Here is a 144,179-nt window from a genome sequence, read left to right as displayed (position 1 = left end):
CTCCTTGGTAAAGCGTAAGCGCGGAGATACCCTTTCGGGGGTTGACTTCCAGCGCTATACAAGAATACAAATAAATAAATAAATAAATATTTAAAAATGGAACATGTTGAAAAGTAATGTCACCATGTTCCTACAGTGACAAGGCTCCATACACCTTAAATATTTATTCTATATATCGGTTTTGAGACCAGCTAGAAAAAGAATTCAACCAATCTTTAAAAATTATTAAAAGCCCAATTCCACAGTGAAGTTGGATTTTGAATAAATATTTAGCAAAAGTAACATTTACAAAGCTACCGTTTCCTTGCCTGAATCTTCATGAAGCCGAGTTACATTAGTTCTCCAGCAGCTGTAAATCAAGTGCTTGACCTTAAAGCGGTGTGACACTCCTTCCAGGAGCTACAGAGCTAAATGGGCAAGGATGACTCCTAGGAGCTCAACTGTACATCCAGAGAGAGGGCTGCTGCCTCTCCTGTTGATATCACTGTGTAAATTCCTGCCTGAAATACCTGTCTGAGACGCATGTAAAATGTTTGCACCCTTGAAAGGGATCAAACCTAGCCGGAACACAATTCTGGTTTCTCACCTGTCTGGTTGCTGAAGGACCCTGCATTCAGTTCCCAGACTGTAAGCTCATTTTTTGTTGTGGGTCTAGGGCCTGCTTGAAACTTGATTTTAGTGTTCTATGCGGGAGGACACTTGTAATTTCCATAGTACACTCCGCCACAGACACTGAGCTCTCAGAGCGGAACATAGTGTGTATGAAGACTTTGGCATCTAGGAATTGCTCAGACATATTGCATTTTGGGCATGTTTGCAGTAAGGCACCACACAGAGCACCAAATATGCACGTTTGAGATAAAACTCAAGCCTTATCTACAATAGGTTCTTCCAATGTGTTTAAGTCTTTTGATTTAAGAGTAATTGTGCGGCTGCAGTATTCCCAACATCAGCAATTGGCTCTGGCAGGTTTTCATACACTTTTCTATCATGTATGCCCATGGTTGTGTAACTCTAGAGACAACGGCCCTTAAAAAACATGAAATACAGTTGTTCTGGATACAAAAATCAGTTCCATAAACAGATTAAATGGTCAGAGTTTTCAATGACATACACTCTGACTCATTACACTATGCTTTTTTACACTACGCTTTTTTAGTATTTTTGTTTTGGGTGCAGTACTGTTTTGCTATTATTAAGAAGTCACCTAAAGGTGTTATATTAATGTTGGTTACTGTTTTCTTGCCTGTATACGTTTATATGTTTGTGTTGTCAGTTTTTAACACCTAGTTTGCTGTGCATAATTTTTTGGGGTTGTTTGTTTGTTTTAGTTTATTGTTCTTTTGCTCTCTTGATCTTTGGTTTTTAAAAATTATTCCGGCTGGGGTAATTTAAATTTTTCTTCGAATTGTAGTAATACAGTTGAAAACTTGGATTATCGAAACGGTTTAATAACTGTATTTCATTTTTTTGTTAAGGGGCCGTTGTCTCTAGAAATACTCACAAACCTTTGGTCCCTTACGATCTTTGGATTTCCCTTGTGTACAAATACAAGGTTGTGTAACAGCACATATTGTTTACTCAGCAGAGAAAACTTTTTTCCCCCAATTGCAGCCGACTAGGGTTCAACATTTCTTTACCCTCTACATCCATGGCAAAGTGATTTCTCATATTTCATTATAAAAAGGTAGAGGTTGAACCATACTGACAGCTGCCATCATTCACAACTACATAAACATGGAGGATGATTATATTCAAACAAATGGTGGAAGAAGCTGGACGAGAAAAGTCATTAGGTCCTCTTTTTGTGATGATAAAGGAGGAGACACGGAAAGGGAGGAAGCAGGTGTAAGGACCTTATTTTAACTAGCTGGTGTGGTGCAGGCGAAGTGATGAGCTGAATATCTAAATGGGGAAAACATTTACAGGTTGCAGTGAGACGTTTCTCCAGGCTGAGTAAGGAAAGCTGGAAATGCCAAGCAACCTTCACAAAGCCCACAGCTCAGCACACTCGGAGTAGATCGACTAGGGCGCTGCAAGCATTGCTGTTAAAGAGCTCCCCCTTTGACATGCAGAGAGTTCTGACCAAACACACTGTGTCAAATGAGAACAACAGTGTGCAGCTCAGCTTGGAGGCGATTGAGGTGTTGTTAGATGCGCGGTAAATCACTCTCAGGCAGGCGTCTCTTGAGGTGCACAAATAAAGTGTTAGCAGCAGTGGTCAGTTAACTGCTGAGATATATAAACTCAAGACCCACCCACTGAGCTAATAGCTTAAAGGGACACTGTCAGGAGATGCTTAAGTCCATTGAGCTGCTGAAAGAACACAAAGGCAGCACCAGGGGAGCAGCTTACAGGCAAGATGGCACAGCTAGCCAACCAGTGGCAAGGCTCATACAGTCTGAAGAGTTGTATTAAACCAATCAGAGCAGTTCAGAGCTGTGAATGGCAGCACCAGAGCAACAGGGGGCATGGAAAGGGACAAAGACCCAGAATCATGAAAGCAGAACAGACGTGGACTGGGTGCAGGACAAGGTACTACTGCTAAAGAAAGAAAAGTAGAACACAGCAATAACAGAGCTCATTCGTTCCTAGATTCAGAACATCTGATGGCTAAAAGGGCATGGGTAGAGATGAATCTGAATGCGCTTAACAGCCTGGTCGTCACCAGTGTATATTCAGCAACAAAAAAGGGTGAGGGAACTCCTAGAATAGCTAAAACCCAATATTAGACGGGGAAACACTCCCGTTTTATTTACCAGACTCTCACCCACATATTTCTACGTGGCATTCTCCATCATGGAGTGCTATTGGCTCCAGCGCACGGATCAGTATGTGGCTCTACCGTACACTGGCCAACATGTTCCCACCAGAAAGACGTAGAATCTCCTCCAAGGGTGCTTTCAAATTGGAAGTAAAAAGATTCCTTATGAACAAGTTCTTACCTTAAAAGGGTTTTCGATCGTCTGCTCTAATGCATTAGACTTACACCTTTAAGCCCTGTGCTGGGTGCTATTCTTCTTTTGCTAATCATTTGCTCCTCTCCTAGGTCACTATGTACCAGTTAGTGTCTTATTTTTTGTTTACCCATTTTGTTTTTAACTGTTTTGTTTGGTATTCATATTTGATATATGCTTTGTTTGATATTCCTACTCGATGCCTGTACTGCAATGATTACCTTCCTTTCCCTGGATTTGTGAAGCGCTCTGATATCCTTCGGGATCATGTTCGAGCTATATAAAACTTTAAAATAAATAAAGGTTTCAGCTGGTTCCGTGTGCCACTGAGGTCATCTAGCTTTCGTCAGGACCATCCAGATCCCTACCAATGTCAATTTATTAAATGTTAAGTATCCTTCCTTAGCGTGCATCTTAGCCATGATATAGATGCATTCCTCAGTTTCAGGTACAAATATTGAGGGTGCCCAGGTTTGGGTGCAGGACCTCACAGTTTTGCTCTGAGCAAACACCCATTTTCAGAGGGGGCAGAAGGTGGTCTATTTCGGCATACTCAACTTGTTGTTTACTGCACTCCGCTTACTGAGCAGGTCCACCGTCTTGTTTAGGGACCTATTTGGTTATGCATATAGCCCATTTCTTTCTTGCAAAGGACACTGGTCCCCACTTCTCCTTTCTTGATGATTTCAAATATTGCTGGTATATTAGGATTGTCCATTGACACTTACATTTTCTCCACAGCTCTGTGAGAAACCACACAGCTCTCTGCTTCATACATCAATCTGGTTTCAGAGTTCCTAAAGTACTGATGCAATGGTGCTCTACTTGCGCTCCAAAACCCAAGAATATATCAGCAAATTTACCTGGGGCTGTAGAAGCCCAAATAGTTTACACATCTGCATGTTCAATAGGAAGTTGCAACACTGACTTGATTGCCAAGGTTTTGGGAATCCAAACCATGTCCTTCAAGTTGCCTTAAAATTGCTTTCTCAGCAGACAAAGACTGCACTGTATTGGTCTCGCCCTCAGTAGAGATTATGAAAGAAGAGAATAGTTATCAGGCCTAAGATGTGGAGAATTGACTATGCATCTTGCTGCAATGTTTTCAAGGAGAGGGAGTTTATATACCGTGTTCTATGGGCATGGAAAGGCCCATTTTTTCATTGTGTCTAGATTAGAATTGTCCCTATGAACTACAGCTTCTGGATTGCTGTCAAAGTGTATTTACTCCTGCTGTTTGTTGTGGAATTTGTATATTGTGAACAAAACCAAAAAAAGGAGGCAGTGAGAGACAGCCAATGACCAAGATCCAGTCAATTAATGCCAAAAGTGATCGGTGGATTCTGAGAAAAAATAGTGAACTTTTATTGTGTTATGATAAAGATCTTTCAAGAGTGGAGTCTTTAGCTCTCTACTAAATGGCAGGGTTGAGCAGTCCAGAATTATATAGGGATGTGTTTCTAGTGCCTAGATGGAGAAGTTCAATTGCTTTGCACTCTTTGCATTTTTGTCTTCTGTCTTATGGTGTCCTTGCTGCGGATGTGCCAATAGCCTCCAGAGTTGGAAGGCTTGTCAGCCAGATAGGAGTGGCTGCCAGTTGATAGAGTTTTGTAGATCATATAGATGGTGTTGAAGTTTGATAAGGGAATGGAGCCAAAGGAGACCATCAGAGGTGGGGCACTGTGGTAATTTGTCTACAGGTCTTTGAGGTGTGCTGCGGTGTGCAGAATGCACTTAACGGGAGCCAGTGACTAGTGAAGAAGGCTATGAAGCATGACACTACCACCATCCAGATGCTACAGTATGACAGATTGAATGGTGTTCCATAATTGCTTTCTGTGAGGAACATTTTCACTTTCTTTAGTAGAGACTGGAGTTCCTGGTTCTCTTGGTTTTCTTTGCCATGTGTTCCTAGAGGGAGAAGTCCTTGTCCTGGGTGAATCAGTGATGCAGCATTGGGCGAAAGTTGGCATTCAATTCATCGAAGTTTAAAGTCCTTGAGCCAAGTTTGGACTAGTTGCTGCTTGCTGTTGTTGGCAATAGCAGGAATTCTGTTTTGATATAGTAATTAAATTTAGGCATATGTGATCAGTTCTCTGCTTGTAGAGCGCAGAGACTTCAGTAGCGTTGGTAGTTTTGTTTTCTTTCCATTTTCTTTCTTGCCTAAGGATGGAGAGTTAGGTGTCCGGAAGGTCTTTATCAAGCGATGAAGGGCTCAGATTGCAATTACACGTTTTAGTTGGCATGTAAGTGATCATGTGGCGGTCCACAAATTCGGGGAAAGTTGTTCAAATAAAAAATTATAGCAAGAGAGAGAGGCAAAGATAGAGACAGAGAGAGAAAGAAAGAGTACGCACGAGAGAGAGAGAATACGCTTTAGTTTGTTGATGTAGAAAACTATGAAAGCTCTGAAGGTTTGCTGTACTCTATTCGGTTGACTTTGATATGTTGAGCACCAATAAGGGTGATGGGGCTGGCCAGCTAGTTGGTCTAATTTATGGTTATGGGTTGGTGATGTCGAGAAGACAAGGTTAAGGAATTGGTCTTTGGAGTGTGTTGGCTGGGTGGGCATGCTATACCACCTGGAAAGGCTATCCCTTTTTAGGTCTAAACCTATAATAATAAAAAAAAAAACAAAGGTAAACATCATTGAAAACATAAAAACGCCGATAAACACATGCACAACCACAAACTAAAATGTTATTTAAAAAATGTAAAATGAGTCATTTGTATTCTGAAGGGCCAATACAATGTCACTTTGTTATACAAGGTAGTTTCAAGAAAAACTGGCCTAAGATTATTCTGCTTTAGTTCTGGTGATTATGGTTGTCACTAAATTACTGTTTCTTCTTCCTTTAGTTTTCTCAATTTTTGTGTACTTGGATTAAAGAGGTATGGTTGAGAAGCATGTTTTACATATGGTCAAATTATTTTATACACTAAAGAGAATCTGGGAATATTTGGACTTCTGGAAGGGTTGAATTCTTTTACTGATTGGTGAAATAGCGGACTCATAAGAATGTTGGCTATATGTACGATCACATTTATTCACAGACACAGGAAGGTTAAAACCATTTGATACATTAGCTCCTTTTCTCTCTCAAAAGTCACCACTGATAGCAGGTCACCTGCCAAACTCTAGGCTTTAAATATTCCATGAAAGGTGTAGTGACAGGTACCTATGAAAAGAGTGCCGTCACCATGCACATGGGACAGTGGTGAAAAAATGACACGACTTTCCACATACCAACAAAATTAATTTCATTGCTGCAAGGCGTCTCATTGTTATTCTTGACACCTTCAGCTACATCTGGCTTTTTACCCACCTGAACTTTAAAACTGGGGATTTTGAGCCCGTAGTTACAATGTCAACATCAAAATTTCAAGTCCAAGAATACAATGTTATGTCTGCTAAAAGATGAACACTAACTGAAAGCGAGACATTGGCTGTGGGTGATGGGCAGCTATGTATATCCACACAACAGCAGCACCGTCAAACTGTAGTCAGGCAAAGAATGGAGAAAAGCAATGCTGAGCATGTTTAAAGCATTAAGAATACAAGGATATACATTAATTGGCTATCATTAAAAGAAAATCTAAGGTTTACAAGGTAATATGCTGTTGCCAGAGTTGACCGCTCTTACAATGTCATAATATTCAGTAAGGAGTCAGAGAATAACCCCAATCCGTGCCCAGGAATTTGTTTAATAAAACATCTGAATGTAACACTCTTACTTTTTAAATCTATAAGTAGTCCTGTAAACTAGACAGAATCCCAAGTGAGTGTGAGATATAATGAGAGCGAGAGATAACTAGGTTAGAGCACAATACACAGCCTTTCAATGCTTTAAAGTACAACATGAGCCCTTTGGACATACTGCAAATGGGAAGAACCTACATACCCTTCATTACTTCTCCGTTAAAATAAACTTGTTTCATAACAATCACTGCAACAACAACAAAAAAACAGGTTTTGTAAACACTGGAAAAACAAAAGGTTTGTCTATTTTGGGAGATCGGCAGCTGAATAATACGGATTTAAAAAGATTTGGAAAACACTGAGAAAACACCACTAGAATCGACAAAAAAATAAACATAAAAAAGGTAGCCATCTACGTATGGTTAAACATGAATACCCTTGTTATGCAGAGGGCCAGGTGGGTTGCCGATATTACTTTAGTGAAGACACTCTGGAGCCAAAGAGGCCAAATTGTAGAACAACAAACCTGAAAATTTCTTGTGGCAACGTCCAATGGGCATTTGAAAAAAATAAGTGCTGTTGCTCTGAAGGGACTTGCCTGTATTTCTCCTGTAAACTTGCAGAATATGGTGGAGCACCACCATCTTCAATATTTTGTTAAAAGAATCAAAGGTCTGTGATCAAACGTACCCCTTTTGCCTTTCTGGGATTAATAAAAAAAATAATGGGATAACCAACTTTTCCACTTTCAGAAAGAGACCCTCTTTCAAAGGCCATTTTCTGAATACGGAACATAATCTCTTTTATAATTTTCATGTTGAGATGGAATGGGGACACCAGTGTCAGGTTCTGGAAAATAACAAGAAAACAGCCTGATATCACAATATACAGGACTAAACGGTCCACAGAGAATATCTCACAATTTTCGGAAAAAGGTGGTCACCTGAAAACGGAGAGTCATGACAAATATGAGTTGGGGTCTTTAAGACGTTTTTAGGTGACAAACACAGAGAAGGAAGACTGTAGTGGAGGTGGAAGATGAGATTGCTGTGTGGTCCTCTGAACCAATGGCAGTATCTTCCCAACTTCCTGCACTTTTGATGAAAAGTTTTTTTGACAGGAAGGATAAAATCAGTGCATGTGTGCTACTTTCTTTGAATCAGTCCAAAGAATGAGCTGCCTTCTCTTCCCAACAATCATTGGCTATCATATGGCATAGCTTTAACATTGGTGTTACTGCAACTTCAAACTCTCTTACAGCCGGAAAGAGGTAGAGAGTTAACTTTATTTTGCAACGGGTACCACAGGGAATTCAGATATTTCTATATCTAACCTTATAAAAGCAAGAGTCCCTTCAAACAACAGGAGCAGATGGAGAACGAGCCAGAAAAACAAGGACAGGAACACCTTCATACAAGCCCAGCAGACGGTACCATCAGCTGATCCAAGCCACCAAACACTCCATGCTTGCGGATATCAATGATACCAACAGCAGTAAAGAGATCTTTGCCATCAAGAAAGATTTAACCTCCTTATCAGTCACCACCACAGGTATCACTCCCGGACCTCTGCACCAAGCTTTCCCAGTTCATCTGCAGCAAGATAACCAGTAAATATAGAACTGCTCCTTCATTACAGAACCCAGGCCAACTGACTGGCACCATACTACCCAGATGCCCGCAACTTAATAGTTGGAGTACCACAATGATCGTCCGTTAGTCTGACACTCTTCAACATATACATGACCCCGCACGCCAGCATCATCCACGCCCAGGAAATCAAAGTACTGTCCTACGCTGATGACATTCAGCTGATACTCTCAGTCTTGGACAAAACACCAAGCACCCGGACCAAGTCTGACATCTGCATTACCTAAGTCATCGACCGGATTGAGACAAACGGTCTCAAATTGAGCACAGACAGGACAGAAGGCGACATTTTAAGAAATAACTCCTCACCGTGAGAACACAATTAGTGGTCAACTGAACTCTGACCTACACCCACACCAACAACCTCAGGATTGTCATCAACAGCCAAATCAACATGACCACCTAAGCCAACACTGTCACAGCCTCTTGCTATCCTGATCTTCAAATTTCTCCCTGCTAGCAGCTGCAAAACAGTCACACACCCTCATCGCAAGCAAAGTGGACTACTGTAACACCCGCTACGGTAGAATCAGCAATCAACTCACCAGACAACTCATAACCACACAGAGCTCAGCATCGATAATCACACTAAAGAAAACCAGTTACTTACCTATAACTTCAGTTATCCAATATTGGTATATTTCATAGATTCACATGCTTGAATCAGAAAAGCTAGCAGTAAAGCCCTTAGTTCCTTAGCGTATGGGGGGTATCATACAGACCACATTAGATACCTCGTAAAACATATTTGTAAATATACTTATAACATATGCCATACCACATGAGAGGGACATTAGGCATAATGAAAGAAAAACAATAACATTAACAAGTAAAAGAAATCGCATTCAAAAGCATGAAATAACAGTCACCTGTCAACGGAGGCTTACTGTAAAGATCTTCCAACTCAGGGATTGTAGAAATTGATCTTTATTTGAAGTACACAGGATAAACACCTCCAGCTTGCTCTTCCAGCCTTGCAATGCCAACTTCCCCTTCAAACATCAACATTCCAACCTAGCAACAAGCATTACATTCTATTCATGCATGAGCTCTACACATCTTCCCCCTTATATTTATTACAAAATAAAAGAGCAATAAACGAATGTACAGTCTATACATCAAGAATTGAAAATTAACTATTCACATTCTAAACAAGAGTACAATATTCAGAAACATTTCCTGTCTACAAGCACATAGACAGAGTGTACATTCTAATCAGGAGTACAACATTTGGAAACATTTCCTGTACTCCAAGCTGAACCATCCATCAAAATCAGGATGCTCTTCTTCACTGCCTTAACTTTCACAGGCTGTGAAAATTTGCTCTCCCCTTTGGTAACATTCACCCCACGTTTCACAACCACCCAATCTCCAACTTTTATGCCATGATCTTTAACACCTTTCCGGCTATTATAATATTGTTCTGTAATTCTCTGTTGTTTCGTGACATCCTCCTTGATTGCACTACGATCAACCCATACACACTCCTTATTTTTGAGCCACCCCGGAACCTCCTTCACACCCGGTTCTCTTCCTTTAAGGGAAATAAAGGGAGAGACACCCGTCACCGAATGTGGTGTAACTCTATATGACCACACTAATTTCTTCAGTTCTTCCGACCATGACAAACCATTAGAAATAGAGAGTTGAATATTCTCCATTATTAACCTATTGATCCTTTCCACAAGTCCATTGGCTTGGGGTCTGAATAATGCGACCCTCTCATGACTGATCCCCATTTTAGAAAGGAATTCCTTCATCTTGTTGGAGACTAGTTGAACCCCATTGTCGGACACAAGTGTTTTTGGTACTCCTTCATTTATAAAAACTCTTTCCATGAAACCAATCACTTTTTCAGTTTCAATGCTGTCTGTACTCTCAACAACAAACCACTTAGAGTGATAATCCACTAAAACCATCAAGAATTTACTCCTAGAACCAAGTTTCAAAATAGGACCCAGAAAATCTATTGCAACCCTTTCCCATGGACGACTAGGAAATTCTGGACACATAAGTGGTGGTTGCCTCACAATCTTCGTTTTGTCACTTCTAGCACACGCATGACAATCTTTGACAAGTTCCTCAACCTCCTTATCCATACTCGGCCACCAGAAAGACTGTCTGACACGTCTTTTGGTCATATTCCTACCTAAGTGACCTTCATGAGCTATATTGACAATCTTACGTCTAAGACTAACTGGTGGTACTAATTTGTTTCTCCTCCACAACTTCCCATCGCTCACACTCAGTTCTGCTTCCACATTCCAATAACTTTTGAAACAACTGTCTTGACTGTAACACTCCTTCCATCCTGCCGACACGCATACTATTACTTCTTGTAACACCTTATCATCCAACATCGCACCTTCCCATTGTGCCTTATCAAATGCCTGCTCATCATTACACTTAATCACATTTACATCATCCTCTACATCTTCATCAATGACATCCACCGGCATCCTGGATAAGTAATCAGCCACAACATTCTTTACACCCTTCATGTATTCCATTTCAAAATTATACTCAATCACAGATAGAATCCATCTAGAAATCCTCGGAGTGACATTTCCTTCCAATCCCCTGCCACCTTTAAATAAATGCACTAGAGGCTTGTGATCTGTACGAACCTTAAAAGGTAATCCCCAGACAAAATAACGAAAATGCTTTATGCCCCAGCAACATGCTAAAGCCTCCTTTTCAATAACTGAGTAAGATAACTCGGCCCCTTGAAGTCTCCTTGATGCAAACCCAATAATCCTATCTTCACCATTATACACTTGGGTTAAAACTGCCCCAATGCCAATCGCACTAGCATCCGTGGTGACAAAGGTCTTAGCATTCACGTTGAAGTGTCCCAATGTGGGGGCATGAAGTATGTAGTATTTTATACGTTTAAAACTTCTGTCACACGCTTCATTCCATTCAAATACCACACCATTCTTCATCAATCCCCTTAAAGGTTCTACTATTTCTGTGAACCCATTCACAAACTTGGAGCAATATTCTGCTAGTCCTAGAAAGGATTTCAATTGTTCTTTGTTGATTGGGGTGGGGGCATCATTAATGGCGGACACAATACTTTTCTTAGGTTTGATTCCCGCCTCAGATATGTCATGACCCAAATATGTTACGCTACTTTTCCGTAACTGACATTTTTCCTTCTTTATAGTCAACCCATGCTTCTCCATACGCCTTAAAACCTCTTCCATCACTTCATCATGATGTTCCCCACTTTTTCCTACAACCAACACATCATCTTGAAAGAACAAAACATTCTCAACCCCTGTAAATACTTGCTTCATAACTCATTGGAACACTGCCGAGGCAGACGCTAGGCCGAATGGCATCCTGCAATATCGGAACGCACCTAGTGGGGTCACAAATGAGGTGAGGTGTCTAGATTCTTCGCAAAGGTCAATTTGGTGGTATGCCGATGACATATCAATAACACTGAAAAGTACCCCACCACCCATGGCAGTCAACATCTCAGAAATGTTAGGTAGTGGTTGCCTATCTACCCATATGTTTTTATTCAAGTCGCGTAAGTCCACACATAAACAAATTTTGTTTCCTTCCTTAGGTGCGACTACGATGGGTGCCAACCATTCCGAGGCCTCAATGGGTTCAATAATTCTCTGGCTTAATAATTTGTTCAATTCGTCTTGAAGAGGACCTCTCATTAGATGGGGAACGTTCCTCACTTTGTGGACAACTGGTACTGCATTATGTTTTAGAATAATTTTGTGAGAAAAGTTTACCAGTTTCCCTAATTTATCTGAAAAAACATTGGGGAATCTTCCCATCACACTTGTTTCATAATCTCCAATTTCATGAATAACAGTAGATTTGACTGGTTGAACAGCATTCGGATTAAGTCTTATTCTAAGATCCTTTTGGTGACGCCACCCCAATAAATCTGATCCTTGTTTCGTCAAGTATACTCGGCCACAAACTTGTTTGCTTGCAAAGCCTATCACCATCCACTTGAGACCCAGTATATCTATAGTCTTCCCACCGTAGCCTACTGCTTTTATATCAGGAATATCCCAATCATCCATTTCACTTGCTCTTGTCCATACCTTGAAATACGTATCTTTGGACAACAATGTGTACAAACTCCCAGAATCAATTAACATTTTCACGCTATTCCCATCTAAAGTGATTGCTGAATGGGGTTTTTCTAACTTATCAGTGCTCTCCATGGCAACTTCGTTACTATTGATTACATTACAACTCACATCACTGAGAATAGGTAAACCATCCACACAAAGCATTAATTCATGAATACTCTCACATGTGTCATCTATTTCATGTACATATTGAGTTTTGGAGTTGCACACTTTAGCAAGATGTCCCCGTCTACCGCATGCCCTGCAGATAGTGTTTCTAGCCATGCACCTAAGACTTGAGGCAACGTGGCCAGGAGAACCACACCTATAGCATTTAAAATTGCGCATGGTTGTTGTGTGTGTTAAGTTCCCAGACTGTGTTACGTTCGTCGGTGTACTACTTCCGGCAGGAGGCCTTCCTGCTGGCTTAATAAGCGATTTGGATTGAGTTTTTCCTAAATATTTCACTGTTTTAGTTTCATCAACATAGGCTTGGATTTCTGATCCTTTAGAATTTAAATCTTTTGAATCACTTGACGGTACTTGTTTTGGCATTATTGAACTACTACATTTGTCCATCTCTTTTATCCATAAATCAGAATGTTCAAGACCCTTAGCTATTTGTATCGCCTCTTCTAACTTGCAATCTTTAATAAGTAACTTTTCACGTACCCTTTTATTATTTGTGCATCTGACAATTTGGTCACGTATAAGTGAGTCACCTAACCCCTCAAAACAACATGTTAGAGAAAGCCCCCTTAACGCAGCTACATAACTTGCGATATCTTCATCTGGCCTTTGTACACGACAAAAAAACTTATGCCTCTCTAACACAACGTTGATTTTTGTAATGAACCTCACTTCTAACATTTGCATACTCATTTCATAAACGTTGTTAGGTTGTCCATCACCCATCCCTAGGGAGATCTCGGGAAGATCTTCGTATAAACGCCGTCCTTCAACACCTAAATGATGCAGTAAAATGGCTTGTCTGCGTATGGGTCCGAACTTATCAGCCTCAGTTGCCAATATGTATGTTAAAAATAACTTCTTCCATTCCTTCCAAGGAATGGGAGGATCACCCGGCGTAGGAAGAAATGAAGGAGGCGCAGCTAACCCCTGGTCTGACATGGGAAAACTAGAAGATCACAATATTAATTATAAAGAGTGATGACAAGCTGATCTGAAAAAAAAAATGGTTAATACAGGTATGTTTATATTGATTCCTTATTACAGCTAGTGAATGATGCCAAGATGATCTAAAAGGAAAACGGTTAGCACAAGTATATATATATATTTTCTTTGTTAAAATCTTTGTTGTTTGAATGTGAACATTTCTTTCTCCGAAGTTGTATCCCAAATCAAAATGGCGATCGCGTGTGCAATCCGTCGTCTTTTCACAGTAGATTGGGCATGAACATTCCCTGCATGCCGTGTGTTTTTGTCGTAATATGCGCGCATGCACTATGACTATTGTTCCGAAGAAGTTCCGAAGGAGTTGATGGTCGCGTGTTACTGCTCGAGAAGACGAGCTCGTGATGAAGTAAGTTAAAAGATGCTTGCAGTAACGAGTAACGATCGATCCTTATAACGGCGTGTAGAAATGGGAGAGAAAGATTCTCGATGACACAAACACGAACACGATTACAAATGCGGCCGACTTTAAATGCACCAGTTCATTCAGAGTTGTTGCGCGCACGCTGTAAACGCACCAGAACATTCAAAGTTGTTGCGTGCACTTCATTTCTCAGGTAGATTCACAAAAGTTGAATCAGTACATGTAGGTTGGCCACATTTAGTTAAAGAAGGCTCGTAGTATAATGAAGTAGACCTTTAGTAAGTATTTCCTTAATGAAAGGATGCTGGAAGAGCAGAAAGAAGGCTTGGGAAGAATTTGAAGAAGGCTTGGGAAGCTAGTAAGATATACAGTACATACCAGAAGTGAATATCTTAATTATTTATCCCAGGAAATGCCATTCTTCTTCCAAGAGTAGTGGGTTCTTCTTTTCTTCTTTTCTTTTCTAACCTTTCCGGTTATCCAGGGGTGGAGGTATCCGCAGTCTGCCCCCCGCGCAGCTCTAGTCCCTCGTCGCCAATGTAAAGATCTTCCAACTCAGGGATTGTAGAAATTGATCTTTATTTGAAGTACACAGGATAAACACCTCCAGCTTGCTCTTCCAGCCTTGCAATGCCAACTTCCCCTTCAAACATCAACATTCCAACCTAGCAACAAGCATTACATTCTATTCATGCATGAGCTCTACACTTACTTTATTTGATAAGGTTGCGTAACATTGCTTGACCAACTGCTGATTCTGCTTCTGTAGCCAGATCCAGACAGTAATGCCGTGTAAATGTGTACACATTTTTCCAAGTTTCAGCAAGGCAAATCTTTTACAACGGCACTCCGGCAAAAAGCGCTGCCGATGAGGACACTGCCCTTGTGGAATGAGCTTTAGGCTGCACGGATAGAGGATTTCCAGCTTTAGAATGGCAAAATTGAATCGCTGACGCAATCTATCTTGCAATTGTTGATTTTGTTACTGCTGTACCTGGTTTCTGACCACCATAAGATACAAACAATTGATCCGATTTTCGGATGGGTACAGTTCGTGATAAATAGAATTTTAGGCACCTTTTAATATCCAAAGTGTGTAGAGCCTTCTCAGCCAGGGTGGAAGGACTGGGAAAGAAAGTATGTAGAATAATGGGCTCATTAAGATGGAAAAACGATGGAACCTTTGGAATGAAGGTAGGATTCGTTCTTAGGAGAACATAGTCATTGGAAAATCTTAGGTATGGCTGTTTGATAGTAAATGCCTGAATTTCGCTGACTCTCCTAGCTGAGGTAAGCGCCAACAAAACAGCAGTCTTCCAGGAGAGATATTTAAGCTCAGCTTTGTGCACAGGTTCGAATGGGTGCTTCATGAGCTGTGCTAGAACCAGATTAAGCCTCCATTCAGGGGGAGGAGCTCTGATGGGTGGAAAAGCTCTGAAGAGACCTTTCAAAAATTGCTTGACCGAACGGTTAGAGCAGAGAGATGAGCCGCCAGTAGAGCACCTGTAAGTTGAAATTGCAGCCAGATGCAGCTTAACCGATGAGAACATGAGTCCAGACTTGGCCAGCGAAAGGAGATAAGGGAGAACCTTCTCCGGAGAACAGTCCAGGGGATGTGTATTATTATCACGGCACCATGAACAGAAACGTTTCCATTTCGGAGAATAGGTTTTTAGAGTAGAAGGAGCTCTTGCTTTTGCAAGTATGTCCCTACAGTCCTGCGGTAAATCTAGCTCTTTGAATTCAGTGAGCTCAGAAGCCAGGCATGAAGCTGCAGAGGGGCTGAATGTGGGTAGAGAATCTGGCCCTTGCTCATGGTCAATAGAGTTGGAGACACTGGGAGGCGAAATGGGTTGCATACTGAGTGTAGGAGAAGCTCTGTGAACCAGGTGCTGACGTGGCCAACGTGGGGCAATGAGAATCATTTGGCACGGTTCCATTTTTAGTTTTCTTAGAAGCCTCGGGAGTAACGGAAAGGGTGGAAAAGCATAAGCGAAAATCCCCTTCCATCTCATCATGAAGGCGTTTCCCCAAGAGCCCTTCTCTGGTTCCCAGTTTGCATAGAATGGGCCTTACATCTGGAAAATGTGTTCCACGACTAACTGGTCCGGCTCCCATTCGTGGCAAGAATTTGATGCTCTGCTCAAAGTGTCTGCCAGAGTGTCGTTTACTCCTGGCAGGTGCTCCACCTTTATAGTAATGTGGTGAGAAAGGAGCCACTTCCACATGTCTTGCACTCCCTGAAATAGGGCGTGAGAGCGAGTCCCCCTCCTTGCTTGTTTAGGTAATGCATGCAAGTGGTGTTGTCGGTTCTGGTTGAAGTCTTGGGAGAAAAGACTGCAAAGCCAGAAATATAGCTCGAAGCTCCAGGACGTTGATGTGCATTTTTGACAATGCTTTGGACCATTTCTCCCTTATGGAGAGATCTTGGAGGTGTGCACCCAATCCTTCGAGAGAAGTAGTCAGGATGAATTCCGGTGTGGAAGAAAGAAAGGTAAACCCGGTCGAGACATTGCTGGAGCGCTGCCATCAAAGCAGAGCTACCCGCATAGCCAGGGTTATCATCACCAGGTTGTCGAACAACCCTGTTATTTGAAGCCATTGACTGTCCAGTTCTTCTCATTCGGAGACGGAGTGAGGAGCCAAAAGGCTTGCATAGGACAACCTCCTGAGAAGGGATTTTATCTTACTCACAGAAGCGAACCTTCTTTTTCGTAGGTCTGTGCCAGAGAAATCAGATGTGATTGTCTTTCTGTGGACAAGAATGCTTTGTCCTGGATAGTGTCCAAAACTGCTCCCGGAAACGGAGTCCTTTGATACGGATGAAGAACTGACTTTTGGGAGTTGAGAGACAGCCCCCGGGATTGAAACATGCGAAGGCAGGTGAACGTTACTTCTGAGGCCTGCCGGAAAGAAGGAGCTTTTATTAGCCAATCGTCCAGATATGGGAAAGAATGCAGGACCTGCAGCCTGAGATGAGCTGGAGCAAGGCATTTGGTAAAAATTCTTGGAGCTGAAATCATGCCAAAAGGGAGAACCCTGAATTGAAAATGCGCACCGGCTACAGTAAAATGGAGGAACTTTCGATGTTTGGGGTGGATCGGGATGTGGAAGTACACATCCTGCAGATCTAGTGTTGTCATGAAGTCTGCATGGTCTAGGAGCTGCAGGATCTCTTGAAGAGTAACCATACGAAAGGATTTCTTTTGCAGGCATTTGTTCAGCTTCCTTAGATCCAGGATTGGTCTTCATTCTCCCGACTTTTTCTTGCCTAAAAAGAAATGGGATTAAAAACCTCTTCCCACCTGAGCGAGGCACTCTCTCTTTAGCTTCTTTCTGGAGCATACTCCTTGCCTCTTCCTTGAGAAGAGCTAGATGTGGTGGATGCTTCTTTAAAGGTGGATGGGAAGGAGGGAGGTTTACAAATTCTAGGGTATGTCCAAATTTGATTATGTCCAAAACCCACTTGTCCGAGGTCAGTTTTTCCCATTGGCTGAAATGACGAGAAATGTTCGGCGTCTTGGGGTTGAAGCGTGGCCGAAATGTTGCAGGTGCTGGGGAGACGTCACTGCTTCCTACCATTATCTCTGCCCTGTTGGGGCTGTTGCCTCCTGTTCTGTTGTCTGTAAGCGGCAGCAGGGGGGGCTCTGTAAGATTGTTGTTGCTGCTGAAAACCATATCTGCCCTGGTAATTTTGTGATTGGTACTTTTGGTAACCTCCACGAAAGGAATAAGACCCTCTGCCACGGGTGCCTCGAAAAGGAATCCTCCTGTACTGAAGCGTACCCAGGGCTTTGGCCGTGTCGGTGTCCTTTTTAATCTCTTGCAGGGCATCATCTATGTGCTTGCCAAAGAGCGCATCCCCATCAAATGGCATATTGAGGATTTTACTCTGTATCTCCGGGCGGAAAGTGGTAGAGTTAGCCAACCCTGGCGATGGAGGACCGCTGCTCCAGCCAGTTGTTGGAAACCTAGGGAGGCTAAATCCATGGAAATGTCGATAGTCTCCAATGCTGCTCTTTCCCCTTCCAGGAGAATTTCTCTCACCCCCTGCTTCTTATCATCTGGCAAAAACTGGAGGTATGGAGCAATATTTGACCACATTTGGCGGTCATATCTCCCTAGGATTGCCAAGGAGTTAGCGGCATGAACCTGCCATGGTGGTGAATCTCTTTCCTATATTATGCAGCCTCCTACCATCCTTGTCAGGAGGTGCTGTAATCGGTATCAATGGATTTCTCGATCAGCGCTGAGCAGCCTGAGAGATGACAGAGTATGGCCTAGGGTGACAAAGAGCATGCATGGGCATCATCTGGGGCCTTATACTTTATCAATCCTGGGAAGAATTGCAAGCAGGGAGAAAGGGTTCCTCATAATCTTGACGCCCTCTTCCCAAATATGGTCTATTATGGGAATGGTGCGGACCGATTTTCTGCTCTGATCTTTAAAATCATAGAGAAAACAGTCAGGCTGCTTATCAGGCATAGGGAGGTGAAAACGTGTCGCTGCCCTCTCCATGATAGCATGAAAACCGCCAATGTTCTCCGGAGGGCAATCAATTGCCTGAGGAACTGGTGATGACGGTGTAGGAATTAAATAATCCTCCCATTCATCAATGGTCGTTGGTGATTTAGGGAGCTCGCCCTCTTCGGCGACTGCATCCTCGTCATCATCTTGCACTCCTTGGTCTTGTGGTGCAGGTAAAATATCCTGAGACCCTGCAGCTGGAACAGATGAACTTGAAGAATGCAAGACAGATGGAGGAGAAGGCTGTCTATGAACAGGATCCACTGCAGTTGGGAAACAAGAATGGTAGTCCTGCAGCATAGCTGCCAAGTCCTGTACCAAAGTCACTGGCATCTGAACCACAGGTTCCTGACGAGGCAATAAAACTTGAGGCCTTTGCACGGTTTGATAAGGCTAATAATATTCCTTTTCATCCTCATCCTCTTTGTATTCCACATGAAGCTGAGAGGGGCTGCGTGCAGGACTGAACAGCCCATCATCCTCCGACTCCTCCAAAAAATGGCTAGGAGGCAAGGGAGAAATGTATGAAGGGTCGTGGTAGTAGCCCCTTGTCGACAGGAGCGTAGACGATAATTTAGATGATAAAATAGGAGTTACTTGTAATGAAGTGGGCTTTTTCCGTATGATAGTCGACGAGATGACCAGGACGGAGACAGAGATAGCTGAAGCTGCCATCACTGTAGTCAGCGTCGATATTGTCGTCGTCGTCAACGGAAGACTGTTGTCGACTATGATGTCGTCGTTGAAGTAGTGGTCGTCGTCGACTAAGGAAGCGTCGACGAGAGTGGGACCGTCGTCGACGGTGGGAGAATCGACACGAGAGAGGCCGTCGCCGATGGTGCCGTCGACGAGAAGGACATAGACGGAGGAGAAACTGTAACCAATGGTGGCATCGTCGATGGTGTCGTTGTCAGAGGCGAGTTGATCTTCTTTGACGAAGGTACAGTTCTTACCAGTTGTTCCGTCGACGGAGATAGTGTAGTCGAATTCTTAGGTGGCTTCGTCGTCGACGGAGTCTTTTTCGATGACGAGGAAGATCTGACAGAGTCCTGGGCTGTTTCAATGCTGTTTTAGGTGGCATTTTTGATTTTTCCACAGATTTTCCTTCAGAAGAGAAAGAAAGCTCTTTTTTAGAGGCAGCGTGGCTAGCCTCATGGTGAGACTTTTTTGATGTCTTGCCAGCTCTTTTAGGTGGATCTATCCCTCTTCTTAGACGCTGGGAGGCTATCACTATCATCATCTTCAGATACCACCTCAGATGTCACTTTCAATTTCTCCAGCCAGATCAGTAACCTGCCTTCTCTGTCCTTTAAGGTCTTTGAAGAAAAGGTTCTACAAATTCTACAGTCCTTCACCTTATGAGCAGGATACAGACAATAAATACACTCTTTGTGGGGATCTTCAAAATGTAACTGCTTTTCCCCACAGGAACCACAAGGCAAGAACAATCCTTTCTTTGAAGAATCAGACATTCTGTACTCACAATATTCAGCAAAATTTTGAGAAAACTGAGCAGAGCTCAGGGAGACTCCCTGTCACACGACGTGCGGTAGAAAATATGAGGGACTTGCCTCTCTCTGGAATGTTCTAGAGGGTGCTGGAGTCTGATAGGCTGTGTTCCAGATTTGGTTCTTTTTACAAAAAGACAAGGATAGGCTAGTGTAGTGACTTTACTGTCCATTATAGCCTATTGTATGATATTTTATTACTGGTATATATATATTTTATTTGTACCGCGAGACTCTCACCTCGACGGCGGGGGTGATTCAAGCATGTGAATCTATGAAAGATACCCCAATGCTGGATAACTTACCATGCTGCATGCACATCACACCACATATGAACAATAGTTACTTACCTGTAATCTGTGGTTCTCCAGTATTGGTGTTTTTCATAGATTCACATGCCTGAATCATTCCCCGTCGTCAGAGTGGGAGTCCCACGGTACATAAAAAAGCAATAATCATGCATATAATAACCAAAAAACCTTGGTAACCTGAAACCAGGAAGTAAAGTAGCCTAAGCCACAAGGAAAAAACTTCCACACCTATGACTATCACAGTCATTATGTCCAGTCCAAACTGCAGCCAATCAGGCGACAGCACCCACCAGAATGTTCTCCTCAGAGGCTCAGGCTCTCAGATTTTCTCGCACAGGAGTGAACCAATACATAATAGCCTAAAAGCCTCTGAGGGGAGGTGGGCGGGTTGCATGGGAATCTATGAAAGACACCAATGCTGGAGAACCACAGATTACAGGTAAATAACTATTGTTCTTCTCCAGTATTTGGGGTGTCTTTCATAGATTCACATGCCTGAATCAGAGTAGATAGCAGTACGTAACATCATGCTCATAAGACGCTGTTTTTGTATTATAGACAATATACATTATCAAACGGTATAACTATAGAGAAAGACTTGTGTTTCAACATATGCAGAACAATTTCAAGATATAGAAACAGTGTGGAAAAAGCGTCTTACAGAAAAGCATAGTGGAGGAGGGAGAACAGAGGCTCACCTTATCTGAAAAGATTGCGCAGAACAGCTTGTCCCACTGATGCATCTGCATCGCTTGCAGCTTCCAAACAGTAGTGTCTGGTAAAAGTGTGTCTGTTAGACCATGTTGCCACTTTACAGATCTGATGAAGAGGCACACCGGCAAAAAGAGCTGTGGATGAAGAAATTGCTCTTGTAGAGTGCGCTCTTGGGGTAGCTTGCAATGGTCTTCCCGTTTGATCAAGGCATAAGCAAATTGCAGCAGAGATCCGACGAGCAATGGTTGGTTTTGAGACCGAATGTCCTTGGCGTGGTTTGCCATATGCCACAAAGATTTGGTCTGATTTGCGTATGCTGCTGTCCGTTGTAAGTAGAACTTGAGACATCTTTTGATGTCAAGGGAATGCAAAGCCCTTTCTGCAGCTGTGAGCAGATTTGGGAAAAAAAGTCTTTAAAATGATAGGTACATTAAGGTGGAAATCCGCCGGGACTTTTGGCATGAATTTTGGGTTAGTGCACAGCACTACAGATGTCGATGTAAATTGTAGAAAAGGTGGATGAATAGTGAACGCTGGGAGGTCACTAACTCTTCTGGTTGATGCTAAAGCTAGTAACAAGGAAACCTTCCAAGAAAGGAACTTTAAATCCACATTGTGAATAGGTTCGAAAGGGTGCCGCATTAGTTGTGTAAGCACTATATTAGGGTGCTAAGAAGGAGGTGGACGTCGAATAGGGGGGGGGACATCCGGAACAACCCTTTGAAGAATTGTTGAATGACTATTTGAATAAAGAGAGTTAACACTATCCTGCCGAAACTTTGAAATTGCCGCCAAGAACACCTTTAGAGTAGAATGGGAGAGGCCGGACTTTGCCAATTGAAGAAAGAATGGTAGAATTTGTTCTGGTCTTGCCTGAATAGGGTGGATATTGGCAGATTGACACCACATGCAAAACCTCTTCCATTTTAGTTTGTAAGTTTTAATCGTAGCAGGTGCTCGAGCATTAGCTAAAACCTCCTGACAGTCCGGAGGAATATCTAGGTGTGCAAATTCAAGGTGTTGAGGCCATGCCGCTAATCTCAGCGATGCTGGGTCCGGATGACAAATTTGTCCATTCTGGAGAGTCAGAAGGTTCGGTATTGGCCGGAACTGGATGGGCTCGCACTCCGAGAGAAGGAGAAGTTCCGTAAACCAATACTGGCGAGGCCACCTGGGAGCAATGAGTATCATGCGGCAAGGTTGTTTCTTGATCTTGCGCAGAACTCGTGGAACCAACGGAATCGGTGGAAAAGTGTAGGCATATATTTGCGACCAATTAATCAAAAACGCATTTTCGAGTGAGTCTTTGTGGGGAACCCAACTTGCAAAGGATGGGCATTTGTGGTTCTGGCTGGTTGCAAAGAGGTCTAGATCGGGATGCCCCCATTCTCGAAACACCCTGTTTAGGGATGGTTGGTGCAGTTCCCACTCGTGGTTTGATGTTGTGGATCTGCTAAGGGAATCCACAGAACATTGGCGACTCCTGGGACATGAATGGCTTTGAGGCTGATTTTGTGACTAATCGCCCAATCTCAAATCTCTTGTGCTTGCTGAGATAACAGGGCTGACTTTGTTCCGCCTTGTTTGTTCAAGTAATGCATAATTGCCGTATTGTCCGTTCGTATTAGTATGGATGTTCCTTTGATGATGGTTCAAAAGGATTTTAGAGACAAGAATATGGCTCGTAACTCTAAAAGGTTGATATGCCACCTCTTTTGTTCTAAAGTCTATCTGCCGTTGACTGTCATCCCCTGAAGGTGCGCCCCCCCATCCCTCCAGGGAAGCATCTGTGGTTATGGTGAAATCCGGCATTTCGACTAGAAATGCACATCCTTCACTCAAGTTCTTCATCTTGCTCCACCAATGAAAGGCTTCCTGCATCCGAAGAGTGATGCGAACTATGTCCTCGAACGAACCCGAAATCTGGAGCCATTGAAGGTTTAGCACCTCCTGCAGTGGCCTCATTCTGTAAAGATAGTTGGGAATCAGAGGAATGCAGGAAGAAATCATTCCTAGGACTGAAACGCACTCTTTTGACAGCAATGAGCGCGCGAGGTTGCAGATCTTGACTTGTCTTTCTTTTGAGACAAAGGCGTGGGTCAGTTTTGTGTCTAGTGTTGCTCCTAAAAAAGTCCTTCTCTGCGATGGAGCCAGATGAGACTTTTCGAAATTTATGGAAAGACCCAGAGAATGGAAAAGAAGCAGACACTTCTGAACATGTTCGGATGTTGCTTTGAAAGAATTCGCCTTGATAAGGCAGTCGTCTAAGTACGGGAAAATTTGAACGCCCTGCAGGTGAAGGTGTGCAGTCACAGGCGCTATGACCTTTGTAAATACCCAGGGTGCTGAACGGAGTCCAAATGGAAGGACTCTGAATTGAAAGTCTCTGCCAGCCACTCTGAACCGTAGAAATTTTCTGTGTCTGGGAAGGATCGGCACATGAAAATAAGCGTCCTGGAGGTCGAGGGTGGCCATGTGATCCCCCGCCGAAAGTAACTGTAGAATTTCTTGAAGTGTTAACATTCGGAAGGACAGCTTTTTAAAGAATTTGTTTGGGGCGCGAAGGTCGAGAATAGAGCGCCATTCTCCCGACTTTTTTCGGATGAGGAAAAATCTAGAATAAAATCCTGTTCCTCTTTGTAACAGAGGGACTTTTTCGATTGCCCCCTTCCGGATCATCAGATTTATTTGGGAAATAAGCTCCTTGAGATGAGCAGGGGGTGGGCCCTTGGGAGGAGAATTTGGGGGAATCTTTGGGAATTCCAGAGCATGGCCTCTGGCTACTATATCCAAAACCCACTTGTCTGTAGTAATTTTGGATCAGTTCGAATAGAAGTGGGATATTCTTCCTCCAATTCTTGTATGGGGCAACGGCAGAAATCGTGGCAGTTGGCTGACTTCATTGATTTTTATTGGACTCCCGTCCACGAAAGGATTGCTTCTTTCTTGGCTGCGAATAAGAATTACTTCGCTGTCCATAAGATTGCTGCTTGTAGTTTTGGAATCTTTGAGTAGATTGGGAGGATTGATAAGAATGTTGTTGATTATATCCTCCCCTGTTGGTGAAGTATCCACGTCCTTTGGCACCCCGGAAGGAGTACTTTCGAAACTGCAGGCTACCAAGAGACCTTGCCGTTTCCGTATCTTTTTTAATAGCCTGAAGGGCCTCATCAACATGTTGTTCGAACAGAGACTCTCCATCGAACGGCAGATCTATGATCTTTGTTTGGACCTCTTGACGGAAAGATGTTGACTTCAGCCAACCTTGTCTCCTCAATACTGCTGCACCCTCCAATTGTCTAAAACCATTGGATGCCACATCCACGGCTGCGTCGATGATTTCAGCCGAGGTATATTCCCCCTCCTGTAAGATCTTCAAAGCCTCGGACTTTGAAGGCTCCGGCAGCATATTAATGTAGGGGGGAGATGTCGGACCACATTTGACAATCGTACCTCCCCAATATGGCTAGGGAGTTTGCAGCCCGAACCGTCGTCGCAGCCATCGAGAAAACCTTTTTCCAAATTGCATCCAATCGTCTGCCATCCCAGTCAGGTGGAGCTGATATAGGAGACGTGGGGTTCCTGGCCCGTCTCTGCGCCGCTTGGGCAATGACAGAGTCAGCTTTATATTTTTTGTCCAACCGAGGCAAGACTGCTGGGAGAGAATTTGGTGTCGCCATGATTTTTAAGCCTTCTTTCCAGATAAAATCTATTATTGGAATTGTCCTGATCTGTTTTCTCGGTTGGTCCTTAAAATCGTAAAGAAAGCAGTCATCTTTCTTTGCTTCCAAAGGGATAAGAAATCTCTTTGTTGCCCACTCCATAAGGAGATGAAAACTTCCGATATCCACCGGAGGAGAGTCCACGGGGGCCGGAGCAGTCGGTAACGGAGTTTGGATTTGATATTCGTCCCACTCAGACAGCACTGAATGGTCATCCACCTCTCCCTCTTCCCTGTCATCATCAGTTGTATTTGCATCATGGGAATGACGAGATGGCAGTGGAGAAGGTGGTCTGGGAGATTGGAAAGAGGGTATGGGAACCCTTGGCATAGGCGTAGATGGAAGCGACTCCGCCAATTCCGATGGAGGAAAGCGCCGATAATAGTCCTGCAACATATATTGTAAATTCAGCAGTTCTAAAGGTATTTGTGCTGAAGGAACTGAGACAGGAGGTGGAGGTTGAGGCTCAGTACCTGGATCTTCCTCCTGGTCGTCATCTTGATATTTAATAAATAGTTCCGATGAACTCCTCGCAGTGCGGAATCTGTCATCCTCTCCAGATTCGTCCTCCTCATCCTCCTCCTCAGAATCTAACAGCTGTTCCAGCAGCTTCAATGGTGATAGGGCTTCCTAAGAGGAGCCACAACGTTGAAGAAGAGAAGCCGCTGTTGAAGACTGGATGGATGAAGCAGACGCCGATGTTGCAGTCCAAACCTGCAAATCTGTGCAGGAAGATAAGAGGCGTCGACTAGTGTGCCGTCGACGGGACCGTCGACGATGGCGGTGGTGGCAATAAGATGTGGGCTGATGCAGAAGCCGTCTTCGATGACGAGGCAACTTTCGTCGACGAGATGTTAGCCGTCGACAAGGCAATCTTCGTCGACGAGGGAATTTTTGTCGTCGACGAGTCAGTCTTCGTCGATGGGGCAGCCGTCGACGGCGCGGTAGTCTTCATTGACGAGGTGGGCGTCGACGATGAAGTCGTTGACGAGATCTTCTTCCTTACCGTCGACGGAGCGGAGACGAGAGATGACACCTCCTTCGTCAACGAGTTGGGTCTGACAGCCACGGAGACCAGCGTCGATGGAGACGAAGCCGACGTCAAACATCTTCGGTCTCGGAGACGAGAATGTAACCGTTGATGTATCACCGTCGACGAAGGAGCAGTCTACGACGCCATTTTTACCAGACGTAATTCCTTGTCAGGAAATCGTTTAGGTGCCAGAGACTTTCCTGATTTCTTCGGGGCGTAGCAGGCTTGGATTTGGAAGGTGGATAAGCCTTCTTTGAAGAAGTAGAAGAAGACTGGCCAGAGCCCTTAGACGGCTGAACTTTCGTCAACACCTTCGCCCCAGGAGAAGATCATTCTTCTTCAGCCATCCTCTTTCTGGAGGATACAGAGGACCCAGAGGCTGCACTTTCTACCTCAGATGAAGGGTTATCCTTGTCCTTAATCTTCTGTAGCCACAGAAGTAGGTGCCCTTCTCTATCCCTGAGGGTTTTCTGAGGGAAGGTCCTGCAGATCTTACAATCCCTCACCTCATGTTCCGGACAGAGGCAGTAGATACACTTCTTGTGAGGATGTTCAGAGAATAGCCGGTGCTTTCCACAGGACTCACATGGCCTGAAGAGAGACCTTTTAGAAGTTGACATCATGAAGAAAGCACAAAACCAGCAAAAAACTGTGAAGTACTGAGCAGAGCTCAGGGAGACTCCCTTCACACGACGTGCGGTTGAAAATCTGAGAGCCTGAGCTTCTGAGGAGAACATTCTGGTGGGTGCTGTCGCCTGATTGGCTGCAGTTTGGACTGGACATCATGACTGTGATAGTCATAGGTGTGGAGGTTTTTTCCTTGTAGCTTAGGCTACTTTACTTCCTGGTTTCAGGTTACCAAGGTTTTTTGGTTATTATATGCAGGATTATTGCTTTTTTATGTACCGTGGGACTCCCACTCAGACGACGGGGGATGATTCAGGGATGTGAATCTATGAAAGACACCCCAAATACTGGAGAACACAGAGCTCCACTGGTTCCCAATACACGAACCAGTCCAGTTAAAACTCCTTATACACATGTTCAAGGTCTAAATAACATTGGCCCAGCCTACCTCAACAACCACATTTTTACCTATAAACTCGCCAGACAAGTCCACTCCACCACTCCTTCTCGCACATGATCCACAAATATGCTAACCAAAGCAGAGGTCAGGTCTTCTCATACATAGCTCCTAAAGCCTGGCACAACCTGCCGTTACACATCAGAGCAGTCTCAATTCCTGAATACTGCAAAACCGCTTGAAGACTTGGATTTTCAAATAGCTCCACAGAACAAAATATAAACTAAAAGATGACCATGTCATACTGCAGTATTGGAGACAGCTTTTTGCAAAGCTACCCTGAAACATTCACAAATAAAAGTTAAGAAACGGACTATATTTTTTCACAATTATTTTATTGTATTTGTTTGTATATAGTACCTGAAGTTGAGGTTGAACACTCCACTTCAGTCTCAATTTACAGTAGGCTAAACGAGGCACTGAGGGCACCTTAACTCACTCAAGTTCATAATGTTCGGTGGACACTGATTTTCACTGTGGAAGCCGTGGTGGCCCAGGGGCTGGGCTCCTTTCATACAGCACATTAATGTCAGTAAAATAAAAAAAGTCATTGCTGATCAGTAACCATGATTGACAAAAAACAGCACTATGTTATACCCCACATGTCCAACAGATAATGGTGAACAATTCACCTATTTAAACAGCATGCACTCCCATCACTTAACAGGTAGATAAGCGGTTCAACCGTTTCAAGTCACAGACCCGTGCTCATAACTACACACTGGGCATATGGTCTGCTGAAGGAGAAAAAGTTAATAAGATAAGCTTGTTTTCACAGACCACCAAGACAAGGCAATATATTAATATACAAATATTTTATGTACATGTGGACTCGGGCACACACTTAATGTCACCTGGAGCAAACCTACCTGTATATAAATATCTAGAAAATATTTGTATAGAAAAATAGCAGTCTATATTTGTCTATTGCTTTTAGTTTCCTTTTAGTATCAGTGTTCTGTGAAATCACAAAGGTTCCAAGTAGTGTTCAGCATGTCAAGAACAGTGAGAGGGAACACAGGCTGATGGGAGTACACGCATAGTCGTCTCTTGGCATGAGTGAGATCTGTACAACGCTTTCTGTTCTCCTGTTTCAAGGCATCACATTTAGCAGGGCACTAGGACAGTCCGAACTCCGAAAGATAGGTTTGGGCTTCGAGTAGCAGGCAGCGGGCATAGATGCGAAATGTGTAGAACAATGTGCAGAAGTCCTGAGTGCTGAAGATGGTGTCAGCCAGTGCAAACCCCATCGTGGAAGGTATGAACCCGCGGCCGTATTCCACCATCCATGTGCCACCGCTCCAGTGCACAGAGGTGGCTTCCCCTGCTACGTGGACAATGGTATCGCCTGCATGGACAGAAGGGCAAAAGAGAAGGGTTATTATGTGTCCTACATAAAAAGCCTAAAGGCAAAAAAATACTTAAAAGCAATGCCAATAGGTATGGCTTATGAATGAAAGTGTATTTTGTGTCACTCAAGGATGTAGACACTTAATAATTCATCACACATGCACTAACTCATCTTTACATTCATACATAATTCTTCAGTCCTATAACTCATGCTTCCATTCACCCTCTGACCATTGCATTTAAACACAAACTCAACAACATGTGCAAAATAAATTAAAAGAATTCAAGTGGAAAAAAACAACCTGCCTTCTAAATGCAGTGGGCATATGTTTGCAATAACAAAACTAAACACAGCAGCGGGTGTCTGTCGTGCAAATAGAGTAATGTTACTTTAAACTTCAAGCACGGCTGCCACTTACAGAACAAATATGTTTTCCCATTTTGGAATGGTAAAACAATGATAAACTATAGACAGAATTCCAAAAGGTTCTCCTAGTTTAGAGGAAATGCCCTGTAGAATGTGGTGCACTGCAGATGAAATGAGCTGCAATCAAACAACCCATTAGCACTCATGGAGAGCTGTAGTAGTCTCTTAAGAAACATTAAAATAAACAGACGAGAAAGAGAAAATTCAAAACTAAAGGAGTGGACTACCAGCCCCGATACTCAAACCCTTATTTTCAGGTAGATGTACACACGTGCTCAAAACGAAAGATGCCATAATTCGCAGGGCGAGAGAGGGAAGAAAGAACATCTAAGAAGTGATTCTAGCAAGAGTGATTTGAATCTTCTCTCCCTAGACCTAACCAACACCAAAATAATTCCTTAAAGAACTAATCTGACATTCTGTGTAACAAAATACCTATTTGTAGGTTTTAATACAGAGAAAAAAACAATCCACTCTTATATGCCCGATGATTTTAACATACGCCTTTCACAATGAATGTCAAGTCTAATGTGTTTTTCAAAACTTTTCATAATAACACAACAGACCTATGGCAACATAAATGTGTGTTCCTACTAGTAAACCAATCAGGCCTGTAGCAGTTATCAATGGCTTATCACCATAATCAGCGGACGCCTCCTGTACTCACCATATGCTTTCCCACAAGACAACCATCAGGCACAATCATAAAAGTACATAGTATACAAAATTAAAGTTGGCAAAACAAAATACGGTCTCTTCTATGAGCGCCTAACCATGATTCTTCCAGTTCAAACCTTCCATACCCTCGGTTTTTCAGAGATAGTAAACAGCACCAATGCTTGCCTACGATGGCAATCTGTGAGATTCAGGCAGCAAAAGACATATCGGTCGTGATTAATACAAAGTAATAGCAATCTACCCATAAAATGCCTCATGCCTTTATCATATGTTTTTCACAATCAATAGGTCAGGCCTGCTGCCTTTATCATACCTTTGCATGGTAATAATCAAGGCTATAAACTTTGCCACTAGCTTGTCACCATAAGTAACTCAGACCTACTGTGTTGGTTCTTAAGACTTCCCTCAAGACAACCATCAGGTACACCATTGTACAGTTACAAATATGTACAGATAACAGTTTTCAAAACTACTAATAGAGCCTAATAATGATTACCGTAGTGCAAAGTGTAAGGTTTGTTCAGGTAAGTCTCCAGCACTAAAACTCAGGCCTACTACAGTGATCGGAAAGATTCCATGTAGCAAAATGCCTACCTACGGGCTTTAGCACAGTGTAACAACAACCCACCCTTAAAAGCTGCATTTAACACATACTTTTAACAATAATTAAGGCCTACTTGCATTGTCAAAACCTTTCATTGTAAACAGATCACACCTAAGGAATCTGACATTACCTGCCCCAGTGAAATGATGAGGTCTCTATCCTTTACCAATGGCTTGACACTATATACAAGCCAGGCATACCGAAGTGCGCAGAGGCTGGCAACCATCAGGCAAATATTTATACAATTATGTGCAAAGTTCCAGGTGGCAAACAATTTAAAAAATCTGTCTCATTGTGGCCCAAAAAGAATTATCAGTCAAATACTACTCCCAGGATGTGTCAATGTGACCAACAGCAAAACCTTTTCTTACTATGGTCATTTGTGAGATTACATGTAACCAAGCACCTTTATACGGCCTGTAACATAATGTGACAACAATCCACAAATAGAGGCCTACTGGCTTTACCATATGTTTTTCACAAGTAAGCAAGCCCTTGTAATAGTAATTTCATAACCAACATACCAGGCATCGGGCATAACATTTCCCTGCACATTAGTCAAGCCTATAGCAATCATTGGCTTGTCACCATAATCAAACCAGGGCCACTGTACAGAGCATAAGCTTTCCCACAAGGCACCATCAGGCATACAGTCAAAATAACAAATGTATATAAAATTACAGTTGGCAAAGCAATATATCTCTCAACAGAGCTTAACAAGGGTTCTCGCAGTGCAAACTTCTATACTCAAGGTTTGCCAGAGGTGGTAACTGACACCAAAACCCATGTCTAATGAGGTAATCTGTGAGATTCCATGTAACAAAAAACCTGTAGGCTTTAATTCAAAGGGGTAGCTCTTATTCTCACTCTTCTTATTCGAGAGCATGCCCAAGGTACAAATGGATGCCTTTTAATATACATCCACTGCTCGCACTGTGATTGAGCTACTATTTCTTCTTTTTTCACATGTTTTCTAGATCGTGAACGCGATCCGAAAGTATTGGAGCACTTTACATGAGCACAAGTTGCATTACACAAAGTCACATTCATTTTTTAGCATGTGCTTTTGGGGGCAGACTTCTGGGAGCTTTGCACTTGACAACAATTGTGCAAGGATGACTGTGTGCACATTTGTGCCTCGGCCTGGCTGCTGGCTTACCTACAGACGCTCCGTGAAGTCCTCCGCAGTGTGCCCAACTTAACTCAAGGCAGCGGAAGAGGTTCATCGTCAGTCTCACCGTAGCTGGGAGCCGGTAAGAGCTCTGGTAAGTCCCAAAACTGGCTGTAAATTGCCGTGGCAGGGCGTAGGATCGAGAAGCGCATCCTAATCTACCACCATCTTGGCCACACCAGGGTCGACCTCTTTGAAATGTATCAAGCTCCTGAGCGCACCCCATTGGTCAACGGGTCAAGGCAACACCAACATTCCCCACACCCAAGGACTTTGCCCCTGATCTTTGAGCAAGACCAAGGGAGATATTCAGCTGCCAGGTGACAGTAGAATCTCATGTAAATTGGCCTCCAGTGGTTTTATTCAGGGAAAAGGGTAACTTTGTTAAAGTGCCTTCACCAGTGAATTAGGCTTGTAATAAACATATCAAAAAGTCCCAGAATTAATTGTGTAGTTGTTTCTTTGGAAAGATAACCTTCTTAAATGTTAATATCCAAAGCTTCCTATGGAACAGCCAACACTGCTACAGTGAAAATAGCTTTTGATGCCTTTTCACTGCAAGGACATGTTCAAAACTAAACTTGTACATGTCCTTCTTTTAATTACCATGAACCACGCTTTATGGGCAGCAAGGCCTACTTCGGGGTGTCGGTCTGTCAAAAGGGGATATTTTGACTCCTCCAATTTGCAGTATAAAAATGCAAAAACAGGCTACAAATGGTAGGCCTGCTGTCATGTTTCCATTGTCACTGAAGGAATGGTGCAATGGGCACTTCAGTCCACTTGCGACAATTAACGTAAAGGCCCTGGGTACACCTTGGTGCCATACCAGGGACTTATAAGCAAGTTAAATATGCTAATTAGAGGACTGCCAATGTAATCATGTTGAAAGGGGAGCACAGGTATTTTGCCACTGGCTAGCAGGGGTAAAGTGCACCATTCCACAGCCAGCAAAAGCAGTCAAGGCAAACATCTAGGAGTACACCATGCAAAAGGTGGTCTTTTCCTACAGTATTCCTTGTGGGTGAGGTTAGTGTTCAGGGTGAATCAAAGTGACTTGGAATTCAGTGAAAATTGGGGTTCTAAGTAGTCATGAGTTACGTCATTAAGACAGATTTGGACAGGGTGCTGCACCCCCAGCTCTACCTTGAATTTCTGTGGCTGCTCTGAGGGCTAGGAAAGCATCAAGAACATACAGGTCTAGGGGATGCTAATGGAGCCGTCTGCCCTGGTCAACTTCTCTCTTGCAGATCTATCAAGCTGTGGGCTGTCTGAATGAAACCTATACAAGTAGCTTCAACTGGACATTTCTAGGGACTACCAATGCACATAGAATGTTGGTGTTGCATCAGAGGAAATCACAGGAAGTAGTTTTGACTGGCCGTTTTGCTGTTCACCTGAACTGGAGCTGTGGGGAGTCTTCGCGCATCTATGGATTGATGTCAAATGAAACTTTCCTGAGAGTTTGGAAACGACATTTGAATATCAGAAACTATGTTACACTGAATTTCTATGACCAGGTGGCAAGCCTCCCTGCGAAAGACGCTACATCTGCGGTCACGTATATCTGTTTTCCCTGCATGGAACCTTCGACCACTAAAGCATGGAGTATCGAGCCTTGTGGATCCCTTCTGGGCTACAACTCTTGGCCTTTCTCCTGGTGAAGAAGTTCAATCTCTGAAACATTTTAAATTCTGACAATAAGTTTTTTTTCACACAGATAATAATCTATTACCCTGCCCCGTCTATCACAAGTCAGTCGCAGAAGATGATCGGATGGTGTAGCATTGTGTACTGCATGCATTTATCTGATGAAAGCCTTGACTTTTGAGTAAACCTACCCAGCATGAGGTAGCTATTTCTCCAAGAAAACAGTTTAATAGGCAGGTTGACTAGCTTTTGGGGGAGGTCATTCACAGCTCACATCAAGACTGTGGGACTCGCGTGCCTTTGGTTTAAAAACCCAGTTTTCTACAATTTTGTTGAGTGGTGTGGGCACTGATCTGGGTATATCCAAGCAACATCCTAACAATATCAGAAGGATTAAAAGTTCTTTACCACACCCAGGATGACAATGTTTTATTGACATTCTAATGTTTGTTAGGATGAAGGAGACTGAGCTGCCCTATTTGCCAGGCCTTTCAGCAGCAACAATGAAGCACTTTGAAAGGAGAAAGGGCTCCTGCTGGACAGGAAAACAAGGTAAACATGAGAAGGTGAAAGCACTTAGAGCTGGGAAGGAAGGAACACAGCCCAGGCCATTCCACTGGAGGAAAAAGTGCTCAAGAGCACTAAGAGGATGACACCCTGCCCTATTCCTCGACACCTTAGTCTTGCAGGCTGGGAACAGCATGTCTGCGAGTAAGCGGACAGCGCTCATGGAAGCCTCAGTCTTGCAGACTGGGAACACTCGCCCAGAGCATGTTTGCCAGGGAGTTGACAGCGCACATGGAAGCCAAGCACAGACATGGGACCGGAAGGCAGAATAGGAGCAATTTTGGGCTGGGAAGAGTAATAGGTTTCCCAGATTAGCGCACCTTCCTGCCCAAGTATGCCACATGATTGTATTCTTGGCAACAAATATCAAAGTAAGACCTACAAATGTGAACATTAGTTTGCTTCTCAGAGAGGTTTTAACTGCACTGACCCTTAGGTTAGCATTCAGGAACCCAGGAAGAGAGTGCGGGACAGAAGGCAGGCGAAACAGACCAGTGTTAACTATACTTACAGGAAAGGATCTCTGGGTTGGGATTATAGTGGCTGTTCTGACCTGGCTGTGGCGCCTGTACTGGAAATCCTGGACTGTCGGATACGTTTTCAGGCTCCGCTTACAGCCTAGTGCTGATCTCCGGGTGCGACTCCCCCTGAAATGACGGTGGTGCAAGAGACCGATGTAAATGATCCCATTCAAGCAGACCTACAGATCATAACCCCTGAATATAGATCTGGGCACTTCACCTTCCGTTCTCAGGTGGGTGTAAAGGCTTTTCTCGGATGGAGGGCGTGATACTTTTACAAGCTTGGCATCCAACTGAGCAAACTGAGGCCTCCTAACACTCTCATGCTGATCGGATTATTGATTCTATAGGTCCGCTGATTCACAGATCAAAAAATCTGGTCGTTTTCAACACCGGTTTAAGAATCCCAGAGAGTGACCTGCAGCTTGGGCCTAAGCCCCTGCAATCTATTAATATCCGTAATTGGTAGCTGGTGTATCCCAACACTCTAGCCAAGTGGGATGGAAATATGTACCAGCCCAACTCGAAAGGAGAGGGGGGGGGGGGGGGACGATAAAAATATTTCAGCCATAAGTTGTGTCTGAACTAAGGAGCAGGACTCTGGCATCAGCCCTGCAGGTGACAGGAGTAGATACGGTTTTCCAACAATCGAAGTTCATAAACACATGAAGACCTGGTAGTGACAAGACCTACTAGGTAAAGTCAGCGGAGGAGAGCCAATCGGAGTTGAATACACATGATTGATGCCCCGCTCCATCTCACACGATGGCCCGGTCATCAGAGGACAATCCTCAGAATTCTTCAGGGTAAAAGTCTGGCAGGTTACACTCTTCCAGCAACCAAAAGGAGGAGTTTTTTTTACTAACAAATATGTGTATATAATTATATATTTGTCTGGTCCAGAACTGCGTTACCTCTTTAGTGTTTTGCATTGAGTTGTGTGTTTCCTTTCATCTCTGGAAATTCTTCTGGAGTCAAACCTTTCCCTTGGTCAGGCTAATCAAATGTGTTCCTTCTTTAGAGAGTGTTTAGCTAGCTTAGTTTGGCTGTTGCAGGGGATTGGCAATAAAGCACAAAGCCTCCAGTTTCTGCTCAGTGCAAACCCGCTAATGACTCTGCCCCACCCCATCCGTTGAACTACTGTAGAATTGCAGAATTCATTGTATTGTGAGAAACAGGTTGCTGAGACTCACGGATCTACAGTTGGAGAAAACCAAAGAGCAGAGAAAACAAATACAAAAGGTACATGAGATCCATCTCCTGCTGCAATAAAGAACATCTGGAGGTGTACGTTTTTAGGCCGCAACCCAAGGCTTAGTGCTTTGAAGCACTACAATCAAACCTAGGAGCTGATGCTAGACACCATGACCTGACAAGTGCAATTTTTCTGGGACTGTGCAGTAAATCACCATTCTGCAGGGGTCCAGTCTCCACTACAAAAGGTTGTCAGTAGTCACCCGCTCTGCTTCTCTATCTGAGGTACTGCGTGCTTGCTGCACATCTGGACAGGGGTTATTGCTGCGACTCCTTCCAGTGCCCCGGCACCTCATTTCTCTTGCTGGTCACAGGTTTAGCTCCAATGGCAAGAGGTCTTTGGTAATGCAGGAGCTGTACAAAGGTTCCTACCTTGCAGAGATGGGGAAATCAGTATGGCTTGGCGCAAGACTTTCTCAAGGACTTCACCCAAAAGTTCATAATGAACTTAATTCAAAACCCAATCTTACATTTCATGGGATTAACCCTTTCTTCCCTTTTTAAGCATCCCTGGGATTTTCTTCTGGCGTCATTTTTTCAACTCAATGTTCCTACCCCACGGCTAACCAACATCCTTGTTGCATGGAACGGTTTGAATATAAACCAAACATATTTTGAGAAACCGCGTGTGCTCCTTCTGCTGCCACAAACCAAGCAGCTCTGTGACCAGGACAGCAAACCAAGACTAACATCTTAAGGCAAAGAACCTGCCTGAAGGCCCCTTTGTAGCCTTTAAATGAATGAAACCTTATCACACACAATTCAGTAAAAGAAACAGAGATCTTTAGAACCAACTGTTATTGTGGCAACATACCAGGGGAAAAAATCCAAGAAATGCCAGTTCATCCAACCTTATTTGAAATGAGACAATGTGTAAACCTGAGAGAATAATATTTTTCATTCTACCTGAGGACAGCTTTACTCGGTCTAATGAAATTCAAATTTTGCAAAAAACCCTACTTGCTCCGATGTGTAAAAAGTATAAAATAAAGTTATTATTACATATTACAAGTCAACCATGTGGCAGCATTATGAGGTTAACTAAAGAGGTCTAAAATATACTTCACCGCATTTAGTACAGTATGCACAAATTTTGTTGCTATTCCATGAGCTTTGGTGAAGTTGTTGAAAGTTTTGGCACTAATAGTTAAAAGCTTGGTCTCACACACACAAACAATCTGAGAACGTGTCCGGTGCAGGTAAATGGCACCGACAATTTCCCCAGTCAAATTTTAAGTGGCGGCGTTCTGTAAGAAGCTCACTAAAATCAAAAGGGTGAAGCTTTCATCTTGCCCCGTTTTTTGGTAGGATTCCAGAACATTGACGGTAGAACTCATCTTACTTTAAAGTCCCAGTCAATTAAATGAAATTTCAATTTTATTTTCCTGAAAAGACTAAGGATGCCTCGTTATGCTCATAAATTAATATTTGCTGTTAAATTTAACCAGTGCGGGGATGATGAACAGTCACTGGTTGGTCTAGAGTGGGTTCATTATGAAAGAACGGCAAAGACCTTGCTAAGAACAGAGCATTCTGGAACTGCACCATTTCCAAGAATACGGAGTAATATTTGGCACTATAACATTTTTGTTAGATTCGAATTACTTATGGTCACTATGAGTAGACATTTATAGGTGCCCGGCCATAAAGATAGAATAGCCTTAGTGGTATCTTCACTTGATCAACTGGAGGTTCCCCGCTCCAGTTTCAAGGCTTCATATCAAACAGGGTAAAGGGGAAACAGTACTGATTAACACCATCATCAATTTACTTCATCACAATCCTAGAGTCCCTGCCATCCGTACATCAAAAAGAAAAATTCTTTAATTCCATTGTTTAATACCTAAATGAAGAAGCTGGAACATATCTCCAGATACATTTACACGTCGTTCTGTTTTGGACATGTCAATTAAATGGAAAGTACAAAAACCATCCACATCTTTTTCGTTGGTTAATTTTCTCTCTGCAGACTAGGAAAACCTCCAGTGTTTGATATGTTACTTTGCTGTAAAAACCTGATAAGTCTGAACATATTTGTGAATAATTTTGCTTTTTATCCTTAAAAGATAATGAGCATAAACCCAAAATAATTATTTGTTGGGGGCTAACCACAGAAAATCATGAAGAAAATAGTTAGTAAAATGACCCTGAGAATTGAACCGTAAATTGAATGGGATGAACAGAGAAGGATTTTGCAAGTGAAGGGATATGAACTGGTGGACGATGCTCACCTGGGTAGAACACTTCACTCTTTGTTGTCCCTTCCTTCCACTGCCTGAAGGTCCCAGAGATGACTGTATCAGAGATGTCTGCCCAGTAGCGACCTGCAAGAAAGAGATCAGAATAATGCAAGAGGTATTTAGGGGCTACACAAAGGGAGGCATTAATTGATATCAAAGTACGTTACCGAGGTGGAAATTGCGCCTATATTGTTAATGGTGAGACACAAGTTCATTTAGACAGGCACTCTTTCGAATGTTCACAAAATTGGTCATATGAACCTTCACACCACAGCTTTACTAAAATGGCAAACCGCTAGAGTTGTTTTTAACAGAATTTGATAAGATCGGTAGTTGGGGAGAAAGGTTATTGGAGGTGGGAGGCTGCTGGATACAGATGGGCTTTCTAATCAAACACCTCTGGCATATTTCTCTCCAAATAACACAAAAATTACTGACATAATGGTCGTCAAGCACATGCTGCTAGCCTCTATTCAGGGATGTTTTGCTTTTTCTGCTAATTTTGTTCCAACTAGAACCCCCCCCTCCCACACATTTAGGTTCGATTTAACCAATATCACCCTCAGACTCACAGCCCGCACCTCAAAGCGCTCCACTGATTTCCCATCCACAAATGCTCATTCGTCAAGCTCCTCACCTACACACACAAAGCATTGCCCAACCTAGGTTCCCCTCATCTCAACTTCCACACCCCAGGTTTGGAAATAAGAACGTATAATACACTAGATGAATAACAACAGGTAATTAGCAAAGGGCTCAGAGAAAACCGGTACATGGGCATGGCACGTGTCCTGTGCCTGTCAGGCATAGGCAGTAAACAATGAAGGCAACAGAGCGGGCACACAATGTGGCTTAAAGTCTCTCAGTGCCCAATCAGCACTGTCGCAGGCAGCTGTACTGGGCAAAAAACACATGGGTGAAGGTCACACATTGCGCCTAGTGTCCACAGGGAGTGTGCTAAAGCTGCACCCAACAAATACTGCGAGTAGCGGTACGTGACAAAGTGTTGAGCTAGGGCAAAGTCAGACTGGCTATTGTGCAACTCCAGCAGTTTTACAGTGAGTTGCAGGCTAGAGGTCTGCTTTCAGAGCAGGATGGACTGACATGGACCCGCCGTACCTCCATTCTGGTCGCGGCTTCTCGCAGTGTGGTGTAGGTTGGAGCATTTTTTGGTAGCAATAAATGCTTAAGTCCCACCCCTTCCAGGCACTTCTCATGACCTCGCTCTCATCATAGATTATATCACAGCTGCCGCAATAGATGACATCACTGATGTGACATCACTTTTCAAATGTCATAAAGAGACAACAAGAGAGCACTTGATGCCTTTTCCATGTGCTGTACTGACAATCATGTAGTAAGACATTCTTAGAGCATGTGATAGGAAACCTTGATATAGGAGGACTTTTAAGAGACAAAGGGTCTCTTAGGGGAGATTTGATGACCCCTTACCAAACACTCAATGGTAAAATCCATATCTTAAGCATATGATGGAACTTATGAGTCATAGAAATAAATTCTATTTCTCTGAAGTAAACTATATTGGTAAAACATAGTGGTGGGTTTTTGTTTTGTGGACACTTCTTACATCTGGTTGGTGCCACTCCATGGATTTGGTAGCCACTCCTTCACATCTTGCACCACCCCGCCTCGCCCCTATGGCTCCACCCCACCAGAAGCCTCGGATGTCATAAAAAGGTCCTCTTCTGCGTATTGGGGTCATTCCTTTACTAGGAATTGTGATTCATCAGGTTACCCCTAACTTCTGATACATCTTACTGTACAAGATGGGCGCCCCTGAAATGCAATGGTGTCAATAACAGATAAAAACCATCTTTGGCCCGTGATTATATATGGCCATGTGAGTAAGGTTCTGTCCATATGGGTCAGTAGCTATGCAAGTAATTCATGAATTTGTCCAACAGATATTTTGAGGTGTAACTCCTCGATTTACTCAATTAAAGGCTGGCATTTGAGGTGGATTTATTTATTAATTTATTTGCTTTTTACTTTTAGAAACGACCACGTTTTGGAAAATGGGGTTATTTAGTCAATAACATTTCACTAAAAATTAAGAAAATGCTAAATATTTGATAAATTGCAATATATTTTGGGACAAAACTATTGTTCTTCCATAATAAATGTTATTGCAGATTGATTTTTGATTTAGGATGAGTTCTGAGCATTATTACTGCTGGTGCAATTTAAATTGCTTTATTTAAAAGTAGTCGGAAACATGGTGGTCTGCTGACCCCAGCAGGCAACCATGCCTGTGATTCAAGTGAATTGTAGTGCATAGCAATTTGGAATCTATCTCATGAAGGTTGATGAGGTTGGTCGGACTGCAACCCACTACGATTTGGAATTTTGTGAAGTAACCTACTGGTACCCAGGTAGGTCTGCAATTTTTTTTTCCATTCACTTAAAGTCCATGTGCAATTTACGACCACTTTGAGAATGGAAATTTCGTACGCCAGACCCCAAAAATCCTGAAACAAATCCGCAGTGCCACAGAAATGAAGGGGGAAGCTAATAGCAGGCTTTGGAGCTCAGCCAAACCAATATTGTATTCAAACAAATTTGAAAACCCACACATTCACATAATATTCACTACATCCTAATCTTGCCCAAAAGGAAGGTTCTAATGGGTAAACATGGCAATGCATTTAAAGAGTTCCACTGGAAAAATAGCTGGTAGATCTAGTATTAAGAACTATTTCTATTATGGAGTGTGGAGAGCTGGGTCTCCATGATGAACACTAAATGGGATGGTGCTCTTCTTTGGAATTTAAAATAGTTAATAATTTAAAAAAAAAAAAAAACAGAATTATAATACGATGTCATTACAATGATCCCAACTTGAATCACTCTCCTTTGAGATACAGTAAAACGGAGAGAACATGAAGTTAGTACTTCTACATCTTTCAATCACAGGAGTATTCAAGTCAAGTAAAATATAAAAGTAATTTCGACTTGCATTGCGTACGATTGAAAGATGATCTCTTTTTAGTAGTCACCTTACCAATCTATACAACCGGTCTTTACAATCGTTAGCACCCTGCGAGAGGCAGTCATCTTTTCAAGCATGTCTCACCTGTGCCAGCTCCCTGGCATAGCCTGCCCAGGTATCAACCCGGTTGTCTATGGGTCACTCGAACAGAAGATGGAACAACTTCCATGACCACATAATCATTTAAGAGTCATAATCTCTCTCTCTCTTTTTTTTTTTTAAAGTTTACTCAAGTAAAAGATACAGACTTTCCCGACAATGGGGTGTAGACATCAGGGAGGTGAACTCCCCCCTTCTGGGTTGGTGAGCTGTTGGTTCAGTAAAAGACAAAAGTGGGATTCTCAAAGATTTGACATACGGTTCTTAATTTTAAGTAAAACCTAATGGGTTGTTTAGGCATAGTATCAAGTAAACATTCTGTTAATTACGTCACCATACGCTACATACTTTTACCATTCATTCGGGAATCACTCCTATGAATGAACTGTTTCATGCTCACACACCAGTCCATGTCTTTCTTTAACGCGAGTAAAGTCAGGCAAATTTTACACCACCGTCCCTAGCTACAGGTTTCTGTAACACCATCTATCCTAGTGGGTAGGGGAAAATGTTATATTTAGATAGACCTTTTTACATACAGGCAGGTTAACTGTATCTAAACATTCAAAAGTGTAAGCAATTAACCATAAAATGCCAACCAAAAATTAAAAAAGACTGTATATTCCCATATTTCACATCTCAAGCATGTTTGGGAATCATCAATCCCGTAAAATGTAAACGTCATTTTTGATAATATTATACTCTACGCAATATTTCAGTCGTATCAGCCTGAAAGGGATTGAATGTCAACCTCATACAGGAGCACAAACAACTCGGTGGTCCATTTTTCTCCTGCCCCCTTCATTATGTTGGGTAGATCGGTAGTTATAGTTAAGCATGGCATGGAAACTGCACTCCTCCGGATTTCATCCATTGGAACCCTAGCCGCGTGTGGTGTGGCCTTGTTCCTCCACTCTGTCAATGTTAGAACTCTCCAGGGCATGTTGGATTCTTGTTAGTAGCTGTTAATCGGGTCTGTTTAGACAACAAGCTCATCTGATAGAGCGGCCTCTGTTCACATTCACTCGCATGTAGCTGATGGACTCTGCACCAATGATCAATATTGCAGCTTGGGTCAGTGGGTTTGAAGTCAGCTCTGTGCTCAGCGGATGCCCGTGGGGTGCAAAGTAACATTACAGCACTCCCAGAAACAGTAGCAGATAAAGAACTCTGGTTTTTGTTCATGGCCGGGCAGAGTTGAATACTCGAGATACAGTTCAAAGAAATCAGGAATGGTGATTGCAGAAAAGTTTAATCCATGAACCGCTTGTAACTGGTTGAGTGCAACGGTCGGTGAATAATCTGAAGAGACTGCCACTTCAGCTTCGAAGAAGATGAGACGTTAGAGCAGTGCACGTGTCCAAGTTGTTGATAGCCCGATACCAATAATACGATCTCAACTCCTTTCCTACTTCAATACAAAATGGACCCATGCACAAGTTCTGTTTGACTACATATAATTTCACATTTGTAGTCGCCTTTGTGCCCAGACACTGGATGAGCTCTCTTCGTCTCCCCGGACTCACTTCAAACAGGAGAAACTCCTGTTTGGAAATGTAGTTTAACAGGGTTTTAATTAGTATCCATCTTACAACATCGTTCCAACTGCAGCTTCCCAAGGAGAAGGTCTGGAAACAGGAGGCATTCTATTACCATCCAGTCGAATCTCGTTCCATAATGCCGCTTCTCAAACAAGGACCTCCTTTTCACTTGCGGACTCCTAGCTCTTCCACCCACACCCCGGTCACTGTGAGAAGGATTGTTCCCTCTAATCCAGAGGCGTAGTATTATTCTTAATGGTGGTATCTTGCCTGAACAGAGATCGGCCATGGAGGGTTGGTGAGACAAACATGGCTTCCTAGGAAGGCATTCATGGCAACAGATTATCCAATTACAGCCCCACCCAGAATATCTCACACTCTGAAGTTAGATCTAAACCGGATAGTTTCAACACCATTCCTAAACCTAACCTAACTTGCAGGCATTTAGAATCAATTTCAATTCCAACGTATTTTCTCTGAAGTATTTGTCCAAACAATCTCCAAGCTCTTCGTCTAGATCAAGTTTGAAAGATTAAAGGAAGGACAGACATCACTGCGGCAAAGCACTGCTACAGATTAGCTAGAGGGCATGAGGAATCACTGAGTTTCTCGCACTGCGGTAATGGACATCAGCGGTAAGTGGGCACTTGGAAAATAGGTGCCCCTCTTGCTGAATATTAAGACTTACATGTTTTCGAGATACATGTTTTTAATAGGAGTATTGTTACATTTACTTTCAAGGTCATTCTTGTCATTAAGATTTGCACGATTAGTAACTCACTGGTTTCTCGTATTAATTTGCCTAAATGTAAATAAGTTTGAGTAAAGGTTTACAGTGATTTATGTGCTTTTTTGTGTGTTTTTTTGTGTTTAGATTTCTATGAAAATGTTACCCTTATGAAAGGAACCAACTTCCTGAAAAGCACTGATAAGTTGAGTTGTTTGAAGAAGGTTTGTGTTATCAAGTGCAACAATAAATAATGATATCTATTTAAAAAAGCGACAAACCCATTCATGGACTTTTTAATTTATTAATTTTTTTACCCGAGTGCACCAGGACACAGCATAGCTACCTATGACCATTATCTGTGTAATAAACAGTACAGTGGTTACTGACAGACCTTACAGCTCAGTGAAACTGTGAAAGACTGTCCAGTGAATATGAGTGACTGGATGGTAGCTACATTGTTGAGGCATTTGTAAGCAAATCAAAAACCCACTTCTTATGAAGATGATGTCTTACCATCGTCCTTCGAAGCTCTCTGGAGATGCTCTCTTACCCCCATCTACGATTGTCAACGCCTCCTCACTCAAGGCATCTTCCTTGAAGCTCTCAAGACAGTCCAAAACCCCCCTCTCTGAAAGAAACCTACAATAGAACCTATTGACTTTGCCAACTAACAACTCATCCCTCACCAACCATTAATCAGCAGAATCAGTGAAAAAGCAATTAACTCCAAGACCACATCAAGGCTAACCAACTCCCACATGACTGCCAATCTGGCTTCAGGTCAGACTGCGGCAAACAGACCGCCACCTTACACAGCATACCCTTTTGACTACAGATGAATAGGGCCACTGCCTCCGGATACTGCTGTCTTCGACACAAGTGACAGACCATCCAACTCTCATATGCACCCTGGAGTTGCGAATGAGATTGACCAGCAATGTTCTTTACTAGTTCTCTTCACTTTTCCAACCAACACCGGTTTGAACACATGGGCACCTCTAGGTCACAAAGATCCTTATCACACGCGGAGGCCCCCAGGGCTCCACGCTGTCCCCTGTCATCTTCAACCTATACATGGAGGCGCTTGGTGCTGTACTCGTGATGCCAGTGACAAGATTCTCCAATATGCTAATCATACACAACTACGTTTGAAAGTCACCTCTGCTTCAGACATCCAATGCCTCAAACCCTGCCTGCACATCATTCAGACCTGGAAGTCCAGTGCCAACCTGAAGCTCAACCCTCCAAGGCAGAGTTCATGCTATTTGTCAGAAACAATAAACAAGGGATTGTACAAACCTAGATTAACAAAATACACCTTCACAGCTTCAAACTCAAAGCCAAGTCACATGGATTCACCCTGGACACCAACCTCACTCTCAAGGAACACATTGCCAAGACGACAAAGATGGATAAAATCGATCTCAAGGGTAGGCTCTTGAAAGCTGGCATAACCTCAGAGCTTGTCTATCAATGTTGGAATGGCAGGTTTATGTGGACAAATACTAGATCAACAGTACCAATAAAGGCTCTTTTACAGGGCATTTTGTATGACTGTAGAGCAGGCCTGGTTTAAAGGGTGGGCTAGGCCTAAGGAAACTGCTTGTGCACTCAAGGCCTTCAAAACTGGACCACCAGTGTTTTTTCCATATTGTTTGGCAGGGGTGAGTAGACCTGTGTGCTGTGCCTATTTTTTAATTTATTTTACTGTTTAACATCTTTGAAGGGTACAGGTCTGAAGTCAGAAGGGATGGAGCTGCTATCATTCACAAATGATTCACTGTCGTAAAGAAGAGCTTGCAGGATTCCCCCTTTTCGGTCGCAAAAGTAAGATTCGCCGAATCAGGCTGTTAGAGACTGTAAAAAAAGACTTTACTGTATGTACAAATCACAAATTGCGATTTTGTAACATGTTACTGAATCACAATTTGGATTTGTGACCGTAGTCCGAATCAGTATTTGGAAAGAGCATGCTAAGGGAGTCCTTTCCAAATAGTTGGTATGCATTGATGTTTTGCGATCAAATTGTGGTTGCAAAACACTAATCTTTTACCATCTCCGAAAAGGGTGTGGTAATCCATTCTCAAACGAGACAGGGTCCCAAAGGGACCCCTTTCCCTTTAGGAATGTTGATAAAATATATTTAAGAGTATGCAGTGGTCCCAGGTACCACTGCCTATTAATCAAAAATGTTACGTATTCTTTTACTATTTTTAAAAAATGCATCCCATTTACCTGTTAAGAAAACAGGTTGCTTTTAGATTCGCTTCAAAGTGTTCTGGTGACATCAAACAGCCGAGTAATTTGCAAATGTCACTAGAACATTAAGATGGCAATACAGGATCACATTATATGTGGAACTGTTATGCATTTTTTATTTTACATGCTTATTTTTATGTAATTAGCTTGTGCTCACTGCATCACCAATGCGGCAAGAACAAGGTAAGTGCTTTTCTTATTTTATTTTACCTCGTCATCATCTGTCAACCCCCACCCCTCCCCCCTTACCTGCACGGGCCGCTCCTGTGCAGTGCATCTGCAACATTAAGTTCTGACAAGCATAGCAGGGTTCCAATGTACCTTGTTGGCTGGAGGTTAGTTACGGCGTTAAAATGTCAAACGTGGTCCGATGTCCGCATCTATAATATCGCATTTCTGAAAATGTTTTTGGGCCGTTGCCCATTCATCTGCGCAGTAGTGCAGCAAAGACGCCGGGGGCCCTGGGGCAAGCAAGGACAATGCGCCCCTTAGACTGCTGTTGAGGTAATAAAATACAGCAATTATCAGGGTTCAATAGGCTCTTCTGGGCTCTAGGTCCCGGTACCACTGCACCTGCTGCACCAATGACAGCCACGCTCCTGCACCCATCCCTGTTGATGACCCTTCTGGAGCATGAGTCCTGGAGCATGGCCTACTGTAAAGTGTGGGAAAGTGCTCTCTTTCATGTTAATACACGAGCCAATCATGCATGGATGTCATTTAGGGGTCACTGCTGCGACCCCTGGCATGCCCCTTGTGGTCCGTGGCACTGCCTTTGAGACCCCTGGCGTCAGCGGGGGCAGAATCAGTGGCAGGAACAAAAGCAGCTCGTCCTGAGGGGCGTCGGTGGGGGCTTCACTCACCTTGATTTTTGTCATTGTTTTTTTATACTAATATTGAATAATATTTACTATTAGCCCAATATAAAGAATGGAGGACAAATAGCTGGAATAGGACTTACCCTGGCAGCTGAGGTTATTAAAAAAAAAAAAAAAAAAAAGGCTTTTAAATGTATGCATGTTGTGCGGGCGCTTGCAGTTTTGTGTATGTGTGTGCATGTGTAGGCAGAGTGTGTATGTGTGAGTGTGTGAATGGATGTGTATGTATAAGCATGTCTATGTGTGAGTGAAAGTGAAGGTCAAGGGGCATGTGAAGTCACTTCCGCTACCCCTGGTTTTTTGGCGAGTGTACGTCCATCCAATCAATCCTGCGGCACTATCCTGTAACAGTCCACACAGTCATTGCAGAGGAAATTGTAGATTCGCGTCCATCGAGGACTATCTTTCCAAGCCCCTGCAACAGTAACCTCCTTTCCTTCATTTTACTCTTTTTCCCACATTTTTAAGGCATCACACTTGTAGCTCGGTTGGATTCATCTGTTGCTGCTTCTCTCGAAGGACCTTTGAGCGAATTCATTTCCATGCATGAATATACACTCAACCAAGTTTGAATCTAAATATACTTTATTTAAATATTTATAAACCTCTTCTGCTTTAACCCTTTCGCTGCGGCGGGAATTCCGCCGCAGCACTGGGGGGTGCGGGGGGGGGGGGGGGCAGCGCGGTGGCGCTGTGCTCATGACGGAGCCACTCCGTCATGAGCCACGGTTGAGCTGTGCTCATGACGGAGCGGTTCCGTCATGACTCCGCCCAGTTGCGTTGTCCCCCCGCACAGGCGGGGAAACAGCGCCGCGTGGGCGGCGTGGCCGCCAACGGTCGTGGCATGACGGAACCGCTCCGTCATGAGCACACGGCAACCGTGGCTCATGACGGAGCGGTTCCGTCATGAGCGGGGAAGGGGTTAAATAATTGGCATGTGAAATCTAAATGTGCACGATTGACCTCTTCATTGTTGATCTGCAACTGAATCGCTAACATGTAAGAGAAGATATCGAACTATTGTGTTGATATCACGTGCATCACAGGAGCAAAACAGCGGTAAATCAAAAAGGAAGCTTGCAAAGACATTCTATAAAGATGAAAAGCCACAATAGAAATATGGCAGAGCACATAATGAGTAACAGCTCTAAACAAATACTAACTAATCTAGTATGGTCCCTTTAAGCTTAAACCCCAAACTGAAATGGGTTTGTATGAACACCTGTATTTTCAAAATGGCCGCTCAAAGATGCAACAAAACAGGGTAAGAGGCTATCTGCCACAGCTTACCACTGTGTGAGGGGGAAAGAGGGTCCTGCGTACAGCACCTCAGGTATTCTGCTGTAGAATCAGAACACCACCTGCATTGCACTGAAGCATGGCCTAAAAGAACAGTATTCTGTAGGCTGCTGAACGCGACAGACTTTCCGTGCTAATCTTCCGCACCCCTGTCCCCTCCCATACGCAGCGCCTCATTTTCATGCTCTGAGGGCCACAGCATGGATGGAGCCCAATGGGCCGGAGTCCAGGAGGCCATTACTGCATCTCACAGGAGCACTTTGAGATTAAACTCATCACCGCGAGGTCCTAAAAGGGCGGCTTGACTCCGGTGCCAAGATCACTGGAACAGATGAACTCAGACTAGATTTATTCAGCCGGGAGAGGACAGGAGATGCTTAAAGGACCTTAGATCAATTACTGGAGAAGGTTGAGATTGGAGTTAATAGAATGACTGCGGAAACAGGTACATTTTGTCTCAGATGCCACACTGGCATCCATCCACAAACATTCAGAAAATGGCGCTTCAGACCTTGTAACTGAGGAACCTGGTTTGAGTCCTGGCCGGAGTTCAACATCCTGGGCGCATCGCTTACTCTCCATGCCTTAGGAAATTAAAAAAAAAATAACATTGACAAAGCCGATAGGTGTTGCCTCTGAGAGACATACTGGCATTGTTCGTGTTTTTATATAGACGTTGCGCGACATCACAGCCTGCTGTGCAACAATGCACAAAGTAAAAACAAAGAGCAAAGCGCTGACCGCGTCATAGTGCTTTTTTGTTTATTTTACATGTTATACAGCAGCCAAAGTTGCTGTACAACATCTTTAAAAAACATTAACAAAACCAAACAGCTCCGTGCGAGCTATTTGGGATGTGTTAATGTGTTTTTTTAAAGATGTTGCACAGCAGCGCGGGCTACTATGAAACATGGCTTTAAGTATATAAAAACATAGCGCTATGAAACGGCCAATTGACTGCGCCATAGCTCTTTGTTTACTTTGTTGTTGCACAGCAGGCTGGGATGCTGTGCAGCATCTTAAATAAATAAAAACATTAACAACACCAATACGTCTCTCAAAGGCGAAATCTTGTCAATAGTGGTGCTGCTGTACATGCCCATGGGCTAGGGTCGCACTGTATAATACTGCAAACTAAAACAAAAAAAAGATTGTAATAGGTTCCTTAACTCCGCCTACATGACATATAGGATTTTATACTTAAATTTTTAGTTTCTCACGGTTTCCATTGGCGGGGCGGAGAGTACTACTCCTGAGTGGGAAAAGAGGCGCGTTTTTACTACCCGTTGGAACACTGCGATGGTGGGTGACAAATCCCACTGATCTGGAAGAAAGTTCCACTACACAAGGAATTGGCACATGGCTGAACAAAGCAAAACCAAAGGGAATGATGGGCGGAGTGTTGAACATTGCAAGCACTCACCCCCAGTCAACTGATCTGGGTTTAATCCATCATCATTCTTTAGCTCACTCCGCCACCCCAGTTCAGACATGGCCATATGCAAATCAGTCTGACCCTGTGCCTCATGGGAACAGTCCAGCCCGAACTGCCAAGCCATGCCTTTCCTGGACCGGAAACAAGCATCCTGGGACCAGGCATACAGACACATGGCTGCTCATAACAATGTTTTTATTTTATTTCCTTATGCATTTTCTGGCAAGTATCTGCACTCGCTTCTAGTGTTGTGGGACTGACTTGCAACCATCAATTTTTTGCAAAGGTAGGATGGGGCAAGGGACACCTAGCCTCTGAAGCGCCACACAAACCATCTTCTATCGGGTAAGACTGCATGCGGTCACCTTAATTCATCATATTCTTCTCTTGTTAAAACATTAAATTATTACCATTCAACCAGCACACAATCCGCCATTAGTATAGTCATTTACCGTCTATCGCGGCCCAATGACTTTCAACGTGGATCTACAGTTACCTTCAAAGAGAATTGAAGTGCGCTCCAGCCTGTAATATCGAGTTATGGATAATACAGCCTGGTCTTACGCCGAGTTAGGCGGCTAGGTCTTACTTAATGAGCTATGAGTACCATGAGTTTAAGAGGCAATATCAAGGGAGTTTGGAACTTGCCAGTTAATCTTCTTGGCCGGTGTTTCCCAAACTGTGGGTCGTGAGCCGATTTTTGGTGGGTTGCAAAGTCCAAGCAATAAGGATGCCTTTAAATTCAGCATTTATCTTGTCACATTTGATGTGCTTTAAAGTCAGAGGCCAAACGTCAGGCTATGTCGAGTCTGACAAATTGCTGCTTATTTTTTAATATGGGGATTGGTGTTTACAAACTCCTCTCACTTTGCAGTCAGAGAAAGAAAAGTAAGTGAACTATGTGACAATCTTGCTGGGGTACAGGGAAAGTGAAAAGAAAACCAGTAGGATGTTATTTTTTTTTAACACACAACACAATGGAAAGATCATTAAACGACCTGCACACATTCAGCAGTAACAAAAGTAAAAACAAGCATTTACAATGCAATGGTCTCGGCATTGTTAAAGTTACAGCTATTGGCATTGCTCATGACATTATTTTTGTTTATTTTTTTTTTTAAACATTTAACCCCTTCGCTGCTGCGGACATTCTGCTGCAGCGCTGGGGGGGGGCAGGGGGGCAGCGCGGTGGGCCTGTGCTCATGACGGAGCCGCTCCGTCATGTGCCACAGTTGAGCTGTGCTCATGACGGAACGGTTCCGTCATGACTCCGCCCATATGAGTTGTCCCCCCGCACAGGCGGGGTAACAGCGCAGCGCAGCCGGAGCGGCCGCCAACGGGCATGTCATGACGGAACCGTTCCGTCATGAGCACAGCTCAATCGTGGCTCATGACGGAACGGTTCCGTCATGAGCGGGGAAGGGGTTAAAGAAACGGCATTGTTATTTACAATGTCAATAGCTTAATCACTCTCAAATGCGAGACCTATTGCATTTGCACCCACACAGAGCCACACACAAAGCCACCCACACACACAGAGCCACACACAAAGCCACCCACACACACACAGCCACCCAGAGCAACCCACACACACGCAGTAGCCCATTGACCTATTTACATTATGTGGTTTTCCGCATTTCTAAAGACATACCAGCCTGCCCTTCATTCTAATTATTTCTCAACAATGGCGCACCTGGAGAAGAAAGGATGCAGCCTCTCTATGGTATTGCTTCCCAGGATTCCTCCGGGCACCTGCTGACGTGTACAGATTCAGGGCTTGTGGATTGGATAGAGGAGATTTGGTTGCTGTGGCGCGGAGAGGGTGATAACTGCTGTGTGGGCTCTTTCGCATGTGAATCCTTTTATTTGCTTCTGTCGGCACACGGATAGAGCGTGAGGGGCGCCCCCGCTCCTGTCAAACATACCTCAGAACGGCCATGTCCCCCCACCAGAGACGCGCATTATTCTAAAATAAATACAAATGAAGCCCCCGCCGCTCCACTCGCCCCTGATAAGCACCTCGAGGAGGAGAGAGGGGATGCGGCGCTGGTCCCCGGGGCTCCGGTGCTGCACAGAGTCGCACATGCATGCGTGTGTTTTCACCACCCCAGAGGCTTCAGGCTGCATGCAAACAAACACAAGAACCGCGAAGCCCGTCCAGAGGAGCGGCGGCTCTTTACTGCTGGAGGAAACGCCAGGCTGGGGCTGCCGCCGCCCGGGGGAATCCCCCATCAGCAGCCAGAGAAGTACCCAGTTTTGACGGTTCCTCGTTTCGTAATTCCGCGCCGTAACATGAAAATGATCTTGTGAAAGTTCACACGTGCAGAAGTATTAGTTACGGATTCGTTTGATTAAATGCTAGTCTCAAGTGTTCTGATCCGCAGCTGAAGGCGGCCCATTAGCATAACACTGATGTTTAATTTTCATACGCATAATTAGCCATATATTTAACGCTAATAGCAACACGCAGCCTCGCCGGCGTTAAACAGCCTGCGATGTGATGTGGCCTGGGCTGCACCCTCTCGGCTACACCTAGGGTGCCTGGGGTGGCAGCTCAGACCTGCGGCCTGGCGAGGGGATGCCGGCGCAGAGAGACGCGCAGAGGCCGCGGCAGAAAGCCCTCTCTGGGAGGCCATCGCCCCCTCCTCGTCCAGCTGAGGGGTGTCACAGGCTGCTCCACCTTTCCAGGCTATCCCCTTACAATCCGTGGAGCTGTTTCCTGATGTGGCTGACAAGGGCTGGGCACCTTAAACCGGCCGGCGGTAGGGCAACACTCACCTGTTCGCTGCACTGAGGCGTGTCGGTGATCACAGAAAGCGCCCCCCCCCCCTGTTTGTACCATCAGAGGTGCTAGTGTGCTGCAGGACAGGGTTTACCCGGCAACGTGCAAGGGTGTTAAATGTAAACTGCCAATTCAGTGACACTGGGCAGGAAGAGCGCTAGTGAGGTCTCTCCCTAAAGGTCACGCCTGTGTTTATTACGATCACACAATGGAACACAAATACGCGCGCACTTTCATATGCAGCTTAATTAAATGTGTCCCGGAACAAAGCTGATGTTTTCAGGCCACCCCAAGCCCCAAACCACGCGTACATGTATAAAGAGCGGCCGGGGAAACTCAGACCATGTCACGGCTAGAAGACTATTCACATGCAGTGTTAGGAGCCGCAATGGTATTTGGCTTCAAGACCCGCAATGGTATTTGGCTTCAAGCCTTCAGACCGCAAACGACATCAATTTCGTGCGACCAGCAACTTACTTTCAGATGGGCGACACAGTGGGGCTCAGCAGCTGAAAGCAGCGGCGTTTTCGGATTCGGGGGCGTGTTTTCTTTCTCTCCTCTTGCCATTAGCTGGAATGTTTACATTCCAGAGGAGAGAAAGAATCGAAAAAACACGCCCCCGAATCCGAAAAGGACGGGGCTTGTTTGGAGAGACAAACCTCTTCTCCAATGGCTGACCAGTATTTCAGAGGCCAGCCAATGGAGAAGAGGAGAGAAGAGAGGCGGGTTCAAGCCCCTCTTCTCCAAGTCATTAAATCTCGCGAGCGAGACTGCACAAGCGCAGCCTTTGCTAGCCGAGACCTAATAAGCATTTGTAATGCAATTGGTCTCACCTTTGGGACCTTATATGTACTTAGCTGTGCAGCACATTAGCCTGGATGCTGAACCATCTACTTTTCATTAACATGGAAGGAAGGTAAGCACCAAACTGCGTGACACGCCAGGTATGGGAACACATGGAGAGAAATATTGCCTTTCAGCGGGAAATGGTATAGTCCAAAGCTCTGTTTTTAATATACAATCAGGGCTTTTGTTGGTCATATCACTGAAAATACAAGATTTGAAAAAAATATTATTGTCTACGGGTGCTTGTGGAAGACAATTTCTTTGGTCTGATATCTAGAGAATGCTAAAGTGATTCAGGTATTTTATTGACCTCTGCTGGTCGTTTTCTATCAAGAAAGTTAAATAGAGGCAGTTGAACAGAAAAAAAAAGTCCTAGGGCTGATCTCCAGAGCCCACAAAGTACATACACATAAGTATATACTAAAGTATATATATTAAAGTATATATACTAAAGGATATACGAGAGGTCTCGAATGCTCTACCTAATGAAGCATTTATTATTTAATTTTGAAGTGTGATGGAAACAAGGATTTTAATAGGATCAAAACAAATCAAGACTCTTTACTGGATGATTCACGAATGGAAATACATGCAAAGAGTAATCTCTATATCTCTGTCTGGTTGTCTGGTATTGTCATACTTACATGTGGACCAAGCTGCCTACATATTAGGAGTTGTGATTAGGGGGTTGTGTGGCCTCTCCGAGTGCAAAATAACATAGCGGGACTGCTGTTGTGGGCACTGCGATAGTACCCATCAGTGCTATTTTGAATGTATGGGAGTGATCTGTCCAATGTGTCTCATTAGAAGGTCGTGTCCTTAATTATTAACAAACAACGCACTTATGAGCTAAAGAAATCTTGGCTATTTCATAGGGTACAACATTTTCTTTCATGACTGAAAGTTAATCCTAGCAGGAAACAGGAAATCAAGGACATTTTCTATAAATGTTCAAAAAATAATGCACTGGCAATGATTAGATGTCAATATCACTGCACTAGTATTAATCAAATGCTCAATTTAAATAGGATGGAATATTTCTTCGAAGAATCCAGGGCACTAGTACTGAAAATTTGAGGCTGAACTTTGCTGGGCCGTGTCCTTTCCAATACTCACCTTTTCAAGTTCGAACACTCTATCGGACACATGCAGTGTAAACAGTAGAGATTGTTTTCAATTTTTAATACAAAAATAGGAGTTTTGGTTTTGAATAGGTCATATTATATAAATGACGATGACCTTTAGAAAGAGAGAAATTCAACCTCAATTAAAGTCTGCTACGCAACCCAGTATATGATGGCATTACAGCTAACACAATCCAAAAATCTACAGTGCTCAAGAATAAGTTGGGGTAGGGTCTTAATTTGATAAAAGCTTGAAAAAGCTATTAAAATATATTTTGTGCACTATTTGTGCAGTATGCTACAAAATTACATGCATTGGCATATGTAACCTTTTTCCCCTTTTCCTCAATTAGGAAACCTTTTTGAAACTTGAGGGTTCTTGGTCAAAATTTCCACCCCATTTGCACACTTACACCGACGTTCGTTTGGAGCAAATCACGGAGTGGAGGTCTAGATTCATAAACATCTTCACATCCTGGCTTGGGGATTTGGGGTCTGATTTATGCACACATCATTTGAACCTAGGGTTAACTTGTGCGCAATAGTGAGCACTTTTATGGGGTACGTCTTTCTTAGGTCTATAAGAAAGTGCTCACTATTGCACACAAGGCTCTCCCACGCGGGACACCAGACACCGCGTACTCAACATACTTTCAAAGTTCACACTAGATTTTGACCTGTCAAGCAATAGTTCTTGTTAACTGCAAGGCACTCCTTATAGAAGATATTGAATGATTTAGTATTTTATCAAGTTACAAAACAAAAAGTGAAAAACCATAGTTGATGTGCTGTGGGTTAGTAAAGTCTTACGTAAACGTGAGAATCCAAATAGGATACAAGGAAGTGCATTTCCCTCAGTGTATGCAAGACAGGATTATGAAATCCATCAGAAACTATCCAAAGAAAGCATACATTTGTAGAAATGCAAGTACCCTTCCATTCCTGCAGTAGCGCGCAGTAAAACGGACCACGTAAATTCTTCTGAGCTCCACAAAACATTGCCATAAATAGCCACTGATTGCAACGTTATGTGGCTCTGCAAGTATAGACACATAAAACATGTTGTGATGTCACAGATGTGCTTGTTTCATACCATACTGCAAAACACTATATACACACATACAACCCACCCTCTAAACTTGAGAATCCCATCTTAGAAGATCTCTCAATACGAACTCCCTCATTGACTTATTGGGGGGAATTAGACTGCCAGATCACAGAGGAGGAGATTCAACATGCCATTTGAGCAATGGCCTTAGAGGAAACCCCTGGACTCAGTCTCCCAATGGAATGTTTTCAAGCGCATCTCTTCATGACTAATCCCACATTTGAAGGCGTGTTTGAGGAAGCTTGCGAGAACCTCATCCTGCCATATGACAAGCAAGGGGGCAACAATATCAGTTATAAGAAAACCTAATGAACCTCTTGATGACCGCCCATAATCGCACCCAATATCATCAATTACCAAGGAGTCAAACATTCTGGCCAAAACATTAGCAACCAGACTAGCCAAAATAGTGCACTTGTTAGTCCATGATGATCAAAAAGAATTTATGCCAAACGGGACCACACAAAACTGCTTACAGCTCCTTCATGTCATATTGTCTTGAGGTATCCGACTCTCACTGTCCCCTGCAGCTACATCCTTCCAGAAGAAAATGGGAGAGCTGCCGGAATATTGATCTTATTTACAGGCATTTTTTACGCAATCCATCAGTGAAGTCCTCTAGGCGCATGACTCAGTAAAAAGAATGAATATGTTACTTACCAGTATGCATCTGTTCTTGGCATGTAGGGCTGCTGACATTCATATCTGTGCATAGATCGCCGCCTAGTGTTGGGTCCGGATGTTTGCACGTTGTTGTCCTGGAAGAGTCTTCGAAGTATCCTGAGATAGGTGACTCCTCCCCTGGACCACAGTGCGCATGGGCATCCTCTCCATCCTCAGATTGTTTTTCGCCATTGTGGCAGTGATGGAGTAGATACAGAAAGTGATGACCATGCTATACAGTAATTCTGAGAGCTGCAGCTGCCACAGGCGCCGGGGAGGAGGGTGGGCGATATGAATGTCAGCAGCCCTACATGCCAAGAACAGATGCATACTGGTAAGTAGCATATTCAGTTCGAGGCATGTGGGCTGCTGAATTCATATCTGTGCATAGAATACATAGCAGTACCTCCTATTAGCGGCGGCCACCAGTGCCAGCTGCAGCGGTCTGAAAAAGAGTTTTGAGAACAGCCTGTCCTACAGCTGCCTGCTGTTTTGAGTGTACATCTACACAATAGTGTTTGGTAAATGTATGTATAGTGGACCATGTGGCTGCTCTACATATATCCTGTAAAGGAATGTTTCCCAGGAAAGCCATGGACGCCCCTAACTTACGTGTTGAGTGGGCTTGTGGGGGAATCGTTAATGTGCGTTTAGCCTTTTGATAGCAAATTTGAATACATTTAACGATCCATCTGGCTATACCTGCTTTGGAGATGGCGTTGCCTTTGTGTTGTGGAGAAAAGGCAACGAAAAGTTGTTTTGTGTGCCTAAAGTCTTTAGTTCTGTCTATATAGTACATGAGGGCTCTTTTGACATCTAGTGTGTGGAGCATTCTTTCAGCGACATTTTGTGGGTTCTGAAAGAAAACGGGCAGTTCAATAGTTTGATTCGTGTGGAACTGCGATATTACTTTAGGCATGAATTTGGGGTTCGTAAGTAGTACGACCCTGTTGGTATGAACTTGTATGAATGGCTCTTGAATGGTTAGTGCCTGGAGTTCACTAACTCTTCTTAACGAAGTGATTGCCACTAGGAAAGCTACTTTCCAGGTGAGGAATTGAATCTCACATGAGTGGAGAGGTTCGAAGGGTGGACCCATCAGTCGGGTGAGGACCAAGTTGAGGTTCCACACCGGTGCTGGTGGGTGTCTTGGGGGAATGGCTCGTTTAAGTCCCTCCAAGAAAGCTTTGATGGCAGGCACTCGGAATAAAGAGAGGTGCTGCCTGTTCTGGAGATAGGCTGCTATTGCAGTCAAATGGATACGTATTGAGGTGTATGCCAGATTGCATCGGTATAGGTGTAAGAGGTAACAGATTATGTTTTGAGTGGATGCGTCTAGCGGGTTAATGTCATTGTTGTTGCAATAAATGACAAACCTCTTCCATTTAGCTGCATAGCAGGCTCTGGTAGTGGGTCTCCTGGCCTCCTTAATGATCTCCATACAGTCAGGTGGCAGGTTTAGGTAGCCAAACTCTAAGACTTCAGGAGCCAGATTGCCAGGTTCAGCTGTTGCGGATCTGGGTGCTGAATTTCGCCATGGTTCTGCGTTAAGAGTGCAGGTTTGATCCGCAGCCTTTGATGCGGCACCACGGAAAGTTCTAGAAAGGTGGTGTACCATGGCTGGCGCGCCCATGTGGGAGCAACTAGGATGAGTGTCAGTGAGTGCTGTCGCAGTTTGCGTGCCACCAGCGGTATTAACGGTGCTGGGGGAAAAGCGTACGCAAATCTGCCGGACCAGTTCATCCATATCGCATTGCCCTGCGACTGTGGGAACCTGGCGGCAAAGCTTTGGCATTTTGCGTTTTCGTTTGTGGCGAATAGGTCTATCTCTGGATGACCCCACTGTTGGAAGTACGGTTGGAGTACTGACGGATGTAGCTCCCACTCGTGCATCTGGTGGCTGTGTCTGCTGAGCAGATCCGCCATCTGGTTGTCCTTGCCGGGGAGGTGTTCCGCCATGAGGAATATGTTCCTCTGAATGGCCCACTTCCACATGCTCTGAGCCAGATGAGACAACTGTGGAGAGTGTGTTTCTCCCTGCTTCTGTATGTAGTACATGGCAGTCATGTTGTCCGTCCGGATCAACACGACTTTGTTGCACAAGTGTACTTTGAATGCCTTCATTGCCAGGAAGATTGCCATCAGTTACAGAAGGTTGATGTGCATCTTCGTTGTATTGTCCATAGTCCCTGCACTGTGTAATTGAGTACATGAGCTCCCCATCCCTGGAGAGACGCGTCCGCCGTCAGTATTATTTGTGGAACAGGCTCTTGGAACGGTCGGCCCTTGCAAAGGTTTTGTGGGTTCCACCAATGCAGAGAGTTGTATGCCCGACCGCTCACCAACACTAGGTCTTTTAATTCCCCGTGAGCCTGATTCCATGGACGTGCCAAGCACTCCTGAAGCGGGCGCATATGTAGTCTCGCGTGTGGGACTATGAAAATGCAGGAGGCCATTATGCCTATCAACTGCATGAACACTCGCGCAGGAAGGGAGTGTTGAGGTTTGAACTTTGAGATCAGCATTTGCATGCTGTTGATCCTCACCAAATTTGGCTGAGCTGTGGCTGCCAGAGTGTCTATGGTCGCACCCAGGTACTGCTGTACGTGTGCGGGTTGGAGAAGTGATTTTGGGTAATTTAGTGAGAATCCCAGACTGTGAAGGAGGTGGATGGTGATTGACATGTGGCTGGCACATTGCTGGGCTGACTTTGCCTGAACAAGCCAGTCGTCCAGGTAAGGGTAGACGTGAATGTGTTGTCTCCGTAGATGTGCAGCCACTGTAGCTAGGCACTTGGTGAAAACTCTGGGTGCTGTTGTCACACCGAAGGGGAGGACTTTGAATTGGTAGTGCTGTCCCTGAATAGTGAACCTGAGGTATTTTCTGTGTGACGGGTGTATGGGTATGTGGAAGTACGCATCTTTGAGGTCTAGTGTGGCTAGGAAGTCTCCCTGGCTGAGCAGCGGGAGAACCTGTTGTAGGGTGAGCATATGGAAATGCTCTGAGAGAATGTAGTGGTTGAGGGGTCTCAGGTCTAGTATAGGTCTGAGCGACCCGTCCTTTTTTGGGATTAGGAAGTACAGAGAGTACACTCCTGTCCCCTGCTGGTTGACGGGCACGACCTCTATTGCACCTTTTTGCAGCATACTGAGCACTTCCTGCTGCAATAATGCTAAGTGCTCTGCGGACATAGGACTGTGCTTTGGCGGTATTGTGGGTGGAGTGGAGGTTAATTCGAGACAGTAACCGTGCTGGATAATATCCCTGACCCACCTGTCCGTGGTGATGGTATTCCACGTGGACAGGAACCACTGGAGTCTCCCCCCGACAGGTGTTGTGGTCGGGGGAAAGGGCGAGGGCGTCACTGTTTGTTCTTGGGTGAGAACCTGGTGTTGCCGTAACCGCGTCCTCTGCCCTTGGTGCTGGAGCCACGATATCCACCTCTGTTGTTTTTATCGTAGGTACTCTGTGTGCCCCCTTTATTGTATGTCTGCTGTGACCCCTGTCCCCTAGCTGCTCCCCTATTTCCGGGGCGACGAAAGGAGCCACTACGAAACGTCTGAGTTTGTAGAGCCCCCATTGACTTCGCAGTGCCAGTGTCCTTTTTTATCTTTTCTAAAGTGGTGTCAACTTCCGGTCCGAATAAGTAGTCGGGGTTGACAGGCTGGTTTAGGATGTTGTTTTGGATCTCAGGTTTGAATCCGGAGATTCTTAGCCAAGCGTGTCGGCGTAACATGACGCTGGTGTTTATTGCCCTCGCAGCTGTGTCGGCAGCATCTAGTGCGCACTTAATGGATGCGTTTGTAAGGAGTTGTCCCTCTCTGATGAGGAGCTCCGCTGCCTCTTTGTACTCGTCTGGCAGATGTTGGAGTAGTGACTCTAGTGTGTCGTAGTGTGAACGATCGTAGCGAGCCAGGAGGGCCTGTGTATTGGTAATGCGCCAGATGTTTGCTGCTTGAGCTGCAATCCTCTTGCCTGAGGTCTCCAGCACCTTGGATTCTTTGTCTGGGGGAGGAGCGTCACCAGTCGTTTGTGAGTGCGCTCGTTTGCGAGCGTTAGCAACCACCATGGAGTCTAGAGGTAACTGCCCTCTAATGTACATAGGGTCCCCGGGCGCAGGTTTGTATTTCTTCTCAATCCTGGGGTTCAGCACCCGTGCCCTGGTTGTTTCTTTGAAAATTTCCTTTGCTGGCTTGAGAACACCTTTCAACATGGGCAGAGTTTTGACCGTCCTCTCAGAGGAGGCGAAAGTGTCCACCAAGAAGTCTTCCTCAACTGTGTCAGAGTGGAGTTGCACACCATGATTGGCTGCAGCCCGTTCTATGAGGGCATTGAAGGCAGCAGTGTCCTCTGTGGGAGATGTTTTTGCACCGTAAAGCTGCGTGTCCTGGGTATCTGTTGTGGCACCCGGGTCTGCAGGGTCATCCAAAGCTTGATCTGGGTCCTACTGCTCCTCCGGATCTATATCCCTAGGGTAGGTGGTCTCATCACCCATGTAGTCCTCCATTGCGTCCGTGTCGGAGGGCGTTGGAGAAAAGGACTGGGGATCCAGATAGGAGGTATGCAGGCGTTCGTATAGTACCGGTTCCGATTCTGCTGGCAGTTTCTGCTTTAGAGGGATTCTGTAAGAGTCCAAGGCCTGCTCTGGTGTGACCTTCCGTTTTCGGAGCATGAGTCTGCCGGTGTCGGCGTCGATGAATTGGGACGGTGAAGGCTCAGTAGGAGAGTGTCCAGCAGATGGGGACTTTGTCTGGCGGACACGTGTTCGGATTTCGAACATCTTTGGCGCCGTGGACGGCGGTAAACCAAAAGTAATGTTGGTTGGTGCCGAAGGTGCCTTTTGAGCCTTTTTCGGTTCAGGGCCCGATGTGGACTGGAGGGCTGCCTGTTCTGATGCGTTGCAAGGACGCCGCAACTTGTCGCACCGAAAACGCCGAAGGTTCTTTGGTGCGGAGTGGTTCTGCAGAGGACTGCTTCGGAGCCACAGGGTCATCGATTCGAGGAGAGGCAGTAGCGGTCGACGGAGTCGATGACTTGACCTTAGTCGCTGCCTTCGAAGTGGACTCCGATGGAGCGGCCATTTTAACTTTTGTGGTCGGGGCCGATTGCTTCGGTGCCGGCGGCCGAGGCGCTTTTGAGGTACCGATGGCCTTCTTTTTCGGGTCGGTACCGACATCCGCAGCAGCGAGTTCGGCACCGAAATCCCTTTTTGTGCGTTCGGAGCCAATAGTTTGGGCTGGCGTCGAAGGAGTGGAGGTCGTTGAGGGCTTCGAGCCGACCACTGCCAGTTTCACTTTCGGTTTCTGTGTAACTGGTGCGACGATTGGTTTCGGTTTCGTCGAAGGGAAACCAGTCTTTTTCGGTAATAATGGCTCTTGCTGGATGTTCGAGGCCGGGCCCGAAGGCGGGGCCGAAGAACTGCGGGATTGATCTTGGGTAAGGCACGGAGGCGATCCCTCGACCGGAGCCGTAGAATGACGCACTTTGATAGCCTCCGTTTCGACGGGTAGGCCCTGCTCTTCACCAGAGCTATCTTCTTCGGCCCCAAAGGCCTCATCGTAGTCTCCTACCTCATCGTCGGCTTCTTCCCTGTGAAAAAGCGCTTCATCGGCGTCTTCCGATCGGGAATCGTGTTCGGAAGCGGGGCTGTAGTTCGTGTCTTCCACGCTTTCAACATCTTCGTCCTCGGTGCTGAAGATGTTTGCCGGGGCCGGTGCCGATTGCTGCGCTTATAATCTCGCTGCCCGTCGATTCCGGAGAGTCTTCTTGGATCGGAATCGGGCACAGGCCATACATTTCGATTTGTCGTGATCCGGCAAGAGGCATTTGTTGCACACCGGGTGGACGTCGATATGTGGATATTTGGCGTGGCAAACAGGACACCGTTTGAATGGGGTCCTCGATTCCATCGTCGATGTAAGGTCGATGATCGGATTAAACGGATCCGAAAAACTTGAAGAAGTTTGCTAAACTAAGCAAGAAAGCTGTCGATACCGAGCGGGAACAGTACCGACGAAAACTAAAGGCCTTTTGGCCTTAAACTAATTTTTCCTAACTTGAGCTAAGATAAGCACATCCGAACCCAATGGTGGAAAAAAACAATCTGAGGATGGAGAGGATGCCCATGCGCACTGTGGTCCAGGGGAGGAGTCACCTATCTCAGGATACTTCGAAGACTCTTCCAGGACAACAACGTGCAAACATCCGGACCCAACACTAGGCGGCGATCTATGCACAGATATGAATTCAGCAGCCCACATGCCTCGAACCTAAAGAACAACTATTACTCATTAATCCCATACCCTTAAACCTCACGTGCTTGGCGGAAAAGCCAGGTCTTAAGATGTTTCTGAAAATTGAGTAAGGATCGAAGCAGCCTTGAGGGTACAGTAGGATAGCTCCACGGTTTAGCTTCGGCCACTGAAAAGGACTGACCTCCCAGTCATTGACTTTTAAATCTGCGAACGATGACAGAGTTTGTCAAAGAGGGAATCAACATTCTAGAGGGGATACGTCTCATCAAATGATTACTGATGAACCCAGGAGAACTGAGCTACAAGGCCTGAAAATAACGCAGCATGTCTTAAATTGAATACGCTACAACAGTAACAGACAGATTGGGCTATCAAGTTGTGTGCATTGAACAATCTGCAGCTGCTTGTGTAGTTTGAGTTTTACCTCCACTGCGTGACATGTCCACTCCAAACACTTGGAGGTTTGTTTTGGCTGCAGACACTGGGCCCACCCAGGTCAAATAGAGTTGAGCAGTCACAGTTCTTACCAGAGTGTCCGCCTGTGTCTAATGCAGTCCCGAAGAGCAGTATGTACTCTGTAAGGGAGGCGTGGAGCAGGCACATGGATCCCATCCAGCCACCTGCATTCACAAATATCCACTGCAGGTCCTCGTCCGGCAGGATGTGGCCCGGGTGCTTTTTCCGCAGCTCCACAATGATTTTAGAAAACGCCACCTCAAAGTCCATGCCTGCACATAAGAGAAATAATTGTTAACTCAACATATTTCCTTGAGAATTGAAGTCTTTATATATTACATGTCCAATCAAAGGGGAGCGGAGCACTTTACATATAAAGGATGAGCAGAGATTACAATACTCCAGGTGGGGCTAAAGTGTACAGTTACATTACAGGGCGTTGAAGGAATGGTGGTCGAAGACATAACCCATTCCCGATGCCAACCATGAAGAATGATTGATGTACAGTAGCTCTGATAAATATGTTTCCCCAGTAAATAAAAAATAAATTGTAAACACAAGTTGGTAAAGATTGAGACGTGTCCGTTCGCAACAAGAACTTCCAGGATCCCCATAGAAAGAGATGACAGACAAAACTTTTAAGCCGACTCAGCGGTGCATGTGTAAGGTGGCTACACAATTTGTGCGCATGTGAATCTAAATCTAAAACAGTGGTAGCTGATATGCAATGCTTGCCAGGAGCGCATGCAGTGAAAGAACCGATTTGTAGAATTAAAGAATGCATACACCATGTATCTAGCTTTTATTGTATTACATTTTTTTTAAGAGAGTGGTTTCTCCTGAATATATCTCCAGTTATTCAGATGAAAACTATGCAATATAATGAATCTCTACACCATTGTGATTCAACTTGAAATATTTCTTGACATGAGCCAATGCATCGGTAAATCCCAATTACAGCCCTATGAATATCGACTCTTTCCCTCAAGACCGAATGAAGCTTGTGTGGTCAGGAGAAAGAGGGAACAACTACACACTTCTCAAGTTCTCTGTATAATGAGGTTCACATCACACCACACTTGAAGCTTTTTAAAGTCTTAAATATAGGTCTGGATGAATAGGAGTACCTTAGCACTTAATCATGCCTCTAGAGACAGGTGTCCATTTTTTTCGTAAACTGAGCTATGCCTGGCAACCATGCCTACATGCAAGATGTTTCAGCTAATTTAAGCTCCTATCACCACGTGCCATATGGACACTGTTGGATTCATTGATGTTCTACCAATTCTCCGCACCATCTGATCAAAATCTGGCAGCTCCCTTTACATTGTATAAATTCTATAAATTGTCCATCTCATCGGGACAAAGTAATGAAAATCATGGGTCACTTTTAAGCAACAGTGTGTGCGGATACATGAGCGTGAAGCTGCTAGTTTGAAAGGCTACACGAGTAACACTAATCTACAGGAAAGATCCAGAACTGGCTGGATAGCAACAGATCTACAACTGAGGTTTACTGTTCATGGTTCAAGGTCCAGCATCCACGAACCGTGGGATCTTCAGTTCTTTTCAAGCACGCCTCCGTACACGCCTCCGTACATTGCCTCTGCTTGTACGAGCCGTTTGATTTTTTACGCAAATTGAGCCAAAACGTTTAAATTAGTCTTAGGCTTGTTTCATGGAGAGAAGTTTATTTTCTGCGCTGTTTTACTTTATTTGTTTTGCTATGGATAATATTAAGGATAGTACTGCAGGTTACTTTAGGTTACATTTATGAGGACAATGTTTAACTTTATGGGATTCACAACTATAGCATAGACCATGCTAGTAGAAGATTTATCTAAAAAATCCCTAAAGTTTTTACCAAAACTGATGCGACCAGCAATTATTCCAACATTATCCTTAACAATAACATTAACCCTAATGCGAGGACTACACCTACATTGCCCCCAATCTTGTACAAAAGATTTTACATTTGTTTAAATTATTGTTGAATATAATGTGAAATCATTGTGGATTTAAAAACATATATACTATTAATCATATTCCTAACAATCTGTGTTTGAATTAACATATAAACTCTTTTGTTGTTTACTTTATGAGCTGAAGTACATTTACAATGATTGAAATAATTATGTCTAAATGATGGAACGCAAAATACTGGTTTAAATCAAAGTAACGGGGTCGAAGCCATAATAAAAAGAAAAAATTGATCTGAAATAACAGGGTGACTTGCACTAGACATATTTAAGGTGTGTCATGCATTCCCAGAATTAAATAAGAGGAATTGTGTGCATCACAACTTGGCCAACTACAAGTAAACTAATAATCAGACTTTGGTAAATTAACTGAAAAGCATAAAATCCTGTAGGTACAACAGTGCAGGTTGTGATTTTAACAGCCACATGAGAAGGCTAAAAACAAAGGCCAAGTGGTCTTTATTCGAGATTACTCCTGGAAGCATCATTTCTAGACCTAGCATTCCATAAAGCGACTATCCAAACTCCACCATCAAGAATGCATCTACGTGAACTAAACAGCACTTGGATACTCAACCAGGTTTTAACGCTAAAAGACTTCCTAGTAAAACAGTACATAGTGATGCGCTCTGCTTTTTTTAAAAAAAAAATTTAAAAACTTTATTTATGCTTTTATGGCAGTATAGAGTAATACATATTCTCAATAGGCACAGTAATACATCAATATGCTCTGCTTTTTTCTTTGCTATATCCCAAAAGACATCCCCTGGTATCGAAGACATGAGGGATATAGTGTCTTCATGTTAGTTGAAATGTCCGACGACAGCTCTCCCCTTCACTTTTGCCCAGACGACCTAATTTCCCAGGTACAAACAGGTAGATTTGTAAGATCTAAATCTTCATTGCCCCTTGCCGAAGACATCAACCGTGGCTATAATGAAACTGTGGGTCCACTGGATCCCATAGGCCGGCTGATGTTCTGAAGAGTGGTTTCCTCAGCACAAGGTACCTGCAGATGTGATTCAGACATTACATCTGAATCCACAAAAAGATGAAGTCCTTATTGCATAGGACAACCATGCACTAAACCTACATACTACACACACCGTCATGCAATAACCTTTAACAGACAATTTCCATCTTCATGAACGACCAGCAGAGGTAAGGTGCAATTTACTTGCAAAGACCCCCATGACCCTGCAGGGTCATCGCTTTTATCGATCACCTTCATGGAAAGAGTAGCAGCATCCATGGATGCGCCTCTCATTCCAGACTGTGGCTGAACTCCGCATTCTGCGTCCCCCGCAGAAACAAATGCTGGGAGGAATCTGTTTTACTCGCACAATCAACAAACTGCAGCAGTGCAACACCTTTGTTCATCAGAAGTCTAATTAAATCGACCACGGGGACACCCATTCAGCGCTGTTCAGGGCTACGTTTCTTGCCTACTCCAAACATCTGGATCAGAACGCTGCCGCAGGGTCAAGATCTGCCCCGAACAAAACACCTTCACGTGGCCATGACGCTCGCCAGGTATAGGACCAAACAGTTTTGTCATTAAATACCCTAATACAGCTCGATTCACATGAGCCATGGAAATTCTCAAAACCCTCCTTGCAGACTAGGATTACTGTGCAAAAGTTGGAAACTTCTTAATCAAATTTCTCTCCCACGCCAGGCTAGCGCTGCTGCACACAGCTTACCATGGTAAATTGTGAGAGATTCCGAGAAGTCATGGGTGGCAATGCGGTGAATTTTAAAACGATATCTTTTGACCACAATCGGCCGGCCTTTGGCCACAATCTAATTTTCCTTTAAGAGACTCACTGCTAAGGACACATCCAGGTCTTGCTACTCCTCCCGACCTCATTGTCTGATACAAACATAAGCAGACGGAGAGATGTTACAAATAGCAAATTATTAGAAAATGCCTTCTTGCTCCTCCCCTCTCTTCAGATGTTGCAGTTTATATATACTATACATTAACCTACAGTGGGTTCTAAAGCACCAGAAACAAACTCCCACCTCTGGCTCCTCAGCTTTTAATTTAGGGTCGGCTTCTTTTCAAGGAGACTGTCTTGGTACTCGGCATCTTTAGGACGATATATGAATGCATAGAACATATACCTCACACTGATAGTAATATCAGAATACTCAGTGGTTGGGCTGTTAATTGTAGTTCACACAGGCTGCATAAGAATTCCCTGTTACTGCTTGACACTTATTTTCACATAAGACAAAACGGCTAAGGGGCAAGTCCATCACCCGGCACTGTACTAGTGCACAGCAGTAAACCACTCCTCACCAACGGAGCAGGCATGGACTCACTGAAGAGGTCAAACGCATGTCGCTGGACAAGGAGGATTCCAATTTAGTTCACCATTGTGGGTCCCAACTAGCTATTTACTAGGACTGCTTCTGGACATCTCACAATGACGATCAGATATGGGATGAAATTAACAAAGTCAATACCAGAATGGACAACTCAGTGCAGTAACCAGTTAAGTGGACTGGGCTCTGCAGAGCTGCTCCAAGCTGACGGCTTACTGAAAACCATAAACTGCGAGCCTGTCTCTCACACTTTTTTTTGTCCCTCACACAGCTATGCCCTGCTTCCAACACGATAACCACACCTCAGTGGTCATCACGCACGACATGGAAACACTGTCCCCACAGGATCAAAACAAAAACATCCTTCCAAGCACACACCCTACACGGTGTAACGAGCTGCCCATGTAGGCGGGCGCTTCAGCCCCCCCACACCCCCCATAAAGATAGTGAGCACTAAATAAATATTGAGATACAATAAAAAAAAACGTAATAAAAACTTGGCATTAAGCTAATGTTTGTGAAGCGCACACAAACGATTCAAATCTAGCTTGGAGAAAATGTCATCTTGATGCGAAACACGAGTCGGCTGCTGCAGCTCACTGAAGCAGGATGCTTCTGGAATTTAGATTAAAAAGACTTTTCCTGCCCATTGAAGCATGACGCGTTTGACTGGAGAACAAATAAACGAAACGGCATTACCTATTAATGGCCAGCAGCAAGTACAAGACAGCGCGTTCACAATTATCAAAACGTACACACGTTTTTTGTTCACCACGTGTACCGTGGATGAAAGATACACAAGAAAGACGCTGCATAGTTTCCTACGCCTGACAAAATCAACAAGAACAGCAAATAATTATCACACAGCCCGTCACTCTGCCTATTCAGTGCAGCACAATGAGGTGCTGAGCTCTGTCAATATAAAACGTCTCTTGAAAATAAATCTTTCGAACTGAAGACATCCTGCGTCACAAGTACACTTGCACAACCAGGAACAGAACATGGATCTGAACAGCAAAGCAGCGCTGTACACAACGCCAGTGCAGACTTACTCTCGCAGTGATGTAATGTGTGATGCCTCACACAGGGGGTGTGCTGTCCAACTCCATCGTCTCCCTGGGATAACAGTATGCGGCACAGTTAAATGTGTGTATTATTTGCAAAGTATTTGTGTGTGAAGGATCCTGTTGGGAGGCCAGGACGCCAACTGGTCGTACATTTGTAAAGATTACTTCCAGCTGCGTTAAACCCGTATATATGCATGAGTTAGAGAAGGCTCCAAAATACAACATCGTTACCTTCTGACAAGACACCATCAATGAAGTTAGGACACCTTCTGGATTGTGTATGGCCAGGCAGTCACCAATGTCACCTGGAAACACCTCCCTAAAGACCACCCTCCACCCACAATACCCCTTACAATACTGTCAAAAACATCAGAGCAAGACAGGCTGGGTTAGGGGTCGAAAGACCCCGGGCGCATTTATTTACACATATATACAAAACAAATCTGTTATATGCACTGTAACCCACAGTTTTACGTCTTTGTTTACAGAGATCAAGTCCTAGCCTTAGCAAAGGCACTAATAATACACGGGAGTTGTCCATAGCTAAAATTGTTCCTGTGCATCCTTCAAAATCATATCTTAGTGAGTGAGATCATGACGGGTAGCAGTGTCCCCTCCTCCTAAAACACTTTTTCCAGAATAAAAGCCCTCCTTGCGCTGCTTTCCCTCTTCTCTTTCAGCCCTAGCCACTATTCACACATGTCAACATAACTCCTCTTCCATATTTTTTCTATTATGTCCAATGGCACGTGTCTGCCCAACTGGTCATGCTCAGAATGAACGTCCCCAGCCCAATGCTTAGCAATGATGCCCCGTACCTGTAGCCGCTGTCTCTTGAGCTGGGGGTGGGGGTGGAGCCATGCCACCGCTGGAACCATGGGGAGGACGCCTGTGCTGCATGACCAACGTGCAATGGCCCGCTGGCTCCTATCGATGAAGAGAAATGTCCGTCTGGGCACCCAGCCCTCTTGAACAATCAGGGTGTGCCACCAACCTCCTGGCCCTCTCAATGCCATCACCCTTGGCCACACCGACCAAAGCACCACCCACCATGGAAGAAGACAACACCCCCACTTTCGATAGCCAGGGCACTTCACTTGCTATACAAGCCACCAGATCAGGTTGACTCGGCAACTATTTCCATTCTGGACAATGCTACCACTCGCTGCTGGCACCATCACTGCCAAAGTCCCCCCATGCACAACAAAATTGTCAGTGCTGGCCACTGGCGGAGGCTGCGTGGGGCTCCCAGGGGTCCTCACCAGGTCCCTTACATCCACTTCTCCCCCAGCAGAACCCTAATTTCTACACAGTTCTTGAATAGGGTTAATGCCGGCCTGGGTGCAACCCCTGTTCGCCTAGCCCTCTCCACTGGAACCCCTGGTTCCTAGCCTGGCCCGGGTGCCTGCGGGGTCAAAAGGGCAAACATCTTGTCCATGGCAACTATCATGCGCATCAATGACCCCCCCCCCCCGCCAAATCAACCTTGCCCTTGGAATCCTTTCTTGCGCGACCCGGCATCTTGTCTGAGCCCAAACACAGACCGAACGAGAAAGCAGCCCACCAAGCCTTTGCACGGGCTGTGGTGCCAAATTACTCTATGGCACGAAAAACACCCGAGGCCAAACCAAGGCCTGTGTCGATGAATACGTCCAGCAACAACCTGGCCAAACAGAACCCCTCTGATGGTAGAGCTGCTAAGCAGAAAATTATACTAAAGCAAATCACAACCACCGTGCCCAGTCCATTAAATGTTTTTGACCATCAGCAACCAAATGGGCCCCTCAGTGGAAATAGGTAGGGATGCTGCTGTCCTGTGAACGCAACAAGGCACTGTGCCCAAATATACCTCAGCCTCTGCACTTAGCTCTAGAGGCACAACATTCGCTGCCTTAAAATGCTCTTCTTGCAAATAAAACCACATGCCCCCTACCTCTGCAGCCCCAGCGCGCCACCAGAGCCGCCACAGAGGGCAATGCACCTCGGGTCGGGCGAGATACTCAAGCCTGTGTGGCTCCCAGCGGCACCAGCTGTGGCTGCAGAGGAGCGTGTTGTGCAGGAACCTGCAACGAAACACAGAGAGACAGAGAAACTAAATCTAGGTGGGTTTGTGGGGGCAGCGCAGGGTCTCTAGAGGCAATCATCTTGTGGGACAGCGAGCAGGAAGAGAGACCCGCTCGCCGCCTCGAGCCACCTCTTATGGGCAGGTCCGCTTCATGGCCGCCACACATCAGCTTCATGGCCGCCACGTCCTCAGAAGCGCTCTAGTGCTTTCGGGGTCGTGCCTGCATGAACCAATCCCACCACGCCTTCCAAGAGTGCAACTCACGCACCCGAGTCAGGCCACGGCTAGGCGCCATAAGTTCGGCTCTTCCAAGTTGGGAGAACCTTCGCAAATCCTTTGGTTTTAGGAGGCAGCGCCTGGTAGACCTTGGCTATAGTGAGCTATATACATGCCAATTTGTTGAAAAAGCACCCTGAAAGTGTTTTAGACAGGGCCTTTGGAGTTATGCGGCAGGGGATACACAAATTATAAAGCAAAAAAAAAAAAGCTAATAATGAGGCACATTTTTTGATGCTATTACTTCAGTATTTAGTCATTTTTACACAAGGTAATACTGTCTGAGCAAAGATTTCACCTCATTAGTACCAGTTTAATAACCAAATACAGAAAAAAAGCAACCAAAATATGACAAATTAAACTTCGCAAAGGTCCTTCCACTGCCCGCGAAGCCACTTTTTTAAGTCACTTTTGATCCATTTGAGCTGGAAACATTTTTTTAAGATCTGCAGATTGTGTATTATGTAGTAAATATGACCAAATCATAATTATGATAAAAAAAACAGCTGCGGCTTTTATAGAGCTAGTATTGTGAGGGGCACCATTTTTCTTGGAAATTGCATCAGACTGCCCCTTTTAAACCAGAATCACATTTGCAAGTTTATCGATGCCAATTCAACATTGTTATTCACAAAACGTTCATCTGAACTCATAAATTGAATTACTCACGCATACATTACATCAGCTTACTATATTTTCACCCGTAAATCACCTCACAGGATTTGTGGGCGTTGTGAGGGGTGATATCTAAAAACTGTAGATCTGTGGGCATTTAAAAGCCTTTTCTGGGTTCACACCATAACTGAGCGGTCATTCACAGAGTTTCCCAAGGTAATACTATTCAACTTATTTCCGTTGGACATCTGAGTCCTGTACACATTTCACATTTCTTTATACATTCATGGCATAGCAATATACTTCGCGTTATACATAGCTAGGGTGTGGCCCAAGTACCAATTTTTACATGTTGCTACTACAGTCAGATCAATTGTCCTGCTCTCTTCCAGTTCCCGTTGGATTTAACAATTCCCTGCATAACTATCTCCAGATGACAATTTCCTCCGCTAGCTTCTCATCCTTACGGCAGGCCTTCATATGCAGTTCTTCCGCAAGGAACCACTCTCCCACATCCCTTATACAAAATCTACTTTAAAAGTGTACAGCGCTCCCTTGAGGAGGTGGCGGAGCGCGTGTTTTCATCGCCCATGGCTGAGGTCACAGGATTCACAAGGATGCCAAGCACGCAACTATCCACCTGTACACCGAAAGAACTCCACGCTCCCTCCACCACCCGCACGGGCCAGAGTAACATGTCACGGAGAGGCATCTATGGAGGACAGAGCGGACCAATGGCGAGAGCCAGTCCAAGGGACCAGCATAGAGAGGAAGGGCACACAGCGGAGACTGCAGAAGGGTCATCGCAAAGATGGCCAGAGCCCATGAGTAGAGGGCAGTCTGTATTCCCGGCAGTTCCAAATAAATGCCAGGCTGATTCCAGCACACTCACCACAGCATTCCATTCCATCACCACACACTCTACGCCACACGTACCCTCCCAAGCACAATCCCACAAGCCGGGAAAGAGAACATGCAAGCCACACATACGAGGTAAACTGGAATATGCCACTCATTGAGTCTGGGGCACTCTAGGACTAAACATAAGAATCCAGGCAAGATGGCTCAGCGAGGTAATCACTCACGGTGGAGATATACAAGTCACAGGTTTAAAACCCAGCAAGGTCGAATTGGCCTTCCAATGTTTTGAGACTGGTAAAAGGAGGTATTTTTAAAAAAAACTATGTAGTATGAGATTGTGAAATGGAAAACGCACCATAGAAAAACCCCACACCGGGAAGAGCCATTTTCTGTGGCGTTAATGTGTCACAAGTCAAACACATTATTTAAAAGAAGAACGAACGCAATATTGAAATCAGAACACAAAACACTGGGAAGACCATTACAAGACTAGGGTCCGGACTCAGTCATTTTTTTAAATAGTATAAGGGGGGCAGGGTAAGAATACCCTGAATCCCAGACAATTGTGGGGTTATGGAAGGTTTGAGTGGAGAACCAGAGGAACCCTTACAGAAGCCCCCCCCCCACCTTCAAAAGGAAGACTTTGTTCTGCCGGTACCGTAGTACTCTTGCGGGGCTCAGCGCGACCCTCCCATGATCTACTACGGTACTCTCACAGAAGTCGCCATTCAAGCGTTCATTCCATGGCACAACAGTACCGCGCAAGCTTCTCTGGTGGAAGCTTGTACCATATCATGGTGGTAAAACTAGCACACTGGTAGCAGAAGAGAAAAAAAATTAAATGCGGGTTGCGAGTCCATGAGACGTGTTGCCTACCTACAGCGGTGTTGGGTCACTCTGCGGCCAACCCACCACTGCATACGGCCTACTTTAGAAATGTTATTAAGACCTTTTTAGGAAAGGGCCACTGATTACTTGTGTTTACTGAGCACTGCAGGTTTGGTAGGTGGTCAGTGGGTGATGCTGCAGTGTCTAGGCAGGGCCTTTCCTTTTCTGCGACTGAATATTGCTACAGGAAGGCTGAATGCCAGCCAGATGCCAGATCTCAAACTTCATTGCACCAACGCTGTGGGTGCTCCACATTGTAGACGGTCTTAGTGCCACCTGCCCTGAGAAGGATTACTTTACACAAATCAGAACAAACTCTGCTGTACTTCATCCCACCAGGATCACCAGATGGAAAGGGGAAGAGCATCTACAGCTCACACATTTAAAGTGCAACATTCCTGGTTTGTATTTTCTTTTCATCTGATTTATGAGAAAATGAATTAATTTTAAAGTTACCCTCGCGTGATGGCTGTGTTTGTGCGTGCACTGTGTTCCCATGGCCTACAATGATACTGCAACACATGCAAATAATGTTTATTTGTACGGTGTTGCATGAAATCACAATAAGCTGCTAAAGTATTCCGAAACTCCCTGCATGAAAACTGACCGACTTCAGACTTCCGATGATGGACTCTCCTTTCTCTTTCAAAAGACTCGCTCCTTCCTTTCCATCCGCTGCACGCCTCCCCTCTCCGAGCACGGCCTACTCTTAAGTCACGTGCATGCTTGCCTTGACCCTTATTATTGCCTATCTACAGACTTCCAACACCTTAGTTCAAAGATCACAACCTCTCCTGTAAAAGTCATACCTCTGCAACCAAACAAGACCTAATCACCTGTAGCTCATCAATGAATACTGCCAACCCATGCATGAATTCACATCTCCCCCACTACAGACCACACTTAACTCCTATTAATTGAATCTACCTCATAATAACTGGAGTAAAAGCATGAAATATTTTCCTTAACAGCACAAGACTAAACCCAATAACCAACAATGAGCCAAAAAACAAAAACCCTACTAACTCTGGGATCCGGAGAAGTGTGCTGCCTGACATAAAGCACTACAATGCGTCTTCAGGAGTTCTAACTACTATATAAACGCAACTACAATACAATATATAACACAAATACAATATATAACGCAAATCAATAACATATCACTCAACAGTAGACAGTCAACTGACGTCTATACAGAGGCATAATGTCCTTATACTGCTGGACACTCTTACAGTCAAACAAGACAAAACTGCTAAGGGTCATGTCCATGAGCCAGTAATCTGCCAGCCCACGGCAATAAACCACCCAACACCAACTGAACAGGTATAGAATAACTTAAGAGATCTGTCACGTGCCACTGGCCAATGGAGGACTCCAATGTAGTTTTACACTGCGGGTCCCAACCAGTCACGCGCTAGAAGTGTCTTTTGACATTTCGCAATGGCAAACAGATATGGGGTGATGGTAACAAAGTCCATCTCAGCAGATCTCTGCCTTCCCCCAACCTACGCCTGCTCAGATCCATGCACTTTAAACAAAATATCTGAGCATGGGCAGCCCAGTGCAGTGCCCATGCAAGTGGACTATGAACATAAGAATTACCGTACGGGGATCTGCAGAGCTTCTCGGAGCTGCCAATTTACTGAAATCCATAAACAGCACATCTACCCCTCACGTCTTCATCCACCACACGATTCCATAACACGATGACTGCCTCGACGTTGCCATCACGCACCACATGGAAACACTGTCCACACTGGGTCAAAACAAAGACAACACACTTCCAATCACACGCTCTACACGGTCTAGAGCGCTACCCATGTACGCAAGCCATTCAGCGCCATACATAGGGATTGTAAACCTATGTAAATGTTGCAACAGAATACAATACCACGTCATCCAGAGTTATTTACAGGTTAAACGGAGGGATAAGGCACTCCATTTAAGGCAAAAGAGAGTGGGTCTGAAAACCAGTCCTGGAGTAGGGGACATACTCAGTGCAATATGAGATGTTCTGTTGTATGTTACATTTTAGTGCGCATAAAAGCAAACTTACAGAGCATGCTAGTGTGTAGAATACACATAGAAAATAACTATATACCCGTGTCTTTTCAAGAGCTCTGTTGAACGTTCTTTCATCTACATTCAACGTGTTTCTCAATTTGAAGCTTGGGTTAGTTTTTAAAACTGATCACTACATACCATAGATTTTTCTCTCTCTACATTGCATGTTACAAGGCATACAATTTTTTTTAGAACACTAAGGTGTACTCGGTGATAGGTTACATTTTAAGCATTCAATTTTCCGTCACTTCTCACCTTCTGTCAACACGCAAAAAAACTCACTCAAAAAGTGCAAAGGGGAAGGTGTTAACACGCCACAAACCTATACCAATACTCGAGGTAGTAAAAATGCTAAGCATGTGAAAGCGCCTGCTGCAAGGCTCAACGTGAAGCCCGAGCATCAGACGTTCACATCCTAGCAGGGAAAATCAGGCTTTCATCTTTAACAATTGAAGCCAATTTGCTTGGATGTGCAATAAAACATGAGATACGAAACAGTTCAGTCAGCTTCCGATTGGGCCATAAAAATAAATATAAAAGCTACATTAACTTTTCTTTTTAGGGTTATTGTTAACATAATATTGCCCCTTCACAGAGCTGTAAACGCAGAGTGTTAGTATTACTCTCATTAACAGTAAGCCTCGGAAGGATGAAAGGCTGACATGGTTATTCAAAGCTTCCAACTCACGGCTACCTCGTGAAACACGACGAAAGCGTAAAGCGCCTAACTCGCTCAACTATGAATGTGTAAGTGTAATACAGCACATACGTGTGGTGGGTGATGACATGACATGAGAGATGGGAGCGCTGTGCATCAGTAGCAGTTAGGAAGGAAATCAACATTGTAGACATGTTGTCATTTTCATCTGTTTGCGTGACACTTTCACTGCACACATACACTGCATATGTTTTAATCGTTGTAGGCAGAGAGAGCTTAAGTGGTCAGCTAAAAATAACACGAGTCCGGTCCCGAGCCGAAGCCGCCATCTGAAGTCAAGTCTTCAACTTCCACTTTATATTGAGGCGTGGGTTTCAAGACGCTTTAAGTAGTAATTTATTGTATCGCTCTCGGTAGGATACAGAGCTGTGTTGACTGCAAAAAAAAAACCGTGTGACGGCGCACGATTTTCTCCTTCTGCTCAAATAAAACGTGCCCTGCTGCTGACGCATTTACAGCTCTCTAGCCAAGGACGCACTGCCCTCTCCTCCACTCACCCTCCCCGCAGGACACTCTGCCCATCTGCAATGAGCTGCAGTAACATTACGTCACAGTTGTCCACGATCACACTTTGAGTCTGCCTCCTCGTCACTTCGACCTGAACGCGCCTACGTGCACTGACACAAAACGACCCCCAGTACACAAAAGGCGTGCCTACTGGCTTAGGCCATCAGCAGAGCAAGGTTTTTCAAAGCATGGGTCACATTACAAGCTTGTGGTTTTATTAACACACATATTCCCTTTTTACATTACAAAGTAATTGTTGCGCCACTCTCACGGCTTACGGAAGAGAGGCAGGGCCCTCGACACTGGGAAAAAAAAAGGGAAAAAGATACACACTCACACGGGGAAAAGCAGCTTTTTGTCGCCGTCCGAGCAGGAATCCAACAAGGATCTGGCCTCATGTTTCCTAAGCCTCGATTAATTCCTCGCACATAGGTGCTAGCACGAGGCGTGAACTGAAAACCATCAGCTGCGAAACATTATCATTAAACAACTCATCCGTTGACTCCAGACTTGTTGGCTATTGTCCAATTTGACTCGTCTGCATCATGAATGTAATGTTCACAGGCCCAGCACTCCGGGTCAGACGGTCACCCACGCTCCGAAAGCGCTCGGGCTCATTCGGACAGTAACCACAGCGCTACACAGTGAACACGACTACCCAAGTGACGGCGGAGTGGCCCTCTCCTCGACATGCGATGCTTCCGACAGTCTGAAGAGCAAAGCCCAGGGCTAAAGACGCCACCCGTCCAATCTCTGCAAAAACCAACTCGCATCTATCCTCAAACACCACAGCACAGGAATACACCGCACACGGGCCAGGCGGCCCCTCCCTCCTTCAAATCAACAAGCATTGGCATAGCCAATAGGTCTCGCCTTTGGGACCTTATAAGTGTTTAGCCATGCAACAGTTGCATAACTAAATACTTAAAAGGTCCCAAAAGCCAGACCTATTGGCTATGCAAAGCAGCCGCGAAAGTGATCGCGATCAAACATCAAAGCGTCCCTGCGGCCGCAAAAGTGAAAGTAATCGCGGTCAAGCGCAGCGCCCGCGCACATGCACTGTAGCTCTAGGCTGGCCTGGTAGCACTTTTTGGAGCCCTCTCAATGAGTCTCACCAGACCAGCGCATGCGCTGGGTCAGGCGAGACCTAAAAAAGGCGAATCCTCCAATTTTCCTCCAAGTGGAAAAAAATAGATATTTTTGCAAACATTTGCTTTATACAGATGAGTTTTTAGGTCTCGCCTGACCCAGCGCCTGCGCTGATCTGGCGAGACGTATTGAGAGGGCTCCAAAAAGTGCTACCAGGCCAGCCTAGAGCTACAGTGCATGTGCGCGCACGCCGTGCTTTACCGCGATTACTTTCACGGCCGCTTTGATGTTTGATCGCGATTATTTTCGCGGCCGCACGGCCGCTTGGCATAGCCAATAGGTCTCGCTTTTGGGACCTTATAAGTATTTATTTATGCAACTGTTGCATGGCTAAACACTTATAAGGTCCCAAAGGCGAGACCTATTGGCTATGCCAATGCTTGTTTTTTTTTTTTTTAAGGTCTGGACTAGCGGCGGTGTTAGCAGTCTGGCCAGCATGCATATAAAGAGTAGGTCTGGGTCACCTATTTTCATCCACTGACCTGTTCGACTGCCAGTGCATTTTGCATACACCCATACCGCATGGGGCGACAGGTCAACACATTTAACCGATAGTATCTTTCTCTAGGCGCAAAGTAAATTATATTTTCATGTGATGTGCAGTAAAACTAAAAGTGTTTCTTAGTGAACCTGCCTATTAGGAAGTTACAGGTTTCTTACTATCAACATTTTACGCTATATTATTACATTTATTTTTAAACGTAACATTGTTATTGCAAGCATATAAATGTCCCCTTTAGAACGTGGCATGTTCTTTTTATTATAGAGGTACATTATAGTAATACATTAAAAAGAAACATTGCACCATCTTGCCAAGGTCAGACATATTGGCTCTGCCAGTGCTTGTTTTTACCTATGAGGATTCCGCTGGCTTAGAATGAAAGAACTCATTCTGTGCAGCGGACCCGATTGCATGATTCAGTCAACGAGTAGTCGAGACAGCGCAAATGTCTCCTTTCCTCAAGGCCTGAGCCTGCTGCAAGGTTACCCCAATGACAGCAGGCGAGAGCCAGGTCTCCGCCTCCTCTGCTCACTGAGTAATCCTTACTGTAAGGTTACGCCAATGAGAGCAGGCGAGAGCCAGGTCTCCGCCTCCTCTGCTCACTGAGTAAGCCTTACTGTAGGATTACGGCAATGAGAGCAGGCGAGCACCCGGTCTCCCCCTCCTCTGTTCACTGAGTAAGTCTTTATTACGCCAACGAGAGCAGCCGAGAGCCAGGTCTCCGCTCCTCGGCTCAATGAGTAAACCTTACTGTAAGGTTACCCCAATGAGAGCAAGCGAGAGCCAGGACTCTGCCTCCTCTGCTCACTGAGCCTTACTGTAAGGTTAAGCCAATGAGCAAAGGCAAGAGCCAGGTCTCCGCCTCCTCTGCTTACTGAGTAAGCCTTATTGTAAGGTTACGCCAGTGAGAGCAGGCGAGAGCCAAGTCTCCGCCTCCTCTGCTCATTGAGTAAGCCTTACTGTAAGGTTACGCCAATGAGAGCAGGCAAGAGGCAGGTCTCCGCCTCCTCTGCTCACCGAGTAAGCCTAACTGTAAGGTTTCACCAAAGACGGAGCAGGCAAGAGCCAGTCTCCGCCTCCTCTACTCACTAAGTAAGCCTTACTGCAAGGTTACGCCAATAAGAGCAGGTGAGAGCCAGGTCTCCGCCTCCTCTGATCACTATGTAAGCCTTACAGTGAGGTTACCCCAATGAGAGCAAGCGAGAGCCAGGACTCTGCCTCCTCTGCTCACTGAGCCTTACTGTAAGGTTAAGCCAATGAGCAAAGGCAAGAGCCAGGTCTCCGCCTCCTCTGCTTACTGAGTAAGCCTTATTGTAAGGTTATGCCAATGAGAGCAGGTGAGAGCCAGGTCTCTCCCTCCGCTGCTCACCGAGAAAGCCTAGCTGCAAGGTTACATCAATGAGAGCAAGCGAGAGCCAGTCTCCGCCTCCTCTGCTCATTGAGTAAGCCTTACTGTAAGGTTACGGCAATGAAAGCAGGAGAGCCAGGTCTCCGCCTCCTCTGCTCACCAAGTAAGCCTTACTGTAAGGTTACGCCAGTGAGAGCAGGCAAGAGCCAGGTGTCCGCCTCCTCTGCTCATTGAGTAAGCATTACTGTAAGGTTACGCCAAAGACGACAGCAGGCACGAGCCAGGTCTAGGCCTCCTCTGCTCACTGAGTAAGCCTTACTGTAAGGTTACGCCAATTACGGTCTCCTACTGCTGCTTAGATAAGCTACACACGCAAAGCCATAAGATAGTCTTCCCTCATACCGCCGGCTTCTTTGACACTTGCTGGTACGGTTTCAATGTTTTTACTTTTGCTACGTTTTTATCCAATTTTAATTGTTGCCCGCATTTGCATATTGCCTCATTGCACACCTACCACCACCTCTTGGCTTCCCTGGTCCGCAGCGGCTTTACGCAGATTGTTGCGGAGGGAAGAACATTCTCAGCCACCATTTACAGGGCCTTACTTCCGCCCCGGTTAGCGGTCCAGCTTCCAGAGGCACCTACTTAGGTGCAGGCGGAGCAGACGCGCACAGTGGGCGCGCCTCAAGCAAGCCAGCAAGCAAGCCAGTCTGCGGGCAAGACATGTAATGTCTTCACCTGCGAAGAGCTGATCGGATTAGAACACCCACAATGCTCAGGATGTCATACAAAAATTCCTAGGACCAATCAGCTGATGAAAAAATCCTGTAGAAATTCCGATAATTCAGGCCTGTTAAATAGTGAACTTCAGTTAGTTGTGATCAATGCTCGGTCACTAATAAAACACAAATATGAAATTGCTGATTTTATCCTTGACAAAATAAGTTATATGTAGTGTTTGTGACGGAAACCTGGCGTGAAGACCTCTGATCCGGATTTCAATATCGCGGTCCCTCATTGGTATAAAGTGTTTAGAGATGATAGACAACTAAAAAGAGTTGGGGGGGCTTGCATTAATTCATAGGAGCGAACTAATTTCACATTGCTCAATAATATCCAAGTCAGACTGCAAGGCCCTCCTTTTTAAAATCACTCCTTTGGAACAAGAGACACTCAAAGGATTATTGATTTATCGTCCACCAGGCCCCAGAAATAGCTTTCTGACTAATTTCCACTCACTATTAGAAATTAGGTCTTCAATCCAAATTCTTCACTATTTTAGGTGACATGAACTTCCAACTTGAAACATCAGCAGATAGAGATACGCAGGAGCTCCTTAATATTATATCAGAATTAGGACTCCGACAGCTTGTACAAAACCCCACGCACCTAGCAGGACATACCTTAGATGGTCTTTTTACTAATAATCCTGCCATTTCCAATCCATCCATTCTTCATCTTACCTGGTCTGATCACCATGCTATTCTATTCAGATATAAACTTCCCCGATCAAATACTACTAATAATCTAGCACCAAGACTATTGGGAGACCTTGGCATAAAATTGACCTGGGTTTACTGGAAAGCCAGCTAGCGCAAAGCCAACCGGACCTTGAATTAGAAGTAGAGGCCTCAGCTAGAAAATATACTACTTGGCTGGAGTCCAACTTTGCAAAATTAGCACCTGTTACAGTGATCAACAAAAACAGAAAGACTCCATCTGCCCCTTGGTTCTCTGAAGCCCTAAGGTTAGATAAACAAGCCTGTAGGTGGCAAGAAAGAATCTGGCGCAAAAACTACGAAGCACTAGAAAAAGATCAGTATAAATCCATGCTGGCAGACTATAACAAAAAGTTAATTTGCTGAGAAGAGCCAATACCACACATCGCAAATAGAGAAGGCTGGTAACTCCAGCAAAGAACTCTTTTAAGACTATAAAGAACCCGACTACAGTTACAAAAGATGATTCCGTCAACTGTAACCAAGATTACACTTGCTCACTCATTTAAAATAAAGGTGGATCAATATGATCAGTTTGCTAACCACAAATCTAACACCAATGTTAGAGAACAGGAAGCCAGTGTCAAAGCTTCTTTTTTAAATTTTACCCCTACATCTTCAACTCAAATAGCTACGCCTCTTTCAGCGGCCAAATCAGGATCTCCAGGTGATCACTGTCCTCCTAGGATCCTACAAAACATCAGCAATCTTATTAGTCCGCAGTTATCTAGGATGTTTAATCAGATGCTTACTCAAGGACTTTTTCCTACTATGCGGAAACAGGCCTATGTAATGCCACTTCTAAAAAAAAAAAAAAAAAAAAAAAAAAAAACTTGAACAGACCCGGCCAATTACCGTCCTATCGTGAGACTCCCTCTTCCGGCGAAAATTATTGAGAAAATAATAAATGTTGAACTCTCCACTTTTACTGCAGACAATCAAATCCTCCACCAGAGTCAGTTTGGATTCAGAGCGAGTCATAGCACTGAGACAGCGCTGATAAAGACCACAGATTAAATTTGTGCGGATGGCGGAGAGTCGGCAGCTCTTATTCTGCTCGACATATCGGCGGCGTTTGATACCGTGGACCATACACTTCTGGTTCAACGACTAAAAGCCATAGATATAGGAGGGAAGGCCCTCTCCCTTTTAACGTGGTTTTTAGGTCTCAATAGGAGGGCCTTTAGCCGTCTCTCTGCTCATTTTCAAGCACACACTCGTGCTTGTGGCGGCATCCACCTTGCGGGAGCGAGCAGCGGCGTGCCACAAGCACGAGGGCAGTGCTTGAAAATGAGCAGACTGCTCTCCCAAACACGTGCGTGTACCACTCGCAGGCTCACCGCCTGCTCCCGCACAGGACTCCTGAAGATGGCCTGTCCTCAGGGTTTCTTTGGTGCGCCTTACGCTGAATCTGCATGACTCGGAGCTGTAGTTCTACCCGTTACTATCCCCGGTGGGAATTAAAAATATTATTGAGTAGACAGTACTGTGCCCTCGCTTAGCAGACTGGTTAAAAAAAAAAAAAAGGCTGCTTCTTTTTCAGCCTATAGCAGCCACTGGAGGACTCCTACCATACTCAACCCCCTAGGCAGCCCACACACCCCCTAGCCACACACTTAACCAGGCATCTCCTGCCCGTTTTCCTCCCCTCACCCGAAGGTATTCCAGGACCGACTTTCTCTCCTTTCTATCTAGTATTCCATAGCAGACTTGCCCCTCTCTACCCAAGGTAGCCCCAAGAAAAATAAACTTCATTTGCAAAGCTCTGGCGGAAACCTCCCTAAGATAGCCAGGCTGACTTTCTCCATCTCTCCTGGAAGCAGCCACCCCCTTCTCCCATAAAAAGCATCTCCTGGCAGACTTCCATCCTCGCTCCCTATTGCAGCTGATGGAGCAGGTAGAGCAACATTTTGTATACCTCCTCTATTTTGCATGTGAAAATTAACTATATAACCTACTGATTATAATTTTACTAACGGTTTGTTGTGTGAAATTAAACCAACCCTTTACATACACCAGTTACACGTGGAAAATCGCTATTTGCATGGCAAAATAACTGATAATTAAAATCTGTACGCATATTAATAATAGTACATGTGGTAAATGCAATTGCATGATACATGTTGCTTTTGTGACGTTTGCGTCATCGTGGAGGACCATAAAGGTAAATATAATTGCTTTAAATGTCGTTATATGCTAGGAGAATAGTAATATATAAAGGGATTAGTGAGGGTATAACATTAGAATCTTCATTTCCTTGTATTAATTATTCTTTTGTGTTTGTTTCGCTTAAGTTGACATTTGGGCCTACCTAGAAAATGGCACCCGACATGGAGTTCAGAAGTGGCCACCGTCTTGTGAGCGCGATCTCTACTGCGCAGAATCGTATAGCTCCGTGAATCTCCACATAACCTATTCCACACTGTCCCCGGTCAAGGATAGGATCTTGTTGGACTGCCAAAGCCCGGACTGTAAAAAACTGGTTTAAATTAACAATTGGATCATACAAGTAAAAATCAAAATTTTGTAACATAAGGACGATGTCATCTCCGGAGACAAATCAGCAAAATCCATGTGAACCGGACTGACTAAAATTGGACGTTTTCAATTAGCCAATAATAGACTTTCTCCGCCTAGAAATGTTTCATGTTATCCCGAAATTTATTATAAAAAGAGTAGTAGAATAGGAAGGGGCTAGGCATTCGGCGGTTACTATGACTGCACACCCTCTTTGACCCCACAGGCGATGACTGATGCTTGCATGACTTCTGGTCCTTTGGCGATCTTTGGGACTGTGACATGCTGAGCAAAGAACTCTTGGACCTTAAGCTTTGGCCTGCTTATTTGGACAATTTAACGGCTAATTCGGTTATGCAGAGCCAATGAATTGGAGAAACCCCAGATAGCCAGAATAGGTAAATATAATGTTCTGTGATTTAAATAAATTGATCTAGAAAATTCTAAAACTTTTGATGAAACAAACGCTAATATTATTTGCAATGAAATTCTAGATAAACCAATGTTGATTATTGAAATTATGAGTTTGTGGTTTTTCTTTAAAGAGAATAAAGGATTCTGAGTCTTAAATGTGTTTTAGCTGGTTCTAAATCACCATCAACCAATCCAACTAATTGGTCCGTCGACCAAGTGGGTGGAGTACCTTGATGTTTGGGATTAGGAATCTATAGGTGGCGAATGTCAATGTATATTCTGTAAGATAACTTTTCTTTCCCTATAGGTTATAAGGTACCCCCCCCCCCCCCCCCCCCCCCCACATGTCCGGCTCATCCCCTCCTCCTGTGTGCAGACCTGTGAGAGAAACATGCAAGTGTTGGTGTTATGGGTCCCACCAATGAATGCGTGTGTGAATGAGTTAGTGTGACAACGGGTCTGTGACGCAGGGAGGATAGTTGTAAATTTGCTCTCTTTCTTTTTCCCGGCTTTGCGTTGGATCACAGCCTCTGGCACACTTGCACCCCCTCCTCCTTTGCAAAGAAGCCACGGCAGTCTTCTGCTGCAGTTCACTGCACAAACCCCCCCCCCTCACACCCTCTTTTAGAGGCAACCAGTACCCAAAGCAAACTCTTAATATACTACACAAGTAACCCTGCCAGTCTTCTGCCATGTTCCCATGAAAACATTTGTTTAAAAAAATTGTAGATCCTACCCCTCTGCCAAACCCGCCCTGGTGCTGACAGCAGCTGTACAGAAGCCAGCACATGAGCGCACTCTGTATCCTGTGGCAGCCAGCCCTATTTTACATATTTTACCACGCTCCCCTGAGGCATCTCGGCGGGTTAATGCACCTGCTGCACAAAAGGGTATATCCTTTCCCTATCATATTTGAATCTAGGTGAGACCGAGTCAGCGTTTTATCTTAGTCGTTTGTGTTTGTTGTGGGAGGATGAATGCGTGAATGGGAATTGGGGCCTGAAGTGATTCAGAGAGTGGCGCGAGGGACACCTGGATCCAAAATCTTGTGGGAGGGAGATTTTTGTTGTCTCAGCCTCAAGGGGGCAATGATGACGCACAAAGCAGGAGTTAGGGGACAAAGCAGTGGCTATTTCAGGCGTGTTCATCACTGGTCTATCCTTTTTGCACGTAGACGCCTATCCCTGTTCAGGAGCTTCCCCAGATCCAAATGTAAAATATTCAACCTAAAGTTACTTCCAAGTCATATGTTTACCACTATATAAAACCCTAATTCCTAAAAGTTTTTTTTAATTTTTTTTTTAAAGTAAAGGTTTCTGGCTATTTTTAAGTGCTTCTTATTTTGGCAGACATGGAAACTAGTGCACGACATTGCACTGCTTTTCTGCTTGTGATTACGTGTCACTTAAAGTGTCACACAAGCTGTGCAAACGCCGCACGTGGGTACACAGCAACTATAGAAATGTCAGACACGCACAGAGACAATGTGGCAGCTGTGAAGCTCCTTCAACCCCCGCCCACCCCATCTCAACTTCTCTGCTTCCCTTTATCTGCGCTGAGCGACTTCCCCACACCCACCTTCATACTCTATCTACGTCCCTTTATATTGCACCCCAACCACCATTTCCTGCCTCCGTGGCCTCACTGCTTCCCTTTAGCTACCCTTAGAGACCCCCCCCCATTCCTCCGTGACATCACTGCTTCCCTTTAGCTTCCCCTTGAGACCAGCCTGCTCTTCCGTGACCTCAGCTGATGGCTTTCGAAAGTGATTGTCTGTGACCTCCATTAGTGGCGCTTTCAGGATTAACAAGCATTGGCATAGCCAATAGGTCTCGCCTTTGGGACCTTATAAGTGTTTAGCTGTGCAACAGTTAATGCCGTTGCTGTAAGGATATTGTGATGCATAACTAAATACTTATAAGGTCCCAAAGGCGAGACCCATTGGCTATGCCAATGCTTGTAATCAGATAGATCTCAAACAGTAGACCTAGGCGATTTTAAGTCAGCACCTTTTGTCTTGACTTGTGGGGTTCTGCAGGGCTCCTCGTTGAGCCCTACTCTTTTTAACATTTATGTTTCGGAACTTGCTCCTCTGATTAGAAGTCTTGACCTAATCCCCATTTCCTATGCAGACGACACCCAGTTGGTAATTTCTACAGCGGACAAGGAAATTAATTACTCCATCAAACTACAGGACTGTATGATCACTCTGAGCAACTGGATGAGTAGGCCCTGCTTGAAGTTGAACTCGAGCAAAACTGAGGTGGTGTTATTTGGAAACCTTTTTCCACCGTGGTGGCCAGCTTGGTGGCCAGACACCCTTGGCCCCCCTCCCACACCAGTAGCCAAAGCTAAAAATCTGGGGGTCATTATAGACGAGAAACTTAATTTTAAGTCCCAGGTCTCTAAAGTTGTGTCTTCCTCATACCTTACCATTAGAACCTTACGCATGATTCTCCAAATTATTCCCAAAAACCCCAGAAAAACGGTGATGACCTCCCTGGTTTTATCAAAATTGGATTATTGTAATGGTCTATTTACCAACCTACTCAGAAGGCTGCAGGCGGTGCAAAACCCTGCTGCTGCCAGATTAGTCCTGAATGTTCCCAAATATCAGTCCGTCAGGTATCCAGGACTTGCATTGGCTGCCAATTGGTCAGCGTGTTAAATTCATGTCTCTCTGCACTGCACATATAAGGCACTGCACAGAGAAGGCCCACAATTTCTCTGGGATATTTCCAGTTGGTATTCTGCTAATAGACCTTTTAGTTCGGCCACTGCCAACTTGATGCCCACTTCCAGATTTGAAAGGACGAACTAGGGTGGGAGGAGTTTCAGCTACAATACCATCAAGAAATGGAACTCCCTTCCACTGAACCTTAGGAGGATTCCCTCCGTTCTTGAGTTTAAGAAACTACTCAAGACATGGCTTTTTAGAAACTAACTTTTCCTGACACAGTATGCAGAACCGGAAGAGCCTAGACACCCACGGGTATTAGTGTGCTATACAAATAACATAACATAACATGAGAGCAGGCAAGAGCCAAGTCTCCGCCTCCTCTGCTCACTGAGTAAGCCTTACTGTAAGGTTACGCCAATGAGCGAAGACAAGAGCCAGGTCTCCGCCTCCTCTGCTCACTGAGTAAGCTTTAGTGCAAGGTTAGGCCAATGAGAGCAGACAAGAGCCAGGTCTCCGCCTCCTCTGCTCACTGAGTAAGCTTTAGTGCAAGGTTACGCCAATGAGAGCAGGCGAGAGCCAGGTCTCCGACTCCTCTGATCACCGAGTAAGTCTAACTGTAAGGTTAGGCCAATGAGAGCAGGCAAGAGCCAGGTCTCAGCCTCCTCTACTCACTAAGTAAGCCTTACTGTAAGGTTACACCAAAGACCAGAGCAGGTAAGAGCCTAGTTCCAGCCTCCTCGCTTCACTGAGTAAGCCTTACTGTAAAGATAACGCCAATGAGAGCAGGCGAGAGCCAGGTTTCCGCCCCCTCTGCTCACTGAGTAAGCTTAACTGTAAGGTTACCCCAATGAGAGCAGGCGAGAGGCAGGTCTCCGCCTCCTCTCGTTACTAGGTTAGCCTTATTGTAAGGTCACACCAATCAGAGCAGGCAAGAGCCAGGAATACACCTCCTCTGGTCACCATGTTAGCCTTCCCATAAGGTTACACCAATGAGGAAAGAAGGTTAGTTGCACGTCACTCCCGTCTCTGCTCACTAGATAAGCCTACCAGGAAGATTAAGCCAATGAGAACAATCCAGAACCAGAACACGGACTCCTCTGGTCACTAAGGAAGCCTTCTTGTCAGGGTGAGCATATAAAAAAAAAAAAAGAGGCTTGGACCAGGTCTGGGTCTTCTCCTCTCATTGGCTGAGCCTGCCTATTAGGTGGAAGCTTATCCAATTAGGAAGGAATGAATGGATGTAGGAGGGACCAAAAGAACCTGTCAAGTAGCACTTGTCCCTTCTGCACAGGCCATGCTTCGACATGAAGATCCTGTAGATTCTGCCACTGGGATCTGTGCCTCAAACAGGCCTGGCCTTTCATCACCGATGCCTTGTGGCTTCAGTGAGGTTGGTTCGACGGTGCCCCTACAGTCTGAACGGCGCAGTATGGAGGGAGAAAACAGAGAGATACAGCGTTTGTGCTTGGGGTCATTCTGAGTGCGACCTGAGGGGGTCAGAGAGCCAGAGGAAGGTTGGTCGTTGGCTAGTGCACGAGCTACCTGTTGTACACCTTGGGCATAGACTATCACAGGGGCCTATTGCCAGTGATACCTATGGGATTAACTGGCATACAGGAGGATGGCATGCAGTGCCCTATAAAAGAACATCTTTGCTCAAGAGGGCAGTGATGCATATGATGAGGTACTTGACTAAGCTGTGGAAGGAATAATCAAACCAGCAAGCTGGTATCCGGGGATACAGATGGGGCATCTCAGAAAATCGAATGGTACTGGCTGGGGAAAATTAGCTTATTTACCACAGATAATAATTTGTCTGCTGACAAAATTAGTGAATTCATCAAAACGGATAGCTAGTATTGCGGCACAAGTGGTGTATATTCCTTCAAACGGGAAAGTGGATATTCGGAGATCACCTGAAAGGATTGACCAAATATTTGAAGATAATATTTCGCCAGCCCTCCCCAGTCGAACCTGCACCACAATAGAATTCAGCTGCTCTGCCAAAAGCAGGCAGGTGAGATCTTCCAAGTATTCTGATACCTGGGAGAAGTAGGGAAGAGAAAGTAGTTAAACATGGTCACAACTATAACGCCACTCTGTTCATGAGGGGCAGGTTCTGGCAGGTGAAAGGGTTGTTAGGAATATGGATCATTCAGCCTGTAGTTTCTAACCAGAATGCGCTACGAAGAATAAGATTACGGTTTTACTTTTTCTAAAGCATCCTTACACCAGTAGGTACCTTTGTGCTAATTTACCAAAGGAGACAAAAGTCATAGATGACAAGGATGGAAATTCGAGAGGTTTAGGACATTAGAGGGTTGTCGGACATGACGGGGGTGTCCGTTAAGTTAATGCCTGCCCTCTCAGAATTTAACAGGAATTAGGTACAGCAGAAGTAAGCTGGGTCTAAACTAGGAAAGTTGTATTTTTTTTGTTTTTTGCAGAATCAAGGCTCTGCTAAGCTCACCGTTTTCGCCTTTGGCTAAATTTGACCAAGTTTCTCGGCTTACCGCTCACCTCTGCAAAATGTATCTCCTCATAACGAGGATAAGAGACTACGGTATGCAAAATATTTCTCCACAACTTTACGTGGAGTTTTCCTATTCCTTCACAGCTCAGAACACTTTTCTAACATGTTTGTTTTAAGCAGATTTCTACTCTTTTCTGGGAGTCTTCTAAAGCGCTTGGCTACCCAAAGGCCTCCCAGCGCTGGAGCACTCATTGCCTAAACCAGATCCCCAGCAGAACTAGATTCCGAATAGCCATGTTTTTAAATATTTACCGAATGAAAGCTCACAAGGCCACTGGCACATGTCCAGGGGTAGAGAGTTCCACAGCTTTGTGGCCCGATGGGAAAAGGAGATTCCGACACAGCGAGATCGGCTGAACTTAAAAACCCATAGTAGATGGGCAGAAGCGGATCTCAAGAACCGTCCCGGAATGTAAGGAGCGGCACGAGATCTCAGCAGAGCAGGGCCTTTCTTATGAAGAGATTATGCAAAATGCATAAGGATTTAAATTGGACCCGCTGCTCGGCTGGGAGCCAGTGGAGATCCTTCAGAGCCTTTTTTTGCAGATTGGTGGCGGGAGAGATTCCTCAAAAGCCTGGCTGCAGCATTTTGTGTGATCTGAAGTCTCTTTGTGACATACCATAGAGAGACCAGGTATTGAACACTGCCATAGTCAAGGCGAGAAAGAATGAGAGCCCAGACAATCAGTCTACTGGTTCTGAAAGGGAGAAGATTTAAAACTTTTCTTAGCAGCCTTGGAACACCAAAGCAAATGGCCGCAAGTTTTTTTGCTCTGTGCTCCATAGTGGGACTGGAATCTAACCACATTCCGAGGCTCTTTAGCACCATTTTAGGACGAGGAAGTCTATTCAGACCGTTGGGCACCGGAGAGGGGAATGTTTCGTTGAGGTGATTACCCAATATCATGAACTCCCACTCTTGTCTTCATTAAGCTTCAATTTACAGCTGGCCATCCACCTGGCCACTTCCTGAAGACAAGCTGTTAGACTGAGATGAGAGGAACTGGGATCGGGAGAAATAGAAATGACCAGCCGAGTGTCATCGGCATAAGTAACCAATAACAACCTGAAAGTGTGGACAATTTCAGCCAAAGGGTACATGTAAAGATTGAAAAGGGCGGGGCCAAGGGCGGACCCCCCAAGACACCCCACTGCATAAAGGAAGACTGTGACTACCAGGATTCATCCAGCACCTAGAATGATCTATGTCTCAAAAAAGAGGAGAGCCAGTTCAAGGCACAGACAACACCCACTTTAGATATTCTCTGAATAAGTGTTGCATGATCTACTGTGTCGAACGCCGAACTAAAGTCTAATAAAATAATGGCTGCCGAAAAACCTTTGCCCAACTGAGATCTAAACTCCTCAACCACAGCCAGCAAAGCTGTATCGGTGTGGTGCCGGGGTCTGGACCCCATTTGAATAGGGTGGGTAGGCGCAGCGATGTTTTATAACATGCTTTTCCAGGAGCTTTGATGGAGCTGGTAACAAAGAAATAAGTCTAAAGTTAATTAAGCAGAGAGGGTCGAGCCCAGATTTTTTTTTTTTTATAACGGGTCTTCGCCGCCGCATGCTTCCATTGTGGGGGAACCTGCCCTTTGGAGAGGGAAGAGTTCAACAGACCCACCAGTGTAGGGACGATACTTTCGGAATTCTTGATGCAGAATATGGAGGTGAGCGTGGTCGAGGGGGAAGCCCTATTTTACTGCCCTTAAAAGATCTGTAAGGAGGTTCACCGTAAGGCATATTAAGGATATCCATGAAACATAGGTTGCCCAATAAGTTTCCACACAAATGTGGCATACTGAAAACAGCTGTGTGGTTGCAAAGTTTTCCATAAAAAATCGTGAAATGTGTGAATATGGCCCAGCTTATGCCACAAGAATGGGTGCGTACACACAGCCAAGCCACCCATCCATCCATCCATCCAACCATCGAGGCACTGAAGCATGCGCTACTGAAATGCGTGCGCTTCACACTGGGCCTTGGCTAAAGTTAATTCTAAGGGGGGGCAACGGAATGATGTGAGTCTGCGGCTGCGCACCTGTGGATTTACCAGACTAGACACACAATCCACCACCTGGTGCATCATCTTCTGGTTTCAACAGGAAAAGGTCTTTCAGTTCTAAAGGCACAAATGTTACTAAAGAAAGCGCCACCCTAAGTGCTGCACAGAAACAGACCCCTTTAACGGGTGAACTGGTCACTTTTCAGTCGCTGATTATAGCATCTATTCAGCTGCTATATTCAGGTGTAAAACTTAAAATGAGGAGGAGAAACCTTTGCCCAGATAGTATCAATGCGTCTTAAGCTGACATAATAACGAAATACTGCCAAAGAACATGTTGCACAATTTTGTCAGCGCAGCCGCATGTCAGTCCGCCATTGATGAATCAGGTAGGTCTGTGCCCCCGATGACAGACCAAGTGTCACGTTACGTTTTTGGGGGGAGAAAGTATACCTGCTCACTTTTACTTCTTCTTTTGAAATACATATTTATGACTAATCTTCCCCCACCACCGCCCCGATCCTGCCTCTTAGAACCCAAAAATTCACCTCATCGCCAGCACTTTTAAGAGATGATGAAAAATACTGCAAGGACCCACATGAACACACTGAAATCCTTCACACGCACACACTTACAGAAATACTGCACAGGCTCACGCGCGCACACTTACAGAAATAGTGCGCAGGCTCACTTGGATAGTAACCGGGCACACGTCGGTATTTTTAGAAGGGGAACTCTTGTTCCCTTCTGCCCAGGCGGAGAGATATCTGAAGCGTCCAAGCATGGCAGCTGGCTGCATTTGCAAACTCCGTAAGCGTGTAAATTGTTCTCACTATGTATGTAAAGCTCCCTCCCACTGGTAACATGCCCTTTATAGTGTGAGAATGGACCGGGAGGGTGGTGGGGAAAGAGAAAGGGAAGTAATGTTTAAATATATTATCTGAGGAACAGAAACTGCTAATTTTATCACAGGACTGGAGGCATCGGATTATGCTTTCTCTCTACTGCAAAATCAACAGCAGCCAATAAGAACGTTTTTTACATTTTTAAAACTAACATTTCCAGAAAGCTTAGGGTAACTTCAACAACCATAGAGACTAGACCTATAAATGAGTCTTATCCCATGAGCACTTCCTCTTTCTTTGCTGCTCGCAGCAGAGTTAAGTGCCTCAATTTTTCTCGATTCATTAAATCGCTGTATTTATCGTTTATTTTTACTGTGGATACCGTATTTGTGATCGCTGTAGGAGAGTAGGATCGGCTTCACATGGTTACCCCCCCCCCCTTTTTTGCTGCTGTAACACTGTTTTTCGACTTTAGTCTGGCGGGGACCCTGCTATTCAGGGCCCCAGCCTAGCTGCTTCCTCTCTAAATTGATTCCATGTACCTTAAGTACATCACAGATTGGATTCTGAGGTGCCCTTATAAGTCCTAAGTATATGGTATACTATGTACCTAGGGCATAGGTACCCCAGAAGCCTACCAGGGGCTGAAGCATGTATTCTGACACCCCTGGTAAGCCCTCCAAAATGACACCACAGGTCTGCTACTGCAGCTCGGGTAAGGTGGTGCATGCACCCCTTACTGAGATATAAGTTCACTATACCTCACCTATCACTGCACATAGAAACCTATCAGTCACCCCTATGGCAGGCCTCATCAATCCTGATGGCAGGGTTCTTGGTTATATGTGAGAGGGTGCCCAGGCATGAGCTGAGCACCTCTGTAGCCTTCGGAATCTATCCTCCGGGGTTGTCAGTAGTGCAGCCTGACCATATACTCTAAAAAATTATAACTAAAATGGTTAATGCTAACTTTGGACTGACTGTACGGAAACATGTCGTGTTTGGTGTCAAACACCTTGGAATCATACCCCTACATCAATCTCTGATATGTGAATATGAACCCACCATTCTAGAGGGAGAGACATGACAGCACCGGTATACCCGACACCAACTTAACAGAGCCCTGGCATCACAAAGTGGATGCTGCAGCCACACACACTGGTCTGGCCTCCTGCTGCTGACCGAAACTCCGGCAGGGGAGGCCTGGACAATCGGTTTCCTGTCACTGGGAGGTGTAACCACCTCCCAGACAGGCTGATGTGTATTGGGCCTGGGTGGGAGCACTCTCAGAGTGCTTTGAAGTGCTGCACTGGAGGCACATTTGGTGTCCCTGCGCATAGTCCAGCTCAAACCGGTTCAGGGGCTTCCAGCCCCTGCTCTGGCGCGAAACTGGACAAAGGAAATGGGTGTAGCCACCCCTCTTTCCAAAACCTCCCATAGGTGGGTCCCCAGAGTTAGTCCAACCCCTTCCTTAGGTAGAAGTAAGGAACCCCTGGCAACAGGACTTTAGATATCCCTGAATGAAACTCTGCAACCAAATCTTGGAACTTCGACTCTCTACTCAAGACTAGAGGACGGAAGAAATCTCCCTAGGGGTCAAGGGTGACTCCCCTGCTTGGCAGACACCAACGAGCAATTGCCGGTCTGCATCTCCGAAGCTCCCGCCGGACGCCGAAGACTTTGCAACACAGGAAGAGGATTTCCAGATTTCTCAGAGGCCGACCCGAGTCCTCAGCAAAGCTGAGACCTGCAGCCCTCGTGAGTAACGTGGAAACAGAAGGCCTGGTCACCGTGCACTTTTGCAAATGCATTGACCTCGACATTTCTTGAAGTCGTTCTTGGGGTTACTTGTAGCCCCCACATCGAGCAGAGAATCAACCGAAGATTTTCGGCCTAGTAACCCCGAGTGACCCGTGGGCCGCCATTTTGTGATTCCTCTCGAAGTCCCTTCGCGATCCCTGGTCAGTCGACTGGTGGATTTCCTTGGGCTTCCCTGGTTGCTCCAGATGTGCCCTGACTCCCTACCAAGTGGTGAGTTCCTCAGACCTTGCTGGTCTGCACCGAAGCATCTTTCTCCTTTGTGCTTGGATTGCTGTTGCCAAGGCTTGTTGTGTCCAATCCGGGCACCAATGCAGCAGCTAACGACATCCTTCGTGGGACAGCTCGAATCCAGCTCCTGGTCATCATCGACGCCTCCTGGTTATCGTGGCTGAAGAGTCAAGCTTCACCTTCTTCACCTGAAATCACCAGACATCGGTGGGCATTCGCCTATCGTGCCCCTGGTCACTGGCTGGTGACCCAGACTCTGTCCCCTCTGCTTTCAGGTTCGTCTCGACTTCGATCTCTTCGGACACTTCGCATCTTCCCAGCAGCAGCACTTCTTCGCCACCTCCCACTGAAAACGACGACGCGACCCGACACCATTTGACACCTATGCACCCGTCTTCCATGGGTGAGGTAGCTCGAGTACTCCGGTGCTCCCGCGGGTGTTGACCCTAGAACTTCCTAAGTCCAAAAGGGTTTGGTCCTAGCTCATCTCCAAGTGTCCCTAATCTTTAAAAATCTAACCGCGACTTTCCCCATAGACGCTAATGGGAGTTTGCGGCTGTGTTCTAACACTGCACACGGCTCCCGTGGGTCCCCTGTGTCACTACCTTGGGTGGTTCCTTGGGGTCCCAGCGATTCTACAGGCTCCAGGCCTTGTGTATAGTTAAGTCATGGTTCTTATACCACTATTTTAATATATGGTTTGGCTCGCCCCTAGGGCCTGACGTGTATTTGTGCTATTTTACAGTAATATTTGAAGTGTAACTTATGTGTTTGGACCTCTAGCCTCATCTCATAAAGAGACTAGTAGAGCATAATCCTCTGCTGATGACATATGTGTCTTTATGAAAAAAAAATATTTGTAATATATGTATAGCTAAAATTTAATGGAAGAAGACATGGGCAAATAAGTGTCTAAATACAGTATTAGCATCAGCAGAGGATTGCGGTCGCGTGAGTTATAGTTGCCTACAGTAACTATAACGGGGGAATTTCAATGGTTTTTTATCAGTAAAATGTCCAGCTAACTATAACATGTGTGAAACCTATGGTTTTTTCAGTGAATATATATATATATATATATATATATATATACACACACACACCTGGACACATACCTGGTGCGGTTCCCTTTCATTTGGTCATTCAAGAGATTATAGACTGGTAAAACAAGCTGCTTTACATTCCTTCGAGACTTAGCCTGAAAGCTGCTCTCCATAGCTACCACTAGGATAGCTTTCAATAAGGGCTGTCTTTAACCTATCATCAAAAAGGGTTTGTTTAGACTGGTGCAAGGTGCCCACTATAATTAGTGGACAGCATATACCAGGCCAACTTCTCACAATCGCTATAACATATGGGTTGATATTACTGCTCGTTTATGTGGCTGATATGTTTTAGAGGCGGAATCTGCCTCGCGATGTCAGTGCTGCAGCACGCATGTGCCGGGTGATTGAACGGTGGCGAGCGCTACCCTAACGCGGCTCGCCCCCGTCCGAGTGCCTGTTCTCCCGTGTCAAATTGGACCGCAAGTGTTATCTGCGGCCACGGTTGCCTTCCCTCATACGCACACCCGTTCTCTCCCAGTCGTGCGCGCGTAGCGCAATTGGGCTCCATTTGGGCTACGCAACACCCAATCTAGTTTCCTCCTCGCGCGCTCATTTTGAACTAAATAGTGAGCACTGGTTGTCTTCCTGGTCCCGTTGCCGACGCCTGTCCTAGGCTGGTAATAATCTGGAAGGCCCAAGCCGTGTGCAGGTTTATATATATATTGTATATTTGGCTAGTGACGCCCTCTGGTGGGCTGCTATAACAGTTGACTACAGCTTTGCTGAGGAGCAGTTGTTTATAAAAGTGTTTCTTGCAAGCAGGGTTGCTCCCCCTGGACGGATTCCTTTGGGATTTATTATCTTGACCTTTATTAGTCTACTTCGCATTGTAAACTCCTGCGATGGAAGACTGGGCCTACTTCGAGGAGGATGAAAACGGGTACTAAGAGGAGGAGCATGCACCCCTCCTTGAAGACAACCTTGTGGATGCCCCGGACGAATCTGTGCAACAGTCAGTTTGAAAGGCAGTAGAAGTAGCGGTTCCTCAGACCGTGAATAAAGCGCTTGCAACCGCCCTCAAGCTCATTACTGCGCAGCTTGAGAAATTCTCTAAAAAGCATGGCATGCTTAATAAGGGGCCATCTGCGGGTCCCTTTGGCATAAAAGCTAAGACGCGCAGGCTTTAACCAAATTACCTCCGCCCTCTGCAAGAGACCACCCATATTTGGAGGCTTCAGGCCTGGGTCTTCCTCCTCAAACAGGGTTTACGACACCAACACAGATACGGATTCCACTGGGAAGACTGCGTCTCCCAAAAAGAAGAAAGCTAAGAGGCGTTCTAGTGAGTCTCAATCTGCCTCTATGTACCAGTCCACGACCCCCTTTGACTTCAACCTGTTAGACGTCATTCAACCCAGAACTTCTGATTGGGCCCCTCCCTTGGAGGTGTCGGACTATCTACATCAAAATCTCAGGCGCAGTTTTGATAGAGAAGTTCATAACAGGTTGAGGTTGGAATGTCCACGCCCAGACGTCCCGGACAAGGTGGCCGAGACGCCAGACAGAGACCCGTACATGTTGGCATTTTTAAAGAAATTTGCGAAGGACCCCAAAAAGGGCATCGATCAAGCCTGGCACGGGTGCCAAGACAAAGTCTTGGACACCGCTGGTCCCCCTGGCCAAGATTTTGTAACTGGCATTGGTAGCCAAAGAAACCGGGGCTCCTATCAATCCGGACATTCTCGCCGGATGGACACAGCGCGCTATATGTTTCTTAGGAAACGCAAAACTGTGCCATCTCTTCCGAACTGAGAAAATCTCTTCTTAAGCGTATGGATAACAACTTGACAGAATTAGCGTTGGCGGAGCCAGGACCTCTGGCGGAAGGAATGTTATTCGGGTTTAAGTTTGTAAAGGACGTCTCTAAATATGTGGGGACATTAACCTCTCTGGATTAGGCCCAGACCAGTATTAAGTGCGTGTTCAAACCTGGCCTTTTTGGACAGGCCAGGCGAGGCAGGGGCCGCTCGCCAGGCCGCCACTATTATCAGGGCCCTACCAGAGGAGGATACGGCCGGGGATGAGGAGACTTTCAGGACTCCACCAAAGGTGGCACTTTTTACCCCACCAGATGCCAAAGCCGGCGCAGATTCCATCGTGGTGGACAGAGGGGGAATTTCCAACAACAGATTACAGCAGGTAAGCCCACCGTCTGTATTGTTATGTTCTTTGGGGGGTTGGGTTTGACACTTCCTACTCAATTGGTCAGTGATCACTCAGGATTCCTGGGGATTACAGACGGTGCAGGGGTTCCGCATAGATTTCTACCAAACACAGACCCAAAATGTTTCCCCCTCTCTATCTTTTTCTCAACAAGAAAGAACTTTTATCCATCAAGAAATAGAAGAATTGCTGCAGAAACACGCAGTGGCCTACTGCGAGGGTTTCTGCAGCAACGTCTTTCTAGTCCAGAAGAGAGGCGGGGGTTACCATCTGGTTCTAAATCTGAAAGAATTACATTATTTTGTCCTGTACAGACACTTCAAGATGGAAGGGATCCATCTTTTAGCGGACATTTTGAGAAATGGGGACTGGATGGTCCGTCTGGACCTCAAGGACGCTTACTTGATGGTTCCAATTTTTCCCCCGCATCGGAGATTCTTGCAGTTCCAATGGCGAGGCAGACGTCTAGAATATTTGATCCTGCCTTTCGGTCTTTCCTCGGCTCCTTGGTGTTTTACCAAGCTGATGAAGCAAGTGGTCGCTCACATCCGGGAACAGGGTATTCGTCTGATAATCTATCTCGACGATATCCTGATAATGGCACCCTCCGCTCTACTAGCGAATCAACATCTGCACACGGCGATGACACTGTTGGAGAACCTGGGGTTTGTGATAAACAGGACCAAATCGGTCTTGATTTCAACACAGTCTCTGGAATTTCTGGGATTTGTAATCAACTCCCAGTCGGCCCAACTCCTTTTGCCCAAACAGAAACTGAGAAACTGAAGGATTACAGCGACTGGAAACTTCATCCGTCGCTCTTCCAGATGACTCAGTCAATTTGGGGTCCATGTCACATAGACCTGTTTGCATCCCGGTTGAACCGTCAGCTTGAAGCATTCTTCAGTTGGAGACCAGATCGGCTAGCGACGGCCATGGATGGCTTCACGCAGGATTGGTCGAAGAATCTTAATTATGCGTTTCCACCATTTTTCTTGATACCCAGGTTAGCCAATCCGATTGTTCTGCAGTCCGCGGAGGTTGTGCTGATCACACCGGTCTGGAAGTCGCAGCCTTGGTTTCCAGTCCTGCTGGAGCCGACGTGCGAATTCCCTCTTCTCCTTCCGTGTTTTCCGACGATGCTCCAGGACCCTCAGGGACAGTTGCATCCTCTAGTTCTCGAGGGGCAACTGTCCCTGATGGCCTGGAGGCTTTCAGGAAGCAGTGGTCACTGCCAGGACTTTCGGAAGAAGCTTCAGGTTTCATCCAACAAGCCTGGGCTCCCTCTACCAGGAAGCGATACTCTTCCGCTTGGAGAGCATGGTTGGGTTGGTGCCTGGAGAGGTGCCTGGATCCTGTGACAGAACCACTGTTTTCTTATAATGGATCCTGTGGAGGCAGAACTCTCCCAAATTGTGAAATTCCTTTCTAAAAAGGCAGCAGATGGTTCATCATATAGATCGGTTAACAACTTCTGGTGGACCATCTCTGCAGGACATGCACACATAGATGGAAGACTGGTGGGCATGCACCCGGTAGTTTGTAATCTCCTAAAGGGAATACGTGTGGCGAATCCACCCAAGGCTAAGTATTCTTCTTTATGGGATGTTTCTAAAGTGATAAATCTATTGGAAAACTGGACTATTGATGAAGTTTTACCGAGGAAACAATTGTCTGCTAAGCTAGCCATGCGTCTCTGTTTATCTGCATGTAGACGTGTCTCTGATGTGAGAGTTTTGGATTTAGAGGGTAAGATATTTTCCAATGAAGGAGTGTCTTTTGTGATTACAGCCCGTACTAAAACTTTGACAGTCCACTAACTACAATGCTTTTCCATTGAATGATAAACTGTGTGTGGTGAAATGTCTCAAAGCATATGAGAAATGTACTCGGTCCATCCGACTGGTAGGTTGTTCAAGATTGTTGATCGCTACAATTGCCAGGTGGCTCAGATATGTAATATCAGAGGCAGACATTGACACAGAGTTGTTTGGAGCGCAGTCTGTGAGGGGCGCCATGGCTTCGAAGTCCTTTATGCTAAGTACCAGTATCCATGATATAATGAAAGCGGCTGATTGGTCGTCTAGCTCTACGTTTAAAGTTTTATTATAAACCTGTGGGCGATGTTGCTTCTGTGGTTCTAGATAAGCGTTAAACTAGCATAATCCGAAGCCTCCGGTCCTGTAATAGAATAAATAATTTGCTAGCATTCACGCCAAGAATTTCAATTTTATTAAGGACACGGAGGCGAAGATTATACCGCCCACATTGCAATTATTGTTGATAACTGTCTGTTTTACCCTCCCCGAGATGAGGTTTATTGCAGTTATTACGAGTCTCACCTCTATTTCAGGTGCGGAACAAAAAAGCAAATGAACAATCGCTTGGAGCATTGGAGAAGAGGTGCTCTACAGTCCTCGTGATCGAGACCAACAAGTCTGTTTACAAAATTCTGGTTGATGTTTTGACTTTTCGGAACACTGTTTGGATAATGGACACTTACGTTTTGGACACTGCTTGTTGGGCAAAGAAAGAGGAAGTGCTCATGGAACAAGACTCATTTACAGGGCTATTCTCTATGGTGGTTGTTGAAGTTATGCTAAGCATTCTGGGAATATTAGTTTTATAATGGCGGAGCGGAGGTAATCCCCCTCTGCTCCGTCGCACCTCGTTTTAAAAACAGTAAGATTGCACCCGAAAACGGATCTGCAACGACGCAAATCTGCTGCATTAATTCCCTCAAACCTGCAAGAAGAGAAAAGCAGAAGCTTTTGGAGAAACTAAGCTGCGATGCCGCTGGATACGAGGAAGGCCGGGTCCCGACCTGGCTGACGTGGCGGACCGCACCTACTGCTGATCCGGCAACAACTATAACACTGCTGACGGGAGGAGGATTCCGCCGACTCGTGGAAGTGTTTCCACACCGGAATCCTTCCCATGTGCCCCTTTGGCGCATCTCCGTACAGAACTGGCTCTATCTCTGAGCCTTTGTTGGAAGCAGCAATCCAAGGTGAGAGGCAGGGGCCCGGGTGAAATACGTGGCACCGCAAATCAAGAACCCGGAGGGAGGTTAGAGGGGCACTTAGGGGGTCGATCTCAACAGAGAGGACGGGGCACTCTCCCCCCCCGCACGACTCCCGGTGGAGGGGCAGCCCCGCTGCTAGGGATATCACCGGAGCGGGACGCCTGACTCTAAAATGGCACCCATTTCGGATAGGAGCAGATAAGAGCACATAAAGCCTGATTCTCTCACCAAAAGGCCCATTTTCCTTTATTCCAACTAAATTGAGGACCGAGTAGGCCCCTTACATGAAAGCAGGAGAGACCTGGAAGAGGATTTTACAGGGATCTGGGCAATATTGAGAAGGTTGGCCCTTGCCTGGCCCTAAAATGGCACGGACCTGTCTCGATGTAGAACTTCTACAGGCACCAAGATAATGTATCTTTGGGGCAACATGAACCTACACAAAAAGCCATATACACAGCCTGATCTTCATACATCAATACACAAGGGAATCCCCTGAGCACAAAGATAGGCAAGGCAAGTCATCACCTAAGAGGCTCCACACCCGAAGTAATTCTCCTGTTCAACACACCCTGCAATTTTAGAGAGCCAAGACGTGACTCCACTCAAGGGGATCTCTCTTCACCAGACCCTTCACGGCCCAGACCCCTACCTCATTTATGCCTCCAAAAAAAATCAACAAGGTAATAGGGTCTCCAACTGCTTTGCCCCAGCAGAATCAGACTGCAACTTCTGCGGCAAGGCGGACACCGACCTAATGGCCATCACAAAAGAATTACTTTTATCCTCCCTTTATGACTTTAAAAAGGGGCTATGTGAAGATCTTAAGGGGTATATGGGCTCTTTGGCTGCTCTGAAAGCAGATCTCTCAGATAAAATTAAACTTAACTTCCCCATCCGTACCTCGCCTGCACTCACCCCGAGTTGGAAGACATGGTGGACGGCGCCTCCCAGTAACACCGGGACCGATTCTAAGGAACTATGGCGATACCCTACGGGCTGAAACTTTAAACTGTGTGTACTTACCGCGGAGCCAGAGTAGCTTTGGCCGCTGCCCGGTGGAGCTGTCCTATGCAGCTATAGTGGAGTCTGGCTCTGGGACACCTCCTCGGCCGTCACCTACCCAGCCAGATATCGGACATTGTTTTTCACGTTTTTTCACGGTTTTATCTCTCTCTCCCCTCGACTGCTTTGTTCCCCCTGGATTACTTTCCCCCTTCAGATCTACCGGACTGTCTGCTTTCCTCTCCCCTACTACCTTCCATTCTCCATATGACGTGTGTCTTGGTTATGCTACGTACTAATATCTTATATTATTGTGGAAGCTCACGTTTCTCTCCTAAGCATATACTGGTAACTGTAACTGTAACAGATGTAACTATGTGTTACCCACCACTCCTTATCCCCTTGTTGGGGAGGGATCCACCATTTAAACCCAGGAGTCTCAGAGACCCCCCTGAGAGAGTCCACAGCTTCAAGGGAGCCACACACAGCAGAAGTGTGGGAATGGCGCCCCTTGCCAAAGCACTCCTTCTCCCCTTGTTGGGGAGGGATCCAGTATTTATGCCCTGGAGTCTCAGAGACTCCTCTGAGAGATTCCACAGTGCAAAGGAAACCGCACACAGCAGAGGTGTGGGAAATATACCTCTTCCACTGGGATCACAGCACACCGGACGTCAGACACGGTTTCTCCTCGTCTCCCGGTTGTGTTTTCCTTCACACACCCACCCGTTTCCCTCTCTCATTCTTGGTCTACCTCCCCTGCTGCTATCCTCTCTCCCCTGAAACTCTCTCCCCTTGCCTGCTTTTTTTCCTTACATCTATGTTTTTAACGCATGTAACTTCGCTCCAGTAACTCATGTAACTTGTAACTATTTATTTATTTGAGTTTTATATAGTGCTGGCTAGACCCAGAGGTATCAGAGCGCTTTACATGAGGAACATTGAGTTACATAATACAAATTACATCCGTTACAAGAGCATAGTAAAAACACAGACAAAAAACAATGTAACAGTAGTAAGGACACACAGCGGGGAGACAAGGAGAACCGTGCCCAATGACCGGCTGGGTAGGTGACGGCCGTTCTCCTCTATACATGTCTTGCAGCTTCACTGGGCATTAGCCTAAGCTATGAAACTATGCTCTCTAACAATGTTCGTCCTCATGTAAAGCGCTCAGATACCTCCGGGTCTAGCCAGCACTATATAAAACTTTTCAAATAAATACAATAAATAAATAAAAGCATAATCCTCGCCTACGTGTCCTTAATAGAATTGAAAATTCTTGGTGCAAATTTTTTTTCCTTCCAATAACTGCAAATGTGAAGGTATTTGTGTTTCCCAGCTGGATACATAAAACCAGCAGGAAATAAAACATGCATTAACAGTAAGTTTAAGGTTAAACAATACATCTAGCACATGTGTCTACTTAATAAAAGAAGGTTAAATGTAATTACCAAGGGTCTCTTTTAAAATGTCACTTTTAGCCATTTTGGAGCTTAGTTACAAACATTTTTTTCTAATTTATAAAAAGTAAAACTAAAAATGCAATTTGTAAATTTGTTATTTTTGCAAAACAGACCTTTCACATTTTTAAGTTAAAATAACCATAAGAGTATGACATTACTCCCTGTGATGTCACTTCCTATGAGGTCACTTCCTATGAGGCCAAGGTGAATTGCATGTAATTAATCGGCCTACTATTTTCTTTAGGGATTGTGCCCTAGATACAACTATTCCTAAGTAAAGACGATGCTGTTCCTTTTGGGTGCATGGCAGTGAGATCTGGCTACGGTCGAACTCCATCAGTGCCACCGGGCACACTGCAGCCGCCGCTGACGCGCTGCCAAGGCCAGCGGCATGCCAAGGGTTACAGGGGAAAGAAAACAATTGGGGAACTCCTAGCTTACTTCTAAAACTCAACCCTGTGCCCCCTCCTCTACCCCAGCCATTCATAATTAGTGGGGCCGGGAAGTTGTCTAAACTTGCTTTTCTGCCGCCCTGAAGCCGCCAGGCCTTTCCTGCTGATAACATTCGTGTTCCTTATTGCGCAGCCCCGCGCTCCCGCTGTGCGCGTAATTGTGTCAATGGATTTACGAAAGTCTCACTAAAGGCCGGGACAGTGTTACCGTTCCAGTACAAGACGTGCCCACCCTGTGGCTGCAGGGGGTCTGCAGGAATGGACCCGACACAGGGGCACCGAGTGTACTCTGCCTCTGAGGGGAGATGTAGGGAAAGCGAACCACCCGGGCTCCGTGCGCCCGGAGCTGCTGTGGTAAACACACTGAGCCTGGGTGAGCAACCCCCCATCCGGCGACGTCAGGAGTCAACGCCCAGTTAACACGTGCTGCGAAAAAACGGCATTTTTCCACACTAAGGTCTGCCAGGAAAACATTTGCACAAGGTGTGCAGAACACACAACAGTCCTCCCTCGTTCGGCGGCTTGGAATTGCGCTGTGTTCGTGTTCTTCCCAATTCCGTGGTGTAGAATTCAGAATAAGGAGGTAGCACGCACCCCCCCCCCCCCGCGGTATCCCCATTTATTGGGGGCTGTGTTACCTCCAAAAATACAAGGGCGGTCGGGAATAGGCCGTCAGCTCCACAATTAGTTAAAAGGTTAAGGGGCAGGGTTACCAAAGTGGGGACATGGGGACATTTATGACAACAGTAAATTACGCCCTCAGTCTTTCAATCTTCGAGGTAGGCGTAATTTTTAATTCCACCAGCGGAAAGCGAGGAATGTAATAATTCCACCGTACTCACGTAACGCGTAATTACTAATACATTACACCGTTCTGCCGGCGGAATTAATCAGCGTTGTAAGTGGTTTTCAGACAAGGCTGGAAGAGAGATCAGACCCCCTAGGTTTAAAAACTGCTATACATTAAATTTAATTCTGCAGTGATTTAAACATTGAGGGAACCGCTCCCTCTTCCAGCCCGGTTAAAACCACAGCACACCCCTCGTTTGCCTAACATAAGTATGTAAGGGCACCAAGGGGTATGAACTGCATATTGCGGTGTCCCCTCTGCCCCTTAGTAGAAATCCGTAGAATTTTAAAGAACCTCCACCAACGCCGCCCCCCCTAAATTGAAACATCCTGCAATTCCCAAAAGTAGGCAAGGCAGTGAGGAGTAACTTAGGAAGGTCTCAAGTAGATGGTGTGCACAAAAAGGTACCAATGGAGTGAGCAGTTCCTCTGGAGTCAAAGGGAAGAAGAAAGATAAGGAGAAAAGGTATGGTCAGCGGGGAGCTGAGGGAGCAGATCGGGGGAAACCGACTGCTCAGGAACAAGAGAACTCACTCACCCAGGTGGGAGTCAAGCGTCATCATCACCCAGGTGGGAGTCAAGCGTCATCATCACCCAGGTGGGAGTCAAGCGTCATCATCACCCAGGTGGGAGTCAAGCTTCATCATCACCCAGGTGGGAGTCAAGCTTCATCATCACCCAGGTGGGAGTCAAGCTTCATCATCGGGCAGCTCCTCGTTGGGCCGGTGCTGCAATGCCCAACGAGCGCCTTGAGGTGGCAGTTTGCTCGAGGCGTTTTAGGCTAGGACGCCATTGTGCAGTATGAATGACGGGGCTCTGAATGTAGATTGGTGTACTGTGAATTAAAAATAGCTAAGAGGAACCCTAACATTTAATAAGCGGGTCCTCTTGTTATGATTATCTCCACATTCAGCCACTCATTGCTTTTAATGGTCCAATGCAGCTCATAAAATACTGTGTACAAAGGTCGTCACGAGGCACAGTGTTAACAGAGTGTTTGCAGGAGACCCACCTCACTGAGTCTATGAAACAAGCAATGAAATGGAGGGGGCAGGTATACTATGCCAACTACTCTTCTTTCTCACGGGGGTGTTGGTCTGATATGCCCCTGGGATGCCCTTTGTGCTGACCTATGTGGAGGCAGATGTAGAGGGGGCGGTACCTGTGGGTTGGGGATTTTAATTGCATAATGGATTGTGCACTTGATCGTCACCCCCTTGACTACACACAAAGTCTAAGATGACGCTTACACTGCGGGAAGCTACGCCATAATTGGGGCTTTGTGACATTTGAGGGAGCCGCATCCTACAGCACAGGAATTTAAATGCCATTCTCCAACACATGGTACCTTTAGTAGGCTCAATCGTATCCTACTGCGGACTCTTCTTGCTCCTAGATTCCCATCGGTGACGCACCTCCGTTACCTCTCTGGATCATGCCCCGATGACGTGTGATTGAAAGGGGGGATGGCTCCAGGTCCCTGTTCACTTGGAGGTTTCCCCCAGAGGCGTTACAGGATGCTGTAGGCAGGGAAACACTAGCGGGTGCCCTTGCAGAATACCTTGAGCTTAACTGGTCTACTCATAGAGTGGAGAAGTGTGGCTCACTGGTTAGAGAAGGCATACCCTGAAGCAGAGGTCAGACCCGGGACCAGGGTTCAATTCCCGACGCGGCAGGGTCTGAGCCCAAGTGTCCACGGACTCGATAATTCTCACTTCGGTGCCTACTCGAATCATGGGTTCACACTCTGCAACTCTGGGCAATAATTTGCTTAATCTCCACTACGCCCCCCCCCCCCCACGGCGGGATGCCTGGCTTTCACCTTGGGGATGCCCAGTACGGGTTATCTCACAGGGAAAAAGCCAGGACAGGTTCCCAATGCAAGCGCCGAGATGCCCAAGGGTAAGTCGAGTGCTATATAAGAACACACATACATACATACATACATACATACATACATACATACATAGCCGGGCGATTGAATGGGAGGCAATGAAAGCCGTGATACGGGGGCGGTGCGTGGGCCACTCTTGCGGGGTGAGGCGGACGTGCAAGGCAGGGGGTTTTGTCAGGGATCCAACAGCTCCCCCTAGACAACGTGGAGTGACGTCAGAGTGAAATGGTGGCCCAGCGTCAGGTAGCCTCTATAAGAGATAGACTAGAGAACTACACCCTGAAGTCTCAGCAGTTCCTGTATAGGGAGGGAAGACAGTTCTGGGTCGCTTTTGGCATAAATACTATGTAGAGAAACAACCTATTCTTAATCTGAAGACTCCCCGGGGCGGGATGTTTACACGCAGAGCAGTATAGTGAATGCCCTTAGGGACCACCTGCAACAGGTGTACCGTAGCCATCAGCGGCTGGACCCAGAGCACATTGCAGATTTTTTGGCTTTCCTACAGATACCAAGGTTGGGGGAAAGTGCGGCCCAAGAACTAGACGCGGATCTCATCCTAGGAGGAGGTCAGAACGGCCCTTGCTTGTCTGCCAGGGGAAGGAAGGCGCTGGCAGACAAGCAAGTCCTCACGCAGCAGCTGCTGGTGTACCAAGAGGCCTGTGACACCGGCATGCTGCCCCAATCTATGTGATAGGGTTTCATCTCGAGGGCACTGAAACCTGGTACTGCTGCCTCAGATCCGCCCGCCTATCGTCCGCTCGCAATGATAAACACGGACACCAAAGTTCTTTGCAAGGCACTAGCCCCGAGGCTGCGCTAGCGATATCTCAATTGATTCACCAGAACCAGTGAGGTTTTTATCCCGGGATGTAAAACTACCATGAACATGAGACGGCTGATGCATGCGCTGCATGAGGTGGGGAGCAGGGAGGAGGAATTGGCGGAGGTATTCATTGATATTGCTAAGGCATTAAATATGGTGGAATGGCACTATCTTAGGAGAGTGTTGGAGGAAATGGTATTTGGAGTGCATTTTCAGGTATGGATGCATTCGTTATATACTGCACCAACGGCCAGGGTGAAGGTAGGTCCCTTGTGTTCAGACGCGTGGGTAGGGTTACATCCCAGAACTGCTCCCTATATCCTCTTCTCTTTGCCATAGCGTTGGAGCCCCGGCAATACAGGTACGACAGACCATGCTGGAGTGGGGGATGTTAATCATCTGGCGTCCTTTAATGTGGATGACACCATCTTTTTTTAAATCTGATGGCAACCCAGGAGTCCCTTCCTCTTTTCCTGCAATACTTGGGTGCTTTTGGGAGCCTAACAAGTCGGAAAAATTAATCATGGCAAATTGCTGGTGTTCCCGCTGGGTGCTTTAGCTGCCTGGGAAACTGGTCTCTTTGGCCACCCTGCCTTTGTGCTGGGAAACTGATCAGCTCCCTTAATTGGGGATCATGGTGGCGCACACCTTGCAAAAGCGATAAAATAATAACAGAATCACAGAGGGACTGTGTGCATCGGTCCAGTTTTGGAATGCCCTCCCTCTATCCCGGATGGGTCGAGTATGTTATGTTAATGGGTGACTTATATAGCGCACGGCTACTCCAAGGAGTGTCCCGGCGCTTTCTGACCCATTACTGAGAAAAGGAGAAAAGACAACAGAAACATAACAGAATTACTGATTAAAAAGCCAGGTTTTCAAGGCCTTTCTAAAGGCAAACAGGTTGGGAATGCGGCGGAGATCAACAGGAAGGGAGTTCCATAGTTTGGGGGCGAGATATTTAAAGGAACGTCCACCTATTCTGACTTTCCTAATGGGAGGCACCATTGCCAGGCCAAGACTTTCCGACCGGAGAGATCTGGTGGGTTTGTAGAAAGAAAGCCGTTTCTGAATGTAGGAGGCCCCCACCAAATGGAGTGCCTTATGGGCCAGTGTAAGAGCTTTGAATGTGATTCGCTTCTTGATCGGAAGCCAGTGAAGGGAGGAAAGCAACTCAGATGATCTGGCTTGCCGGGATAGGCCGAAGATGGCTCTTGCCGCAGAATTATGTACAACCTGGAGTTTGTGCAAGAGATAATCCGGCAAACCCAGGTAGAGGACATTTGAATAATCAAGCCTGGAACAAATCAGAGCTTGTACTGTCAGCTTCCTGTGGGCTAAAGGGAGCAAAGGAAGGAATTTACGCATCATTTTTAGCAGACCAAAACAGGTACCCGTGAGACCTGTGATCTGTGTTTTCAGAGCCAGGGTGTTATCGATTTTGACCCCAAGGTTTTTAGCGACCAAAGAGGAGGAGGAAGGGGGGGACATGCAAACCGGCCACCATTCCTGCCAGGGCGGTTCTGCCTGACAGCCGAAGAAGAGCACCTCGGATTTATCAGGGTTGCACTTGAGGCTGCTCCGCTGAAACCAGTTGAAGACAGCCCCAAGGCAACCACGGATGCTCTCCCCGTCGAACTCCATGCCCTTCTTGCAGGTGAAGAGGAGCTGGGTGTCGTCAGCGTATGATATGATCTGGACACCCATCGACTCCGCCAGTACCGCCAATGGAGTCATGAAGATGTTAAAAAGGGTCGGGCTCAGCACCGACCCTTGTGGGACTCCAACATCCATAGGCGGCACCTCGGCGGAGTACGGGGGTGCCCAGACCACTTGTCGACGACCCGCTAGGTAAGATCTCAGCCAGCTCAACACCGTCCCTCTGAGACCGATCTCGCGAAGTCTTCTCAAGAGGGCCTCATGCGGGACGGTGTCGAAGGCCGCCGACAGATCCAACATCACCAGCATTGCTCTTCCACCTGTGTCGAGAACTTCCTTAATGGCTTCATTAACTTCCAAAAGAGCGGTCTCAGTGCTCAAATTGGAGCGGAAGCCAGATTGGGTGGAGTGGAGTAACCCATGGTCTTCAAGGAAGGAAGAAAGCACAGAGTGGACGTGCTTCTCGACGATCTTAGCCAAACTGGGCAGGAGAGAAATGGGCCTATAGTTAGCATGTATCTCTGGGTCAAGGCCTGGTTTTTTTAGAAGGGGAACGACCATTGCCTTCTTCCAGGCTGGCGGAACAATGCCGCAGGACAGAGATAGGTTCAAAACAGGAGAAATTAAGGAATTCAGAGTCTTGGCAGTCCTGGCTAAAAAGCTTGCCGGGCACGGGTCAAGCGGAGAGCCAGATTTAATCCTGAGTAAAAGATCCAGAGAATTAGATTCCAATAAAGGAGGAAACTCCGATAGAATGGGGCAGGAATCAGAAGGTAAAGTCGTCAGATTGGAGTCATGCAATGATGCATTTGGGGCAGCTGGTGGAAAAGATTCTTGAATCAATTTGATTTTCGTATTAAAGAAGATGGCCAGCTCCTTTACCCAAGATTCGGAGAACTTATGCTGGACTATGCTAGATTTGGGAGAGATAAACTCTTTGACAATGGTAAAAATTTCTTTACTGGGATTTGACGCAGACTCAATTCTATTTGCAAAATAGTTCTTTTTGGCCTCAAGAATGTCAGAGTGGTAAGATTTAATAGATAGTTTATAGGCAGACTTAGCTTCTTGGTCATATTGCTTCCGCCAGAGTCTTTCGGCTAACTTACAGTTACGCCGTGCCAGAGCAAGTGACTTAGAGAACCAAGGAGCCGAACTGCGCTTGACAGATGAAGAGGGGGTAGAAAGAGGAGCAAGATCATCAAGCCTTTCAACTAACCATTCCTGGAAAGTTTCAAGGTCCCTCTCCAGATGGCCGGATAGGATACAGGGATATTCGTGAAGCGCTTGAGCAAGATTCTCAGGGGTAATTTTGTGCAAAGGTCTTCTGGGGTGCCTAAGGTGGTCTGAGTTAATATAAGATGTTTTACTTCTGCCCTGAATTAAAAAACTAATCAAAGAATGGTCAGACCAGAGAACAGGGGTGGGATGGGACATAATAAGGGGAAAGGTGGAGAACACTTGGTCAAGCGTGTGACCCTTATCATGAGTCGCACTTGAGATGTAAGGAGTTAGACCAAGAGGAACAGTGGTGTCCTTGATTTTGACCGCTTCACTGTCCAACTCAACGTCCATATGGATGTTAAAGTCCCCTAACATTATGCAATTTTCCACCTTCAAGCAAAGAGCAGTGATAGCAGATTGAAGGTCATCGAAGAAGGAACCCCGCAGACCCGGAGGTCTGTAGACAAGAAGCCCAGAAAAAGATTGATGCGGGGAGAGTGCAATGGAAAAGGCGAGGGATTCACAGCCAGAAATAGGCAGAGATGGAATAATTGTGCAGGCAAAAGATCTTAGAACTGCAAGTGCAACACCACCACCTTTACCCACTGTCCTATCCTGTCTGTAAACAATATAATCTGGCGGAAAGGCTGCCGCGATGTCAGGATTAGACGACTCGCAGAGCCATGTTTCTGTGAGCAAGAGACAGAGTGGATTCTCAGAGGTAAGTAGCTCAAAGATGTCCAAAGCGTGCCTATGTAATGAACGGGTGTTAAGCAATAAGCACTTAAACTGTTTAGGAGGGAGTGGACGGGAACCCTCAGAAGCCCGGTATATGTTGGGATACCATCCACAACCTGGACAGCAGCATTTACCTTTGAATCGGCCAGGAAAGACATACCGACAGGTAGCGGTATTAAGGTTAAATGAGAGTAGATCCGCTGCAGAGTAAGTAAGCCTATGGCCAGAGCCTGCCGCCGCGCCGTCCGCTGCCGTGTCGCGGACGGGCGCAGACGGGCAGGACTCTGGCACGACTCCGACGCAGGTCCGGCGCGTCCGCTGGTCGCGTCCGCTGCGCGGAGCCATCACTGTCTGTTTTTATAATGCTATCAATGGCCTCCCCAACCCAACCCGACCCAAGATGGCCGCCAAAACCGGCGCCCGGTGCTCTCAGCCGAGAGCGAGCCCCGGAGCAGCAGGGACGGGTAAGAATGGATTCTGGGTGCAGCTGGGCGCTGGGGGATCTCAACACACCTCTAGGGTCAGGTGTGGAGAATGACAGATGGCGAGTACAAACGCTGTTAAAAACAGATTAAAAATAAAGGGAAAGACAGAAGACCTCCCGGCTTCCGCCTCAGGAGGGAAAAGGTGCGTCCGGTGTCAGTGGCCAAGATGATTTTTTGCCACGATGCATGTATACTATGCAACAATGGTACTGCTTTGTCGGGAGCAGCTGTGAGACCTTTGGAGACCTATGCCGCAGTGAGGAGTTTTTCCATCTTTGAGGTGGTGAAGGAGACCTTTGGAATAGGGTATGGGCAATTCTTAATGCACGCTGGTATAGCTGCCATAGTCAGGGAAATATGTCCCACATTCCCTGCCGCCCCGTCCACGTCGCTTATGTTTCAAGGATTGTAAGAGCCTGGTGAGGGGGCAGTCACTTGGTTTTGCATCTGTATAAAGCCATGACAGCTGAGTGAGCACGATCCCAGTTTCTCACCAAGACAGCATGGGAGAAGGAGTTGGGGGTTCTCCCAGAGGATGCGCAATGGTGCAGGTCCTGTGCTCTAGTCCAGTTTGTTTCCTGTAATGCATGGTTTAAGTTAATCCATTTAAATTTCCTACACCATACGTATGTGACACCAGTGCTGCTCAACAGAGTAAATCTAGTGGTTGCAGCAGTTGTCAGGCTTCCATAGGAACTTTTGTACACCTCACGTGGCCCTGCCTCACTGGTACACTCAAGGACGTCTGTTGTGGGACGAGTGGTTACAGTATTGAGGATTCAGATTGGGATGGACTAGGTTGCTTGCTTGCTGGGGGATGTTCGACTGCGTAAGGGTAAAAAAAGTAGAGTTTAAATTCCTGCATCTGCTGTGGTTGTTGGCTTGGAGAAGAGTTGCAATGACATGGATGGGGCCCAGTGTGGACAGATGGATGAGGGATGTGAATGAGGGGGCAGTTGGGGAGGAAGTACATGTCAGAAAGTGTCGCCTTGATGAGAAGGTAGAAGAGGACCTACAAGTTTAAGGGGCAATGCTGACTAAGTTCGTAGATCAGGGGGATTCACAAGTAACTGCATCAGACGACAAGGTGAACTTCCCAACCAGACCAGATGCTTATGAAACTGGGGTGCCTTGGGAGGAGAATATATGGATAGGATACTTCAGTTTTTTTTGTGGGGTGCGAACTGTGAATTGTTTGGGGGTGGCTGACATTTTCTTTTTCTGTATTATGGTTTCATATTTAAAATTAAAGCGGTCTATAAAAAATGTGTAAATAACAATCATCCAATTGTAACAGATAAAAGCAAGTAAACATTCTTTCAACCAATACATTTCTCACCTCCTAAAACACATAACATTTTGATTATTTTTCTTACACTTGCTAAGTATCACCTTCTGCACAAGACCAGCCATTTATCTTTAAATACAGATATGGGTGGGTTTATAAGTAGGTACCTCTCCCAGCTAAAATGAAGACATGGGGAACCACTAAAATTTCGACCTGATGTGTTATGTGCAACAAGGGCTTTTTTGTATTATATGATACTGCTTATCAACCCTTGCCTGGTCAAATTCAAGAAAGCCATACATTAGCTTTAAATCCATTGCTTCTTAATCCAATAACCACTTCACCAATAGATGGCAAGGCTCCCAAGGCAGGGCGAATCCACTTCTTAAGTATCCCTCACTGTAACCCACAGATCCAGTAATCTACCGCCTCCTGTCTCCTGCTCATGTTAGGTTATGTTATGTTATGTTATGTAATTTGCACTTATTACGCGCACAGATACTCCGAGGAGTGTCCCGGCGCAGCCCAAGAGATAAAAACAGCATAACCGAGCATTAGGTGAAGGTGTGTTTTTAACAGTTTTTTAAAGACAACAGTGTCTTCAACAATGCGGAGCGAGAGGGGGAGCGCATTCCAAGCACGGGCCACAAGCACGGCCAGGGACGCGCCCCCCCAACCGTTGGCGCTGGAAAGCAGGAATCTTCCTCAACCTAAGGGATGAGGAGCGCAAGGATCTCCCCGGAACATAGAAAGAAAAACGTTTCTGCAAATACCCAGGGCCATGCCCATGCAATGCCCGATGGGCGATGGTGAGAGATTTGAATCCCACACGTGCCTTGACCGGGAGCCAGTGAAGGGAACGACTGAAAACGTGTACACTCTCTCTGGGACCCAGCCCACCCAGCAGTCTGAGGGATGAGGAGCGCAAGGATCTCCCCGGAACATAGAAAGAAAAACGTTTCTGCAAATACCCAGGGCCATGCCCATGCAATGCCCGATGGGCGATGGTGAGAGATTTGAATGCCACACGTGCCTTGACCGGGAGCCAGTGAAGGGAACGACTGAAAACGTGTACACTCTCTCTGGGACCCAGCCCACCCAGCAGTCTGGCAGCCGCATTCTGGATCACTTGTAACTTATTAAGAGCATAGGCTGGGATCCCTGCATAGAGCGCATTGGCATAGTCCAAACGGGACAGAATAAGCGCCCGTACCACCGATTCCCTGGCCGCTTGTGGGAGAAGCGGAAGAAATCTTCTCAGAGTGCGGAGGAGACCAAAACAGCAACCGGTCAGACGCTTAACATGACTGGAAAAGGAAAGATTGCAGTCAAAATAGAATCCCAGGTTCTTCACGGTCTGACTGTTAGCCACAGGCGGGGGAAACCCGGCAGGCCAAATCGACTCTCTAAACCCAGGGGAGAAGTCACCGAAGATAAGAACCTCGTATTTGTCCTCGTTGCATTTTAATTGGGCCGTGGCCAGCCACTTAAAGACAGAGGAAAGGCATCTCTGCATGAGGGCCGCCGAGGTCCCCTGCTTATCCCAGGTGAACAATAGTTGCGTGTCGTCGGCATATGCAATAACCTTGGCCCCCAGCCCTTCCGCCAGAAGGACCAAAGGGGTAAGATAAATATTGAAAAAGAGGGGGCTAAGGGAGGAACCCTGGGGGACCCCCGTGCCCATTCGTTGAGGTGACGAGGCCACCGGTGATATCCATACTTGTTGGAACCGGTCCTCCAAAAAGGACTTAATCCAACCCCAAACCGAGCCCGACACCCCAATCTCCATCAGTCTGTCTAACAGAAGTGAGTGAGGGACCGTATCAAAGGCGGCTGACAAGTCGAGCAGCACAAGTGCTGCCTTCCCGCGGTGTCGAGACACTCACAAATTGCTTCCGACACTTCCAAAAGAGCACCTTCCGTGCTAAAGGAGGGGCGGAAGCCTGATTGGGCTGGGTGGAGAAGACCCGCACTCTCAACAAACTCCGACAACTGCCTATTCACTATTTTCTCACAGACCTTAGAGAGGCAGGGGAGGAGAGAAATCGGCCTGTAGTTCCCTGGAGTCGAGAGTAGGTTTCTTCAGGAGAGGGAGGATTTTGGCCTGCTTCCAGCCACTAGGAACCCAGGCTTCCTGCAAGGACAAGTTAATAATGTAGTTGACTTCCCCGTTCACTGACTCTGCCGCAGAGGCCAAGAGTCTTGCCGAACACGGGTCATCCGGGGAACCGGACTTCAGCCCTTGCAAGATTCTGAGTGTGCAGGACAGATCCACCGGGGCGAAGTTGGACAAGGAGTAAGTGGGGGACACAACCACAGGAGCGGAGGCCGATGAGTCCCGTAAAGCTGTGGACCCATCGGAGACAGCCGGGCAAGCGAAACTGCCTTGTATCTTGAGAATCTTATCCAAGAAAAATGTGGATAGCGTCTCACACCAATCTACTGTCGCCGGTAGGATGCGGCTCTGCACGAGAGGGGACATAAAACTCTGGACAATGGAGAAAATCTCCTTGGAGTTATTCTGGGCCTGGTCAATCCGAGTTGCAAAGAAAGCCCTTTTTGCTAAGGCGATAGCTTTATAGTAAGATTTCTGGCCCTGCCTGAGCCGAGCCTTAGCTGCCGGGCAGTAGTTGCTGAGACGCCAAAAGCGCTCCAATTTCTTGCAACCCTGCTTAAGGCGGCGCAGCTCCTCAGTGAACCATGGTTTAGAGGGCGAATCCCTTGTCCGCCTAAAAGAGGTCGGAGTGGCAATGTCAGACAAGGAGCCCTGGAGCCAGGAGGAAAAGGCCGCAAGACACCGATCCAGGTCATGTGGCAGAGACGGCCTATTGACCTCCAGCGCCCTGGCGAAGAGGATGGGATCAATCTTCTTAAGCGCCGGTTTGTGACAGACCCTCGGTCTAGTACTGGGAGAAGACACTGCCCATGAAAAATAAATTAAATAATGATCTGACCATGAAACCGGAGACGGATCTTTGATGGAAATCGGAAAATTAGAAAAGATGGGATCAAGAGTGTGGCCCCCCCAGGTGAGTAGCCTGATCAACCCATTGAGAGAGTTGTGCTGTTTGACAGATATCTAGAAGCTCCAGCGTGTCCCTTGAATTCTTTTGGTCGAGATGAATATTGAGGTCGCCTAGGATCAAATAGTGGGAAAACCGCAGGGCTCTCACAGAAACCGCCTCCGCACAAGCCTGAAGAAAAGCACGAGCCACACCCGGCGGGCGATAAATCAATGAACCGCCAAGAGTAAAGTGGGCAGAGCAGCGAATACTGAAATCCAAGACTTCACAGCCACCCCATGAGCTGAGAATACACTTGACCAGCTGCCACTTCTCCTTAAAAATGACAGCCAACCCCCCGCCTCTCCCGGTCGACCGGTCTAACCTGCTTATTTTATACCCCACCGGGATGGCCATAGATACTATCGGATTGGAGGAGTGGTCAAGCCAAGTCTCCGTTAGAAAAAGAAAGTCCAAAGAGTTGTCAACGAGATGATCAAACACCTCTGAATGATGCTTTTTTAAAGAGCGTGCGTTAAGCAGCGCCGCAGAAATGGTAGAAGCACTAGGTGTTTTATTTGAGACAGTAGACCCCAACTCAAGAAGAAAGCCACAGGACCCACACACATAATCTTGTGCCCCGTTAAGGTTGGGGAGAGTCAGAGAGTTACAACACGACCCCCGCAGCCGTTTGAGCCACTCACTCGAAAAGGGTCGAAGGGCAGGACCGTCAATCCTGATCGGAGCAGCATGGCTGGCCCCGGCCACCGACGAGCCGCGGATGAGCGCAGACGGGCTTGCCTTAGGCGCGCCTTCGGCACGCCCGCGGCACGCCCGCTGCGCTCGTCCGCTGCGCGAATGCGCTCGTCCGCTGCGCGAACACGCAGCGTGCATCTAAATAGTGCCGGTGGGGCGGAGACTAGAGCGCCTTCAAAACAAAATGGCGCCGTGCTCTGTCACACCAGGTTAGATTACATACAATAGATGTGCAAATAACGCAATTTCACAAGGTAGGAAAGTATCACACACAGTTTAACAAATTAACTAGCAGCAGAGGACAGCAGGTAAAATCACAGAGGCAGGGTTACAATGGATGTGCAAATCACGCAATTTTTAAAAGATAGGAATGTATCACACACAGATTTAAAAACAAACTAGCAGCGGAGGGCAGCAAGTAAAATCACTATAGCAGGATTAAAATTATGTCAGCCCTTAAAATATTTACACTTTTAGCAAAATAATCTCTTACAAGAAATTATATATACATAATTGCATTGAAGATCATTCTCCGACAAATCATATTCTTAGCAATGAGGAATGATCCAAATACCAAGGTTTGCAGAACAAAACAGCACAGCAGACTCCATCCAAACAGGGATTTGTCTGGGTATGAGTTCTTAGAGTATCAACAATAGGCTGATGACAACTTTAGGTTGGAGGGGAAAGGTGGTGGTATCAGACCACTGATCTTACGAGATCTTTCATTTCCCTTCGGCGGCATCGACCATCCACTACCACTCCTTCAGAAGCTATCTGAATAACTAAGAACATCAGTTAGGTAGTCATTCTTGTCTTTTATAACCCAAGCAGTGTCCCTTTCTCCTATTGCAGAGTCTCTAAGGCCTGTGAAGCTGGATGCTCTTCAAGGTACTACTTTATGCACGCTACATATTTTGACCCAGCTTCACACATATGGAGTTCATTTTTTTCTGTGCTTAGGACACCACGTTGCTTTTTAGTTTATGGAAACAGAGTGATTGTTGAATCAGTCAATATCCGCTGAATGCAATCTGCAGGTAGAGAATTGGTGATGTTCCCATGTTAAACCACACTAGGGGGGGGGGATGAGCCTTCCCACAAAGAAGAAACTTCTGGTGTGGGACACTAAAACATGGTGCCACCTCTAGGGCTCTCTCTTCGGTGACAACTGCACAAATTATGGGAGACTCAAACAAGTCTTTGTGCCGTAAAATCTCAGTTGTACTCTAATGATGCTTTCTTCAGCTAAAGCCTGTACAGTCAGGTTCTGCCATACCTATCAATCAAATGTCAAAGTGGCAATCAAGAACACCTAGTCATCCTCTAGGTTGGATCTGGTGTATTCCGGCCTACTCCATACAATATCTTTAACATAATCAAAACACCACCTAGTCTTGATAAACAACCACATTTCATCCTCTCTAGGATCTCTTCAATGGCTTTTAGCTTAAGGTACTTCGTGCAGTTCTACCATCTATATCCCATCTCTTAAACAAGGAATACCGAAAACATCAACCCGCTGATAACTGGGCTCATTCAGCAAATGCATGCTGAAAAGCTTTCCTGTTCGCCTCTCGAACGAGCGTTACGCAAATCTTTGTAACTTGTGGCAGGGCACAAAGTCCATAGGAGGGAAGCGCATCTTAATTTAGAAAGAAGCTTAAAAACTTGGCTCTTCGCCCCACTCTCACTGGAGGCCTCTCAAGTGGCATTTAATAGCCTGGCGGGCGTTCATCTGATGCTTTGCAGCCCCAGAGGTGCATTCACTGGAGGCCATACTTGCATGTGGTCCCTACCCTGCGGCTGGGAAGAGAAAGGATAGAGTAGATGTCCATAGTTTGTTAATTACTTTCAAATAATTGGTCTAATTTTCAAATTCTTGAATTACACGCTGCCAATAAAACATGTAGCACATCGACACAATTATTGGCTGATGTAATAAGGAAGATCATTTGAGATGTCATAAGTGATGTCATTTAACATGTCATGAGTGGAGTAATATGCGAGGTAATAGGCAATTTCTGACCCCTGTTCAAAGAGGGAAAGGGTTTACCCACTGAAGTATTTGGCTCTCGACATAGAGCCACACAGTAACCTCAAAATTTAACACATATTTACTTTTTGCTGGATCAACTGACAAACCCCTCAACAGGCTCTATGAAGATTAAGATTGCGTGTTTCGCAAACCCATTTTATCAGGCATGACCCAGGTGTACCCACTGAAAGGAATTGGATAGCCTGGAATTACAACCCGATACCACAAGCCCATCTGTCCCTCTGGGCTAACAGCCAAGAGGTTGGTCAAGAATACTGGAGAGCCCAGCTGCATCTTTCTGCAAAATATGCATAGGAAATCCACTTTACAGCCACGGGATTTCAGCTGGTCCCATTTCTTCTTCTCAGACTGCTGGGCAGGAACAGATGAAATTGTCCAATTTGGCTCACCAGGAGAGGTAGTGTTTTTCTCTGAAACAATTCGTAGTTTTTGCTTGAAGTACGGTTTCAGTCAAGTGTGGGATTGAGATCACTTTGTTGTGTGTGGTGCAAATAATTAAAACAAAAAAAATAATTAATAAAACAGCCACTCGTGAAAAGCGCTCTTAAAGAAACAAAAAAATGTGGCCCGAAACGATTACCTAAAATGGCAGTAGCGCATGTTTAGAAGCAGTTGGTCGTGGCTCCCGGGGAGGGATAAACCCAGGAAGAGCCATGACGTATGCATGCCATGGACAAATGGGGAAAACGAATAATGGAGCGACAATGGAGCCAGCAAATCGGAAGACTATGAAGCCCACAAAGTAGATGCAGGTCTCTCTTCGGGACAGCGCATACGTGCTTTTTAGAGCAGAGACCTAAAAACGCACACTGGTTGCACCTGAGAGATGCAATGTCTTGCGTATGTTCAATCACAAAACTCTGCATGTACGAGACAGTAGCATAAACCATGTGCGTAGGACAATATGTTAACACACTGTTTAAGGAGATGGTCTTGTTTGAGATCGATCGTGTATTTATGGCCGAGTCTTGATAAATTGAGCAGTTACTTATAACTGATGCTAGCTCTGGTAACACTGTTAAGATCTCTTCCGTGGTTACCCTGGAAGTTAGAACTGCATTTTAACATTCTCAACTGCATGTTTATATAGATGGTAATCTGGTACTTATGTTAGGAGAGAATTCTTCATCCCACATTTTCCAAACATGCTTGCTCCGAATACAGCTTACGCACGCAACATCTCTGTGGAATGCGAATATACTGGAGAAAAAAACTCCCAGCTTCAAGAAAAATAATAACAATGTAGTTTGAACACTGTTAGAAATGGCGATTTCTGGTTGGCTAAGGCTTGCGCCAAAGTCAGGCAGAAACCACCACTCTAGTCAGGGCAAGGAAGTTACACGCCAAAGATAACCCCTGCTCACCCCCTTGGTAGCTTGGCACGAGCAGTCAGGCTTATCTCTGAGGCAATGTGTAAAGCGTTTGCGCGCGCACCCAGCAACAACACCCAAGGCCCACCACAAAGGAAACTCCACACAAGGTATTATATAAAAATAGCCTTTGTATTACCAAAACACATTAGATAAAAACACACACTCTACAATGTGCCAACAGGCACGGGCAGAATTTACAAGGGATTATATGTACAGGGGACAGGGCCACATGGACCACTGTCAGGAATTAGCACTTTTAGAACATAGGAATAATACTGTAGTACAAAATAGCAAATGTAGCACACAACCAGTAATTACTGGTAACAGGTAAGTACCACCTACGCAACCCTAACCACCTTAGGAAAATGTCATGCAGGGAACTAGGACCTCACTAGCACCACCTGTACTAGGAGAAAACAAACAACCACCCAAGTATCACACTACCTGTAGGGGTAATAGAACGTTACACATGATGCATCACATTCAGGTGTAGGGAAGGAAAACACATGACGCATAAAAACACATTCAGAGGTGCAGGGAAACACAATTGCGCAAGAACTCACATTAGCCACCAACTGTGGCAGTCCCTAGGCCAACTGGCCTTGTCGGGGCTAGGACGCCCGGTGTCCAGCAGAGTAAGGGCCATGCGGCGCAGGCTGCGCAAGCCAGGAGCACAAAGCACAACCTACACGTGGCAGTTGCCCACTAAGTGCTGGGCATCTGGAGTAATGCTGGGGCACCACTGTGCCTTCTCAAATCACTATAGCAGGGGTTGGAGCCTCCCCTGGACGCTACAACAAGAAATGCCCCCCTAGAGCCTCCGCGGCTCTGAACAACTTGGTGGGGCAAGGGGGGAGCGGCCCCCGGGGCCGCTCTATTACTGCAGAAATGCCCCCTGAGCCTTGCAGGCTCTAAACTACAAATATGCCCTGCGTGGGAGCCTCGTGGGCTCGAGACAAATGATGGGGCCCCTCGTTGGAGCGCACCAGCGCTCTAGAACACACAATGCCCCCGTAACGTTGGAGCGTGCAAGCTCTATGAAGCAACCAATGCGGGGGACGTGGGAGCCCTCTAGGCTCTTTAACAAATAATTTGCCCCCAACGTTTAGAGCGTCCATGCGCTCTGCAACCAACACTGTGGAGCGCACCAGCGCTTCAGGAAAACAATGCGGGCCCGTTGGAGCGCACCAGCGCTCAGAAACAAACCCGGCCGCTCCGTGCACCACTTTTGTAAGAGCCTCACTCACCGGCAGCTTCCTGGGCACTTCTCCCACGGCGGGGCTGGGGGGCAGCCACGGCGCTTCTTCTCCTCTAATACGAGGGCACCGGCGCGCAGGGTCGGCTCCTGCCTGCTCCGGGGCCCAAAAGCAGCCGCGAGTCTCGGGAAGGAGGCGGGGTAGGCTCCCGCCCTCCTAGTTTCGATTCCGGTTGTCCCGGAGGCCCGCCCCCGGCTCGCCTGACTTCCTGGTCGGGAGCCGGAGGGCGCGGAGTTCCTAAAGCTCGGTGATAAGAGGGGTAGGCTCCCTCGGAAATGCAATATACGGCGGGGTGGGCACCCGCCGTGAAATTAATACAAATAAGCGGGGTGGGCACCCGCCAACGACCACGGCAATGTCCCTGGCAGGGTGGGCACCTGCCAGGGGACTTTAAGATCAGCGAAGACGGGGCAAACGCCGGGTGGGCACCGGCTTTCAGAAATAAAGCGCTCCTGAGCGCTAAAGGCAAATAAAAGCGCTTCCAGGCGCTTAGGGACACAAATGAAGCGCTCCCAGCGCTTTGGGGGAGAATAACCACCAAGTCCAGCAAAGTTCTTAGGAAGGTGGGCAGGGGGCAAGGCTGGGCCAGGGGCCAGCTCACTGGGCCCTCCAGGCAGGAAGGCAGTCCAAAGTGGCGGTTCCTCCTGGCCTTCAGCAGCAGCAGCCACCCTCAGGATCCTGGAAGAGAACAGTTTCTGTGGGGACACAGCCCCATTTTTATACAGCAATACCCTTTGTTCTTGGTTCAGGGTGAGGGGGAAAACCAGTCGCAGCTGGTTGGGGAGCACCCTTGATGTGCTCAGCCCCTCACTCTATTCACTGGCAGGGCTAGGGTCGTCAGTCGCACCACAGGGGGCGGAGCCAGCATTGTGTGGGGAAAGCCCTGCCCTATTCAGGTCCAAGGTGCACTCCTCCCCAGCCATCAGCATGCTAATCTCCCTATTCACCACCGGGTGACTCCTCCTGACTCTGGGGAATCCCTAGCCCGTCACATTACCTCAGCCAGCCAATCACGCGACAAGGCACACATTTTACACTGCACACCGAAGTGCCCACTTCTAGAAGTGGCACTTCCATACTAGCTACACGCACGCATCATTGCGCAGCATTTAACCACACGAATCTGTACATACCAGACTCGACCATGCACACCCCACGCATCAGGAACTACCAGGGACGCATACATTCCCCATGCATTCCTATGGGAGGGCAGGCCTATCTCACCACATGCACTCAGAGTGCGCACGCACTTTACCCTGGGACACAGGGAAAGTGCGCAGGAACCAAAAACCACTATCACCAAGTCACCAATAAAAGCAAAACAAATTCAGGGGTGAACCTGCCAGAAGGGCCAAGTCCAACAAACACATCTGATTTTTGTACTTAACTCTTTGTCGTTAGCGTTTTGTTGCGCTCACTCCAGGATCTGTGTGGTATTTTTGAATGTATAATGTTAGGTTGTGTAAAGCGAATGAAGAGTTTGGCTACAGGCAGAGAAGGGACCTCGATAGACACAAATCACCTGCTTGCTACCAGGGAGAAAAAGATGAAGGGAGAAAAAGAAGATTGGTGAAGAAAGTAGGATGTACAAGGAAGGAGATGTGGCAGGTGGCATTATTAAAGTTCTACTGCGTCTCATATTACTGCTGCTTGCCACATTAAGTAGGGCATAGGCTTTGGAATGCATGCTTATGAATGAGCACTATATGGTATGACCCAAGTTCTCACCTGCACAGCAGGCTCTACGTGGTATCACAAAAAGTTCTCACCTGTGTAAAGCTGGGCACTGGTGTGTGTGTTCTTTACTTATAGTCACAATTGAATTCAGAGCATAATAAACGGTACAATATAATTCTCAGATTTTTTTACAGCAGTACATTGGTTTCATTTTAGGTGTTTGTTCTAGACAATTGTGCAAGGCACATGGCCAAAAAATCCAAAATATGATTGCATATATAAATAAGAAAAAAGCTAAGTCGAATCACATTATTTACTAGATGCGAGTTTTACCTCGTATACAAAACGCAAAATCAACATTGAGAAAATAATGGCTAAAAGCAAAAGGGGACCGCAAATACGATATGGGGGAATCTCATTAAAGCTACTAGTAAAAGCCTATAATGAAGAAACAGTCCATATACTCTACGATGGCCATGGACCATAGAATGTTATAGGACGGGTCCAAATACTGTTTTCACACGAGTGCTAGATCTATGAAATTCAACATGAATTAATACTGTAAGAAGGGAGTTTGAGCTTAATGTTGGGAACATAATGGCATTAAACACAGTTCTAATATTTTTTTCTTTGAACTGTGAAAGATCAAGGGTAAACACTGATAGGTAAAGACTAGGATATAATGAGTAATTAAGATACCTGCTCGATCATTGATATGAAAGGTGCTGGTCTCTTCTGTTTACTGAATGAGGTGCCGCCATGAACAGAATTTTAAGTCGATATTGAAAAAGCATATCCCGATGAGGCAAGAACAGCATTAAAAGATGACAGCATGTCAGCAGCGGGCCAGGGTGAAATTACATTTGCAATGACGTAAACTTGCTTAATTTCGAGAATTTTGCTTACGGTTTTTAAATAAAATGTATGAGATTATGTCACGTCATATAACAAACTTCGTTTGAGTAAAAATCCTATATTAAAAATCCAAACAAACTAAAAGTAAGTGGCTTTTTATTCGCATCATGAGTGATTTTTAGATTTTTTTCAAGTGAAAGGCATCCTTGCAGCAAAAATGGACACAGGTATGCATTTCGCTCTTAAAATATAGTGCAAAAAAGCAAAAGCTGGAAATTTGGGTAATAACACAAGATTTCTACATTTTTGTAGTGTTCAGTGTAATTTAAGCATAGAAAAGTATGCAAATTCGCCTGTGCCTAGTTATAACATCTAAGCTAACGAGAGGAAACTATGAATTAGAAATAAAAGCGGACTATAGGATGTATGCATTTTTGGGTCGAGTTTGTTGTAAGTGTTTATAAATTCCTCATATAGTGTTTAATTAAACTTGAACTGTTCCTGAGTTCTGACTAATCAAAAAGGACAACAGGGTGAGGCCTCATCAATCGAAATTCCACAATGACCCTTACAATTTGCTAATCTACATTTAATTGGCTCAAGGACAGGGTGTAGTAGGAAATGGGTCCTGGCAGGCGATGCAGGGAATATATTCTAGACGTATAGATGGGAGTTGTAACGAGCTCTCTCACTGCCAAAACAGAGGAAACCTCAGAGGGAAACCAGTTTTTCTAAAAACACTTTTGCTCACCTTTGTTAACGAAGCCAGGGCGAAAAGTCAATGCCAGAGAAAACATGCATAAGAAATTCAGCGTACAAGTGTTTAACAATAGTACCAAAGAACTTCCAATCACGTTAATCGTACGACAAATGCTATAAGTTTAAGATCACAGGAAGAAGAAAATTGGATTGGGCATTTAAATGCTCCAAAGCAATTGAATGTGACAACATAAATACTGGAGGGTAAACCCAGTCTGTGTCGCAGCCCAAGCCTGGCACAGTGGGCTTCAAACCGCATCTCTGCATTTAAGGTGCACACAATGTTCCTTTCGGCATGATACATTTATTTAACTTCATAAATGTTTCACATAAATTCAGCCTAGTTATAGAAATGTGGGGTGTAGTTTAACGTTCGGGAACCAAAACAAAAGATGCTGCCAGCAAACCAGTTAACTTCAGCTAGACACCAACATTCCTCTAGGTCAGGCTCGTCGATGCTGCAGAACTATGCTGAGTTTTAGGACCCAACAGTTCACTGAAGACTTAGTCGTGCAACATGACTGGTATTTGTGTAACCAGTTCTCCCAGTTAACGAGATATCGCACCACAGTTCAGCAGCTTCCTTGGTGGGCAAGGTCTTCTTCAGCTCCAATGGACTCTACCTTCTCCTGTGAACAATTTCCTCTCGAGCTGGTAGCAAACGTCCTTAGCACAGTACGCTGTAAATGTCTTGGAGTACCTGGTCCATAAACTGGCTTCTCAGATTCTGCCAAGAGTCTTTGGGGGATGCTCTCAGTCAAGGCTTGTTAGACCTTAACTCTTCATGTAGCGGTTCTCCAAACTTTTTGCTTTCTCCTTCTGGGTTTTGCTGATTCTTTTGTGGTGACCTAAGGGTCTTTCCCAAGGTAAATGCAGTGCGAAAGTGCGTGTACCCTTCCTACACACGTTTGGAAGTGGTGCTGACCTGGTGTCCCTAAATACGTGTCCAGCCTGCCATTGCAGGCTGGTGTGCACCCTTGCACCAATGGTATCCCTAAATATGTGTGTGCTTCTGCACGTGAGTGGGTGTTTGTCTGTCTGGAACCAGCCGTGATTCACGACATTGGACTGCGGGTCAATTATTACTTGTATACATTTAAAAAAATATATATTATACAGAGGCTCCCAAAATACTTTCTGCCCTGATCGGAACCCTATAAAGTGTGTTAGATCGAAACACAAATGGATATAAAATGAGCAGGAGCAATTCCATTTGTTAAAGCAATGGATGCTGTATATATCACTTACTTTCATTTCTTCGTTCTCCTGGAATTCGTATCCCCCCCCCCTAATATTACTGGCTGGAATGCATATGTTATTGCTCACCTTCTTGTATGCATACACTAGCACTTGAATAGTGCATTGAAGCGCTCTCCATTTCATTTGTTGTTCACAGACGGTTTGCAATTTGATAACAATTTGAATATACTCTGGCAGTCTGGGGACAGGCTGCAACTACATAAATACTTCAGCTTACTTTTGAAGCAACATGCACAACTGGAGCAGATAAAACTGCTCCAACACGTATTATTCCCTTATTTCAATTCAATTTCAATTCTTCTTTATTTCGGTTTTGATTTAAACCATAAAAGATGCACAATGATTAATCACATTTCACGTTAAAAGAGTACATTTAAATGCATTCGAGCTAAAAGGATCCACTTTAGACAATTTTCAAAAGGAGTAAAGGTTTTTCATAAGAAAAGCCGATCTATACACCAATTTAAAAAGTATAAATATAAATAAATTAAAAAGCTAGGAATAGTTGAGTTCTAAACACATTTGAGGAGTGCATAAATCAATTAACCTTATAGTAGCCAAGCACTATGGGTAACTATCTAAACATCCTAAAAGTACAGTTTTCCAGAAAGGATCTGTTCTAACAAAGTGTAAGTGCTTTTAAGGTGCCAAGGCTGTAAATTACTGTATATACATTACTTAGGTACAACTTCCAGGTTGATATTTCATCAAAAAAGTGCAAGTGCTTAAAGTGCAATAAAGTGACTAACAAAATATATTCCTTGTAGTCTGTCATTATTTTATAAGTGCGTTACTATTTAAAAACATAAATCCGAATACACATATACATGAATCATTTACAACTTCAAGCCTACTTTTGTTCTTATTATGCCAACATTGAACAGATACCTACTAATACTAAAAACTATTTTTGGGGAAGTGTCAGTTTTCAGTATTTTTTCTGCCTCCAAGCAAGACCTTATGCCCATATTTCTACAAATGGGTTTAATCCATTACTTCCTAGAGTTGGCGTAAACAGGGCAAAACAATAATAAGTGCAGGTCATCTTCTGAAGTATCAGATTGGCATAATATGCAGCGCTCACTATTCTTCTCCCCTGGTTTACTGACCCATTTCGATGTGTTCGAGTTGGTTTGTAGAACGCCATATCGAAATTTCATGTATAGTGATTTTGCTAACTGTGGCTGCACTTCGTCCAGAAATAGCTCAAAGCTCACTATTGGCTTCATTAGAGTGGTTAGTGTGCCAGTGGCAGAATTGTGGGGCACACTATTTTGGATGCATGTCCAAAAGGTGGACTTTAGTAGTTTTTTTGAAGCTAGTGTCAAATGTGATGGTTCTTCCCATAAGTGCTTCAGCCCTAATTTACCGAACCAGTGAAAAACATGCTAAATCCACTGAAGGCTCATACTGTGATCGAAAACTTTAAAATTTCTATTAGGCCATCTTTATAGTGGGCAAGTTCTATTGTGGACCAGTCGCACCCAAAATAGTAGTGGTCTCAGTATGGCTTGATGGTCTATACGCTTAATATTTAGATCCATAACCATAGGGATTAAAGGAGTACGCATTGGAAGGCATAATAACTTCATAAAAAACTTATTTTCCCCTACCGCAAAATAATAATCCACATTTGTAAAGCGCGAACAATCACCCGTAAGGGTCTCTAGGCGCTGGGGGCCATCAGGAAGATTAAGCAAGCCATTGCCCAGAGTCACATGGTGCTGAGCTAATCTGCCGCCGGCGATCGAACCATGATCCCCAGATTCCAGAGTCAGTCGCCCTGGCCGCGGCGCCACACCTCTTCCAAAGGTGTTCTTACATGAGGGTCCCCACAATTCTGCCCTGTAAAGGGTTGCTGATTGTACCCTAAACTTGTAGACCTCAATGGAGGGGGACACAGCTCTAGAAGTACTACTCCCATGTTTTTTTACTATCAGTAGGGAGTTTTGGAGCAAGACAGTCTTACTTTTCTCCAACTGCGGTTTCCAGGTTATTTTAGTATCTTAAGTTATACCTAAATAATTAAAATTATGCACATACTCTAACTTTCGGTTTTTAACCATTAAATTCTTTTAAAAAGATCTATGTGGATGGATAGCTATACATTTGGTTTTGCTGGAGTTTATTTCTAGGCCCTTAATATCACAGAATGCACAAAAGGTATCTAATAAACATTGTAGACCTTTTGGAGTTTGAGAAATTAAGATGGTATCATCTATGAATAGGAGTGCTGGTACTGGCCCCCCTCCCTAACTTGGGCGAGTCATGTGCACAACCCATTAAGTACTCTGGAATATCATTAACATACAATGAGAATAGGGTGGGAGCCAGCACGCATCCTTGCCTTGCACCTCTTTTTACTGGAATTGCCTCGGTGAGTTCGGCCCTCGGACCCCATTTAACTTTTGCATAGTTGTCCTTGTGCAACCTTATTATTTGCACGAGGAGTTCACCTGGTACCCCGTGATCTTTTAATGAATTCCATAGTAAATTTCGGTGAATGAGATCAAATGCGGCTTTCAGGTTGACAAAGGCAATATACAGGTGGCCTTTTTTTTAAATTGTATATTTCCAGCTCATACAAAGAAATCTAAAAACCTGGTCGATTGTACTGGTTCTAGTTCTAAATCCAGCCTGAAATTTTGAGAGGATGCAGTTATCCAGTCATTTAATTTTGTTAAAATTTGCGCAGCAAACATATTTTGTAAAATGTCAATTAGACTGATCGGTCGATAATTTGAAGGGTTAGGACGATTACCTTTTTTAAAAATAGTAGTGATTTCTGCCCCTTTCCATGATTCGGCGATCGGTGCACCTGCTGCTATTGAATTACAAAGAAAGTTAATGTAAGGGCCCCATACAGTTTTATCATGCCTCAGTAAATCTCCTGGTATCTTGTCGGGGCCTGGCGCTTTCCCCGGTTTTACTGCATCCATTGCTGCCAGTCTATCTTCCAAACTAAAGTGCAGATGGGTTGTTCTAGGGACGGATACACACAGTCTTGCTGATTATGTATTGTTTCAATTGTAGATGCAGAGTAGAGACTGGAAAAGTGATTGACCCATGTATTAGAATCTGAAAAAAGGTCCTTACTTCATCTTCCTGTTTTGTTACTTTTTGCTATTAATTGCCAAAAACCAGTGTGATCTCTAATTTTTGCTGCACTTATTAATTTCAACCAGATGTTGTCATCCCAGTTTTTAGGTATCAGCTGGAGATAGCATCCGAGAGCTTATTGAAATCAATATGGTCGAGGAAGGGGACTTGAAGCCCCGTCCCCTCTTCCCATTGGCTTGCGTCATAGCTTAGGCTAAACGCAGGCTTCTCATTGTAAAGGAGGCTTCGGAGTGCCTCCTTGTTGCCGCCCTGTCCAATTTTGGCCCCGCCCAACGGGACTGGATCGTTTACTGGCAGCGTTATACGGGATTCTTTAATTAGTGTGTGAGCACTATTTTCTTTACTAAACAATGTGGGAGAATGACGGCGCTGGTTTCTCTTCTGTACCAGATTCAGTTGAAAAGGTCTCCACTCCCACCTCCTCCCTCCAGCCGTCGCCATTCACACGTCAGCGAGTCCGGCTCCCTCTTCCTTCCCGACTCCTTCAGCTTCTTTGCTCATGTATTTAAATGTCTCTCGCATACTACATCCCACCTCATCTAGTGCATTTATACCGCAGATGTATTTTAATGCCCCTCTCATATCACTGCAGTCCTCCATTTATACCCCTCATGTATGTGAAAATCTTTTACCAGTTTACACCTCGCTGTCCTCTATCGCTTTTATACCCCTGACGTATTTAAATGTCTCTTATATTACCCTCACTGCCTTTATTGCAGTTATACTGCAAAAGTATTCAAATGTCCCTACAATCTCACTTGAGTACTCCATTTATACCTTTGATTTATTTACATATCTCTCTCACCATCCCTCTTCCTCCTCGAATGCTTCTATACCCCTGCTGTATTTAAATGACTCTTTCATACCATCCCCACTTCCTCTATTACTATTATACCGCAGATGTATTTACATTTTCATGTATAGGCTCTAATACCGTCAGGTCGAGTCCGTGCTATATAAAACTGCAACAATAAACAAATAAACAGGCATTGAAAATGCAACAGGTCTCGCCTTTGATCAAGTTAAAGCCATTTGCTTTGCTAATGGAATTGTAGAGCAAAGCAAATGGCTTTAACTTAATGAAAGGCGAGACCTATTGCATTTTTAATGCTTGTTCTTAGTTTGCACCAGTAGTCTCTTGTATTTAGTCTTTTTCTCCCTTAAGGCCGTAACATTATTTTTTGTTGACATTATAAGCTCTTTTTTGCCTCACGGCACTCCTTATTGTACCAGGGATTTACTAAGCTACTTGTTTCAGTTTTCCCTCTGCTCTCTTTGGGGATTGTGCTCAAAATAGGTTTTAGTGCTTCTACCAATACTTGGTGTACAGTCAATATTGGGAACACCGCAGCAGGCGAATCAATATGTGGAGCAATGACGTCTGTAAAGGTGTCATAAATTTGCCTCATAGCCTCATTATTCCCCACTATAAGTTGCCATTTTAACGCTCTACGGTTGTTACGTACTAGTGGCTCATTCTGGATAATATAAGTATCTTCCTGGCTCCCCGGAGTTATTTTGAATAGATACGCTGCAAGTGTCAGGTGTAGGGGGTAATGGTCACTATCAATTCTAGCATCAACTACTAAATCTTGTACATAAGGCCAGAACCAAATGGATATTAAAATGTAGTCAATGCTACTCTTACAATTACCACTGTTAAATGTGGTGACATTTGGACTATCTGAAGGTAATCGACCTTTGCAAGCTCCAAGTCTAAGCCCTGACACCAGTCTCATAATTTGGGCAACTGCAACTGAACAGGGTACTGTCGGATCACTTTCTAAAGGGGGGGATATTATTTGCCATATCTTCATATTCGAAGATTTTTTCAAGGCCCACCACTGGCTCAAATTTACAATTTAGATCACTCCCCACAATTACCATTGCCCTCGAGTTAATTGAGCAAGCTGATTTATCACTAAAGATTCCTTGCTAGATGGGCTTGGTCTATTATAAATATTTATTAAATATATTTCAATTTTATCCCATGTACAAATCTTCACACCAATTGTGTCCTGTGATGAGACGTCTAACTGGGTTATATCAATACCAAGGGTGATTTTTACCCATATAACAAGGCCACCCGAGGGCCTACCTCTAACTGAGGGGGGTAGCATTGACACTGTATGTTCTATACCCAACCTTGTGGGGGGGGGGGGGGGGGGTTCTAGAGCCCAGGTCTCTTGAAAGAGGCATATATCACTTTGTTCTATATACTCCTGCCATTTTGTATCCCTTAAATTCCTTTTCAGCCCCGTGATATTCCATGACGCAAGTCATATTTCCAGTTGCTCTTGTTCCCTTATTCCCAAATTCGCTACAATGTCCATTTCAGTTCGGGTCTCATGAACTACATGGGGTTCAATGACCAAGTCGGAGGGGGGGGGGGCGGGGGTACTTTTGCATTTTTATATAAAACCGGATATAATTCAGATGCGACCACTTGCTCGCTGAGCCCGGGTACCAATGGTATATTTGAGATCTCTTTAGACCTGGCTATGCCCTGTGATCCTTCTGAGCTCTCACTCAAAATATTTGCGTCTGTGCTTGACTTAGATTTATATATGACTAACAGATCATCTGGTATATTAATAGCGGAGAGGGATATGGGAACTCGAAAGTTATCAGGAGAGTGTAATTCTTGATCTGCTGAAACTGATTGTCAGTCCAGGGTATCTAAGTCTGATAGGGCCTGGAACCTATTTCATAGAAGGGTAGGGGCACAGTCATGTACAAGAAACCTAGATGGTGGTTTATAAAAAATAAAAAAAATAACAGAAGAGCGCAGATACTGGTGGCTTGAGCAAAACTTTGTTCACTTATGCTTAGTAAACAACGAATTGCGTCCTGCAAAAATTAACCATTACAGTCGCCCTCAATGTACTTGGGGGATTGGCCAACCCACCCAACTCTGCGAACCCTAAGGATCTCTTTCATATCAGATGGGCGGAATCTATTGTACTTTATTAACCAGTCCACAGTCTTGTTACGCAAGTCAACCCAGGATTGCTTCTGGTCACTTTTAAGGGCAGGGACACCAGCCAGAATTAATACGTAAGGACACGTACCTGGAGGTAAACTCAGAATTTCAGTATTGGGTTTTGAGAGAGTTTTCTTTGGGTCAGCTATAGTAGTACTATTCGGATTACTCAGCACAGTTCCCAGGGGTAGACGTTCAAGTGCGTCTCTTTGCTTTGTATTATGGTCTGAAACATTACCTGGGTATTTCACTCTCCGATCGTTAATTTCAATATAGGTTTCGGTATAGGGGGAATCTTTTGCTTTATAACTTGTACAACACAAATTATCAGATAAATTCACATTTACTGATGCTGGTACTAAAGAACCACCCCCCCCCCTCGACAACATTAGCGTGTGAATTTACAATACTGCCGCTTAAATTGTCCATAACAATGTACACCTGTTCCAACTTTTCCCTTAAAAGATTGAAATTCTTGTCAACTATTCTTCAATGTGAGCCAACACAGTTCCCAAAGTTGACTCTATAGCTGAGATAAGGGTGGAGTCCCCAATGCACTCTGGTCTTAGCGATGAAAAAGAGAACAAGTCTGCATCTGTCTGTGTGCTAACGGAGTTGGTCTACGCAACTGCTGAGTCAACTGCATGAACTATTAATTGATCAACTGGTTTAGTTCCTTTTGTGTTCTTGTTCTTTGAGGGCCGGCGCCCCGCTTTCGTTTGACTGGAGGTTCGCTCCCCTTGGTCTCCTCTGGTGGCTTAGATACCCGTGTTCTTGTAACTATGCTTGGCCCATGTGACCCATTCGATGCTGTTATTGATGGTACTGGGGGTATATCCGAAGGTGGCCGGGAGAAGTCATGGGCGTGTTTTGAGGTGTAAGACAGTGATGGATGTGATAAATCCCCCAAATTTTGGATTCCTAGTGATGAGCGTCTCTGTAGTATTGATGGATCTAATGAAAGTCGCTGCTCTGTCATTTCAATCTCCTGAGTCAAGAGTGATTCTGCCCTGACTATAAATGCATCTAAAGTGCCTGCTACTTCTTAGCGCTTGGTCATGTCTTGGTCATATTGGACGGGGGCCTTGGATAGCTCAATGGTCTCCGCACAATAATGCAATGCAGCACAGATAGCAGTTGCCCCAAATAATAAAAACGTATATGCTATAGTACCTGTAGCCTGGTTAGCGTAATCTAGACCTGATACCCACTTGTCAAAAGGGTGGCCCATCCTGGCCTCTTCCGGCTGCTGACTGGCGCAGACGGGCCCGCTCTTGGCCCGAGCGCGCGTCCCGCGGGAGCCCTGTGACCCTTTTATGCACCTCCTGGCGTTGCTACTGGCATGGGCGGCATGTGCGCCGGTAAGGCTGCTGGGGCATGTAGTCCGGTCTCCTCTCCTGAGACCGGCAAACCAGCAATGCTCCCCTGTGTGACTCTGGCGGCGGTGGCAGCATACACAAGGCAGGAATCCGGTAAGTTGGGCTCCTGCGCCGCGGGAACCCTGTGATCCTTTTATGCGCCTCCTGGCACTGCTTCTGGCGTGGGCGGCGTGCGCGCCACTAAGGCTGCTGGGGAATGTAGTCCGGCCTCCTCTCCTGAGACCGGCAAACCAACAATGCTCCCCCATGTGACTCTGGCGGTGGCGGCGGCAAACACAAGGCAGGAATCTGGTAAGTTGGGCTCCTGTGCCGCGGGAGCCCTGTGACACTTTTATGCGCCTCCTGGCGCTGCTTCTGGTGTGGGCGGCGTGCACGCCGCTTAGGCTGCTGGGTAATGTAGTCCGGCCTCCTCTCCTGAGACCGGCAAATTAACAATGCTCCCCGTGTGACTGGTGGCGGAGGCGGCAAACACAAGGCAGGAATCCGGTAAGTTGGGCTCCCTTATTTAAAAGAGTCTGCTTGGACCCTTGCTGACACAAATGTCTCTGTTGCCATACTACGGCGCACAGAGACCCAACATGGCACAGTTATGCCTGAAGCAGAGTAGTCAACAGTACTTGCCAACAAGTTGTGAGAACCACATATACCAACAGAATACATTAGACAGAACACTCCACCATCCAACAGAGATCAGATACACAATAAAGTTAACACAAATTACAGTGTGTCACATCAAGCACAAAGCAATTCCACTATCAGACTAGGACTGTGGACAAAGAGCAGATTAGTAACAACAGTCATGCAAGCGATTGATAAAGGTCTACGGTCTCAATTCTGGAATACAAATACTGGACCATGATTACAAAATGCTTTGAGACTACCAAAAGGACTGCACGCTCTCTTACAAGGACCGCGCCAAGGTAAAGACAATCACAAGAATATCAGACTTTGAACTGTGATGAAGAGGTCGAAAGTACAAGGACTGAACCCGGAAGCACTACAATGCTAAACTATTGGCAGACCGAGCACTATGCAAATGCCAAAAGCTTAAAGTAACCCAAATGCCCTGCTGCTGTGCTCCACCAAGTATTATGTACTTAGTAAACAACTACACCAATAATCAGCCATTTACACTTTTTGGGTTTATTTCAGGCGAGTGCCGAGTCACAGCTTGAAAGGCAGGTCTGTGTCAGTCCATGTGGGTTTCAGGAGGACATTTATTTGAGAGTTTTAATAGCGCTAGCTAGACCCAAGAGTATCAGAGTGCTTTACAACAGTAAATGTTAGCGCAGGCTAGACCCGAAGGTACCAGAGTGCTTTACAACAGTAAATGTTCACATCAAAGATAACGAGTCTATGCAGAGGATCTGAGTCAGAGCGCTTTACAACAGTAAAGGTTCACAACATAGATAGCAAGTATAGTACACATTTATTATCACAAGCCACGGCTCCCAGTAACACTTTGCTGTGCATTACTCAGCTCTCAGCCTGAAAATGCAGCTCCTGCAAATTGAAAAGCCGACACTTAAGAAAAGTGGATAAAACCAAATATACTGAAACTGGCAAAGTCCCAGTCATAATGCATTTCATCCATCCGTACATACTATCTGTACATCATTCATTATCACCATTCATGAAAAACAAGAGGGGAGGGTCTCTTCCTAGGACAGTCTCTCTTGTTCTGTACACAATCCCGCCTTCTGGGCTGCTTTCCCCTTACTCTATTTCAGCCAAGAATATGCTATCCATGGACCCCATATCATCTTGAGGAACTAAGTTTTTTTCTTTCTTTAACAAACGTAGCGTATTCTCAATGCCCGAGGGAGGAATGGGATTAGACAAGTCAGTAGGAGAAAACTAAAGAAAATAGTGCTCACAGTCTAACACGTACCGTGTAACACAAAGTAAAGGGGCCAGTAGTCCTGGGAGGAGACAAATGACAAGACAGCCGTAATAAGAAGGGACTAACAAACCAATAAACAAAACAGAAGGCAGCATTTACGAAGGACAAAGACACAAGCCAATGAGAACTATGGGCAGGGAAGTAGGTGGGGCTTCCCTCACGTACTGAGCTACAGCAGATCTTCACCAGAGCAGCGCTTGCGTGCTGACTCTAGGCTCGACCTAAAAACGCATACGTTGCTGAATGTGAATATTAGCTTGTCTTATAAACCTACTCGTGATCTAGGCAAAGCGAAGTTAAAACGGCCTTTTTAAGAAAGAAAAAATAAATAACGCACCTTAGGCTGTGCTGGTCTGCTCACAGGTGGTTATTGACTTAGGAGGCACCATATACTTTGTACAGAGAGGAAAGTTTGGACCTAGGTGGTAAAACTTGGAACGCAAGAGAATACAAATAGTTTCAAAAACACACTAATCTCGGCACAACAAAATGACAGACTCCAAAGGAATAATGAAATGGAACAGGAGGAAGACTTGGATATTGTAGAAGAAATTAAATCCAAGTACAACATGCAAATTCAGTGACCGTGTAAGGTTACCACAATAATTTTTTGCACATTTTTTTTAAAGAATAGAAGAACAATGGGGAAATACTTTCTAGGAAAAGAGGCCCCTGGAATAAGTAACTTCATAAAAGTATTTGAGCATCATGTTCTCATAGACGTCACTGTAGAAAGTTCACGTTCCACATGGGACAAAGAATGCTGCAGGTGGCCTGGCATGGTCATTATGAGCAGGTAACTTAACGCACCTCATATCTGGTACCACATCCCAGTACTCATCAGGCCGCCCCAACCATGCTCCAGTTTATGCTAGAGCCGAAGACGGACCTCTTTAAAGAACACTACATCACGATGCAGTGGCAGTTAACTTCTGCTTCCAGAACATCGCTACCTCTCCAATAATTTGTTGACTTTGCCTTTGACCGTGTACAGAGCTGCTCTGCCCTTTGGTTAGATTTGCGCTATACAAAAACCCCACACATGCCTTTGGTTGATTGCAAAAGTAAAAATGAATTGGAGTCTCCTGTACATAACAAAGTAGTGGCATCTGTAGGGGATACTGGAATCTTTGGTCAAAGCCAGAGAAAGACAAACAATCATGGAAGCGCACACACAGAAATTCAAGAACGGCATGCCACTCTCAGGCATGCAACAGAAAGGATAACTCGGCAACAAAAAACCTCTGCCGAGTTGGAGAGGAAGAAACCACAGGCATCACAGCAGAGGCTTTGCTGTGGATACTGGTCTGAAAGAATGTGGCTAACACTTAATGGCCATTTAATAACAGGCACAAAGAATTTACGGGACAGAATACAGGGAGAGGCACTTGGAGTCACTGTTCAGGGTCCCGTGGAAAGGGATCTGTGAAAGTGCTATCAAGCCCCAATTCTAAAGACGGGCCAAGGACAATAGAACATCCGTAGATATACTGTAAAATTGCAGCAAAAACCCTACACCACATGTTCAGAACCTACATCTGGTACGGTGAGGAAGGAATAAAGTAATTTTGAATTTGGTTTTATTATTTGAAGTTTATACACAAAATAAAATCCCCAAAAAATGTTAAGTAAGTTATGATTCAATAGAGAATAGATAACACAATTACCCATGCTGCCACTTAGCCTTGCAAGACCAAAACATGTTAGACACAGTGGCAACAGAATCACTGCTTAAAAGCATCAAGCTTCAGAAAGACAATCTCATTGTACAAATATTCAAGGTCAGACAACAAACACATGGTCAAATCTCAATATGGAATCTGCTTCAAATTCCTTTTCAGCTAAGTTAAGATTAAGTTTCGACCAAGTCAATATTCACTAAATGAAGGAATTTTACTGATCTACGAACAAATTGATCTATGAACAAGTTCAATGACTTTTCCACTCACTCAAAAAAAGCACTGCAGCCCTGGCCATGATGTGAGGAAGTACAAAATAAAATACTCAAGGAGAGCATAACAAGTCTGGATTCCATGGAAAACCAAGCAGGACACCTCATTGCAGACAAGCAGGAGCATCTAACACTTAAAGTAGCAACTTTTTTTTTTTAAATACAGCCAACTTAAACTCCACGAAATACCTATGTCTATAAAGGGTCCCTTAAGTAAGTCATGAGTGGACGAAGAAATGTAATAAGAAAACAAGGATGGTCTGCTAATAGCAATGGCCTTGGGGCCAAATTAACCTTTTCAAAGAAAGGCGCTGTACCATCAAGCCAGGACATACTGTGTATTTCATGGTGTAATCGGACAGATTATGTTTACGGATACAAATTACAAACACATTGACTCAATTAAACTGTACTAACTAATAAAGAAACAGGAGATGCAGCCACTGGTCAATAACTGAGCACCTACATTAGGGCCTAGAGAGATGCAAACAGGTAGTTCAGGTGCAGGACAATCTGTATAAATTTAATCAGTTTCACTTATTTTTGTCACCCCCTAGCCTCAGAACTCTCTGGATCACCACTCTCTACATTCCATTTACCTTCCCTACATCTTGAACTATAATTTTAGCCACACCCCACATTGATTACATGCAGAAATAAATAAATAAAAAAGCCGTATTCATTCTAGTTTTAAATGCTGCTTGACATGTACAGGTCTCAGCAGAGTAAACAGGCACAACAGCTAGGTTTAAGATATGTGCATCCGTCGCTGAGCCTGGCTCATGCACAGAGAAGTAAGGACGGGGGACGCGGGGCAGATCTGCGAGAACAGCGCTGCAGCTTTAAGCTCGGTAAATTCATTCCAACTTTTCTTCAGTTTTTAATGCTAGCCATTATATCAGAGTCGAGTGCTGAAAGTTGCCAGTTAATGCATGCAATTTTAAAGGAAGTAAAATAACACTACACCCTCCAGAATTAATTGATTTAACAAATCAAATGTTGAATAAAACCCAGGACTGGAACTGTGATGCCCTGTAGACCAGACGACTGTCAACTCTTTCCATGCTGCTTGTGGGTCTCCCATCTATCCAGGGTCCGTCCTAGAGGCTACAACGGGGTCTCACCTGCATGCTGCTTGGCCAGCTCTGCGATGTCCTTCTGGCTGAAGAGGTAGGTCTTCGAGCTGAGCCACGTTCGCAGAAGCTGAATGACCACCGCCAGGGCTGCCAGCACCAGCGCTGCCCGCAGTGCCCGGGAGCTGAGTACAGCCATGCTGCAGCCGGAGAGGACCTTGGGGTGCAATGCTCCACCTGCAGCGCGCGCTGACTCCCTTCCCCTGGCGCAGACTGCACACGCCCTGGCGCGAGACGCGAAGAGTGGCACAGAACAGGGCTCCGCGCGCACGCGCCCTGCTTGACACAAGCAGCCTGGAGACGTCCCGAAAGTCTAGCACGCACAGGTTACCAGCCGGCTGTCGTGGAAGAAGGGCCAGACATTGCAGCTGAAGTAGCCGCCATCTTGGAAGGGCGTAGCTTCTAGTTAGTCTCCTTCAATGAGAGGATAAGAGCACTTATTTCCTCTACCCTTTTCCCCCGTATTTGAGGGCCTATGTGTCTCATAAATGAATAGTGACAGAATGTCGAACCCTTTACAGAATGCCTCCACCCTGTTTAATCTAATATTAATATGGCCTGCTAAGCACAGACTCTCACATTACAAAGGAAAAAAACCGATAAGGCATTTCACTTTCTAAAGCTGATTATTTGCAGCCTTACTTAAAGAATATATATATTTCAAATTTAAGGTCTCCAGTTATACTGGAAGGATTTTAGATTTGCTTTCACTTGCCTGGGTTCGGAGAAGTTCTAACTAAAGTATCACTTGGTCGCCCCCGTTTCAAAGTCTGTGCACCACTGTCAAGTTTCCCAGGTCGATGCCTGCTCCAGTCCAGTTGTTTTTTCTTTGAATTCTGGGACTTGTACACTTGTTTATTACATTATAAAAATAGGACTACAACTCCCAGAATCCAAAGGAAAAAAAGTGGACTGGAACAGCACACTGGACCTGGGAAACTAGGCAGCTATGTTTGAGTATAATCCTCAAATACTTTGCCATACCTGACAACTCATCCTAATTTGACTGGTATCGCGACGCCGTCTATTCTATCATAAAACCCTTCAAACAAGCATTGGCAATGCGAAAAGGTCTGGCTTATGAATTAAAGTGACTTTTCTTTCACAGATGGCTGTAAACACTCCACAAGTCATAATACACATAATAAATAAGACTATAAGTCCCAGAATTCCAACAAAAAACCTGTACTGCAACAGCACATCACGCACGGACCTAGGAATCTTGGAAGGGCTGCGGGCGTCCATCTTGCAAAAGTATTGTAAATAGACTATCATTGCTTTAACGTTCAAGCATTTAGAGCAAACGTGTTGGCCACCTTGGAATGGTACAACAATGACACACTACAGACAACAGCATTCCATAATAGGCAACCTGGTTTAGAGGAAGTGGCCATGTGGAATGCGGCACACTGCACATTAAATGAGCGGCATGCAAGCTGTGGTATCCTCTTATGAAATATTTTATTAAAAAGAGGAAAAACGGATGTACAGTGAATGCGCTGAAGGTGCGCCAAAGTCAAGTCTGTCTGCGTCCTTGCACCTGGTCTGCGCCCAGTGCCAGAAACCCCCTACTCACCGCTAAACTGCTGCGTTCTTCTGTTCTTGCCACCCCAGTTGTCACTTTCCCACTGCTGCCAGATTGTTAACATGCACCTACTCAAGAATTGACAGAACTGGGGGTCTTGCAATAAAACAATTGTATATATCCACAAGTGCCAAAGCTACCGGGAGTAGGAGTACAAAGGACAGAACGCAAGAGACAGAATATTATAAAGAGAGAAAGGGACCCTTGAGCAGAGCTTGGATACCCATCTATCTATATGATCAATCTTATCATCTGGTCATCCACCCAAGCGAATGATATGTCTCTTGATCATAGAGACTATCTTCTAGGGAGACTCTTGTTCGGGTCAGCAAGGGAACACCAGATAGTCAAGAAGAAAATGATCATATGATGATCAGTTTAAAGGTTTGTGCAGTGCATAGAAAGTGAGTGCAATGTTAAAATAGAGTTGTGAGGAGAGCTTGGGTGGATGACCAGATGATAAGATTGATCATATAGATAATTGATGGGCATTCAAGCTCTGCTCAAGGGTCCCTTTGTCTCTTTATAATATTCTGTCTCTTGCGTTCTGTCCTTTGTACTCCTGCTCCCGGTAGCTTTGGCACTTGTGGATATATACAATTGTTTTATTGCAAGACCCCCAGTTCTGTCAGTTTTTGATATTGTAGACTTTTTGGGGAATAGAACTGTGGCAGGTCGTTAAAGATTTTCCCTTAGACCCTACTTGTTTGGTTTGTTTTAACATGCACCTACTGCAAGTTTTCATGCACTCTCCGCACCTTACACCCACCGCTCCTGCACCAACAGCTTCCAGCAGCCCACTTGCTCACACTCACACAAACCAGCCACTTGTTCAAGCTTACATAGATGAAACGCTACCCAGACAAAACGCCACACTAGCATGCATGCTCCTCAACACCCGCTCGCTCACCAAAAACTCCACTGATATATGGGACCTACTCCATCACCACTCTCCAGACCTACTCTTCCTCAAGGAAACAAGGCTAAACCCAAATTCTGCACTAGATATAACTACAGCCATCCCCTTCGGCTACAAGAACGTCAAGCTAAAACATCAGCACAAGCCCAGAGTTAGAGTCTCCATCAAATTCAAAGATACCATCCGCTGCAGCACCTACATAGACAACCCAACAGCTACATGGAACAACTCACGTTCAAGATAAGCATCACAGTCAACTTCTCCCAGGGTGGAAACATAATATTCAGACCACCAAGACCCTGCAACAATTTGACCAGCAACGTCACAGAAATATCGCACCCCTTATCATCAATGCCAGCACCTTTATCCTCCTCAGAGACCTTGACTTTCACCTAGAAAATAGCACCACTCCAAACTCTTCAGCCCTTCTAGAAAACACTGTAAACCTTGGCCTCACTCACCACGTTACTGAACCAACCCACACCACCAGACACCTATTGGACTAGATTTAATCCTCAATCAGCAACATAACAGTCAAGAAGCCAGAAATCATGACCTGAACAGACAACACCCTCCTCAGTTTCAGCATACCCATCCAGCACCACCACAGACTTACCACTACCAGAACCACCTGCTGCATGGGAAAGTATCACAGAAGAAGAGTGGTCTTCCATTCTCTCCATGCACCAACCCAAGCAAACCAGCAACTTGTCGAAAGCCTTAACAGCTGAATCACCGCATGTGCCAGCAACCTGTCTCCCCTCAAGCACATGCAATGGCAAGAGCCCGACCACTGGCCACTTGGTACAAAGAGAAACTCAGGCTGATGAAACGCCACGGCAAGCAACTGGAGTGCAAATGGAAAACAAGTCAAGACACCACAGATAAAGACATCTTCAAATTAGACTTAAGATGCTACTAGCAGCAAATACTTGTAGAAATCAACGCCCTTCTCAAGAAAGCTGAGTAGATCTGAATCAATTGAGAAACCCCTGTTCCATCTCCCTGCTTTGATATCCAGCCAAAGTGATTGAGAAGGCCAATAACTAACAACTCACAACCCACCATACACTTCACCATCTTCTAGACAACACACAATCAGGATTCAGAAAGAACCCCAGCACCGAAACAGCACTAATTGCGGCCACCAATGAACTAAAACATCCTGGATTGAGGAGAAACAGCAGCCTAATCCTGCTCGACCTGTCTGTGGCCTTCAACACTGTCTCCCTCAACACCCTCATCAGAAGACTCCATGAGATTGACATACAAGGATCCACTCTCAAATGGATCTGTTCTTTCCTCATGGAAAGAACCCAAAGGGTAAGGATGTCACCCTTCACATCAGAGACCAATAAACTGATATGCGGTGTCCCACAGGGATTGTCCCTCAGCCCCACTCTTTTCAACCTATGCATGACACCACTCGCCAATATCATCCAATCACAATACATCACTGTCATCTCCTGCGCCGATGACACCCAACTCATCCCCTCCCTGACGGACAAGACAAACACCACCAGAAGCAACTTTAACAACTGCTTGACCATGGTAGCAGACTGGATGAGAACCAACTGCCTGAAGCTCAACTCTGACGAAACCGAAGTACTGTTAAGCCCTAATCCAGAAGTTGGACGAGGTAGCAGCAAGAAGTAAGGTATTAGAGGAAGAGGTTATATTGGTTAAGAAAGATGTGCAGAAGAATGCTACTGAATTAGAGCTTGAAGAAATATAAACTCCTTCTCAGGGGTCTCACTGATACTTAGTCCATTCAAACCAATAATAAAGAATTTGGCACAGAAGCTGAAATATAAAAGAACATTTTTATTAAACTCAAATGAGTGTGACTACGTCACACAGAAGCCGTAGCAACTGAATGAGGTAGTCCATAGAATGATCTTACTTCACGTCTTATATACTCTTTATCCTGCCCCAGGCATGTAAGGAAGTTGTACCAATTACATTCCTAAACAAATGGAAAATCTGGAGGGTCAGCAGGTGAGTAGCCTTTGGGGTTTTAGCAGGATATGGGCAAAACATTATAATTACATAGTTCACAAAGGTTAATCTGATTTAGATGGCACTGCAGGGCTTGGCATGATTACATGTACAGTATCCCAACCCAAAAGTTAATCATTAGGAATGTCCCAAATTCAATCTCCAAAAGCCGGACAAACCTATAATTGAACGCATAACCCATGTAATGAAGAAACATAAAAAAAGAAACAGTAACAGATGATGAACAAGATAAGGCATGTGCAAGGAAACTAAAAGTTAAAGATGTCCTGAACATTGATTGGCAATCTCAGACAAAGATCGATCAGGGAAATTGGCTTTGCGAGGTCAGTTTCAGGTGAAGAGGTCAGTTTCTTACAGTTCATTCCAGAGTCAGAAAGAAACCTAGTTAATGTATACATAGACTAAGAAGGCCAGGCCACTTTGTTTGCCAGGCTACCTTCACAGGCCTACGTGAGGGCAACACAAAATGGTGGCACAATATAAAATGGAGTCAGTCTCGAGAATTACAGAACCTCAGACCCTCCTTTTGCCATTACGTAGGCAATAACCTAAGACTCATGTTAATCTGAATCTAGGTCTATGTCGATATTCATTAGGTCATCAAGGTGTTGCTGTAACATCATCTTATTATTCTCTACTTCTCTCGGGACAGGTCTCCGAACACACATAGTAGCACAAAGACTCACTTCTGGTGGGCCATTTTTGGATGCTAGAGGCGGAGCCACTTCCTCTTCCATGGCAATTCAGTCAAATGAGAACTTAATTAACATTTACTTTATACAATTGCACTGGAATCGCTTGTGCAACTGTGCCCAAAGTCCGTTCCACGCCTCTCTGGCAGGCTTCTATCGTCCATCAAATCTGCTTCCATTGTTTTCTTCCGCATTGGGCCTCTCGATTCAGGCCTCTTCATGAAAATAGTACTGTTTAGTTGGAGTGCCCTCCTGGCAAACACTCACAGCTCACTCGAAAGTCTCAATGTCTCAAGGCAGTGCACCAGTGTCTCTTCTCTGCGGCAGACACTACAAATAATGTGCTCTTCATTGGTCATGGGCACAGATCATCTTGTGCAGACCAGGGTCTACATTCTCAGGCTCCAACACTCATTATTCAGTGTCAAAGGACGCTCAGGCTGCTCTTTCATGGGCACCATAATGTAGTGCCTTTTGTAAATCTTAGATCCTCCAGTGCACTGCCCTTCCATTGGAGCAAAGAAAAAGGGGGGGGGGTGTGGCCAAAACTCAGGCCAAGGGGTTCAAGGGACTGCACACTGTCAGAGGTTACCAGCACATGACAGGTAGAAAACTCAAGGCTCAAATCAACCCTGCCATCAACAGCTGCTCCTTCTTTTCTGATGTTCAACGCCTTCTGATGAAGCAAGCACGATGCTTTGGAGATACCATTGCTGGCGCGCTGGCGATCACTGTCCAGCCTTGCTACTTTTCTGGGTGCTGGGACTGTAGGGCCAAGACCTCCGGCCCTCATCTGTAGCTGTCACTGATGGGAATTAGGCTTAAATCAGCGTTCTGCAGGTTATTATGACTTGATACCGCAGAACCTAGTGACGTAGGAGATGTGACACAGTTGTTAGTTTCCTTCAAATTCAGTACAAAAACAGTTCATTGTATTTAACAAGGGGACTGCAAGCAGGTGGCCTGCAATCTTCAAAGGAGTGGCTTCAATGTGAGAGCATATCCTCTACCATCTAGGGGTAGATAGTTACATGGGAATTCTATCTGAATGGATGTCCTCACACATAGTGGCATTGTCTAATGGGGTAAACACATATTTTCCTTAATGATTAAGTCTAGGTGTTCCTAAATTCCTTATCTAGAACCCCTCAAAAGATAAAGCACATGATACAGATTATCAGGGACATGTAGATACCTCCCTTAAAATCCCATCTGGTCATACGAAAGGGAATTATACATAATATGGGGTTCCCTGGTACATCACTGCAGTCTGGAAGTGTGAACCTGAACAATACACCAACAATAATAAATGGGCTGACTGGTGAAAGGAATACGGAAAAGGGAAATGGGACTAGGACACAACTAAAATCCCCAATAACTAGGCCCAATGTGACATCGATCAGGGGAGAAGCGGCAAAAGAAAAATCTATAGGAAGGACAAGAAATTACTTGGGTGATAGTCAGGCATGTGACACAACACCAAGAGTACGGGTGATACACAAAAGGCCAAAGTTACACACATTTTAACTCTACTACTGGGCGCTACACCATATACGGTAATCTCGGCTACTGTTCCAGTTCCTTCCCTGGGAAAATGAAACCTGGTACTTAGGAAGCAGAACATGATTAACTAATGCAATATAGAAATTAGGTCACCTTGTACAAGAGTCACAGATCTATAATTTCATCCTTAGGTCCAATCAAGGAAACATAAATCTAGGGCTGCCTGTTCCTTGGGGAAAGGGCAGTAACGTGATTAACTGCAGGTGACACACTTTGATCCTGTATATCTCTTTTACTTTTCTTCAATACTATTATAGCCAAATAGACATGATGCACTGGTGAAGTGTTGTCTGTCTTGTTCACAGTATGAAAATATCATATCTGTGAAATTTAGTATCAGAGCAAGTTCAACCAATTGTTGCTCAAAGATGTACATCGTCATGACATCCCCTCACAACACAGGAAAACTTGTAATAGTATCAGAAGCAACAACATAAAACAAAAACATACAAAAAATAAAAAAAACACACATGTCAAGCCATCAGATATACGTGCTGTATACCAAGCACAAAAAGCATAGACAAATTACAATAGCACATGTAAATGAGCGGTGACGCACGCACTTCATGCAGCCCAAAACCCAATATTCGGGCCTGCTTAATTTGTCAGGCTTAAAATTAAAAGTACACTTTCTTTTACTTTCCTCACCCTCCTTTTGACAACTGGTCACCAGTTAGTGGTGATCAGCTGTCAAATACAACTTACTGTGTCGCTTCTGACACACAGGACCAGCAGGAACAATTCATAGAAGGACAAAATGCAAAAACGTGAAAAACACACAAACATTTTTTCTTCAAAGGAGTCATACCAAAACTCATCTTGTTTCAACATACTGCTAACCCCCACCTTACTGACCTCAAGGTCAAAATCTGCCTCTCCTCAGCCCTCTCTCTCTTCACCCTGAAGCTGTCAAAGACAAAAAGCCTACCTAACTCTTTCTAACTTGCAATAACCAACCCTATCCAAAACCACATACCATATATATTACTCCCTTTAGGGGCCACAATCCACTCCTATTCCCAGAC

The 144,179-nt window shown here is 45.3% G+C and overlaps 1 protein-coding gene across 1 annotated transcript; it reads right to left on the bottom strand.

Moving 5' to 3' along the window:
- Nucleotides 1–27,670: 27,670 nt before the first annotated feature.
- SIGMAR1 (sigma non-opioid intracellular receptor 1) lies at nt 27,671–136,837 on the bottom strand. The gene is made up of 4 exons (XM_085628405.1): nt 136,368–136,837; nt 61,890–62,090; nt 37,326–37,418; nt 27,671–28,220 (listed from the first exon to the last, which is right to left on the bottom strand). The coding sequence occupies exons 1-4, from the start codon at nt 136,513–136,515 to the stop codon at nt 27,991–27,993; spliced, it is 672 nt and encodes a 223-aa protein (XP_085484531.1). The 5' UTR covers nt 136,516–136,837; the 3' UTR covers nt 27,671–27,990.
- Between the last annotated feature and the right edge of the window lie 7,342 nt (nt 136,838–144,179).

Source organism: Triturus cristatus, chromosome 2_1, assembly GCF_964204655.1.
Source record: "Triturus cristatus chromosome 2_1, aTriCri1.1, whole genome shotgun sequence".
Taxonomy (NCBI): Eukaryota; Metazoa; Chordata; class Amphibia; order Caudata; family Salamandridae; genus Triturus; species Triturus cristatus.
This window is presented reverse-complemented; position numbering and strand designations above follow the sequence as displayed.

Excerpts from the sequence above, each read along its gene's own strand:
- SIGMAR1 (XM_085628405.1), bottom strand. The coding sequence starts at position 136,515 with ATGGCTGTACTCAGCTCCCGGGCACTGCGGGCAGCGCTGGTGCTGGCA. Across the intron at positions 37,419-61,889 it reads AGACACAGGCGGACACTCTG|GTCGCTACTGGGCAGACATC; the intron begins GTAAGAACTGTG and ends TCTTTCTTGCAG. Across the intron at positions 28,221-37,325 it reads GAGTGAAGTGTTCTACCCAG|GCGATACCATTGTCCACGTA; the intron begins GTGAGCATCGTC and ends CTGTCCATGCAG.